The following is a 144,179-nucleotide window of genomic DNA, read 5'->3' on the forward strand; positions in this document are numbered from 1 at the left end:
TCATCAATCCTCGGCAACGGATATCTATTCTTTATCGTTGCCTTATTCAGCTCTCTGTAGTCAATGCACATTCTCATGCTTCCATCTTTCTTCTTCACGAATAACACCGGAGCTCCCCAGGGTGATGAACTAGGTCTAATGAAACCTTTGTCCAATAACTCCTGAAGTTGCATCATCAGCTCCTTCATCTCCGTCGGTGCTAATCGGTAAGGTGTCTTTGCTATTAGCGTCGTCCCTGGTAACAAGTCTATTCTAAACTCCACTTGTCTATCAGGCGGTAATCCGGGAAGATCTTCGGGAAATACTTCCGGATAATCACACACGACAGGAATGATCCGTATCTCCTTTTTCTCCTTCTTAGCATCGATCACGAATGCTAGATACGATGTACATCCTTTGGCCAAACACTTTCTGGCTTTCATCAATGAAATGATTCCAGAATTTACTCTGCGTTTATCTCCATACACCATAAACGACTCTTTCCCAGGCGGGTTTACTTTGACTATCTTCTTCTTGCACAATATCTCGGCATCATTGGCGCTAAGCCAATCCATTCCAAGCACGATGTCGAAACCGTTAAGTCTGATAGGCAATAATTCCTCGTGAAACTTATTCTCATTCAAGTCAATTAAGATTTTTTTCATACGATGGCTAACAGGTACAAACTTGCCACTAGCAACTTCGACTAATAAAGCATTATCTAGTCTATCGACAGGCAAAGCTAGTTTTCTACCAAATTGATGCGAAATAAAGGAGTAGTTGGCTCCAGAATCAAATAAAATTTGGGCAGGCATTTTGTTTACGAGAAAGGTACCTGAAGTGACATTGGCTTCTTCTTTAGCAGCTTCCAGTGTCATCTGAAAGGCTCTCGCTTTTGGCTTTGGGGGAATGTTGGGTTTTGCTGCCTCCTTCTTTTTCGGACAATTCCTTGAGATGTGCCCCTCCTCACCACAACCACAACAAACTTTCTTGGTGAGAGTGCATTCATTGGCATAGTGCCCTGGCTTTCCACATTTAAAACATGTGGCCACTACTTCACATTTTCCATGATGCTTCTTCTTACATTTGTCGCACCATTTGGCTTCACTTCCTCCTCCTCCTCCTCTCGAACTAGACTTCGAGAACTTGTTTTTCTTGTTGGACCCTGAAGGTCCATCGAACTTCCTCTTTTCACCAACCTCTATCCTTTCCAGACCCTTTTCCTTCTGCTAGGCCTCCACATTCTTAGCTGCTTGAACAACTGTTTTCAGAGTAGTTGCCATCTTGACTGTCAGGCCAAAGTCGGCAGGCAGTCCATTAGCGAACCTCTCGATCTTCGAGAGTTCTGTTGGCACTAGGTACGGAAATAACTTCATTTTCTCAGTAAATGCAGTAGCATAGTCATCTATGCTCATTCTCCCCTTCTTCAAGTTTTGGAACTCATTGTTCAGATCAATCAGATCTATCTCTGAATAGTATTGCGCCTTTAGTTGTTCCAAGAACTCCTCCCATGACATTTTCAGGGCTTCTCCTCGTGGCATAGTATCTGCCAACAACTTCCACCAGCTCAAGACTCCAGTCTTCGGTTGTCTAACTGCAAAGACAGTCTTCTGTTTGTTGCTACAGTCGCAACTTTCAAATACCATCTCCATTTCGAAGATCCAATCCATAATCTCAACAGGTTTTGGGCTTCTAGAAAGACTTGGCGGCTTGGCGCCCAAGAAATTCTTATACATTCGCCCATCCTTGTTGTTTCCCCTTTCCGGTTCGTTCCTTCGTTCTCCTTGAGTCCCAACTTGACTCACAACGCGACTATTGTTTCCTTCCTCTGATTGTTCGGGAATCACTTCGGGTTCCTCAATGGGTGTGATTGGTTCGTCCCTATTTTCATGTAACATCTGTCGCATTTCTTCCCTTTGTTCGGCTAACCTAGCTCGAATCATGGCTTGCACTCCAGCCATGGTGATCTGTTCTGGTGCAGCAGCTTCAACAGCTACTTGTTCAATCACAGGCGGTCGATTCCTGTTTTCATCCGCGTTTCCAACGCCACTCCTGGTTCTTACCATTTTGATCTATACACCGAATAAGGTGAAATTAGATCCTCGTCCATGATAGATAATTAAATCATCCTTATCACTCTGAAACGTTTACATGCTAGTTCTAATATCGTCGTTATACGCTTAGAATCCTAAACACATAATGTTTTTCAGATCCGGTTGGCAACAAACCATAGATCCGAACAAATAATATAATATATGGCAATATATAACATTTAGCACATAAAAGCATTTTAGGCAACTTTCCTAAAATAAACTAGTGCTCGTGTCTAAAATACAACAGACACACACCCCATAACCCTCACTTAGCATTCCAAGTTTAAGTCTAGAAATCCTACAAATTCCTAGTTCGCTTAAACTAATGCTCTGATACCAACTGTGACATCCCCAAAATCACGGCTATAAAAGACCGGTTTCATTTATGCTTTTAAAATAAATTCAGAATAAATCCTTTGATTTAAAAGAGATGTGGAATTTGTTCCCAAAACAAAATATGATAAAATAAAGTTTATCAAAGCATTTCATCAAGAGATACATTTTCATTATATAATCAAAACTCGGGATGTCATGTTCTGATATAGACACAAAAGCATAAACAACAAAAGATAGACCATACAACAGTTACATATAACAACTGGTCTAATAAAAAAATAACTTGATGATTCATCCATCTTATGCCCTCGCGCCACTACCTATAATACAAATAAACTGAGTGGGTCAGGCTTGGGAGCCTGGTGAGCATATAGGGTTTTCAACCCGCAATAAATAATTATATTTACTTTCACCAACCAACAATAACCCGATTACCCATTCCCGTTATCCTCACTTTACGTCCCTAAAACAACATCTATCTCAAGGGACCTAATCTAGGATTTTCATCGGGACGGACATTACTGCAAAGGGGTTTCCTCAACAGTAGATGTCCTAAAGGCAACCATGAGGGGGATAGAGTACACCGGTGAACACATCGTTCACAACACCTACAGGTTATGAGCCTGCTAGCGTTCCACAGGACTGTCTAGAAAGAGTCTGTGGTCGTTATCCATACTCCGCTGAATAACTAGATCAACAACAACAACATCGAGGCCTCTCATCTGTTTATCACACATCAACTATCTACCCATGTTCTACCCAACATATTAGTAGATAAAAATATATATTTTTATACATAGTTTAAAACCTGTATAGCATTCTCATTCAATACTTATTTCATAGAGAATAAATCATATCTATGAGATAGAAGAAAGTGAATATACATTCACACATATAACAACAAAATATACACATAACACGTATATCGTATAAAATACTTCATAATTATGCGTTAGAAGAAAGTAAGTACACACTCACTTGATCAGAAGATGATCGGACAGCACTACGACTTGTAGAAGTAGTATTCTTCGGTAGATCTGGAAGATCTTCACAAAAATTGGCTTCTCGTGGGCAGAGCTTCGGCTCGGGAATTGCACTTCTCGGGATCTTCGGGGCTTCGGGACTTGCTTCGGGGCTCGGGAATGATACCGGGGCTTCGGGATAGTTCTTGCACGAAAAACGATGCAAAACGGGAGAGAGAGAAGAGAAATTGAGCAAAAGGATCGGCTGCCCTCGCATGCCTTTTATAGAGGCTGAAGCCTCGCATTACGCTGGGCGTAATGCTCAGTACGCGGGGCGTACGCTTCGGATTCGTCACTGCATGCGTCATCGGAGCACTCGAGTGCGACGTGGGTCACGCTTCGGTGTATGCTGGGCGTACTCAACTACGTTGGGCGTAGTTCGGATCAGATCGGTGACTCCTTCGGATAACTATCCGATTTAAAGATTAAATAATAAATATTAATTATTTAAAAACTTCGGAAATTCATATCTTCTTCATACGAACTCCGTTTTTGACGTTCTTTATATCCACGCGTAGGTGAGACTATGCTCTACAACTTTCGTTTAGACTCCGTCGGCTAATTCTGACTTTATTTTTATTATATTATTTTAGTAGGCCGGGACAGGAAAACTCCGTTATAAATTCATAACTTCTTCATCTGACGTCCGTTTTCGTCTGTCTTTTCACCAATGCACTACTATCAATGAGATCTTCGATTCTCATTTAGATTGTTTCGACCAACAATCACTCGATCTCGAATTCGAGTTTCGGGCTGCATACTGCTAAGTTGAAACTTAGAAAAATCATAACTTCCTCATACGAAGTCAGATTTGGGCATTCATTTTATGCACGCACTCGGTTTAACGAACTCTACAACATTCGTTTAGATCACTATGGCTAAATATCGCTCTATCTTAATTTCGTATTTTACGTCCTTCAGCGTCGTGTCGGCTCTGTCACGAAACTTCGACAGGTCATAACTTCTTCGTTATAACTCGGATTTCAGCATTCTTTATATATTCGGAAACCTCGTCACGACTACTACAACATTATCCATAGATATCAGCTTTATCTAACATTTCAGTTTGACGATTATTTTTATTCTTAATGCAATTAAGACACACAATTAAGCACAAAACACATAATACTCAATTAATACACTTCTATTATTTCAAAATTAGTTACAAGGGTTAACCTAGACTTTTACAACAACATTAATGCCTAGCCCAGAAACACAGGCATTAGAGCTTGAGTGACCTTAAACTTGTGTGTTAGGGAGAATAACTGGAGGAGGTGGAGGAAGTGAAGTTCCAAGAGATTTGGGAAGATCATAGATGTCTGAACTAGACATCTGTTGGGAGATATTCAAGATAGTTGATTTAAAGTCGTTAATATAACACCCAATATGAAATATTAAGGCTAGGACCCAACACAATATTTTATAACTTGGAAGAGGGATGTCGTAATCCAGGCTATAGAATATTTGAAGGTCGGTGAATGACGATTCACCAATTTCCACCATGAAAAACGAAATAAATTATTAGGTTTTAATTGGATTTGTAACTCCTAGATCTTTTGAGATTCATTGAACTTTTCAACGGCATGTTTCAATCTCGAGTGTGCCCTTCAGGTTTTCTGACTGGGATGCCGAGGATCACAAAACAAGGTGTGAAGTAACCATGCAAATTACTTGGTACTCTTAAATGTTTATCACCCAACCGATGTGCCGGTAAACCACACATGCTCCACCGGCCTATGATAAACTTTAAGAAACCCTTTGCCTACCTTGTTAAATCAAGCTAGTGTGCCGGTAAACCACACGCACTCCACTAACCGACTTAAGCAAAGTGCAAAGTGTAATTTCATGGGTTAGCACCTTATTCACATTTTCCAAAGTAACTAAGATTGGGAATTTATAAAAGGTTTAGTTACTTAGAATTTGTCATTAATACTTTTAATGAAGGGAGAATTTATAGTCTTTGTCCTACCTATTCGGCTAACGACCCTCCACCAGTCAAGGAAGCGGTGGGTGAGAGTGGACACCCATTAAACTGCCATTTTATAGGCAGTAACCTTATACCCCCCTTATAGACTGACTTCGTGAATGAGGCCTACAAACGCTAAGACTGACTTGCTCTTATACATATATATATATATATATATATATATATATATATATATATATATATATATATATATATATATATATATATATAAGTTGAATTTTAACTTTTAAAATCCTAAGGGCTTAATTTGGAATTAAAGTATTCATGAAAGAAAACTTTTCAAATTCCAAAACTTGAGGGAAAGTTTTGAATTATTCAAAAACTTTTCAATTCCATAACTTATGTGTTTAAAGTAGTTTTAATTTAAAAAACTCTTCAAGTTCCATAACTTGAGGACAAGTTATGGAAGACTTTAAACCATTAAAAGAATGCGACTCTTCCTTATTCATAACTTATGGAAAACTTTATAAGTTTTATGAATCTTAAATGTGACTTTTCATCTAACTTGAGGACAACTTACAAAAACACATTTTAGAATCAATTCTTAGATTAATTTGGATTGAAAACAACAATTTCACATAACATTCCTATTAATCTAAGCAACTCATAAGAACAAGATAATTCAATCAAACCTTTTTCATGTAATTAGCCTAATCACTAAACTAATACAAAACATGAATCTATTAACAATTATCTTTGAAATTGGATTAGCATGAACATTACCACATCAAAAACAGGTTTATAAGTTCAAAAACAGCTTAGGGTAATGTTTCTAGTCCAATTTCAGCCAAAAAACTCGAAAATATGTTGTCTGGGGGTCCAACTCGTCGAGTGCATGAACCAACTCGGCGATTTGGATGCATTTAGCCTTGGACTCGTCGAGTCCCTTTATGGACTCGGCGAGTCTGCTGAGCAGACATCAACAAAATTCATTTTTTTCAGCCAATTTTGCAAGTATAACAAGAAAACAAGCTTAGGCTTTGATACCACTTTTGGGTTTTGAGCATTTTAACACTCCTAAGTGTACATGCAACCCTAAATACCTTGGATCTATGTTTTCTCTATTATAATGAAAATATGAATATCCAAGGTATTACCCTAACTAGCATACAAAACATTGATACTTGGGTAATAAACTAGATAGAAATACATACCTTGTTGATGTAGCTTGACTCTATGTAGCTCGAGAGCCTAGTTCCCCAAGTGTGACACCTCAAATGGTTTACACAACATCATATGCACTTGGAAAGACTTAGAGAGAAACGATACTTCATGAAATCGGCTTGCCCTTTCCTTCACACACTTGTGGCCAATTGTTTCCCCAAGAATATGATCTTTATATAGTGTCACAATTAGGGTAAACCCTAATTGTCATGGCTTTCCATTTCCTTGGATCCATGGGTTCAAATACACCATGGAGCATCCATGGAGCATCTTATGGGTTTTAGCCTAACTTGATAATCCATGGAGTCTTAGCCCACTATACAAGTATGGATGATTTACACAATCAACCCATATATTTAATTAGTCTTCTTTTGATCACTTAATTAATTCTAGATTAATTCTTGATCAATACTAATTAAATAATCTTAATAATATATTAGAACTTATAATATATTAATAAACCTTAAGTGTTATTTCTCTCATTTTAGTCTATCCAAATGCATGATGCCATGCAACCCAAATGGACCATGCCAAGTCGGGTCAAGTACATACCAATTATAGTTATGGGCTTAGACACTAATCCAACAGTTTATGTATGGATACATAAAGAGTTGGGCCACATGAACCATGTATCATAAAACCCATGGGTATGGATTTAAGTTATACCCATGACCCTTGGAATCCTACATATAAATATATGCTTCATACCCTAAAAAAACGTCTACACATGTTCTTGGAGCACATGGAGGTGTTTTTGGTGCATGGAGATTCTCTCTCAAGAGTCACCTTTGTCCATGGTGTGTTGTGAGTCATTTGAGGCATTTCATAATATTGGTTCTAAGCTCTTAAGGCCAAATACAACAAGGTTTCAAGCTACATAAAAGGTATGTCATCCTAACTAGTATTCCATATTGTTTATGTCAATTGCATGCTAGTTATAGGCTTAATGCTTTGGAAATACTATTACATGTATAATTAGAGAAAACATAGATCCAAGACATTTAGGGTTGTATGTGCACCATAGGATGTTGTAGTATACAAAACCCAACATAAACATCAAACAATCAACCCAATTACTCATCCCCATTATTTTATTCAGTCTTAAGGATCTACACTAAGAATCGGCTAATCCTCGTTCATTCATTCCTAAGGATTATCCAAAGGAATAGGCACGAAGTCCATCGTCGCCAGCGTTTATATAACAGGCACTAAGTCCATAGTCGCTAGGGTTTATAGGATAGACACTAAGTCCATAGTTGCCAGGGTTTAGGCACTAAGTCCATAGTCGCCAGGGTTTAGGCACTAAGCCCATAGTCGCCAGGGTTTAGGCATTAAGTCCATAGTCGCCAGGGTTTATCTCATTTATTGACAATATTATTTTTGAGAGTCCACTCGTAATACATGTTAATGGGTTTTAGAGTACACCGGGTGAACACATCGTTCATAACACCTACAGGTTGCGAGTCTGCTAGTGTTCCACTGGACTGTCTAGAATAGTCTGTGGTTGTCATCCATACTCTGCTAGATGACGGGGCCAACGCTAGGGTAAAAGGGTTCTCTCATTGTTCACCTCTCACCCTTATCCCATGGTCTATATTACCTTTCATCTCATCATCCAACTAATATTTCATCTACTCATCTTTACCCATTGTAATTTATAGGTGTAAAATACATATACAGTTTAAATCAATTAAAACATGTATAAAATCGTTCATCCAGCATAGATAGCAAGTATACAGATAAGATGAACACATAACATGTAATTCATATAAAACACTACATATCTATGTGTAAGATGAAAGTAACTATGCACTCACCTGATAAGGTGGTGATTCTGAACTCAGACAGCGCTTCGCTTCTTAAAAACAATTTCCTTTGACGAAACATAGTATTATTACCACTAGAGTTTAGTCTAATATTCACCGAGACTAATTAATAGTCTTTGTATTATTATTATTATTATTATATAAGCGTTAAACAATACTTCTCAACTACTATGTACAGACAGGGGTCACACATGAAACACCGGAGGGTAGGACCATTTTGGCATTAAAGCACTTCTGAAATCCAACAACCCAAGCGACCCTTCAAACCGGATTCCCCGTACCGTGAGTAGTTAAAAAGGCATTATAATGACATTTATATAATTCATAATAATAGCCCAAATATTTATTATAAGTTCCTAATAACCTTACTATATTTAAATAAAAGCTATATTTAAAATAGGGTAGGCGTATCTCACTTACAGCGGGTTTTATTAAAAACCGGGCTCTGCACGGGCAGAGTTTTCCGAGCTGAAAAGCTCTGTTTCTCGAAGCCTTCGGGTGCTCCGGGGCTTTCCTCTAGTGCCTTGAGGCTACTAGGGTTTTAGGAGGGGTTTTGGGGAGTTAGCGAGAGAATAGAGAGAGAAAGAGATAGTGAATTAGTGAAGAAAAGAGGCAACCCTCGCAGCCCTTTTATAGGACGGATGCTACTGAATATGCGGGGCATCCCTGCGAGGTACGTAGCGCGTTCCTCGGTATGCAGGGCGTACGCTCGTACGTAGGGCGTAGGTGCGAGGTTCGTACAACACGTGTCCGAAATCTGCTGGGTCTTCGTGGCTTCTTCTGGACCGGGCAAGACGAGAATGCGCAACGCTCATCCTTCATACGCAAGGCGTACTTCAGTACGCGAGGCGTATGCGAGGCCACCTGTCATCATCCTCCGAAGGTGAGGCCGTGGGGATCAAGCAAGGGCCGATATTTGGCCACGTCATCACTTCTTGCAACAGCCCACCTCCAACTTCTAAATTCCATAACTTTCACATACGAGCTCCGTTTTCGATGTTCTTTATATCCACACGTAGGCGGGACTGTACTCTACAACTTTAATTTAGACTCCCTCTGCTAATTTTGATTTAATTTTTAAATTTATATTTTTAACAGGCCAGGACAGGAAAAGTCCGTTAAAAATTCATAACTTCTTCGTCCGACATCCGTTTTCATTTGTCTTTTTACCGTTGAACTACTATTAACAATACCTTCGATTATCGTTTAGGTTGTGTCGGCCAAAAATGGGTCGGTCTACTATTCGAACTCCGGGTTGCTTACTGCTAAGCCGAAAGTTAGAAAAATCATAACTTTCTCATACGAAGCCAGATTTGGGCGTTCTTTTTATGTATACTCTCGGTTTAACGAACACTACGACTTTCGTTTAGACCGCTAAGGCTAAAAAGCACTCTATCGTAAATTCACTATTTACGTCTCACAATGTCGTGTCGGTTCTGTCGCGAAACTTCGACAGGCTATAGCTTCATCGTTATAACTCGGATTTCGCCGTTCTTTATATGTATGGAACCCTTGTGACATATGCTGCAACTTAGTTAAGATTATTCATTCTAAATAATCTTCTTTCAAAAAGTCATTTTTGACACTCATTGTCTCTAAATTAACTAGCCCGAATCTGCAGGTGTTACAGTTAAGTACATCTTAATGAAGCTAAAAATGATCATTCATTATGTTTTCGTTATTGTCATACCATAAAAACTACCATAAGAAAGGTACTACAAAGGATCATTCAATACTTGTAATTACTCACTTAAGGTCTACTTAATTATTAAAATACATAAAAGGGAATCAAGAAGGACCTTCAAGGTAACTGAATTACCTTTCTTCTCAAGGAGCATAAGTTTCTCTTAAATACTTCACAATGTCAACACTATCAAACATTTCACCATTGTGTTTGGATTTTCCAAATAAGGAGTTTGTCAATGAAAGCAAATCAATTCATCTTGTCAAGAAAACATATTCAGACCATTTTTCATTGACACTCTAATGCTTGACAAAATAAAAAAAAGTTCCCACCAAAGCTACCACCTCCAACGACCAGAAGCACCCACCCCCAACATCTCTTGGAGCCAACTTCCATATGTGAATTAATTTTCTTAAGGCTCATCTGTTTAAGCAAAATTAAGAAAAAATATGTCACATTTATAAGAAATATCTACTTTATGATTGATGTGATTATGAAAAATATTATATTACCTGATAAGTCATTAAAAGGATTTGAGCATTTCATATGCTTTATCAAGTAATGTTCGATGAAATAACAAACCTACTAAATCTACATTAACTATACACCCTCCATATACTTCCAACTATAGATCTTCGGAGTACATACTTTTTTTTTATCTGCTTTGACTTTCTCTTAGAATGATATAGTGTATCTTGGTCCAGATAGTCTCTGCAAATGCATTTAAAGTAATTATTCTAGAACAATTATAATTAGTCATTTTAAATAAAAAGTAAACCATATCAATATCAAATTGTATAGCTTACATTAATTTTTGTTGGATCAGGTCTTAACTTTTTCGAGCATTCTTACATATAACAGAAAAGGAAACAAAACTATCTTCAAATTGCCAATGTGGCCACTAAAGGAGCCATACAAAAACTTACCAATAAAATCCTTGCTCCATCCATGAATTGCAGTACAACACCTTTGTTAAAAATAGGCTCCACCTAAAAACATATTAGTGTTATAAACTTATAACTACTTTGATGTTAAGTTTCATAGGTTTGACCATAAGGTCAAAGGGGAGAAATATAACTTCTTAATTGCTTCCCATAATTGGTTCCATGTATCCTCTCCATGGCCTTGAGGCCATGGAATTCTTGAACTCTTCATTTTCTTCCTAATTTCAGTGCTCTTCAAAAAAATTTACAACATTACTTCATCAGAAAACTTTCATATTTTTGCAATTTATAATGATAGTAAACATACCACTCAAGAATTTATCATAACATATAAATTTAAATCAATAAACCAGATTATATTTGATATAAATCTGTAGAGTTATGCATACTTTTTATATTGATGACCAACTTGATCTCATTTGGTCTCTCTTTTATTTTTTTGAGAATTCCAAGTCTTTAAACTAACACATGACTTGTTAAAAATGGATATAAGTACCCCTTTATATTTTGGTTTCACTGGTCAAGTTTCAGTATACCGGAGTAAAAAGGTTCATCTAAAATCCACCTAAATATTAATTATTTTTTCAAAATGGAAAAAAATAATAATTGCACTAACCTTATATATTCACTTTCACAATTCATGCCTCCTCTTCTTAATCAATGGAATCTTCATCCTCTTCCTCATGCCTCTGCTCCCTATTTACCGAGTCCTCATTTGCTTTGGTTCTCATCGATTCCGCATAGCGAGCGGTGTGCATGTAATGATGGTGTGGTATAGTACTCAATTGATTGTGGTAGGGGTTGTCACCATCATTGGGTTTCGATTTTAAATACATATGTCCCGATCTACACGACCTAGGTTTTGATTTTTGGGCGTATATGATTTTTTGTTGGTTCTTTTATCTAGTCCCCGTTTGCTTCGGTGCTTATTGAGTCAATTCACAGTTTTTTTTTTTTACTACTAGTATGATTTGGGATGTATATGATTTTTTTGTTTGATTCTTTTTAGTTTTTTTTTACTACTAGTATGATTTGGGATCTATATGATTTTTTTGTTTGATTCTTTTTAGTTTTTGGATTCGGTCCGATTTTTGGATGGATATGATTTTTTGCTAGATTACTAAAGAACGTGTTGATTTTTTCGTTTCTTGGTTTGATTTTTTTGTTTTTCTTTTTTTGGCTTTTGATTTGGTTGGGAGATGGATGTTGGTGGTGGTTGATGGTGGTATGATTTCAATATTATAAGAATAAACGATTTTACACGAGATTGTGCAGATGATTGATTAAATTAAATAATCAAATAGAAACGATAACCTTATTCAATAAAAAAAAAATTAAAATTTTTAACATAAAAACTATGTGGATGCCAAGTCAGCACAACATGGACTATTTATGTTGACCAAAGCACCATGCCACATAGGCATGTCAACCAGTTTACAGTATTTATCCATCACACAATTCTCTCCTCTCATTCTTGGCCACCACGTTTAGATGCTTCCTCCATGCCAAGCTGTTCAAATCAGACTGTCCACTAGATTCGGACCAAGCTGTCTAGTCATACACAAACAAATAAAAACCTTAAAGTTATTCAAGTAGCGAAAAATTCACTTTTTAATATAGTCTTTAAATTAGAACATAACCTAACCTCGATTTCATTGGTGCATCAGCCTTTATACGTGATGGCCTAACAATTTGGTAAGCAAAGTTAGGGCAAAAAATTTAAGTAATGGAATCGTGTTTTTGATGTTTATCAATAACATTTTTTTAGGGTGTGCGACAAAACCAATTAATAAAAACAAATTAAGGCTTAATAGGAAGTTTTAACTTTATTAAGAACTAATATAACAAATTCCGGATTTTTCTTATTCAGACTAATATACCGGTAAAAAAAATAAGATTTTATGTTAGAAAGTAGTTTGTCTAATCAAATGAGATGTAAATCAAACATTTTAATTCAAAGTCCAGTTTAGTAAGTGGTGAGAAAGTAGGCTGCTAAAAGAAACAACCTAAGCAATGAAAGTATTTTGCTATAAAAGAGGCATTTCTGTCAAAAACGAAAACAAAAAAATCAAAGTGAACAGTGAATAGTGACATTAACTATACCTATAATAGAAATCAAATTACATTTCCTACTTTTCTTCCCCATGTAAATACCTGGCCACGAAGCTTCTTTGAGATGACATTATATATTTGTAGATATAACCGAAATTATATACCGGAACACAACTGCAAAGAAAAGGGACTTAAGATACTATAAGTGTTCTTCATCAAATATTAAAATAATCAGACTTTAACATTAAAAAAGATTAAAGAAACCTGTAAGCGAGGAGTATTGTCACACCCCGCTAAAGCGGAAACACGAGGCGTGACAGTATATAGGGTTTCATTGCAAAAGTTAAACGACAACACCAACCATAGTATTAAAAAGCATTTTAAATTTACAATGAGTTTGAACAAATTTTTAAAAGAAATTACAATGTAAACTGAAATACAACACATGCGAATGCTCCTAAAAGTGAAGTGTCCCTAAGTGACAATTACTCGATGATTCCTGAAAAAGCATGTAAAACGAGCGTCAACTATAAAAATAGTTGGTGAGTACTCACAGATAAAAAAATAATATTGGTTTCATGAATCGAAATCAAAGTTTTAATAAAAGTTTCCATAAATAAAAGTATATTGTTAAAATGAGTAAATTAAGTTTGTATTAACAAAGTCCGTTGTCATCATGAGAGATAAAGTATGTTGCCCAAATGAGATGCAACGTTCATATTCTCATGGGAAATAAAGTTTCCATAAATAGAAATATATTGCAAATGAGTAAATAAGTTTGCATAAACAAAGTTCGTTGTTGTAATGAGAAACAAAGTTCATTGCTATAATGAGAAACAAAGTTCATTGCTATAATTAATAAACAAGTTTATTGCCATAATAAATAACAAGTTTGTATGTATATGAGCAAACAATGAGTTCACAACCAAGCCTATGACCGATGCCCTATCAAGATCTATGCTTATCGTTCCATAGATTAATATGGTATCATGCACTCAAGCAATCGGGCGAGTGAGGAGTTGTCAATTCCTAATAACGCTATCCATAATGACTATTTCCTCAAAGAGTTAATAGTTGGATTAAATTATAAGGGAAGGGACTTAAGACGATAAGTGTCACACCCCCGAACCGTCAGCACGGACGGCGGAAACGTCCGGGGGCAGGTGACGTCATGCGTAATATCACAACAATCGTATCATAGCAATCAAAGTAAACACAACCATTACATTACAATATGAAAATTTACATTTGTTTGAACACATAGTTTGTATATATATATATATATATATATATATATATATATATATATATATATATATATATATATATATATATATATATATATCAAAAGTAGCAACAGATAAAGACAAGACTCCAAGGTGTTCCGTCTTCTCCAAAAGCTGGCGAAGGTACCTGTCTATCGTTGTCCTGAGAGTACAAGCGATTTTGAAAACATATCAGCATAAAGCTGGTGAGTTCATAAGCATGTTTTTGTATTGAAAACTAGTCACTGAATTTGTGCAAATGATTTCTTTTCATTATAAGTAAAATATCGTTTGTATCGAAATCCTGGTCAATCACCAGTAAGTAAAGTATGTTCCGTTAGAAAACCCTGGCTATCACCAGTAGGTAACACATGTTCAATTCGAAAACCCTGGCTACCGCCAGTATGTGAGGTACGTTTCGTTTGAAAACCCTGGCTACTACCAATAAGTAAGGTAGTTTTATTACTTAAAATAAAACTAAAGGTTGTGTCCCTGGAATACCCTCCAGTAAGTAGTAAGTATATAGGTAGTTTCATTAATTAAAATAAAACTATTGAAGAAAGAAATCACGTAACAAAGGTTAGTTTATACTTATTGTGAGTCGTATAGCCATGCTAATATGACCGGTGACCTCCTTGACGTTTCTTCAGGCGTTGTATGAATACAAAATTTGTCACCCCAGGCGTGCCCGCCTAACTGTAGCTAACAGTTCAGGTGTGGGATTGTCGGTCCCGAATAGATCTATTCACAAATTTCACGCTCTCCCTCCAGGAGACTCTGGTTATACTAACGGTGAGGATTTATTGGTACCCCGAAGGGCATAACGAAGATAGGTCTCACAATCCTGTATTAACTAGTTTACGTGTAGTTCGGTTGTTCTCGAGTTCAAAATCGTTGGTAAACAGTGTAGAATATAAATAATTATACACAAAATAATTATTTAGTAAGATACACTTGTTATCTGTATGGATAAACTAAATTTGTCATAGTTTATGTGTTTGACTTGGTACGTAGTTATAGTTTGACTAGTAAGTTGTGTTCACGTACTGTTCTGAAAACTATGCAATTATGTTTAGAAATCGTCCCTTATGCTCTGCATATTACAAAAGGGATAAAGAATCTAAATGTTTGATGTAAAACTTGTTGTAATTGCATCAGTTTTTAAGTTGTGAAAACCTTTATGTTTAGCTTGTATTCCCCCCCCCCCTGAAATCGTTTTAAAAACTATAAAAGCGTAGGGGTATGAACTCACAGTTGGTTGGATGCAAAGGATTGAACTGGACGATCCTTGAATTGGTGTACGTTGCACTTAACGGAATCCTAATATCAAATAAATACATATATGTATCTAAATTAGCGATTTCGTTAGATAAAGTGTTAGATAAACACTTGTTTTTGGTTAAGGAATGTTACCGGGACTTGGTTGAATTGAGAAAACAGGCTTTTCCCCACGAAAGAGTTGTTTACGGTCGGGAATGGAGTTTACGATCGACAGACCGTGAACAGGGTTTACGGTCTATGAAGATCTGGTGTGTTTACAGTCGCACAGGTTTACAGTCTATGAAGATTGGTGAGTTTACGGTCGCAACGGGTTTACGGTCTATAAAGATTGACCGTAAACTCAAGAACAAGTGTAACGCCCGCGTTTCCAGGCTAGGCATTATTGTTGATGTAATAGTCTAGGTTAACCCTTGTAACTCTTTTTGAAGTATTAATGATGAACTATTTGAGTATTATGTGAATTATGTGAATTATGTGTTTATTTTCTTAATTATTATAATTTAATGAATTAAGAATAAAATGAGCGTCAAAATTAAAGTGTGATATAAGCCCGATATCTTTGCATAAAGATGTAGTGGTTGAAACAAGGATTCTGGAGATATAAAGAATGCCGAAATCCGAGTTATAACGAAGAAGTTATGACCTGTCGAAGTTTCGCGACAGAACAGGCAATGCTGAATGACGTAAAAGTGAAATTTACGTTAGAGCGATATTTAGCCTTAGTGATCTAAACGAAAGTCGTAGAGTTCGTTAAACTGAGAGCGTGCATAAAAAGAACGCCCAAATCTAACTTCGTATGAGGAAGTTATGATTTTCCGAAGTTTCGACTTAGCGGTATGCAGCCCGAATACTCAATTTGAGATCGAGCGGTTTATAGCCGAAACAATCTAAACGAGAATTGAATATCTCGTCGATAGTAGTCCAACGGTAAAAAGACAAATGAAAACGGACGTCAGATGAAGAAGTTATGAATTTATAACGGAGTTTTCCTATCCCGACCTACTAAAAATAAATAATAAAAATAAATTCAAAATTAGCCGACGGAGTCTAAACAAAAGTTGTAGAGCGTAGTCTCACCTACGCGTGTATATAAAGAACGTCAAAAACGGAGTTCGTGTGAGGAAGATATGAATTTTTGTAATTTATTAAATAATTAAAATATATATTTAATCTATAATTCGGATGTATATCCGAAGGAGTCATTGATCTTATCCGAAGTACGCCCAGCGTACTGGCGTACGCCCAGCGTACCCCGGTGCATGAACCCCTCGGACTCGAGTGCCTCGCATACGTAAGCGATGACGTTTTTTGGCACTACGCCCCGCGTAGCTAAGCATTACGCCCAGCGTAATGCGAGGGTTCAGCCCTATAAATACCTTGCGAGGGCAGCCGGCCTTTTTGCTCCTTTTCTCTTCTCTCTCTCCCGTTTTACCTCGTTTTTCATGCAAGAATTATCCCGAAGCCCCGGTATTATTCCCGAGACCCGAAGCAAGTCCCGAAGCCCCGAAGATCCCGAGAAGTAAAATTTCCGAGCCGAAGCTCTGCCCGCGAGGAGCCCGGTTTTTGTGAAGATCTTCCAGATCTACCGAAGAATACTACTTCTACAAGCCGTAGTGCTGTCCGATCATCTTCTGATCAAGTGAGTGTGTAGTCACTTTCTTCTAACGCATAATTATGAAGTATTTTATACGAAATACGTGTTATGTGTATATTTTGTTGTTATATGTGTGAATGTATATTCACTTTCTTCTATCTCATAGATATGATTTATTCTCTATGAAATACGTGTTATGTGTGTGTGTCTCATCTGTTGTTTGGAATATGTATTGAATGAGAATGCTATACAGGTTTTAAACTATGTATAAAAATATATATTTTTATCTACTAATATGTTGGGTAGAACATGGGTAGATAGTTGATGTGTGATAAATAGATGAGAGGCCTCGATGTTGTTTTTGATTCGGTCATCTAGCGGAGTTTAGATGACGACCACGGACTTTTCTAGACAGTCATGTGGAACGCTAGCAGGCTCGCCACCTGTAGGTGCTAATGAACTTGGGTGTTCATTCGATGTACTCCATCCCCCTCATGGTTGCCTTATTTGACATATATTGCTGGGAAACCCCCGAATGCATGTGTTGTCGCCCCGATGAAATATTCTAAGACTAGGTCCCTTGTGTTAGTTGTTTTAGGGACGTAAAGTGAGAATAACGTGAATGGGTAATTGGGTTATTGTTGGTTAATGAAAATAAATTTAATTACTTATTGTGGGTTGAAAACCCTATATGCTCACCAGGCTCCCAAGCCTTACCCACTCAGTTTCTTTGTATTACAGGTAGTGGCGCCAGAGCATAAGTTGGATGACTTGTCAACTTATTTTTTTTGGATTATCGACCTGTTGTTGTAAATAACTGTTGTAAGGTCTGTATTGAAATGTTTATGCTTTTGGTCTGTTTATCGGAACATGACATCCCGAGTATTGTAATATAATGAAAAATACATTTCTTTAAGAAATGCTTTGGTAAATCTTATTTTTATCATATTTTTTTTTTGGGAACAAATTCCGCAACTCTTTTAAATCAAAAGGATTTACTCTGAAATTATTTTAAAAAGCATAAATGAAACCGGTCTTTTCTGGCCGTGATTTTGGGGATGTCACAGTTGGTATCAGAGCATTAGTTTAAGCGTACTAGGAATTTGTAGGATTTCTAGACTTAAACTTAGAATGCTAAGTGAGATTGTGAGATGTGTGTCTGTTATATTTTAGACACGAGCACTAGTTTATTTTAGAAAAATTGCCTAAAATGCTTTTATGTGCTAAATGTTATATGTTTGCCATATATGATATTATTTGTTCGGATCTATGGTCTGTTGCCGACCGGATGTGGAAACCTTATGTGTGTAGGATTCTAAGCGTACGTCTACGATATTAGAACTAGCATGTAAACGTTTCGGAGTGATATGGAGGATTGTAATATCTATCGTGTATGAGGATCTAATTTCACCTTATTTGGTGTATAGATCAAAAATGGTGAGAACGAGGAGTGGAGCTGGAAATGCTGATGAAAACAGAAATCAAATACCAATGATTGAGCAAATACCTGTTGTAGCAGCAGCACCTGAGCCAATGACAATGGCTGGTGTACAAATGATGATTCAAACAATGTTGGATCGTCAAATGGAGGAGACTAGGCAGTTGCTTCAACAGAATCGTGAAGAACTGTCAATTCAAGTAGAAGAGCCCGAATTAAATGAAGGGCACTCGGAAGGAGGAAACTTCAGTGGATCTGTTGGTCAAGCCAACCCCCCGATAGTTAGGCAAAACAACCAGGATGGAAGGAATGATGGAATGGGGTGAAAGTACAAGGACTTTTTAACTTGCAAACCATCGACCTTCACTGGAAAGGAGGACCCGATCGGAGTCATGGATTGGATATCGGAAATCGAGCTAGCCTTCATGACGTGTGGCTGCAGAGGCAAGTTGCAGACCACTTTCGCAGTACGCCAGTTCAGGGGTGGAGCTGTTCATTGGTGGAACACTTTAGGGAAGACCCTAAGCCCTAATGAGCCACTGCAACTGACATGGGCAGAGTTCTTGGTGCAGTTCAAGCGCAAGTTCTGTTCGGCCCAAAATCTGTTGGAGTTGGAAAACAAGTTTCTGACATTGACGAAAGGCAGCATGTCAGTTGATGAATATACTAATAACTTCACAGACAAGATGAAGTTTGCTTTGCGCATCGTCCCAGACTAGCTGACTAAAGTTGACCGGTACGCAAAGGGACTCCCATGGGAGTACGCGGTGCCAATACATCAGGCACCTACTCTAGAGGCAGCTATTTGGGCTGCCAAGTCTGTTGAGGACATGATCAAGGGAAGAACCACCGACAAGGTTGAAGTTGGCGAAAAGAGAAAATTTGAAGGAACTTCAAGTTCCAATAAGAAAAGTAAATTTTCGAAGTCAAATTCAAAGAAGTTTGGAGGAAAGGCAGGCGAAGCGAAATGGTGTGATAAGTGCAAGAAAAAGCACTTTGGGAAATGTAGTGAGGATGTAACCTGCTACAAGTGTGGAAAAATTGGGCATTATGCCAACGAGTGTCCGTCCAACAAAAGGATGTGCTTTGGTTGTAACGAGGAGGGGCACATTTTGAAAGATTGTCCGAAAAAGAAAGAGGCAGCAAAACCCAACATTCCACCAAAGATGAAAGCAAGAGCCTTCCAGATGACACTTGAGGCTGCGAAAGATGAAGCTGATGTCGCTTCAGGTACCTTTCTCGTAAACGAATTACCTGCTCAAATTTTTTTGATTCTGGAGCCAACTACTCCTTTATTTCGCATGAGTTTGGTAGAAAACTAGCTTTGCCTGTTGATAGACTAGATAATGCTTTATTAGTCGAAGTTGCTAGTGGCAAGTTTGTACCTGTTAGCCATCGTATGAAAAACATCTTAATCGACCTTAATGGGAATAAATTTCACGAGGAATTATTGCCTATCGAACTAAATGGTTTTGACATTGTTCTGGGAATGGATTGGCTTAGCGCCAATGATGCCGAGATTTTATGCAAGAAGAAGATAGTAAAAGTAAACTCGCCAGGGAAAGAGTCATTTATGGTGTATGGGGATAAACGTAGAGTGAATTCTGGAATCATTTCCCTAATGAAAGCCGGAAAGTGTTTGACCAAGGGATGTACATCATATTTAGCATTCGTGATCGATGCTAAGAAGGAAAAGAAGGTGATGCAGAATATTCCAGTGGTGTGTGATTATCCGGAAGTATTTCCCAAAGATCTTCCTGGATTACCACCTGATAGACAAGTGGAGTTCAGAATAGACTTGTTACCAGGAACCACGCCAATAGCAAAGGCACCTTACCAACTAGCACCGACGGAGATGAAGGAGCTAATGATGCAACTTCAGGAGTTATTGGACAAAGGTTTCATTAGACCTAGTTCATCACCCTGGGGAGCTCCGGTGTTATTCGTGAAGAAGAAAGATGGAAGTATGAGAATGTGCATCGATTACAGAGAGCTGAACAAGGCAACAATAAAGAATAGATATTCGTTGCCGAGGATTGATGACCTGTTCGATCAACTATAAGGTTCAAGTTATTTTTCAAAGATCGACCTAAGTTCAGGATATCATCAGCTGAAAGTAAGACAGCGGGATATCGAGAAAACTGCATTCAGAACACGATATGGACACTACGAGTTTTTGGTTATGTCGTTTGGACTAACCAATGCTCCAGCAGCATTCATGGATTTGATGAATAGGGTTTGTAATCCGTTCCTCGATAAATCTGTGATAGTGTTCATAGATGACATTATGATTTACTCGAAAAGCCAAGAGGAGCATGGCAGACACTTGCGAGAAGTGTTGGAAGTCTTGAAGAAGGAGAAGTTGTATGCAAAGTTCTCCAAATGTGATTTTTGGATTCGAGAAGTCCAATTCTTGGGTCACGTGGTCAACCAAGAAGGGATAATGGTTGATCCAGCAAAGATTGAGGCTATAATGAAGTGGGAACAACCGAAAAGTCCCACGGAGATCCGAAGCTTTTTAGGATTAGTCGGATATTACCGAAGGTTTATCCAAGGCTTTTCTTCGATCGCTACTCCACTAAAAGCTTTGACCCACGAAGGAGCTACTTATGCTTGGAGCAAGAAGCATAAGGAAGCATTCGAGAAGCTAAAGAAGAAGCTATGTGAGGCACCGATTCTTTCTCTACCCGATGGAGTTGAAGACTTTGCTGTTTATAGCGATGCGTCTGGTGTTGGGTTGGGTTGTGTTTTGACCCAAAGAGAAAAGGTGATAGCATATGCGTCTCGACAACTGAAGGAGCATGAAAAGAACTACCCCATTCATGATTTGGAGTTGGCAGCGGTAGTTTTCGCTCTGAAAATATGGAGGCATTACCTCTATGGCACGAAGTGCAAACTTTTCACTGATCATAAGAGTCTCCAATATCTCTTTAATCAGAAGGAATTGAATATGAGGCAACGACGCTGGCTAGAATTACTCAAGGACTACGACTGTGAGATACTTTACCACCCCGGTAAAGCTAATGTTGTTGCTGATGCTCTCAGTCGGAAAGTCAATGTTGAGAGAAAAAGGCCAAGGTCGTTGAGAATAGAAGTTGTTTCGACAATTGTGGAGAGTATAAAGAAAGCTCAAGGGGAAGCTTCTGAAAAGAATGACCGAAAGGAAGAACGTTTGGGCAAAACGTTGGTGTTTGATACAAACGGTCATGGACTAAAGGTATTCCAATATCGAATTTGGGTGCCTAAGTCAGGAGGAATTAGAGATCTTCTGATGGAAGAAGCTCACAAAACCATGTACTCGATTCATCCTGGCAGCACTAAAATGTATAGGGACCTGAAACCCTACTACTGGTGGCCGACGATGAAGCTTGATGTTGCAAAGTATGTGGCCGAGTGTGTGACTTGTGTGAGGGTTAAAGCACAACATCAGAAACTATATGGGAGTTTAGAACCTTTACAAGTACCTATGAGTAAATGGGAAGACATTGCCATGGATTTTTTCACTAAACTTCCCAGAACAAAGAACGGTCACGACATGATTTGGGTGGTCGTTGATCGCTTCACTAAGAGTGCGCACTTCATAGCAGCCAATGAGAAATGGTCTATGGATAAGCTTGCGAATTCTTACGTGAAGGAAATTGTGAGGCTTCACGGTGTTCCGTTAACGATTGTATCGGATCGTGATAGCCGTTTCACCTCAAGGTTTTGGAAAAGTCTACAAGAGGAAATGGGTACCAAGTTGTGTTTAAGTACAGCTTACCATCCGCAGACTGATGGTCAGAGTGAAAGAACGATACAAACACTTGAAGATATGCTAAGAGCATGTACCCTAGAATTCCTAGGTAATTGGGATGAGCATTTACCTTTGGTAGAATTTTCCTACAATAATAGTTTCTACTCAAGCGTTAAGATGGCACCTTATCAAGCTTTGTACGGACAGAAGTGTCGTACGCCGTTTTGTTGGCTTGAGGCTGGGAAAAGCAGTTTATTGGGCCCGAGATGGTCCATCAAACCGCTGACCGTAAACGGGTTTACGGTCAAGAGAGTTAGAGAGAGAAAGTGGGTGTTTCCGGTCAAGAAGGTTCAAATGAGGGTGGGGGTCCGGTATTTATAGGCTGGGGGTTTGGTCGGTGGTGGGGTCCACCTGGCACCGACCGTAAACGGGTTTACGGTCTACACGAGTTTACGGTCGTAAACTCGTCCTGACCGTGAACTCAGTGATTTTCGAGGAAGTTTCAAGTTTTTCACGTGATTCTCGGTTTATTCTGAATCGTACAAAATACATATTATTTATTTAAAACGTAAAGTCCTTCCCAAACTAAGAAATTTGACGGAATTAAATAAAAATCCAAATTTTATTAACGGAAACTGGGTAAGGATAACGGAAAAAGTTTCGGGTTGTCACAGACATACATAGCAAAATATAGCAAATTATAGCAAAATATAGCAATCAAGTTTGATACAATTCAATTTAAATACAATGAATAATAAATACCTTTTCGGACATGCTTTTCCACCCCAAAAGATAAAAACTGAAAATAGGGGGAGTCGTGAATACTCACAATGCTTTGAGATGATGCATATGATGACTTGAACTACATTCCACTTGTACCACTATCGATTCCTACACGATGTTACACACTAATGAGTCTCTAATAGAAAGCCAATACTAGTATACTTGCTACTACAATAGAACTATCTCAATATTGTGTCAAAATTTAATATTGTTAAGTTACAAATATTTTCTGAAAATGGTGAAATTTTATAACTCATGTGATTAAGATAATTTTGGATATTATTTTCCAGATTTTTGTAATATTAATTTAGGGTATTTCAATACATTTAAAGGTGTTTTAAGCTCCTAAAAATCCAAAATATTATCAAACAGTTTTCAAAAATTCTCAAACTTTGTTTTTTCATTCTAAACACAGTAGAGGTCTTCCAGAAATTTTCCCTTGAATTTTTTATGTGATTAACTATATTTCCAAATTTTTATGCCTTCATAACAATCTAAATTTGTGAAAAATAGAATCCAGATGATAAAAATTCCCAAACTTTTTATAATACTGCCATTAAACATACTTAAGCTGGGAAAAATATAAAAATGGATTTCTAAACTATTTAACCCAATTTTATGATTTTTGTACATTTAAGTGTATTAAATCTTGGGAAAATAGAGGAAAAATAGCATACAAAAGATAAAAATCATCAAAATTTTTATGTATCATCCTAATATATTATAAGAGTTTCTGGTAAATTTTAATGAATTTTGGATGAGTAAAACTATTTTTCATGTGTTTAGTCCATTATAAACACAAAAATAATGGAAAAATAGATATACATTTTGAAAAATTCGAAAAATATTTTTCTGAGTCTTAAACATAAGGTAGAAGCTGCGAAAAATAAGATATGATATTTTCACATCCCCTAAAGTGGTTTTATGAAAAAGAAAAGTCAAAATCATACTAAACAGTAACAACAATCGATGCAAGTTCATCAGAGATGTTTATTATCTTAAAGGATCATCCACAAATGTTTCCAGAATTTATTTACTAGTTTAAGTATTTTATATGCTTTAACACTCTATTTTCTTATTATTTTCATGTAAAAATAAAAAATATATATATTGAGCTGAAAATTTCCAGAATGCATCTTCATACAATTTAATAACAATGAATGATCGTTTTCTTATTTTTGATGTCGAAAAACATGCCTAAAGGCTCAATAAATTATAGAGAAAACTTGGTTCTTGTGATTTCGGTAAAGATTATTGATGTTACTTTGAGAATTTTTGCAACATGTTACAAAGACTTTTGAATCAAGATCTTTCTGTTCCTCTTAATACACGATGTTAAGTGCTCAAATTAATTTTTCCTAGATTTTTAGTGATGAATAAGACCTTTCAACATGCAATACAAAACTAGTATTCACAAAAAGGTGTTGTTTGAGCAACAGTTTTGTAAAAATTGCTAAAAATTGAAATATTGGAATTTTCCAATGCGGTCAGATGGGTTTGAAAGCTAACTCAAAATATTATATTTCAGAAAAAGAATCTCGAATTTTGGTTAAGAAATGAGTGAGATATGGCAGTTTAAAGTCAGGTAAAAAAATCTGGCAGATTGCATGCATGATGATTGGTTAGAAAAGTGAGTTTTCATCATTTCTTTGAGTAAATCTTTTGAAATATTTTATGAATTCATGATAAACTCATATTCTAGTCATGTTTCCAGAGATCAAAAGATTAAAACTTATCAAAATGTATACATGCATTTATGAACAAAATTTTGTTTCTCAAAAACTCTTAACTTGAGTTTGATGTTTTAATCCTTAAAATCGATTTTTGCACTAAGATCATGAACATGCAACCTTGTTTATCATACATACATGGTGTTAAAACACATCCATGATGTTCTAAAAACCATTTTAACAAAAAGAAAACAAGTTTGAAGAAGATGAAGAAGTAGAAGAAGGAGAAAGTGTAAGAAAAACCTTTAAAACAAGAAAGAAAGTGAAGGAAGATGAAGGATTTTCGTGATTACCTTGATGAACAACCCTAGAAGATGAAGATTTGAAGGTTGAGGGATGTTCTTGGCTGGAGAATTTCGTGGGTTTTGAGAGAGAAAGAGAGAGTTTGAGAGAAAAACTTGTTCTTGAAGGATGTAAAAAGGTGGAGTGAAGAGTGAGTGAAAATGAGTAGTGTGTGCCTTTTGAGTGTGAGAGAGAGACATGGGGAGAGAGGGATCCGAATTTTTGAGGTATAATACCCTTTATTTCTCCATTCTCTTTATAATAATTAAATCTTTTATAAAAAAATATCAAAGTTTTATAAAATATACAACTTAACCTAGCTTTTATCCGTAAAACCTTGATTTTTGGCTTATAAATTAAGGGTAAATGTTAATGACTTAATTATTATTATCCTTGATGATATTTTCCTGAATTTAATTATTTTGAAGTGATATTATAAGGTTCATAACAAACTTTATGGAGTTTTAGGTGTGAAAGTTTATAAATTTGAGTTTACGGCTTTTAGGGTTTTGGAGTTTAATAAACTTTGAATATCAAAATGAATTGAATCTTTGAGACTTCAAATTATTTTTGTGTTTCCTAACTCTTATTCAAGTTAGAAATAATGCTTGTAATTTATTTTTACCGGTTTATTACCATTCTATGTAGTGATTCCGAGATTCAAGCGAAATTGAGGAATCGCGTATACTAGTCCTAGTTTTCAACTTTGACTTAAGTTTCTATGAGACTTTAACCTAGTTTCTACTTTTAAGTCAAGTGCATGATGTGTGTATATGATTCATGAAAAGGTGTTCGAGTCAAAGAGTGACCCGAATAAGGATAGTCTCTACAGTTAAGTAGTTGTAGAATTCACATACCAATGTGAAATCTAAGTACATTATCCTTCGATCCTACTTGTTTCCAAGTTTCTAGTAGGTTATAACTTAGCTTCTAGTTACTAAGTCTAGTATGTGTCATGCCTATATGTGCAACTAAGTTTAGTCAAATCTAGAACCGACTCGAATTTTGACGGTTGTCACAAGTATTAATATCTTATTATTTGTATCTTCAAGGGTTGCTTTGAACAATAGCTTCTCTGCTTCAATCAGATATGTAGGGAAACAAAGTCAGAAAAGAAAGATGAAACTCTTCTCCATAGTCACATGGTTCGCTAAACTGGACACGAACTGCGAACTGGATCGATTCGAACTGGATCACGGTACAAAAGTGTACCAATCGTCGGTGGCTCGCGATCTGGATCGTGATGGAAGGCATACCGATTTTGTACCAAGAGTCGGTGGGTCGATGTACCCGTTATTTCTTATTCGCTATTTAAATAGTCTGGGAACACGAACTCGCCATCACACCTTAGATTCCTAGCTCGATGTACCATTAATTAATGACTTCAATTCTCACCTTTCACATTATATTAATAGTTTGACTTCAATTTTCAATTTTCACATTAACATTAATAGTTCACTTCATACAAAAACTCATTAGAATTAATTTCTTATTTCATATTTTAGTTTTACACTTTTAGTCACCGTATATACCGACTTCATCATCCTCATCAAAACATCCTAATTCCATATTACTTTCTCAATATCGCAATGGGAAAACTTAGTTGAAGAGGTTGTTGATTATGGGAACCGAAAAAGATAGAGGAAAGACTAATTTTGAGTATCTTAATTATTTTGAATTTTTTGATGTTTTTTGTCTAATGGGTTATGTATTAAATAAGTTTTATTGAATATTTAATATTTGATTATTAATATCAATATATTTTTGTTAGAACTTGGAGTCTTGGACTTAATGACTTTTTTTATATGGTCCATCGTACCAATTTAATTGGTACATCATACCCAATCGAACCGAAATGAACCTACCCCCCTTCGTACCGGATTTTGGGGACCTAGCGAACAGCGAACCACGAACCCGTTCCCGTACCAGAGCGAACCCTGTTTCGTGTGACTATGCTCTTCTCTTGGGTCAGAAGTAAACCATCTCTGAAATTGTCTTCCTATCAAATTAAAACTACCAAATAAAGGCTAGAAGGATTTAATTAGTGTGTCAAGGTACAAACTGCATATAAAAAGTAATGGGGTAATCTAACTAAACACAAGAGGGAAGCTAAAAAGAAGATTCGTGTAGTGAATTAATGCTCAATAAAGGGTAATAAGATTTTTTTTGCATATAGGCATACCTTCCAAAACATAAGGTATGAACTTGTACTTGTCTTTAACGCCTAGTTTCCGAGTTTAACAAAAGAAAAGAAAAGAAAAGAAAGTCATGAGAGAAAAGAAGAGAAAGGAAAGGAAAACAAAATTTTCTTTTGTGTTCCCGAGTTTGAGAGAAGTGGAAGGAAAATTAATCATTTTGTTCTTTATTTCCAAATCCTCCCAAATCGAAAAGAATGTTAGGAGGGAAAGTGATCCTTCCATTTCCCTCTACTCCATCCTTTAATGAAACTCGGGAACACCAATTTCCTTTATTTTCTTCTCATTTCCACCCGTTTCCTTTCTTTTCTCTCGTTAAGTTGAACTTGGGAACGGGGTGTAAAAGTTGAACCATCGTTATCAAAATCAAGTTGAGATTATATATATATATATATATATATATATATATATATATATATATATATATATATATATATATATATATATATATATATATATATATATATATATATTATCAAACATACGGAGAGCTTTGTGTTGTAGCCTTGAACTTGCAATAAATTTCAACCGAATATATATATATATATATATATATATATATATATATATATATATATATATATATATTACAAAGCATATAAAGGTATTTAGTTGTTATCTAAGAAACCCTTTACAATAATAGTATATTTCATCAGTTTATCTACCAATTGAGGCTTCTATTTCTATTTTCTTGCTGCAAGTCTAAAATATTTTAAGTTTTATTTAGAATATACCAATCAACTGAAAAAATCATTGATTTTTTCCAGACAATGGAAAGATAGCTACCTGCATCTATTGAAGCTCACTTTCAAGGTCCATACCCAAAAGAATATCCCTTAGCAGAAATCAGCTCCAAAAAAAAAATATTAGTTCAACCTACAAAATAAGAATAGAGTTGAGAAGTTTAGTAAACTAAATTGCAATGTCATTTACTATAAAGTTGTTCAAACCAAATCACATGATTCTAAAAAAAATTAAAAATATTTGTCGTGCCTACTGAAAATTGAAGGAAAAGGGAGAATTATAATACCAAAAGGCGGATACATCAAAGTTGGGATGAAAGTGGTGCAACACTCTCCAAATGGAGGTTTATTTGCACAAAATTTTGTTCAAAAGCTTTGTAATCCTACCTTCAAGAAGTCAGTGCTCTAATTAACTTAACCAAGAGTAAATCGTCTATAAAAATGTACCAATAGACTGACCTTCATGTTTTTGGAAGCTTGCTTTATGATTGATATTATTATCCTTGTGTTTGAATCTATTAGTATTCTTTTACAAATCAAATAAAAGACCATATATGAGCAACAAAAGATTCCATGAAAGAAATATACAGGCTTAACCATAGATTTATATACCTCTTATATCTTCAAAACCATACACAATCAATTTCATGGCCGAGTGTTGTAGAGAACATGATTACTGTTGGAAAATTTAGTATAAATATTTATATTTTTACTAACTTTTGACATATATAAATATATACATATTTTGTATATATAACTAACTCTAAGTGGGTTTGTGTTCTCCTCCACGAGGACTTCGAAACGATATATTATATGTCCAAAATAGAGTATATGTGAATGAGATATCGATATTCAAAGATGGGTATTTGAGAATAAATTTAGCAAAAAGAGAGGAATGTGGGAATGATTCCCACATTAGTAGAAAGACCAAACCAAATAAGGTTTATAAGCTTGAATGCATGAAAGGCTTACAAGCTTGTGTCTATGGTTATGCTACAATTCCTACCCGCGCGCAGGGGGGGTGCAAATTTTGGATTTCGTAGACCAAAAACACCAAACTCGTGCATGGACACAAATGCAGCTCCGAAAACTTGACAGTTTTGGTCCCTAATTTTGTAACGGATGCATTAATTGCGTAATTAATGACATTTATTGGCATTAAACGCTCAATCAATTAGTGATTTTTTCCATTACACGATTCCAAGTTGCATCAATGGTTGAAAAGCTTTCTCCTGGTTGGATAGACTTCAAAAACTGCCTTAAGCATAAGCGAAAGGAGATGTCTGTGGAGGAACTGGTGGTGCGTCTTCGCATTGAAGAAGACAATCGAATGGCCTTAAAGAAAGGAAGTGAAGTTGAATCTTCCAAGGTTCATATGGTGGAAGTTGGTCAAACTTCCAAGAGCAAAAACAAGGGACCTCACAAAGGGAAAGCAAAGGGCTAAAACCTAGGCCCCAAGGCAGGAACTTTCAAGAAGAAGTTCAGGTGCTACAACTGTGGCCAACCGGGTCACAGGGCTTCGGAGTGCCCGCAACCTAAGAGGGAAAACCGTCAAGCAAACATGGTGAATGATAACATGAAGTTGGTGGCCATGATTATTGATCTCACGGCTATGGTTTCTGAAGTGAATCTCATGAATACAAATTCAAATGAGTGGTGGATTGTCACGGGGGCTACTCGTCATGTGTGTCATGACAAGAGTGTTTTCAACACCTACAAAGAAGTTGAAGATGGTGAAAAGCTCTACATGGGAAATGCAGCTACCACGGATATCAAAGGTGTTGGTGATGTCATTCTAAAAATGACTTCGGGGAAAGAAGTGAAGCTTAGGGATGTTTTGTATGTTCCTGAACTTCGTAAGAATCTAGTGTCGGGTGGTTTGTTGAACCAATTTGGTTTTAAGATAGTGTTTGAGTCGGACAAGTTTGTTTTGTCCAAAAATGGTATGTTTGTGGGAAAAGGATATGCCTTGAATGGCATGTTCAAATTGAATGTAATGGTGACAAACAAAATGAATAATACAAGTTCTAGTTTTGCTTATTTGCTTGAGTGTTCAAATGTTTGGCATGGTCGCTTAGGACATGTAAATTACAATTCTATTAAGCGATTAATTAAACTAGAATACATACCAAAACTTAATATTGACTCAAATCACAAATGCCCCACATGTGTTGAAGCCAACTAAACTAGATTATCTTTCCAAACAATCAAAAGAAACACCAAACCTCTTGATTTAATTCACACTGATGTGTGTGATTTAAAGTCAATTCCTACTCAAGGTGGGAACAAATACTTCATTACATTCATCGATAATAGCACGAAATATTGCTACATATATTTACTTAAGAGTAAAGATGAAGCAATAGACAAGTTTGTCTTATACAAAAATGAAGTTGAGAATCAACTCAACAAGAGAATTAAAGTGGTTAGAAGTGATAGGGGTGGAGAATATGTTTCTCTATATGCTGAATTTTGTGCGAAAAATGGAATTCGACATGAATTCACATCACCCTATTCACCTCAACCCAATGGAATTGCTGAAAGAAAGAACCGTACCTTGAGAGAAATGGTTAATGCCATGATAATTAGTTCGGGTGTAAACCAGTCAATGTGGGGGAAGCTATTTTGTCGGCTAACTATCTTTTAAATAAGATACCTCGCAAAGAAAAGAATGAAATACCGTATGAACTTTGGATGGGAAGAAAGCCATAATATAAGTACTTACAAGTGTGGGGGTGGCTAGCTAAAGTTGTAGTACCACCGCCTAAGGTACAAAAGTTAGGGCCTAAAACAGTGGATTGTGTATTCATTGGATATGCACAAAGTAGTAGTGCTTATCGGTTCCTTGTGCGTGATTCTAAGAATCCTGAAATACACAAGAATACCATAATGGAATCAAGGAATGCTTCATTCTTTGAAGATGTGTTTCCTTGTTTGAACAAGGAAGTTGAAAGCCCATCTTTACCAAATAACGAAGTTGTTCGAGAGGAAGAACAAGCTCAATCCGAGGAAGAAGAGATAGAACTCAAAAGAAGTAAGAGGGCTAGAGTTGAAAAATCATTTGGTGATGATTTTTACACCTATGTGGTGGAAAGTGAACCTAAAACCTACCCAGAGGCGGTTACTTCTTCTGAGGGGCCTCAATGGAAAGAAGCCATCAAAAATGAGGTACAATCTATCTTACAAAATCATATGTCGGAACTAGTGGATCTACCTCCAGGTAGCAAGCCATTGGGTTACCGTTGGATTTTTAAGAGAAAGATGAAACCTAATGGCAGTATTAATAAATACAAGACAAGACTAGTAATCAAAGGTTATAGACAAAAAGAAGTTCTAGATTACTTTGATACGTATTCGCCGGTAACGCGGATAACATCCATTAGATTAGTTCTTGCCATTGCAGCTATCAGAAACTTGCAAGTTCATCAAATGGATGTGAAAACGGCTTTCCTAAATGGGGAGTTGGAAGAAGAAATTTATATGGAGCAACATGAGGGCTTCATTGCCTCGGGACAAGAGAACAAGGTTTGTAAACTTGTTAAGTCTCTATATGGATTAAAACAAGCTCCTAAACAATGGCATCAAAAGTTTGATCAAGTCATGATGGAAAGTGGCTTTAGAATCAATGAGTGTGATAAGTGTATCTATGTTAAAAACACCACTCATGGTTATGTCATCTTGTGTTTGTATGTTGATGATATGCTTATCATTGGTAGTGATGACAAGATAATAAGATCCACGAAGGATATGTTGAAATCCAGGTTCGACATGAAAGATATGGGTTTAGCAGATGTGATTCTTGGAGTCAAGATCACAAGAACCCAAAGTGGTTTGGTTTTAAGTCAAACACACTATGTGGATAAGATTTTTGAAAAATTTGCTAAGGGAGACACTAGCATAGCTAGAATTCCAAATTGACACTAGTCAACATCTACGTAAAAATAGAGGTGATAGTGTGAATCAAGTGAAATATTCAAGAATTATTGGCAGTCTGATGTATCTAATGAGTTGTACCAGACCTGACTTAGCATATGTTGTGAGCAGACTAAGTAGATACACTAGTAAACCCAGTTCTGAACACTGGAAGAGTATTACTAGGTTGCTAAGGTATGTGAGATACACGCGAGAATATGGACTGCATTATGGGAGACATCCAGCAGTTATCGAAGGATACACAGATGCAAATTGGATATCTAACATAAAAGATTCGAGATCTACAAGTGGATATGTGTTTACACTTGGAGGTGCTGCTGTAGCATGGAAATCATCCAAGCAAACAGTTATATCTAGATCCACGATGGAATCTGAATTTATCGCCTTAGATATTTGTGCTGAAGAGGCGGAGTGGCTACGTCAATTTGTAGAGGACATTCCCGAATGGCCCAAGTCGTTAACGGCCATATGTATACATTGTGATAACCAATCGGCAATTGGTAGAGCTCAAAGTACAATGTATAATTGGAAATCTAGGCACATTAGACGTAGACATAAAACGATACGAAAACTAATCTCTACGGGGGTTATCACGGTTGACTGGATGAAGTCAAAGGATAACATTGCGGATCCGCTTACAAAAGGCTTGAGTAGAGATGTAGTTTATAAGTCGTCAAGAGGAATGGGACTAAAGCCCATGAATGAGGCATGTCAAGAAGACTGGAGATCCCAAGATCTAGGTTCAAAAGGATAACCTAACTGTATGAGTGAGGCATGTCACTGTGGGGGAGTTAACATTACTTCCTAGTCCATTCCTATATGTAGTGACAAAATTAGGCTAAACATATGGTTTTTAATGATTCTTGGAATCACCTATGTGAGAGAGAAGTGGGGTCGCTTCGAGGGGAATTATAGGGGCACAATTCCTAAAGCTCTTGCAAAACCAGGCTAGTGTTCATGACCAAAACGAACACGTCTATGAAGATATGACCTTGTCAGGGAGAATCATGTGAGATTTACATTGTCGTCTACATAAATGGCAGCTTAGTTCAAAGACATCGAGATCTACTAACTGCTAGGAGATTAAGTGTAACTTCTTAAGGGAGGGTTCAAAGGGTAATACCTACCTATCCTATGCAGGATTCAACTGTTGAAAATTTTGTTTGGAAATTGGATGTGCAGAGATCGATCTCCATTCATGTGGGGGATTGTTGGAAAATTTAGTATAAATATTTATATTTTTACTAACTTTGGACATATATAAATATATACATATGTTGTATATATAACTAACTCTAAGTAGGTTTGTGTTCTCCTCCACGAGGACTTCGAAACGATATATTATATGTCCAAAATAGAGTATATATGAATGAGATATCGATACTCAAAGATGGGTATTTGAGAATAAATTTAGCAAAAAGAGAGGAATGTGGGAATGATTCCCACAATGGTAGAAAGACCAAACCAAATAAGGTTTATAAGCTTTAATCCATGAAAGGCTTACAAGCTTGTGTCTATGGTTATGCTACAATTCCTACCCCCGCGCAGGAGGGGTGCAAATCTTGGATTTCGTAGACCAAAAACACCGAACTTGTGCATGGGCTCGACCTGCGGACACGAATACAGCTCCGAAAACTCGAGCGCCCGCTACCCTTGTTTTTGCTAAGCTTGACAGTTTTGGTCCCTATTTTTAAATTCTGTAACGGATGCATTAATTGCGTAATTAATGACATTTATTGGCATTAAACGCTCAATCAATTAGTGATTTGTTTCCATTACACGATTCAACTATAAAAGAAGACCTTGCCATCTCATTCAAACATACGAATGAAAATACTCTTCTTCTTCCTCCTTCTCTGTACTCCTGCTTCCGGCGATTCTTTCAGGCAAGTGGTAATATCCGGCAGTACACAATACTGCTAAGGTTGTTGTACCCTAGGAACAGACGGCGAATCTATTTAAGGGAATCGAGTCCAACTCGAGTCTCAGCCACATTGTTTGCTGCTAATCTTTTCTTTACAGGAACCTTTCAAAGAGGAAAACGAAGACATTACACTAACAATTACTTGTATCTATCTATCTAGTGTAATGAGATTTAGAGAGGCACCTGTGGTTTTAAGAAATTCATTAAAGCTTCAACTTCTTGGCAGGACTCCTAAAGAAGAAATGATGACCAATAATTGTTTCAATGGATAATGTCATGAATTCTTCCATATATTTCTTAGTTGTTTGCTTACATCTTTAGGCCTTCTTTTGCTCATTTGACCATATTATGGTTACTATTTGTCCAGAAGCTGTTTCACACTCTCCATTATTCTTTATATAATTTCGTTGGCATCCTTTTATCATGCATCTGCAACATAGTCACACGAAACGGAGTTCGCAGTTCGCTAGGTCCCCAAAATCCGGTACAAAGGGGGGTAGGTTCATTTCGGTTCGAATGGGTACGATGTACCAATTAAATTGGTACAATAGACCACATAAAAAAGTCATTAAGTCCAAGACTCCAAGTTCCAACAAAAATATATTGATATTAATAATCAAATATTAAATATTCAGTAAAAATTCTTTAAGACATAACCCATTAGACAAAAAACATTAAAAAATTCAAAATAATTAAGACGCATAACTACTCAAAATTAGTCTTTCCCCTATATTTTTTTGTTCCCATAATCAACAAACTCTTCAACTAAGCTTTCCCATTGCAATATTTGTAAGAAAAACGGGATAAAATAGCCTTGAAAATTCTGAGAATTGTGGTTTCACTTTCAGATTAAAGTATTTGGGTGGTACTCCCAATCTTTAATCGGATAAGACTCGGAATTGAGAGAAAGAACAGAAAATATGGTTGTTATGAATTTCGTGATTGTTGCTGTACCTAGAAAAAATGATGACCAAAAGATTAAGTAGTTCATTTGTCTGAAAAACTGTCAAGGCAGTTTTCTTTGTCCAAAAACTACTCCAACTTTCAAAACCAATAACAGTCACCAAAACGGATTTTTAATAAAGGTCAAAATGAATTCAAAAAATCGGGTTCATTTACAGAAAATTCAGATTTCTAAGGCATTTTTTATATAGCAATATAACTCATATAAAAAATTCCCGCGCTGACCCCAGCCAAGGGCTCTACCCCTTGGACCCCGCCAGGGGTTGCCGCCCCTTGGACCCCGCTCACAGGGGCGCTGCCCTCGGACCCCCGTTCGTTTAGGAGCTTCGCCCCTAAATGACAGTCTACTTTGAATCTTGAATAAATTTAAACAAGTGTGAACTCCGCACCTTCCTTACTTGTTTAATATTCATCAAGATTGACTTTTGGTCAACAAGTCAATCCATTACACTTAAATACACATTGATGATACAAAATCACCAACAATATTGAGAAAGTAATATGGAATTAGGATGTTCTGATGAGGATGATGAAGTCGGTATATACTGTGACTAAAAGTGTAAAACTAAAATATGAAATTAATTCTAATGACTTTTTGTATGATGTGAACTATTAATGTTAATGTGAAAATTGAAAATTGAAAATTGAAGTCAAACTATTAATATAATGTGAAAGGTGAGAATTGAAGTCATTAATTAATGGTACATCGAGCCACGAATCTAAGGTGGGATGGCGAGTTCGTGTTCCCAGACTATTTAAATTGCGAACAAGAAATAACGGGTACATCGACCCACCGACTCTTAGTACAAAATCGGGTACGCCTTCCATCACGATCCAGATCGCGAACCACCAGCGATTGGTACACTTTTGTACCGTGATCCAGTTTGAATCGATCCAGTTCGCAGTTCGTGTCCAGTTTAACGAACCATGTGACTATGATCTGCAAAGCAACTCCTTTTAATTTATATATTAGCCAAAAAAGATGCTAACTACATCAATGGCTCATGTTGTAAGATTATAAAAAGTGGCAGATTATAAAGACATAGAGACATCCTTAACAAAAACTAATCATATTAATGAATTGTTGACTAATAATACATGGATTATCATGCTATTTTCCAACTTCAAAATTCAGATGGATACAAAAGCAATAATTCATTTCAATATTAAAATTAAAGAGAAATACTTGTTCCAAAAAAATGTTAAAGAGAAATAAATGAATATATAGTGTAATCAATTAAACTATTACCATAACACTAAATGACCGATCCCCAAAGGTTCCAAGACTCCCTTAACAGTTTGTTACCTTGGCTTCAGTGCCCGTTGTAGAAGAAAATATAGAAGAAGAAAAAAAATCACAACTGTTTACATATGGAAACAGTGAAATCGTTGTCTAATGTTATAGAAACTTACCATATGTCATGGTACTTCCATTTCTGAGTATTCCTTGGAAGCCAGAAGAAGATGAAGATGTTGATAAAGAAACCTATTGGTTATTCACATCCGTAGTCATTCTGGAAGCAGCCATGGTAACAGCCATCTTTGGTGAGGAATCTTCCATTAAAGATATTCTTTAAGAAAAGACTGTATGTATCATCTCTATTTTAACCCTAGCTTACCCGCACAAATTATGCATCTTCAAATAATTAATCGTATGAACATGAATTATAAGATGAGATGTTAGCATTCAATTCATTTGCAGTTTGTTTGTTTTTGAACTAAATGCACGTGGCTCAAATTTTAATTAAAATAATTACAGCAGTGAATGAAAGTCAAAACTGAATAGTATAGAAAATTCAAATTCGTGAAGCTAACCATAATCATTGTCTCTGCACAGGTCCTCTTGCCCTCAGCATCATAACTAACATCATAACTGCACATTAAAAGCACAAACAATTTCAGAACAATGGAATAGATCATTTCCTTTGCAATTCATAAGATAGCCATCCTAGTTCTTCCCCTACTTTGAAACTGAAAATAATGTACTTTAGTAATTACAAAAATTCCACCAAAAGATAAGGATTTAAGCAGAAAATTTCAATGTAGAGCTAGTTGGTTATGAGTCAATCTAAAGCTTCTTCTATACAAACAAAAAAAATCTCAGAAATTTCTCAAAACCAAGGAAGGAAAGTGTGAAAATAAAGAACATAATAAGATTCCAAAGTACGCATTGTTACATAAACTATCATAAATCACCTTCTATAAAATAAAAGGCCTATTGATTCTTAATAGGTCAAAGTTATTTGTAATTTGTTGATTCTTATGAAATGGAAAAACGAAACTCACCTGCTTCCTCTCGTAGCTTTGCGTCGATCTCCTTGATGAATGGTGATGGAAGAACTTTGCGTCGATTCTCCTGACTTTTCCACTCCGACTGAAGGTCACCGGCGTAGAGTGCAAACTGGTGTTCAATGATCGGTCGTCCCAATGCAGTCGGTGCTGAAGGGGAAGGAAAATGCAGACTTTTAGGTTGAAGAAGATGAGGCGGAGCTGCGGAATCGCTCATGAAGGAGATGAAAGAGAATAGAGGAGTAACTATAGTAAACCCTAATTACTAAATCAAAAATAATTTTGAGAGGAAGTGAGAGCATACCTGGAATCGAACCGGAGCGAAAATGTCTGTTCCATCTCAGGATAGATGCTCCATTTATATACATGGGATAGACAGTTGTGGGAGGAGTTACAGAGAAGCGGACGAACGTGGGAGGTGGGGGAAGGACGAAGAACCGACAGGAAAACTGTAAATAGCGAGTTTATGGATTTTTGCTTTTCAAAAAAGTCAAAAAAAGTATTAAGAAGTTGTTTGGTAATTTGATACGATCTTTTAAATTGTCTTTTAAGAAATCATAAATTTGTGACTTTTAGCAACTTTTGCCTTTTTTTCTCTTTGCCCCCTCAAAAGTTTAAACAAATACATTTTAAAACTATCTTTTAGAAAAAGACATGAATCAAAAAATTCTTTTCTAAAAATGACTTTTTAGTTTAAAAAGCTATCCCAAACACCCCCTATGTGGTGAGGATGGCATCACGGCTGATGTTGGGGAGGCGGTTATCCACTCCCAGCATTAGTAATATTAGTAATTTGCATCAATACACTGTAAAATGATGAGATAATGATGATAAAAATCAAGAACTACATATTAATTCCCTTTAATATCGTATATCTAATCGAAGAGTTGCATCACAATATATACAAAAAAAAAGTAAGAAAGGCAGATTATAAATATTAAAATCTATTAAAAAAGAGTAATATGATATTTAAAAATTAGATTGGGAAAATATGATATTTTGATATTTAAGAAGGTATATATAATTTTTTTTTAAAGTTAATAAGTCATAAAGAATGTTTGGTAAATTCGAAAGCACTTTTCAAAATAGTTTTTTCATTAGCTTAAAAAAAATTAAAAACATGTAAAACTTGGTCTTTTGAAACTCCTTTTAACTTTTAACCACAATAGCTTCAAAAAGAAGATTTTAAGCCAAAAACTTTTTACCTTATTCACTTATTGACTTTTTCCACCATAAAATTTATTTCAAATACTTTTTTAAAAATTAATTTTGCCACCACCATAAGTCAATAACACTTTTGTCCAAAAGTACTTATTGGAGTTCAAAAAGTAATCCCAAACACCCCATTTGTAACACCTAGTTTCCATGATGTTTCTAATTTCAGGATAGTGGGCCATAATTTGACCGATTAAAGGTCGTGGACTTCAAAGGAATAGAGTTTAGACCATATCATACATTGATAATGTTGGCTAAGTGATTAAAGCCCTTGAATTGTGGTTTGAAGCAAAGGGTAAAATCAGAAAGGTGATATTTCGGGCTTCTTGCATAAATTAATGATTTTAGTTCTGTATGTTTTTAGTCAAAAGTAATTAGATAGAATTATGGGTCTCGTCAATAGCTTCGCGTGCATATAAAGATCGCCGGAAACAGAGTTGAAACGAAAAAGTTATGATTGTTTGAAGATCGAATGGATTTGGGTGAAAACTCGTCTCCACGAGGTGGAGAGCAGGCGGCATGGAAAACACCAAGGAGCGGAGAACTGTTTTCCATGGAGTGGAATCTGGGCAGGCCCAAGCCCATGATTTTTAGGTTTTTCAATATATTTAAAGGTAATTATACATGTTTTAGGGCATTTTCTCATCCTCCATCACGTCTAGAACTCCTTGAGAGCAACCCTAACCCCCCTCTTCATGATTTGAGCTCCTTCTCTAACCTCTCCTTGAACCTCTTTTGGGTGTTTTTGGTGGTGATTTGATGAAGCTTGAAGATCAAGATAGTTCTTTTGGTTGCAAGGAAAGTTGTTTTAACTTTGTGTTGGATTAGATGTCTAAGCTCATAACTATATTTGGTATATGCTTGAATTGATAATAGCATAGTGTAACGCCTGCAGATTCGGGCTAGTCAATTTAGAGACAATAAGCGTCAAAAAAATGACTTTTTAATGAAAGATTATTTAGAATGAATAATGTTAACCATGTTATAGTATATGTCACAAGGGTTCTGTACATATAAAGAACGCCGAAATCCAAGTTATAACGAAGAAGTTATGACCTGTCGAAGTTTTACGACTAAACTGGCACGACACCGCAGTAACATAAAAAGTGAATTTTTGATAAAAAAAAAATACTTTTTAGCCTTAGTGATCTAAACAAAAGTCGTAGTATACGTTAAACCGAGAGCGTGCATAAAAAGAACTTCCAAATCTGACTTCGTATGAGGAAGTTACGATTTTTATAAGATTTAGCATAGCAGTGCACAGCCCGAAATTCGCATTTTACATCGGTCGACTTTTAGCCAAAATAATTTAAACAAGAAATGATGATATCGTGAATAGGAGTTCAACGATAAAAAAACAGTCGAAAACGGAGCTCGTATGTGAAAAATATGGACGAAACTTAGTCCCTACTCTTCGAACGCAATAAAATTCGATACAGTTTTGTAAATTGGAGATAGAATGAGAAATAACCGACGGCGTCTAAATGAAAGTTGTATTACTCGTAAATATCAACGCGTAGATATAAAAAACGTCAAAAATAGAGTTCGTATGAACGAGTTATAATTTTTAATAATATATTTACGTATTAAAATAAAGTATAAATCATATATACATAGTTACATACACACACACACACACACACACATATATATATATATATATATATATATATATATATATATATATCATTAGAAAGGTATCGACAATGCGGTCATTATAAGACTAGTGTTGAGTATTTTCGACATTAGTTTAGTACAAATATCATTAAATCTATTTAAAATAGTATTAAATGGGTGTTTAGTTGTTTATATAACTATAAGGTCATTAAGTAACTGATAGTTTTTGAAAATTCAATTACTATAAATAAGAGCCTTAGGCTCTCATATTTCTTGCACCATTGTCTTGATTCAAGAGTCTTTCTCTTCTTATCCCCCGAGCATTTCGGTCCCTCGTGATTCGACTTCTCTTTCTGTAGTTTTAGTATATTAAGGTGAGCGTTGAAGCGCTGCAAGAATATTTCTTAGAAAGATTCGGCGACAAAGTTCTACCCCTGCAGAGCCCGGCTCCCAGCTAAAACCCCCTTGTAAGTAAGTTATGATTACCCTACTTTAAGTATAACTTATATTTAAAATTAGTATTGTTATTATGAACTTATAATAAATATTTGGGCTATTATTATGACTTATATAAGTGTCGTTATAATATCTTTTTAACCACTCACGGTACGAGGAATCTAGTTTAAAGGGCCGCTTGAGTTGTTGGATTTTAGAAGTACTATATGCCAAAATGGTCCTACCCTCCGGTATTTCATGTCTGGCCCTATCTGTACATAGTGGGTGAAAAGTATTGCTTAAACGCTTATATAATAATAATAATAATAATAATAATAATAAGACTAATAATTAGTCACGGTAAATATTAGACTAAAATATAGTGGTAATAATACTAGGTTTCATTGAAGGAAATTATTTTTAAGAAGCGAAGCGCTGTCTGAGTTCGGAATCACCACTGTAACAGGTAAGTGCGTACTCTCTTTCATGAACATGATTTTAATACAAGTATTAATTAATGTATTATCTGTTAAGGAGTTTATATGTGAGTGCATAGTCCCTTTCATGAACATGATTTTAATACAAGTATTGATTGAAGAATTAAATATATGTTTATGTGCGAATTATTTGATGTTGCCTGAAATACGTGTTAAAGAACATACCTGATAATATATGATGATTTAGGATAAAGAGTAAACCTAAATTAATTATGAGGAATATTGGGTAGCATCTTCATACGAGTACGAGTGAGTTATACTCAGAGAATAGAACTTTAATATATGTCATTGATCCGGGAGCATGGATTAGACAGTCATTGTCCCTAGTCCGAGAGTATGGATTGGACATACTCAAATGTCATTAATCCGGGAGTATGGATTAAGACATAGTCAGTTATCCTTAGTCCGGGAGTATGGATAGGACATAGTTATTCGTCATTAATCCGGGAGTATGGATTTAGACATAGACATTTGTCCCTAATCCGACAGTATGGAATAGGCACAATTATTGATCCAAGAGCATGGATTAGATCTAGGAGTAAGAGGTAAAATGTAAGGTCCGAGAGTATGGATAGTCTCGTGAGGATTGGCGGGGTGGGGTAAGAGTTGATTATATATGTGGGCAAATTGTATATTTTGTGAGATCTAAATTATATATATGATATAACATTGTGGGATTGAAATCCCTATGTACTCACCAGGTTTCCCAACCTAACCCACTCAAGCTTATTTGTATCACAGGTGTCGATATGAAGCTACTTTACACTGAGAGATTTAAAAGAGATGTAGATCACTAGTGTAAATGAATTAAGTTCTGTTTATGCTTATGTTTCTGTATTGACAATGACATCCCAATGTTGTAAAATGAATAAATACATTTCTTCGGAAAAGATTTGATAACGTATTTATCATGTTTTTTTGGGAACAAATTCCGTAACACATTTCTTTAAAAGATACTCTGATTTTCAAAATAAAACATAAACAAATCGGTCTTTTCTAGCCGTGAAAATGGGGATGCCACAGTTGGTATCAGAGCATTAGTTTAAGCGAACTAGGAATAAGGATTTATTTCTAGACTTAAACTTAGAATGCTAAGCGATGATCGTGAGGAGCGTGTCTAATAAATTTAGGTAATACACCTGGATAGACACAAGCACTAACTTATTTAGGGAAAATGTCTAAAATGATTTTATGTGCTAAATGATTTATGATATGCATTATATGATCGAATCTATGGTTTGTTGTCGACCGGATCTGGAAACCTTATGTCTTCAGATTTCTAAACGTTTAATTACGGTATTAGAACTAGTATGTAACTTTCAGAGTGATATGGAGATTTACACGTCGATCATAAATAAAATCTTTCCTATCTTAATTCTCGTTATTACACACCGAACGTATGATTTGGTGTATAGATCGAAATGGAAAGAACCCGAAGCGGAGTCGGAAATTCAAACGGAAATAGGAATCAACAGCCTCAACCTCAAGTGATTGAGCAAGTACCTATTATAGCAGCTACACCTGAGCCAATCACAATGGTCGGGGTACAAGCGATGATCCAGATGACGTTGGATCGTCAAATGGAGGAGACAAGGTAATTACTGCTACAAGATAGGGATGAAGCTACAATGCTTGTTTGTAACATTCTGATTTCGAGGAATGATATATGTATATGTTTTGGCTGGGTGACTTGACGAGTTGGTGCCTCAACTCGTCGAGTAGAGTTGAGTTGGCTACGTAGGTTAATGAACTGACTCGACGAGTCAGTGTGCCGACTCGCCGAGTTGGCGCTGTGAGATGAAACCATAAATCCCTGGGTTTGTGGCCTATTTAAGGGGCCTTAAGCCCTCATTTCCGCCTCACCAGATACCTAACTTCACTGAGAGAAACCCTAATCGCCTTTGAGCTAATAGAGAGAGTGTTGAGCTAATATTGAGAATTTCGGTGCATCTTTGGAAGAGAAGAGAAGGATTTCAAACAAGGAACGAGAATGAGGCTATTAGATCAGTTGTTATTCATCCAAGAGCTTCTGTGAAAGGTATAAAGTTCATATCGTTCTCATTTTGTTGTGTAGATCTCATATTATTGGAGTTTAGGGCTTTTTCTATCTAATATTGGGGCTTTAAGTGTATTGAGTACATATAGAGATTTGGACATCAGATCTGGACCTTATGAGGCTCCTAGAGTCCAAAGGTCCCTGCTTTATTCAGCCCTAATAGAGCCTTTGAGTGAAAAACCCTTATTAGAGCATGTTATTGGCATTTCAAGCCCTAAGTGTCATGCATGGACGTAAAACTCATGGCTTTATGTGATAATCGAGCCCTGGAAGTGCAGATCTAGAGTGTGGAAGGGTTTTCTGCCTTGAAATCGTCTGAATATGTGATGAGTCTGGATAGACTCGCCGAGTCGATGAGCTAACTCGACGAGTCGGTTAGGGTTTGTCCCGATGAGCTGGACCGTACGATAGCTCGGCGAGTTGGGAGTTAACTCGATGAGCTAGACCTTCATGAGACTTTGAGGAACGAGTGGACTCGACGAGTCGCATGAGTGCACTCGGCGAGTCAGGTCAAACTTGGACTGTTGACTCGAGTTGACTTTTGTTGATTTTAGGGTCTGGTCAACATGAGTAATGGAGACCATGGAGGGGTAAAATGGTCTTTTACCCATTTCAAGAGTTAGAGAGAGAAAGAATAACCTTTGGTTATTTAGAGATGTGAATAGAGTATTAATTAGAGATATTCATCCTATGTGATAGGCGGAGGCTATTTCGAGATTCGTGTACGAGGTTACTCATTTGCGTGCTTACAAGGTGAGTCTTCTCACTATACTTACCTGAGTGGTAATAGTTGTGAGACCAGAGGGTCTTATTACCTTATTGACCGGAGGGTCCTATTTGTGTATACTATGATATGTGTCATTAGTGATATGTGTCATCATGCATACTGTCTTTGTGACTTATGCTACTATATTGTCCTGTGTATGTGTATTACTATGAGATTATACTGAGATATGTGCTATTATGCATCCTGTCTTTATGACTTATGCTATCGTCTTATTTTGTGTATATACTGGGTTATGACCAGAGGGTCATATGTGCTTATACTGAGTTATGTGATATTGTGCATGTTGTCTTGTGATTAAATTATATGTTATCCTGCGCATTATTGAGATAGGACCAGAGGATCTAATCAGAGTTGTGAGACTGGAGGGTCTTCACTGAGATACATGACCGGAGGGTCCATGCCGAGTTATAGCCATGAGAGGCTTATTATTTGTGTATGTGGTATTTTAGGGAACTCACCAAGCTTCGTGCTTACCGTGTTATGTGATATGTGTTTCAGGTTTTCTCAGGATCGCGGGAAGGCACCGGCTTGATTGTACACAATAGAGAAAGAGTTATGTTTTGAGGATCCTGGAGTATTAACCAAACAATTATAGAGTTGTGTTTTGTAAATTAAATTAATGAGAGTTTTGTGAAGTGTGTTATGAGAATTATATGATTTTAAAATGAAAACTTTGTTTGAAAATTTACGGTGTTACACTGTTGAACAGCCCGAGTTAAATGATGGGCAGTCAAAGGAGGGGAACTACAGCAGGACCGTTGGTCAAGCTGATCTGCCAGTGATTAGGAGGAACAACCAAGACGACGGGGTCGAAAGAAATGGATGCAAGTACAAATATTTTCTAACTTGCAAGCCATCGACCTTCACTAGGAAGGAAGATCTGATCGGAGTTATGGATTGGATCTCGGAGATGGAATTAGCCTTCATGACATGTGGTTGCAAAGGCAAGCTACAAACCACATTTTCAGTGCGTCAGTTTAGAGGAGTCACTGTTCGCTGGTGGAACACCCCGGGGAAGACTCTAAGCCCCAATGAGCCCCTGCAACTGACTTGGGCAGAGTTTTTGGTGCATTTCAAGCGCAAGTACTGCTCAGCCCAAAATCTGCTCGAGCTAGAAAACTAATACCTGACTTTGAAGAAAGGAAGCATGTCCATCGATGAATACACCAACTACTTCACGGACAAAATGGAGTTTGCTTTGCGCCTTGTCCCAGACGAGTTGACAAAAATTGATAAGTACGCAAAGGTACTTCCTTGGGAATATGCAGTGCCAGTACGTCAGGCACCTACTCTAGAGGCAGCTATCTGGGCCGCCAAGTCTGTTGAAGATATACTCAAGGGAAGAGCCACCAGCAAGGTTGAAGAGCCGAAATTTTGAGCAACTCCCTCCTCTCTTCTCTCTCTCATAATCATCCTCTTGATTTGGTATGTTTGTGAGCCATTAGAGGTGCTACATTTGTGGTACTTGTTCTCAAAGTTAAGATCTTCAAAGGAATCCATTGTTATCACTATATAACAATAAAGGTATGTCTTTTAATCCCTGTTATCTTGATTTAAAAAATAATAGGAGCATACTAGGGTTTCTAGTTTTTGTTTAATGCTTGTATATCTAATAGTGAAAGCATAGATCCAACAATTAGGGTTGCATGCACACATAGGATTGTTTGCTATGTATAAAACCAACAGTTTGGATCTATCAAAGTCACCCCATTTCTAGACTATTGTCAATATAAAGTTCATATCTTGCTCTAAAGTCAGGTATGGGTGATTTTGGAGTTAAGTGGATGCCAACATCTTTTAATCAGTTTGGAATGCTTCTTGGATCTCATGGACTATAAAAATTATGATCTTTTGCCTCCCCTTTAAGCCACACAAGTTATCTTGGTCCTTTAGGTCATTTTAGCATATTAAAGTTTAGATATCGAAAGTTTGTGGCATCATTATGGATATAGTTGGAAACTTTATCCATCTAAACATCATGTTGATTTTTGGCGGATGGAGACTTGGACTTAATGGATTAAGTGAGAAAGATGCATTATTGGTCCCTTTGAGACTTAAAGTTTAGATTCTTGGTTGATTGGACCATCCTAATGGATAAAGTTGGAAACTTCATCCATTATGAAGTTATTAGGTGTCAGGTCTGAAAAGTTGGAAGATTAGGTTTAAGTGCTTAACCCATTAAGCTGTTGGGACCAGTTCCCACAGCGTGGCATGTTGCTCGCCACAAAATGGAAGTTGGTGTCACCGCGACTAGTTGTCGTGTAGCTGCCATGATGTGGCCTATGGGTGTCCACGATATGGATATTAGTTGAGGATGACTTTGACCAGTCTGGCTTTTGGTTAAACTTGGAGAGGTGTTGAGCTATAATTTGAGATTTAGCTTGTGATTGGTTTAGGAGGTTCGTGTAGCTAATTATGTGGGACTTTGAGTAGAGGATTTCAACTCTTCGTTCATTTGAGTTTTCTTACTGTATTTCCTATATCATAGCGTGTGCATGTCAGACCAGTTGGGTCATATTTGCTGATTGTTGTTATATGTGTATCTGAGTTGCTGATAACTACACGATTGCTGATAGTTCGTACGGTTACTGATAACCCATAGGGTTGCTGATACCCCATAGGCTGTTGTGCAGCCCAAAGGACTGTTATAATCCCAGGATTGCTGATAAATCATAACTATTTATATTGTTGTGTTGTATGTGATATTTAGGAAGGCTGATAGTCTTGCGGTTGCTGATAATCCATAATTGATTATTATGATGTGTTGTATGTGATATTTTGGAAACTCACTAAGTTTTGTGCTTACAGTTGTGGATTAATTGTTTTTCAGGTATTTATCGGATTGTGAAGGCGGGACTCTACACACACATCAACAATTTTATGATTCAAGATTCAGCATTGTCTTCCTTATAACTCTGATTTTTGAATGATGGTTTATGAACAATTTGTTTGACTTGAATTTAACTTTATAAAACATGTGTTTGTTCTATTTTAAAAATAAAAAATATATATTCTGGGATTTGGGACGTTACACTATTATTTTATATTTTGTATCATTTTTACACTAGAAATAATATTCTGAAATATAATTTTAAAATATATCATAATAGTCATGTTTTTTAGTTTTAACCATAAAATAGCCTAAAAATGACAAAAATAGCGATAAATTTCCAAAGCCACCAATTGCGAAAATGTGGTTCACCTGCAAAAAAAATGAAAAATGAAAATGACATCATTTTGGACGTTGTTGACTGCAAAAAGTGAAATCATTTGTGATTTTTTTTAAACATGTATTATCTTGTCATGTGGACTGTGGAAATCAAAGACCATACTATGAAAATCAGAACCCTTAGTATGAAAATTTGTACATTGTAGAGGATGTTATCTCATAAGAGATTGCTTTGTAAAAAAGAGTTATCATAATCAATTGTCTGCTTTTTTTAGCACAATTTTCACTATGTTTTTCTTCTGATTTACTTATCATTTTTTTCCACCTTACCATTTTTTCTCTTGTTGAGATAACATGAGTTCAAACATTCCACATGACTAATTGTTGTTTTTGTTGGTGGTTGATGGCGGTTAGAAACAACATGTTCGATAAAATGCAGCAAATCGATGTCGTTGGTGCGAACCGATCTAGCGGCAAAAGAGCGTCTGGTAGTAAAAGATGGAAAAAGCTTTGCTAAGAATAAATCCAGTAGAAGGGGTAGCAACAATCAAACAGGTATGCGTATCTCTCTAAATGATTCTGATCACAATGTTGGTGGATATGTTGCCTATGGAACATCGGTCCAATAACAACTCAATTCACAAGTAGTTTATGAAAACTAATATACGTATCGAGAATTCAATATGTCGATCCCAGATATTATGTACCATATCAAACACCTGTAGCACCATATCAAACATTGGTACCACCATATCAAACATCGATAACACCATTTCAAACGTTGGTTGTATAATATCAAATGCCAATTATACAATACAACCTATTTTTCCAGTCTAAAAAGTGGGCCGAAAGGAGAAGAAAGTGGTATTGAAGATGCATATGTGTAACTAACATTGGAAGAACAATAGGAAACACACTCAACTACTAGAAAAATGGACCATGGTATGTAACTCAAATGAGTTCATGAACCGCAATTAATTATTTTTGTTGATGATCAAGACCAGCTAAGAGTATACGTTTTTTTTGTTGAAAGAGAGCTAAGAGTATACGTAAATAAGAACAAAAGGCAAATACAAGTAGAAAGAAGTATATTGAATCAAATTGTATCTGAATTGAAAGCAACAAAAAGGAATATCAAGATGTTAAACCCATTGAGAATCTTGCAGTATGACAATGCTCAAAGACACATCAAGGACTTACACACTCAAGAAAAAAGGTAATAAAACATAAAACCTTTTGCTTTTGTGTATGCTCGACGGCTTTGAGTTATCTTCTTATTTATTCCATATCTTGATGTGTCTGAGCATGTTGATGTTGTAATTTGATAATTTTGCATCAGCTCTGTACTCTTCTCTTTGCGTAACCATTCTATTTTAGCTTCCCTTTGGATTTCAATTCTATGTACCTGCTAAGCTGATTTAAGTCCCACCTTCAAATATTCTTCAAAGGTTACCTCTTGCTAAACCCCTCATAAGAAATGTTCATGCACAAACTCCCACATATTCCATAAATCATGCTAAATCCCTGAATCAAATCACAGAAACCAATAAAAGATGAATGTGTAAGAAACTAAACACCACCAAAAACCACAACAACCATGCATGTACGGTGTTGTTTATCATTCATAATAACATAACCAAGACCAAAACTTTCACCCTTTGCATGAAAAAAGAAAAAGAAAATTTACAAATAGAAAAAAAGATAATAAGTGGATACCTGATTCTTACTTAACTATTTGAAAAATAGACCAAGATATGCAACTTAAATGAGTCCTTGATTTTACAATTAACTATTGTTGTTAATGATCAAGACGAACCAAGAGAAAGTAATAATTTGAAAAAGCAAAATACAAAAAGAAAGAAGTATAGGCAATAAACTCGTATTTAATTTGAAAGCAACAAAAAGGAAAATCAAGATGTTGACCACAGGAATTGTCAAACCCATGGAAATTCTTGCAGCATGACAATGCTCAAAGACACATCTAGGGCATAAACACTCAAGAAAAAAGTAATTACACAGCCTTGATTGCTTTTATGTTTTTTCTTTATTAATTGATTCCAATAATGATGTGTCTGACCATTTACATGTTGTAACTCGATAACTTCTTGCATCATATATGTCTTCTCTTTGCATAACCATTTCTATCTCAGCTTCCATTTTAATTGTTGTTCACTTGTATGTTACCCGCTGAGGCTAATTAGATTGCCACCTTGGAATGTTCTTCAAATGCAATCTCTTGCTAAACCCTTCAACATCGTTCACTTGCAAACACCCCTCTGTCCCAATAAATCTTGAGAAATCCCTGAATCGAACTACAGAAACCAGTAAAAGATAATGCACAAGAAATTGAACACCACCAAAAAACCAGAGAAACCATGTGTGTTGTTATTTTTTGTTCACAAGAGTAAGGCCAAAACATCAACCAAGGCCTAACCTTTCAGCTTTCACCCTTCACCCAATCATCTTCTTCCTCAACATGAAAAACAAGAACATCAAGAAAAAAATGGATAATGAGTCGATCGATTACCTGATTCTTAGTTGGAGCCATGGAGATGAAAAGTGGTGGATGCTACAACAAGTCAGCGCGAGAGAAGTAGCAGGTCAAGAGCACAATAGCTTATTACAAATGTCATACAAAATAGTCTACTATAAAAAATTGATATTATATAAATACCAAATATAACAAACATTTCAAAACTGATCCAATAAACATCCACATTACAAACATAGATCCAAATATTCATTGATAAACATCTATTCGCGAACTACTTGCATTCCATCGGATCTATGAGATAGATGTAATTCTTTTAAAAATCTTAATCTTCCTAGAGATTCGGGGATTGGACCTGTCACATTGCTCATTGATAGATCTAAGTGCCTTAAATTGGTTAGTCTTCCAAGTGCTTCTGGAATCGTACCATTCAAAGACTGACTTAAATCCAACCTCTCCAAAGCATATTGAGAGCATTCTGATACATTTTGCGGTGAGTCAATCACTTCTATTTCAAAAGGATTCCTAGTTGCAAACAACCCTTTCAGGTGACAGTGTCTCCAGATTCCAACATCCTCAATATTCTTAAACTGGTCAGAAGAAAGATCAAGCTCTAGAAGGTTAGGAATAATAAGAACCCAAGAATTCAGCATGTTTCCTGAGAGATCAAGGACTCTTAAGGAACTCATGTTACTGAAAACAGATGGAAATATGTCTTCAATTGAATTTTGGCTAAGACCCAAACGTTGGATGTTAGAAAGCGTACTGATATTAAAATTATGACACTTAGGTACACATAATTTGAGAAATGTAAAATGTTCATGTGTAACACCCCTAATCCAGCAGCACCAAGAAAGGAAAGGAAAGCCCTAAGTCAAAGGGTCAACTCGTCGAGTCCAAGGAGGAACTCGACGAGTCGAAGCGGGCTCTGTGTCGTAATTTAAGTGGCCGACTCGGCGAGTCAGGGGACTGACTCGGCGAGTCAGGTCTGGGTTGAGAAAACCCTAATTTCCGAACTTAGCACCCTATTTAAAGGACCTTAAGTCCTCACCCCAACCTCTTTGTTACCCCTTGAGAGTCAGGAAACCCTAATCTCGTGTGTGAGCCATTGGTGAGAGTTTTTGAGCTTTGGAAGGTGATTCTAGTGAAGGAGGCTTGTAGATCAAGAGGCTAGCATCAAGGAATTCGTGTAGATCCAGAGTCTACTTCAACTTGGGCACATTTTAGAGGTAACAAGTTGTTACCTTGATCTCTTCCCTTCTAGATCTATTCATGGATGATGATTTGGGGCTATTTAGCATGTTAGGATTCATTTTGGGTTTTGGGTCTAGATCTGAGGTTGCAACTTCAGATCTAGACTTATCTTGGTCCATGAAATTATAAAGTATCAGCCCTTTAGCTTGTTTGTGAGCATTCTTGTCTTGAACTAGGGATGAGAGTGGGTCCAAACCCGGACCAGTAGACCCGGACCCGGAAAACCCGGGAACCGGTTAACGAGATTTTTTAGGACCGGAAACCGGACCGGTATATAGGAACCGGTTCCGGTTCGGTTCCGGGTAAGGTACCGGGTAAAGTGGGTCTAGAACCGGAAAACCGGAAATATCAAAGTGGGTCGAATGGAACCGGTTAAAGTGGGTCTAAAACCGAAAAACCCGAAGAACCAGGTAAAGTGGGTCGAATGCATGTTTTAAAATTTCACAAAATACAAAAATAAAGCTGAGAAAAAAAAATTCACAGCTTTGATATCCCAACTTTGGGAGACTATAAATCAATGAATATTAAACCAAAAATGAAAACATTATAGTCTAAAATCATGTACAAACTCTATACTACACTTTGGAAAAAACCGCATGCTATTCCGACTTCAAACGAATTAAATATGCATGTTTTAAATCTATCACGAAATACAAAGAAAGCTGAAAAACATAAAATTTTCAGCTTTGATATCCCGACTTTGAGAAACTATAAGTCAATGAATAAACACCCAAAAATAACAAAATTATAGTCTAAAATCATGTACAAACTATAAACTACACTCTGGAAAAAACCTCATGCAAATCCGACTTCAAACGAATGAGATATGCATGTTTTAAAACTATCACAGAATATAAAAAAAGCTGAAAAACATAAAATTTCCAGCTTTGATATCCCAACTTTGAGAGACTATAAGCCAATGAATATAAACCCAAAAATGACAAAATTATATTCTAATATCATGTACAAACTATAAACTATACTATGGAAAAAACCTCATGCCAATCCGACTTTAAACGAATGAGATATGCATGTTTTAAAACTATCACAGAATACAAAAAAAAGCTGAAAAACATAAAATTTCCAGCTTTGATATCCCGACTTTGAGAGACTATAAGTCAATGAATATAAACCCAAAAATGACAAAATTATAGTCTAAAATCTTGTAAAAACTATAAACTATACTATGGAAAAAATCTCATGCCAATCCGACTTTAAACGAATGATATATGCATGTTTTAAACTTTCCATAGAAACCGGTTCCGGCCCCTAAAACCGGTTTCGGTTCTTAAACCTGGTTTACCCGGACCCAAAGGACCCGAAACCCGGATTACCCGGAACCCGGATAGAGCCGTTCTTTAAACCCGGGACCCGGACCGGTTTTACATATTCCGGTTCTAACGGTTCCGGCTCCGGTCCGATTCCGGTTCTGGTCCGGTTTTCCGGTTCTAAATCTCATCCCTATCTTGAACCTTCTCTCTAGCTTGTATTGAGCCAAAATCACCTTGCATGCACGTAAAGTTGGAAACTTTACGTGTAATGCTAGCCCTAGGAGTCCATATCTACTATTGGGAAGCAATGGAATGGGCTGCAATCGACAGAATAGGGATGACACGAGTGGACTCGGCGAGTCTGTTTATGGACTCGGCGAGTCGGGTCGCAAAACCCTAATCCTCTCTGGTTATGAGTCAGATCAGTGAGTTGAGTGGTAACTCAGTGAGTTGGACATGACTAGGACTCGGAGATTGAAGGACTCAATGAGTCATGGGGTGACTCGGCGAGTCGAGTCGCGAATGGAAGTGTTTCTGAGTTTATGAACTCGGCGAGTCAGTAGGCTGACTCGGCGAGTAAGGTCAACTTGGAAGGTTGACTTTGACCAGCATTGACTTAGTTTGACTTCTGGAGGACAATTTAGGACTAAGTGTTATATTGATATTGGTAGCTCGGGGAGCTAGAGGAGCAGCAGTTTATTCAGCCTGGGATGTTACACTCTGATAATAATGTTTTGGAACAATGAGATTTATGTTTTGACAGAATGATTTGATGACTTGTGGTTTTATTGTTAAATTAAAACGAAAATTTTAGACTGTATTTTTGGGATGTTTCAAGTTGGTATCAGAGCCTTGGTTTGAGGGATTCGAATACACTCTTGGGTGTGTCTGAACTCAAACTGAGGAATTGATATGAAATGTTTTCAAAAGAAAATCATATTTACAAAAGAATTTTGAGAAAAGGAAAAGAATTTGAAAAGACAAAAGAATTCGAAAATGAGAAAAGGGTGTGGTGCATGCAATCAGCCGAGCTCAAGTAAGTACCCCAAATTACCCATACAAGTTTATGTTATGTTATGATATGAGTATGAGAACTGCATGCTAGATTAGGACTAAGGATCTAGGAAGGATGCCTTATGTTCCTGTTATATGTGTATGAGCTTTATGAATTGCATGCTAGTACAACTTCCTGTATAGGAAATGGAACAGTTGATTGGATTATGTGATTAGTTTTTCCATTGTCTGAATGTTGCTTGCTTTGTGCTTTATGGGACTCTTGGTAATGTGAGCTAGCTGTTAAGTGAATATGCTAAGTCACATGTGGCATGGGCTGGATAATATCAGAGTGATAGATTTGACCCTATTGTGCAGCTCTTGTCTGAGTCTAACCATTCTAGGGATGAGTCTTTTACTCGAAGGATTATCTGATCTCTGGTACATGTGGTGTATTCATGAGGTAGCTAGTTGACATTATTGGGAGGTCCTTCAGCGGCTGAGGGAGGAGTGAGTTGGAGGATACCCTAGGGCAAGCCTAGGATGAGATTAGTGCTAAGAGCAGTGTTAGTAGAAGGGACTTGGTGGAATTGAGGCAATTCTTGAGGAAAGTACGGATAGATGTGGAAGGTAGTATGGGCCCGTACTACTGAAAGCAGAGGATCCGTACTCGATTCAAGAAGGGCCGAGATGAGATCAGGAAACTTGTAGTGTGTGTGCGAGCCCTCATCAGTGAGGAATATTCAGATGGTTGCTATGATATGTTTTCAACATGGTGACATTACGTGATAGACCAGTGAGCGGATCAGGCGCCAGAGAGGGATCAGGCTCGGGTTCAGGAGCCGAGCAGCTCGAGGAGCAGATGAGGGAGCTGATATCAGCTGAGGTTACGCGCATCATTCTAGATCAGACTCCTGTAATCTTTGGGTCGGTCAAGGAGGGTATACTAGAGATTTTGGATGAGAGGCTGGGAGCCTTCCGTACTGAGATGATGGCTTTGGTAGGGGCGCGTACCCTGGCATTTTGAGAGTTCGGAGCTTGTGGAGCACCAGATTATCATGGGGCTAGGGACCCTATTGCTAGCAGCAGGTGGTTGGCTAATGTTGCCAACGTTTTCCGTACGAGCTGGTGTCCCGAGGGGGACAAGGTCAGACTCGCCTCCTGTCTTCTGAAGGACAGAGCGCGGGATTGGTGGGAGGAGGTTGGTCATGCCATTGGGGATAATGTCGCGTTGGACGCGATGACATGGAGTGATTTCTCGGCTAGGTTCAGGGCTGAGTTTGCACCAGTGATTGAGGTACAACAGTTAGCATGGGAGTTCCAGGGCCTTCAGCAGACTACTGAGACTGTGGAGGAAATCACCGCCAAGTTAAGAGAGAGGGCTCTTCTTGTTCCACAGTATGTGGCAGACGAGGAGATGAAGAAAGCCCGATATCACGAGATGCTGAGGAGTGACATCAGGCAGTTTGTGAGCAGGTCCAGCTGCAAGATGCTGGAGGATATGATTAACCGTACCAGAGAGAGGGAGATTGATTTGGAGACAGAGAGGAAAAGGAAGTCGGATGAGATTCAGACAGCTACAGGTTCGGGCAAAAGGCTCAAGGGGCCAGATGCGAGATCAAGGTATTTTCGGGGCCGCAGTCGTTGTGGTAAGTGTGGCAGGACGCACGAGGGAGCGTGTAGGAGTGGCAGTGGTGGGGATTCTGGTTGCTTCAGGTGCGGCCGGACTGGTCACTTTAGCAGGGATTGTACTGCTACCACCACCCAGGGATCAGATCTGATGTGTTTCCATTGCAGTCAACGGGGCCACAGGAAGGCCCAGTGTCCTAGTTTGCTTTTAGCAGGACCGGTGATAGCACCTGCCTCTACGACTTTGAGGATTACCGATGGCCGTCAGGGCCGAGCAGAGGCGCCTACAGCGAGGAGCAGGGCTTTTCAGTTGGCTATAGTGAAGCCGCGAGCAGCACCGGATGTTGGAGGTGCGTATCTTTTACTTTCTTGTCAACTTTGATTCATGATTTTATTGTTATGGTACTGCATCAATGTTAGTAAGTATATATTTTGGAGTATTATATTGCTTGCCTATGAATGAGTTATATGCCATCTGCATGCCATGGATGATAGAGTAGCAGTCCGAAGATGTTTCCCTTTAGGGCTGGTTCTCAGGATGCAGTCACTGTATCAAGTGTAATTGGGACTTGGAAGGTGCTCTGTTAGTTGGCAAGATTGGTTTGGATCTGGTAAAGGGTTAGATGGAGCGCCAGCAGAAGTAAGCGTGGTTGACAGCAGATCGACACTTCAGATGATTGGAAAGATTTGGAATCCGTTTCAAACAGGGAGCGGTAAGGGATTAGCCGGATCAAAGTGGGGGAGAACCCTCCGAGTATTCAGAGACAGTAGCATGCTAAACTTGGAAGAGTTAGTGATCTTCGAGAAGGGGAGGAAAGCGGTCCGAGGGGCTGCGTGGATAGAGGGGTGCAGGAGTTGGGAGTTTGGGAAACTTCCTAACATTGAGTTCATGTAATTATGATTAGTAGATGATTGGTTTGGGAAACCAAGCCGGAGATTTTCTCGGCAGGACGCGAGTATAGCAAGGATATAAGACTACGGGATAGCCGTAGCATTCACCAGTAGATAGACAGTGCAGGAAGTATGGTAAGGCTGCGAGAGGGCCATAGCATTTGTAGTTGAGGGTTGGTTGGAAAAATCAGGTCAGAGGATCGCCAGCAGGACCCGAGTGAGTCGGGATGAAGATTATGTAAACGTCTGGCACGGGATGCCTTCGGATTAGTAGTCAGTGGCAGAGGCAGTATGGAGAGTGTGGTAGAACTGTGTGATAGCCACAACATTCAGTAGAGGCCAGTTAGAAGAGTGTAGGCGGGGGCCCGTATCTCCTAAGACAGAGGAGTGTGGGCGAGGGCCCGTATCTCCTAGTTAGTGGAGCTTGGGCGAGGCCCGTGTCTCCTAGTAGCATGATAGGAATCAGGAAAGGATAGTTCATTGAGATTAGTAGGGAGTTGACATGCTTAGCCCTAAAGAGGTGAGACCTTGGGAGGGGCCGCTCCAAGATATAGTTGGGTGAGACCCGTGGGCGAGGCCCGTATGTGAGTAGCAGTACAGGTGGGACCTGGTAGAGACATTGCGGTCAAGATAAGGGATCGAGGATCCCAGGACTTGTAGAGTCAGAGTGGCAGTGTAGATAGAGCAGTTTTAGATAGCCGAAGTTTCTTCGGAAGTCGCTGGGAGTGACTGATGTGTTTGAGCTAGGGTTTAGTAACCGGTGGGAGTCCGGTGACCCAGTAATAGCAGATTAGTTGGGACCAGGGTGGTCTCGATTCATCCGGAAGTTGGATAAGAGACGACAGAACCTCCAGTCAGGGGCAGTAATGAGAAGAGAAGTTGTTGTGGGACAGCCAGTGACCGGGAAGTGTTACGCTCCTTGCAGCAGGGTTAGATAATCTCAGAGGGAAAGGTTTGATCATGTTGCGCAGCTCTCGTCTGAGTCTAACCGTTGCAGGGATGAATCTTTTACTCGAAGGATTATCTGGTCCATTCGCTGGGAAGGGTGCAACACTGAGATATAGTAGAAGGAAGCAGTTGGCAACTAGCAGCGAAGCGGCCAGCACTGGGAGTGGCTGGGAATGTAGACAGCGGAAGGTATATCCTTCACAGAGGAAGGAAAGGTTTTAGTGGTGTGGGAAGATGCCTTGGGAAGGCCAGTGAACGTGCAAGGAAAGAGGGGATGAAATCCCTAGGATGTTCAGCATGAGTACTCGGGGAGTACCAAGGGGGTTGTCGGTTGGATTAGAGCAGCGTTTTCAGGGTTGTTGGTGAGTAGAGTGCTCTTGAGGTTCTTATTGCAAGGGCTAGTTGTAGCTGAATGACCGAACGGAAAGCTGATGGAAGCGATTCCGCGAGAATCGGACCCAGTGAGAAACGTATCCACAGAGTAGGGACGTGGTGAGCAGATTGCAGGATAGTTGGCAGTAGCAGACTTCGAGGACGAAGTCTTGGATAAGTGGGGGAGAATTGTAACACCCCTAATCCAGCAGCACCAAGAAAGGAAAGGAAAGCCCTAAGTCAAAGGGTCAAGTTGTCGAGTCCAAGGAGGAACTCGACGAGTCGAAGCGGGCTCCGTGTCGCGATTTAAGTGGCCGACTTGGCGAGTCGGGGGACTGACTCGGCGAGTCAGGTCTGGGTTGAGAAAACCCTAATTTCCGGACTTAGCACCCTGTTTAAAGGACCTTAAGTCCTCACCCCAGCCTCTTTGTTACCCCTTGAGAGTCAGGAAACCCTAATCTCGTGTATGAGCCATTGGTGAGAGTTTTTGAGCTTTGGAAGGTGATTCTAGTGAAGGAGGCTTGTAGATCAAGAGGTTAGCATCAAGGAATTCGTGTAGATCCAGAGTCTACTTCATCTTGGGCACATTTTAGAGGTAACAAGTTGTTACCTTGATCTCTTCCCTTCTAGATCTATTCATGGATGATGATTTGGGGCTATTTAGCATGTTAGGATTCATTTTGGGTTTTGGGTCTAGATCTAAGGTTGCAACTTCAGATCTAGACTTGTCTTGGTCCATGAAATCATAAAGTATCAGCCCTTTAGCTTGTTTGTGATGGGTTTTGAGCATTCTAACACTTCCTAAGTGTACATGCAACCCTAATAACCTTGAATCTATGTTTTCTCTATATACATGCAAATTTCCTTTTCAAGGTTATTTCCTAACTAGCATGGCATGGGGATTACATAAAACATAAACCTAGTAGAAATACATACCTTGTTGTTGCTTGGATTCCTTCAAGACTTTGTGAGCCTAGCACCCCAAATGTTGTGCCTCAAATGCTTCACACAACACCACAAAACTTGGAATAACTTGGGAGAATACTTCTAGCACTCAAAATCGGTTATGCCCTCTCTAGTAACACTAGGTCACGATTTTGCTAGCCATAGGGTTCCTTTTATAGTGTTGTCACAATTAGGGTTTACACATGAATGCCCTTAATTGTCATGACTCTTGATTTCTCATGACCCATGGGTTTGTAACTCCCATGGACTATCCATGGAGCTCCATATGGTTATAACCAAACCCATAAACCATGGATCATTAATCCACCATAAAAGAATTGATGATTGTCATAATCAACCCTATATATTTAATTAGTCTCACTTTGATCACTAGATTAATACTAAATTAATACTTGATCAATACTAATTAAATAATACTATTATTAATATATTAGAACTTATAATATATTAATAATCATAAGTGCCTTATTCTCTCATTTAGTCTATCCAAGTATTGCAATGCCATGCAACCCAAATGGACCATGCCGGGTCGGGTCAAGTACATACCAAATAAAGTTATGGACTTAGACACTATATCCAACAGTCTCCCACTTGGATAAGTCTAATAACTATATTTGCAAATATGACTTCAAAATCCGACTAGCAATCGTAGCTCTTTCAAAGTCTCTCGGAACTGAGATGATGATGATACGCCATTTAAGATAAGTGATCATACAATCCTCTGTTCTCATGATATCAGCCGGACAAACACATGGAACATGGTCTTACTTATTGTCCAGCATTTGTTTCTCGATCTCTGATTTGTTTCGACATAGAACTAAATTGAACACATCAATTAGGTTCTGACCGGGCCCGGTACATAAGTCAAAACCAAATCATCGAGGGGCCCAGATATCGCTTTTATTTCTAGAAGGAACATATAAACTTCGACTGATATGCTTGTACTAACTACTTGTTGAATTATTCACAAAGGCACGTTTTATAACATCGAGTTACCAATGCGTTTTCGTACAATCAATGAATAACCAACTCATAGTCAACAACTCATATCTCTAGGTTTGAAGATTTATATGATATTACCGTCTCACGATCACTCGAGATAAATTCCATGAAGTGATGCAAGTGAGCGTGGGTTGAATCCAATACTCAGCCCTTATGAGTACTCATGAATGTTGTAGCAACCATTGCATTGTCTAAAGCACTTTAGACAAATCATACAAGCCAAATTCATGACAGTCTTGATTCATATTTACTTCCAACATATGACTGACTGTGGATGGTTTGAATAATATGATATATACCATAACATAATTATTCTGGAAGTCAAAACATGCAAAGTGAAACATAAGAATAATACTAATCTTATATGGCCCCAACACTTTGAGTGTAAATAAAAACACCTTTTATTTAAGCACCATATTGATTACTCATTATTTATGTTTCGATTAATCAACTTTATGCTTGAATTAAAACATTAGTTGTCCCATGCTCAAAGCATGTACACTATGTTTTTCCAAACAACAATTATGCCATACTCCAAGTATGCATACTATGTTTACATATGGTCCTCTCTTTGTGAAATAGATCAATTGACAATATTCCAATGATGCTAATTTCATAATTCCAATCCTCGTTGTAAATGAAAGAATACCAAACACTTGCCATCTACTGTAATCTGTTAGATTCTAAACTTATATGCAATGATCCCCTTGTAATGACTATGCACAGAAGTCACAAAGACTTGGCAACAGAAATTACAAAGTATTCCAATGGAAAACAATTCCATGGAAATGAAGTTTCAAATTCAAAGTACATTCCTTTGAACATCCTTCTTAGCATTAAGTTCTTTAATCTTACACAGATTCAAAGAATAACTTCCACCTATGGAGACAATTCCATATTACCATTTTGACCATCACTTCTGAACAAGAGTTGCCTCTTTTCAAAATATGTCAATATGGTCCTTACTCTATACTTCTAATTGTCCATGAGCAACCAATCTTTGGTAAACCTCAGATTGTCCTCGACAACTTTGCTTAATCATTTTAGTCATTTCCAGTTCTATTCCTTTTTCCATCTTAATGCCCTAGGCATTTGGAAAATTTAGAATGGATGAATATTATAACACATGTAATCAAACCTATACCCAAAGCATATGGGACATGATTTATGCTATAAAATTTTTTATTTGCCATGTTTTCATAATTCGAACTATGAAGAGGGATGCCGTAATCATAATCGAATTTTGAGAACGCAACATATATAGAATTCCCTTATGTTAAACCATTCCAACATAACATTCATATATATTCTTGACTAAAGTAGATTAAATTCTCAATCTAAGCTTGTAGAATTGGAGTGAAGTATAAAATCCTCTCCCTTAATTATAGCAAAACAACTTTTTCAAGGCGAATTGAAACTTTTGTTTTCTATAATTAACATTGCTAACCTGCAATATTTAACATAATCGTCATGCTCCCACTAGCATAATGATTACCAACATAACACTTTATGCTCCCACTAGCTTTGACATGTACTCAGAAATCTACTGGACTTCTAGAAATCAATACTTTATTGACTTTCTTACCAAAGTTCATATTTCTGATACTAGATTGCTTTGATAAGACTTTATCAAAAACATACACCTTTCCTTAGATAGCTCACATGTTTGTCTAGACCTTTTGCAATTCTCACTAGTTAGTGTGCCGGTTAACCACACACGCTCCACTAACTATATGAGAATGCAAATATCACAACCGCTATCTACTTAAAATCTTCTTAGTGGAAGCGTTTCCTCACCATCATTTTCATGAATCGAAGAGAAACCTTATGACACTTAGATTTTGTGGTGTATGTGTTCCTATCCATGTGAATTTGTCATAACCATAATCACAGGACTAGGTTAGTGACACTTCCAAATTCATAGGGACTGAACTTGTGCAATCTTAATTTCTTGCCACCTGGTAGCACAATGCCCACCATTGCTTCCGGGTTGTTATGCAAACAATTGAGAACTCATAGAACTCACAAGCATAATCAACTTTCAACTGGAACAGACACAGAAACAAGAATATGTCAACACGATAGGTTACAAACCTCAAGTCGTGGGCTAGTGATTAACAAAACTCTTGATTTAGTTCTTGAAACTATTTCAGAATCATTTAGACTCCCACTATCCTCTTGACATATAAGACTTCTCTTTGTCAAGAACCATTCCTTGACAAAACAAATATTCAAGATCTAGTGCGGATTCTTATCAAGTTAAACACTTCTCACTATTGGTCTTAGCTGGTCTTTGTTTTATCCAAAACATCACAACTTACCAATCTCAAATGTACAAGAATAGGAAACATCTTACTCTACATTTGACAAGTGTTGTGAACTTTCTAAAGACTATGTCACTCAAGTTACAATCTTGGAGTATAACTCCAGGATTTGTTTTTGGCACGAAGTATGAATTATCTTTTGATTTAACCATTTCAACAATTCACGATTCCTCTCCTCAGGCAACAAACACACTAAGGTGTCCTTAGAGGATCAATTGTGATATGGTTCCATAATCACTAAGATAATCATAAAACAAAATACACAAGTACTCTCCCATCTCTTCAGATTGGAGAAACTTTTATCTTTCTGCCTTATTTGATTCTTCTTATTCATTCTGCCATACATTGAAACTTTTCCAATGTTTCAGAATTACACTTAAACTCGTAAGCATAACCATATTTACTAAACTTTAGTAAATCATAACGAATAATCTTATCTATCTTTGTGGTGGACCTGACCAGCACACAACCAAGTGTACCCAATCTTTTAGTCCTTCACTTGACTCACATGTACATGTGAACAAGGAATTAGTCTTAATTTCCCAAAGACGAAAACTTCTCATTCATCATACAATACAAGTTGCATGATTCCAAGTTTCTATCTAACTGAAACTTGGGCGATGATAATCTTTCCTTATTTGGTAAATTATGATACTACCACAAATGAAAGAATCAAATCCACTTTCAAATATTGCTATTAATGGAAACATATAATCAACAATTTTTCACAAATGCCATTGTAAGGATACTTAAAATAAATAAAATCAAAACTTTTCTTTATTTTAAAACTTTGCGGAAAACTTATCCTTACAACCCATATGAAAACCTTGTTGTTATCTATTCCTAAGCAATATGTCTCAACTCTTAAGTAATAGCTCAAAATTCTGATCACCGAACCATGCGATCAAAATCCCTCTTCGCGATCAGAATCAGCATATACTTCCTTTAAGTTTCTTCACTTTTCTTTGATTCTTAAAACATCAACATGTGACCCAGTCACATCATGCAATAAGAATCTCAGAATAGAAACTTAATAGAGTTAGACAATGGACTTTACCTGAAGTAGAGTCAAACATTTGACTTTACTATCCTTATGGACTTTTAGGTAAATTTGGCAGCTTCGCAACCAATGCCCTTCCTTTGGCAACAGAAACATATGGACTCTTTGGAAACGGTACATGGGACTATCACAGACTTAGCCTTTCTCTTTACCATTTGGTCAACCGAGTTGACTATGGCCAATCCCTTTCAATTGGGAAGAGAAAGTTTTTCTGGACTTCCAATGTTACCATTGTCAATGTCCATGGAGGTTTGGGAAGTTGATCTTCCAATCAAATTTTGCTTTACCAATGCTCCAAATCATTGCTGATTCAGCATCATCAAGCAAATAGGTAAGATCATTAAGGGTCATGTCGTGATCTGTTATCAGGGAGTGACCAAGTCAACAGCCAGCTACCTTGAGACTTCGACACCCTACTCTCCCGGCTTGTCAATATGTGACTTAATCTCCAAGACCTAAGCACATATAGACTTTGTTTGCCAATAGGGATTGAGTGACTTAGAACTTATCATGTCTTGAAACTTGTGGGATAAGGAGATTTATTGGAGGAGGTGGAGGAAGTGAAGTATGATTTCCAGTCCCACTAATGCATAACAAAGGGATTGATCTTTCATCTTGATTGCCATTCGGGATATCATCTTCATTAGAAAGCTTCTTCCTAAAGATTTGGGAAGACCATAGCTGTCTAAACTAGACATCTATAATGGGAGAAATTCAAGTTAGTTGATTTAAAGTCCTTAATATAACACCCAATATGAAATATTAAGGCTAGGACCCAATAACCTATTTATAACTGGAAGAGGGATGCCGTAATCCAAATTATAAAATAGTTAAAGGTAGGTAAATGACGATTTACCAATTTCCACAATGAAAAACGAAATATAATTAAGTTTTAATTGGATTTGAAACTCCTACATCTTTTGAGATACATTGAACTTTCAATGGCATGTTTGAATCTCGATTGTGCCCTCTCAAGTTTGTGACTGGGATGCCGAGGATCACAAACAAGGTGTGAATAACCATACAAATTGACTTGGCACCCTCAACAATATTACCTAATCGATGTGCCGGTTAACCACACACGCTCCACCGATCTATAATAAAGTCAAGTTACCCTTTGCCACTCTTACTAGTCCATGTTAGTGTGCCGGTTAACCACACACGCTCCACTAACGACTTGGTAAGGTACAAAGTGTAATTTTATGGGCTAGCACCAATTTCACATTTTCCTAAAGTAACTAAGATTGGGAATTTATAATGTATAGTTACTTTATAATTCATTATACTTTTAACGAGTATTTAAAGTCGTATCCTACCCGTTCGGCTAACGACCCTCCACCGATCAAGGAAGCGGTGGGTGAGAGTGGACACCCATTAAGTCACCATTTTATAGGCAACAACCTTATACCCCCCTTATAGACCGGCTTCGTGAATGAGGCCCACTAACGGTAATAATGACATATTCTTATACATATCTATATAATTAAAATTATAATAATAGTATAAGGGTGTATTTTAAACATTTAAAATACTTGGTGGTTTAATCTATTAATTAAACTATACTTAATTTAATTAAACTTAAACCATGTCTTTATGGAATTATTAACTCTTTTAATTAAACACTTTAATTAATTTAATGAAGTCCATAAAGCTTGAATTTTACCTTTAAAAAATTCTAAGAGTTCAATTTGGAATTAAAGTGTAAGGCTTTTCAAATTCCAAAACTTGAGGGCAAGAATTGAAACTATTCCAAGTCTCTTCAATTTGTAACTTATGAGTTTTAATGGTTCATAAAATGAAGACTCTTCATTTTATGAAACCTCTTTAGTTCTTTAATCATAATTAAAAGAAGTGACTTTTGGTTATCCATAACTTGAGGACAAGTTATGGACACCATCATTAGCATTAAGATCATGAATTAAACAAGCATGTAAGTTACACAAAATTCCTATGATCTTCTAAAAAACTCATAAGAACAAATATTCATATCAAACAATTTCAAGAAAATCATATAAACATATACAATACTTGAAAATTGATAAAAGTCATGTAAAATGGGTTAACATAATCATTATCATTTTGAAAAACAAATTTTACAAGTCCAAAACAGATTGGGATAATGATCTTAATCCATTTCCAGCAACAAAACTCGAAAAAACTGCCCAGCACGCTCCTACTCGCCGAGTGCATTATTCTACTCGTCGAGTAGGATGAATTTGTTCATGGACTCGGCGAGTCCTCCCCATGGACTCGGCGAGTCCAGTCGTCAGAGTGCAGAATTTTTGATTTTTAAGCAGTTTTGCATCAAGTATACAGAAAACAATCCTAGGCTCTGATACCACTGATGGGTTTTGAGCATTCTAACACTTCCTAAGTGTACATGCAACCCTAATAACCTTGAATCTATGTTTTCTCTATATACATGCAAATGTCCTTTTCAAGGTTATTTCCTAACTAGCATGGCATGGGGATTACATAAAACATAAAACTAGTAGAAATACATACCTTGTTGTTGCTTGGATTCCTTCAAGACTTTGTGAGCCTAGCACCCCAAATGTTGTGCCTCAAATGCTTCACACAACACCACAAAACTTGGAATAACTTGGGAGAATACTTCTAGCACTCAAAATCGGTTATGCCCTCTCTAGTAACACTAGGTCACGATTTTGCTAGCCATAGGGTTCCTTTTATAGTGTTGTCACAATTAGGGTTTACACATGAATGCCCTTAATTGTCATGACTCTTGATTTCTCATGACCCATGGGTTTGTAACTCCCATGGACTATCCATGGAGCTCCATATGGTTATAACCAAACCCATAAACCATGGATCATTAATCCACCATAAAAGAATTGATGATTGTCATAATCAACCCTATATATTTAATTAGTCTCACTTTGATCACTAGATTAATACTAGATTAATACTTGATCAATACTAATTAAATAATACTATTATTAATATATTAGAACTTATAATATATTAATAATCATAAGTGCCTTATTCTCTCATTTAGTCTATCCAAGTATTGCAATGCCATGCAACCCAAATGGACCATGCCGGGTCGGGTCAAGTACATACCAAATAAAGTTATGGACTTAGACACTATATCCAACAGTTTGTGAGCATTCTTGTCTTGAACCTTCTCTCTAGCTTGTATTGAGCCAAAATCACCTTGCATGCACGTAAAGTTGGAAACTTTACATGTAATGCTAGCCCTAGGAGTCCAGATCTACTATTGGGAAACAATGGAATGGGCTGCAATCGACAGAATAGGGATGGCATGAGTGGACTCGGCGAGTCTGTTTATGGACTCGGCGAGTCGGGTCGCAAAACCCTAATCCCTTCTGGTTATGAGTCAGATCAGTGAGTTGAGTGGTAACTCGGTGAGTTGGACATGACTAGGACTCGGAGATTAAAGGACTCAACGAGTCATGGGGTGACTCGGCGAGTCGAGTCGCGAATGGAAGGGTTTCTGAGTTTATGAACTCGGCGAGTCAGTAGGCTGACTCGGCGAGTAAGGTCAACTTGGAAGGTTGACTTTCACCAGGACTTTGACTTTGACCAGAATTGACTTAGTTTGACTTCTGGATGATAGTTTGGGACTACGTGTTATATTCATTCATGATTTTATTGTTATGGTACTGCATCGATGTTAGTAAGTATATATTTTGGAGTATTATATTGCTTGCCTATGAATGAGTTATATGCCATCTGCATGTCATGGATGATAGAGTAGCAATCAGGAGGGTATCAGCCAGAGCTTCAGCTGTGCAAGGTGAGTCTCCTCACTGTGTGAATAGGTCTAAGGCCACAATGTCGGCCTATGTAGTTTATGAGTAGGAAGACCCGAGGGTTAGCCCTATGCACTGTATGCTAGTATTATGTTCCGGACCAAGGTCCGATGTCGGGCGGGTGCCCGAGACTGGTTTATATGTATGATATTCCAAACCGAGGTCTGATGTCGGGGTAAGCCCGATGTATGTTGCATGTTAGATAATACTTGTTGTCTGTGTGATAATTGTATGTGCATGGTAGGGAGGTGAGTGTGGGCGAGCTCCCGTATCTCATCACTAGCAGAGTATGGACGGGGTTCCGTATCTCATTAGTAGTAGAGTAGGGGCGAGGTCCGAGATAGGAGAGGAGTGAGTGTGGGCGGGGGCCCGTATCTCACCAACAGCAGGAGCATGGATGGGGTTTCATGACTCATCAGTAGCAGGACAGGGGCAGGGCCCAAGATAGGCGAGGCCTCAGTACAGGACTATTGTAGAGTATGTTAGCTTATTTGTTATGTGCTGTTTATATGCTTGTATATGCTTAGTGGGCGATGTCCGGAGACAGGCGGGGCCTAAGAGAGACAGATTTGTATACCGAGCGGGGGCTCGATGCCATGCGGGGCCTGATGCCGGGCGGGGCCCAATGCCGGAGCGAGTCCGATGCCGGGCAAGTCCCGATGCAACAGGCGGGGGCCCAGTACGTGGATATGTGTATGGTATGTGGTAGGTTGGGGAACTCACTAAGCTTCGTGCTTATGGTTTATAGTTTTGGTTTCAGGTAATTCCGGTAGCGGAGGGAAGAGCTCGGGGTGATCGAATGACACACACCAATGTTTATTAAGGCTGAGATGTTACACTCTGATAATAATGTTTTGGAACAATGAGATTTATGTTTTGACAGAATGATTTGATGACTTGTGGTTTTATTATTAAATTATAACGAAATTTTTAAACTGTATTTTTGGGATGTTTCATCATGCCTTGATGGTTAATCCATTTATGGAGCTATTGGTTTGGGTTAAGTTGAATCCTAATAGATTTAACATTGTCGTTGGCATTGGTAGATGTGGTTCTTTCAGAGAAACATTGTGTGTGTTTTCATTGTCTTTATCCATCTTCTTAATCATAAAATTGCTTAGTTTGAACTTAGACATAGTTTTAGGTTTATGTTTAAAACTTATACTTTAGTTGTAGAATTAGTATATAAATTAACTGTTAAATAACTTATGTGCTTTTGCATTTTATAGTAATCCTACAAGATATTATAATACAATTTTCTATAGTGGCACCGGAGGCGAATGCATAATTATTTTACTCCTTTTACCAATACATGCAATGTATTTTATTTTTTCATCCATAATAACAGTATACTTACATTCTTTGTCTATAATAGCAACACCCTTACATATCTTCTATCAACTATCTAATTTGATATTTACAAAAAAAAAAAAATAATAAATAAAAAATACTAACAATAACGTACTTGCATTTATTTATACATAATAGCAATGGACCTACAAGTCCTTGACCAAAATAGCAATGTACTTACATTTGTGTAACGATAACAACAATATGTAAGAAATAAAGTACAATATTGCCCAATAGTAAAATGAAATGTAAGTAAGTTATTATGGGTATAAATAAAACACATTGCCTTTATCGATAAAGAAATGTAATTACGTGGCTACTATAGGTAAACCATATATTAGCATGGTGCTATTAAGGGTAAACACTAAAGCACATTGTCCGTATTGGTAGTGAGAGTAGCATAGGTTGTTTTCCCCAACAATTTCTACTTTTAAGACATGATCTTAAGAGGTTTTGAAAATGTTCAAATGTTACTTTTAGTGTTAAATCATTCTTGGTTTATGCTGTTAGGATTTAAATTTGATCTCCCAAAAGAAATCGAAATGAAAATGACGATATAACATGATTGATAACTTGTAGCTTTAAACTCATCAAGCTTGTTTAATCATCAGAAGCAATAAGCAAACCTATGATGAGGCGATGGAAGTGACACTTGATATGATGAGCCGATGGAAGTGACACTTGATGTAACCAACAAGGGATTCTATACCAAGGTAACTAAATTTATGTTAAAAGAAAACAAAAAGTTTCTACCATCCAGTGATTCTTAAATCCACTCTTGTAGCACAGGATCTTCAGTTTTCACCGTATGGTCGTTAGAAATCATTATCTTTTTTTTTTAAATGAAATTGCTGTCTCACAATAAACTTTGCAACAATTCCACTTTATGGTGTTTCATATTAACATAATTTATATTTCAAGCTAATGTTGACATAAAATGTAATTTCTCAAATGAATTTGGAATATGAATTTAACTTGTTCTGATACATTCCACCCATTTGCAAAATCTGTCAAGAAACAATAAGAGATAACAGTTCTATCTCAAAATCAAGGTTTGAGTATTTTTTTTTCTTTCCTGACACGATCTACAGGTACCTATCAAATCAAGTCTGGGGAGGATGTTTAATGAACTTTCAAGTGGCTATTGGCGAAGCAAATGTTGTATCCACTGCTGCTTTTGAATTTTTTCGTTTACAAATTTTGTATACTGATTCGTGTTAGGAATCGGGATTTTGTGTTGTAACTCTGATAACTTCTTGCATCATTTCCAATTCCATCTTCTCTTTGCATAGCCTTCTATCTCAGCTTCCATTGACATGTGCACTTCTGCATAGCCTGAGGAGCTCCTCTTCCCTCGTAAGGATCGTTCATGCCAAAACTCCCACCTCGAAATCAGTACAATGATGTAAAAAATCAAGAATTACAGACAAATCCCCTTTCACATCTATATCTAATCGAAGAACTACATTGAATTAAAATATATACAAAACAAATATAATGAAGATGGATGGATTGTTTATTGAAAATTCGAAAGGGAAACAAAGAAATAGAAATATATAAAGAAACAAAAGATGAGATTAACGCATTAATGCCATGATTAGGGGATCAAGTGTTTGAAGCAGAACCAAATAAATGAAAAGATATAGAGTCACTTGGTTACCTGATTGATTTTTATTAGGAGCAATGTAGATAAAAGGTGACAGAGTCAGCAGCAGGTTGGTGGAAGAGCAGTAGATGCATGAAGGAGGTCGAGAGTGGGAGCGAGAGGTAGAGATGCACAAAGACCCGATCCGATGGGCCAAACCGGTTTTCTTGTGCATCTCTAGCGAGAGGAGGAGGGTATTCCAATTTAAGTCCTACGACTCTTAGATTTTATGAATTCCAAACAAATTCAGTTTGATCATAGTAATCTAATCTAACAACTTCATCTTATTATACGTAAACCAAATCCATGAAAAGTTGCAAAACTCACACAATCAAACAGCACCCATATTACAAATGACATACATATATAAAATCCTAATAGCAGCATTAATAAACCACAATAACACAAGTAAATCAAAATAACATCATATATCCCAAAAGTTACTTGCATTCCAGAGGATCTATTTTGCTTCTCTTCCTCTCTTTATCTTGGCAACAACTGTTACCATGACTGCCACGTATATCTTGTCCATGATTTCCTCAGCAAACATGAAAAGCTTCCGACTCCAGTTTTTCTTGAACAACAGAACTCCAATTACACCCCAAAACCCTGTTGCAAATCCACTCATGATGTCCAGGTAAAAGCACCATACCTTGGTCGACTCCTCAGCTGCTTTATGTTTCTTCTTGAGAGCTGATGTTGTTGGGTCTTGATGATCTGAGCAATTGTTTGGCAATGGAGGTCCACAAAGATCTCTGTTACCAGCATATATTGATGGATCATCAATAAGGGTCTGCAACTGATGGCCTGTTGGAATTCGTCCCGACAATTTGTTGTGTGACAGATTCAAATGGCTCAAAAAAGTCAAAGCTGCCATGCTTGGAGGGATCATCCCGGTCAACTCGTTTCCAGATAAATCAAGAGATTCTAACCTCGTCATGTTCCCAATGCTGTCTGGAATATTCCCACTGAGATGATTATTAGACAAATTGAGGCCCAATAACAGAGAAAGTGCAGTTAGCTCCACAGGTATTTCTCGTACAAGTTTATTGCTCGAAAGGTCCATGTTAATAACTATATCCCAATTTCTTGTATATTCAAGATCAACACCTTTAATGACCTGAATCACATTCTCATTAGAATCAGAAGTGCCCTCATACCACTTTTCTGCACCCTTAACCATTGCTTTCAACTCTCTTAGGCAATGAGGGATGATACCCGTTAAGCTGTTGTACCCAACATCCAAAATCTGAAGTTTCGACATTTTGCACAAAGACTCAGGAATTTCTCCAGTGAAGTTATTCCCGTGTAATCTTAAAACCATCAAATTTGTCAGTTTCTCTCCAATCCAGTGGGGAATGTTTCCGAACAATTGATTATCACCCACATCTAAGACTCTTAAATGTCGTAAATTCCCCAAACCTTGAGGAAGTTCCCCAGTAAAGTTATTGCCATTCAGTTTTAACCAATGCAAAGATGAATGATTATGTGCTATATAACTTGGAATGATGCCTGAAAGTAAATTTGAACTAAATATCATGGTACCCAATCCTTTCAGATTCTCAAGACACTTGGGGATTTTCCCTGATAACCTATTCCTGGAAAGATCAAGTAATTCCAAATATGTACATCTGCACAAGGACCTTGGAAGCGACTCATTGAAAATGTTATTTACAAGTATTAATGCCGATCCTATTTCTGGAAGGTTTGTCAATGGTCCGCTAAGTTTGTTGTGAGAGAGATCTAAGAAACCAATGACAGGCATCTTCCCCAACCATGCAGGCAGAGGTCCCGAAAGTGAAGCATTCGACAACACTAACCACCCAAATTTCCTTTGATTTTGAAGCCACAGCGGAAATCCATTTGCGAGATTGCAAGAACTGAGATCAAGACGTGCCAATTGGAATGGAGGTATCCACTCACGTGAGACATTGAATGTTAACTTGGTGTTAGAAGAAGCATTCAAGTAGCTCAACATTGAAAGGTTAGCAAAATGGGCTTCGGAAACTACTCCTTCTAAGGAATTGTCTGAGATATCTAGATATTTGAGTTTGGCAAGTTGCCCAATTGAGTCCGGAATAGTCCCATTTAACAAATTTGAAGACATCGAGATTCCTTGTAATGAAACAAGTCTTCCTAGAGATGCTGGGATGGGGCCCGTTAACCGATTGTTGTTTAAAAGCAAATGTCTTAAAGCTGCTAGATTTCCAAAGGATTCTGGAATTGAACCATTCAATTGGTTGGAAGAAAGGTAAAGTCTGGAAAGATTCCCAAAGAATGTAGGAATGGGACCGATCAACTGGTTATTAGATAGATGTAACCTTTCTAAATATCTTAGTCTTCCTAGAGATTCGGGGATTGGACCTGTCAAACTGCTCATTGATAGATCTAAGTGCCTTAAATTGGTTAGTCTTCCAAGTGCTTCTGGAATCGGAACATTCAAAGACTGACTTAAATCCAACCTCTCCAAAGCATATTGAGAGCATTCCGATACATTTTGCGGTGAGTCAATCACTTCTATTTCAAAAGGATTATCCCCTGCAGACAACCGTTTCAGGTGACAGTGTCTCCAGATTCCAACATCCTCAATATTCTTAAACTGGTTAGAAGAAAGATCAAGCTGTAGAAGGTTAGGCATAATAGGAACCGAAGAATTCAGCATGTTTCCTGAGAGACCAAGGACTCTTAAGGAGCTCATGTTAGTGAAAACAGATGGAAATATGCCTATAATTGAATTCCAGCTAAGATCCAGGCGTTGGATGTTAGAAAGTGTACTGAAATTAAAATGAGAGGAAGATAGATGTGTGTTATGGAGGCCACAATGTGACAAGTGCAGCTCTGATAAAGAAGGGATCATGTTTAGCAAGTTTGCAAAGTTCCATGCCAAACTAAGATTAAATTTAGAAAGATCCAGAAATTCAAGGGATGTCATGTTTCGGAAAAATCCAGGGAGTGGAGTTTTGAAAGAATTGGAGCCAAGATCAAGGTGTTTGATGTTGGCAAGTATTCTACTCGAATTAAGAGAAGAACCAAGATGGACATTGGAAAGTCCACAGTCATACAAACATAACTCTTTTAACGAAGGAAGACTGTAAAGCACCATGTCCATGTTCTTTGCTCCGCCAAGATCCACCCAACTCAAGTCGAGATGCTCAAGTGATGAAAGGCCAAAAGTCCATGACATATCATCTGACATCAGCTCATAATTCCAACTGAGATCCAAAACCTTTAAATTAGAAAGATTTCCAATGTGAGGAGGAATAATACCTTGAAAACCAGCATAAGAGAGATTGAGATATCTCAGCTGTTTGAAGGATCCAATGAACTCAGGGATCCGGCTTCCACGTAAATCATTCCAACTCAAGTCCAGGTACTTGAGATGCCTCAACTCAGCCAAAGAAGAGTTCACCTCATTACCAACTAAGTATTTGTCTCCTTCGCCACCAAAATAATAATCTCCTCTGAGATTGAGGCTGTCAACGGTTCCAGTGAGACTGTCACAGTGGATTCTTTCCCACAGGCAACAATCCTTCCCCACCCATGACGATAACATTCCTTTAGAGTCATCTGTGATGCTCTGTTTAAACTTGAGAAGAGCAATTCGCTCTTTCTGGGAGCAAACAACAGTGACATTTCCAACACCCAAACAGGTATATTTGGTTGCAACTAAAAAAACAAACAAGAAAATGAGATGGATCCCTAAAGCCCTCAGAGTCCCCATTATCAACCCTCCCTAACCCAGTTTAATTTAGAAGAAAGCTGAAGTGGAAAGGTACTGTGTTATGATGAAGTGATAGATTATTATGATGAAGAAACCAGTTGATTTATAATGTCACAAATGAAGAACACCTTATTGCCATGGAAGACTTGAAGTCAATGGACATCTGTCTCCACAAGTTGTATTTTTGTGGTCCAAGGCTATCTTTATTTCTGTCTTCATCAAATTAAAGTGGCATATGGCCAAGTCTGTTCTCAATGTCAGATGCAATTGCATATGGAAACAATTCTTTAAAAATTTATAAATAAAATGAGGCACAATAATTGGCAAACAAGCATTTAGATTTTTAAGAAATCCAAGATAATTTATAACATTTTGTTAATAGTAGGTGTAAATTATACTAAACTTGATTTTGATGTTCAATCATTTTACAAAACTAACTACAAGAAAATAAGTTTTTTGTTATTATTTGACTTGACAAGGTTGGTGTGACAAGCCTAGCTAATTAAAAAATACTTTCTTCTGCAACTCTAAATTAAAGATATTATATTATCTTTTATATATATATATATATATATATATATATATATATATATATATATATATATATATATATATATATATATATAATAAGGGATTAGTGCAAAAACTAACGCACTTTTATTTATTTATATATTAAAGCATCATAACCCTTGAGATAATGAATATAGAAGAGCTTTTTATTTTATTTTTCGTTTTCTGAGGATCAAAATAAGTGGTTTTTGGCCAAGTATATTCCCCATGGCAGAAGCAAGTGTATTTGACAACAAATCTATAAAAAAAAATGAATTGAATATTTGGTAAGATTACTATTCAGTTAGAAGTCACTACACAAGACTTGGAAGTCTATGGACAGTTTGTTTGTAGCCACAAACTGGTATGCTTTGGATCTGGACTGTGTTTCTTTTTCTATGCCCCAAGGAACACACAAATGTATTTGGCCACAATTTTTCACAAAAGAAATTTGAGTCAACAAAGTAAACCCCCAAATAAATAACATGGACACACTAAAATAGTGCCATGATTGATGCACCAAAAATCTTTTCTTACAGAATTTTCCATGCAACTTCTCCCTAAAAAATATATCCCTCTTTTATTATTATTCCATGGAAAACAAAACTAGTATCAGGAATTCAGGAATGAATAATCGGTCTAACTAACAGTGGCGTGAAGTAACTATATTCAGCTTAACTTAATTTAATATTATCAATTCTTATGATAAGTTCAAATGTTAATGAACATATTCCATAACTGATATTTTGTAATTTTTACATATGTACTATCATAAAAACGTCACAGATTTAATCTAATGAAAGAGAAAAAGTGTAAAACAAAAACCGTGTCTTTATCAATGCCATAAATCATGAAGATTTTCATGATGGGTACTTTCATTTCCTAAAATATCTCTTCTCAAAGAGCTTCCACTTAACCCTCAACTTTCATTTTATCCTCAGTTGGTCCTCTAAGTTGCACTTCTTCATGAAATTAAATACAGTATGATTTCGAGGAACAATTTCAACCCATTTATAGGTAAATGGACTGATCTGGGTCATTAAATGTTTTATTAAAATTTAAAAGATTAATATTTTACTTTTTTAAATAAATTTATCACAACTTTCCTGAAATTTTTACTTTTACCAACTGAAATAGGATATCCATCTATATCCGTATAAAGATTTTATAAATCCCATTATTCAACCAACGAAAAAAAAACAAAATACAAACATTGATTTTTCATTTTATTAAGTCGATGAAATAACCATTCGATGGAAAAAAACGATAACACAAATATGCTTTAAGATAAATTTTCATGATTATCAATATTATCAATTTAAAAGAAGCTTTGAGATAAATTTTCATGATTATCAATAATATCAATTTAAAAGAAGCTTTGAAATGGTGAATCAATACTTTTCAACTACTTGTTAGATACGTAAAAAAAACAAAAAATCTGACATAAAAAATTGAAGTTTGCATATAACCTTTACACATTATTTGGTGCTCTCTCTTTATTAGAACTACTGTTGATTTTTATTAAATCACAATGTTGTTATTTACCAAATTTCATTTCATTTAAACGTCTATAAATACAAACTAAACAATGGGCTGGAATAATTCATTTTGATCCTATAGACCAAAGAAACATGATAGTGAAATGATAATTATCTATCTATTGCTATGCTCTTTAGATTTATTTGTTCATTCAATTATTTGTGATTCCACCCAAGCCTAATGCCCCATAGATTGTTCAAATTGTATATGAACAACAATCAAGTTTAGCTCAAATGCACCTACCTGAGTTCTCTTTGTTGAAAAATAGGAGATAAAAATTACCAACGAAAAACTACAAGTTTTAACTCAATGACTTTAAAGTCAACAAAAAACTATAAACTTGATTTTGACATATAAAAGTTTTACAAAACTAACTTGAAGTTTTTGATTATTCAACTTTAATAGATTATGAGGAGACATACTCTCATGTGGTAGAAGCAACTATTTTTTAATACATTATCAGTCTCACAATGTAAGAAAGATTGACTTGCATATGATGGATCTTGCTACTGCCTATTTGTACTCCTCCCATGATACCAATCTTTTATATAAACCTCCCCAAAAGATTTAAAACACCATAAACATGTAGGATGGGATCTCAAGAACACTATTTGATCAAATTAAACAAGTCATTACATATTTTGTTGCTAATCATACAAGACTTGATATATCATTCTCTGTAGATTTAGGTTGTTGGTCTGGAAGTACTACATCAATGTACATGTATATGTATTTTAGTGTATCTAATGTATGGGACATGACAATTGACAAACACACATTTCATAAAGGAACAACATAACATGTCAAGTGTACTAACCTTTAGAAGATGTTGCAATCAGCATAAATGCTTGATACTTGATATAACCACTGAGACATCCAATATGATCAACAAGTCACCTGAAACACCACAAAAGCAATCAACAAAAATGCTTAATACCACCAAACTCAACAACAAAAATTACCAGCAACCACATATATGATATCATTGCACTCGTTGGACCCTTCGGTCCGGTCTAAATCATTGGACCCTCCGGTCCGGTCTAATCGAGGACCCTCTGGCCTCGTAAGTCATTGGACCCTCCGGTCCGGTCTATATAACACATAGCATACACATAACACAATGCACATGATCTCAATCATACACATAACACATAAGACCCTTCGGTATGCACATAAATACCACTCTAGGTAATGTATAGTGAGAAGACTCACCTCGTGTGATGCCTAGTAAACTCTCGTGCTCGATATCCTCGATCTAGCCTCCGCCTATCAAAATGATAATATCTCTAATCAATACTCTCTTATTTCCATCTCTAAGGAATGGGTAGAAGACCATTCTACCCCTCCATGGCCTCTCTTGAATCAGCTTGACCAAACCCTGAGGTCAACTGAAGTCAACTCCAGTCAACGGTCCAACCTTGACCAGACTCGCCGAGTGCACTAAGGTGACTCAGCGAGTCCATGTGTGTCCTCTAAATCCTCCTAAGGCCTTACTCGACTCGTCGAGTTAACCTTGCACTCAACGAATTACCACTGATCACGAATCGCGGGGCAACCCGATCCGACTCGTCGAGTCCTCTTATGGACTCGGCGAGTCTCCTCCATGGCAACACTCATTTGACCTTCTGAGGTCAGATCTGCTTCTCTAACTTATAGATCTGGCCTTCTAACACCCAAAAATCACGTAAAGGTCTGAACTTGAGGCTCATGCATGGTGTATTTTGCTCCATACACCATTATGACTCCATTGAAGCTTCATAGCTTCAAGGTTCCAAAGTTACTCACTCAAAGCTACCTACTTTCTGGTTATCTGGACCTCACAAGGTCCAGATCTACAAAATAGCCCGAAAAAGGGTTTGGATGCACCCAAAACCCCATCAAATGGTGATACAAGCCCTAACTCATCAACCAAAGGAAATTTATTCAAACACTAGGGAGACAAGAACTTGTACCAGATCTGAAGCTTGAATGGAGATGAAGCAGATCCACTAACTCTCCTCTGAGATCCTTGCAACACTCTTGCCCTTCTTCTTCAAGGAAATGGCCTCCAATTAGCCTCTTACCCTCTCTATCTCACAATAACTCTAGGGTTTCTCTCAAGGGACGAAGACACTGGTGGGAAGGGCCAAGGAGGCTATAAGTACCTTTAAATAGGCCCAAGCCCGAAAGAATTAGGGTTTCTGCCAACAGCGCTGACTCGGCGAGTCAGCTTGTCGACTCGTCGAGTCCATTCATTTTCCACGTCACCAAGTCGCGATCCTACTCGACGAGTTAAGGCGCCAACTCGTCGAGTCACTCCTCATAACTTAGAAAATAATGCTCATTTTATAATACCTGGAAATCCAGATGTTACACATTTAGCATCATAAATCATTTAGCACATAAAAGCATGTTAGGCATTTTCCCTAAATTAGCTGGTGCTTGTGTCTATTCAGGTGTATTACCTAAATTTTATTAGACACACTCCTCACAATCATTGCTTAGCATTCTAAGTTTAAGTCTAGAAATAAATCCATATTCCTAGTTCGCTTAAACTAATGCTATGATACCAACTGTGACATCCCCATTTTCACGGCCAGAAAAGACCGATTTTGTTTATGCTTTATAAAAATCAGAGTAACTCTTTTAATAAAAATGTTGCGGAATTTGTTCCCAGTGAAACATGATAAATATGTTATCAAGGCATTTCCGAAGAAAAGTATTTTTATTCATTTTAAAACATTTGGGATGTCATCGTTAATACATAAACATAAGCATAAACAGAACTTACATTCATTATCACTAGTGATTTATATCTCCTTAATCTCTCAGTGTAATGTGACTTCATATCAACACCCGTGATATAAATAAACTGAGCGGGTCAGGTTGGGAAACCTGGTGAGTACATAGGGTTTTCAACCCACAATAATATAATTATTATGTTTAATCATCAAACAATTAACCCAATTACCCATCCCCATTATCTTCTTTACTCTTAAGGATTTACCCTAATAATTAGCTATTCATCGTTCATTCTTTCCTAAGGATTATCCTAAGGAATAGGCACGAAATCCATCGTTGCCAGGGTTTGCTCAACAGAAACTAAATCCATAGTTTCCAGGGTTTGTATGCAATATATGTCAATGGGTTTTTATCTCGTTTATCGACAGTATCGTTTCCGATAATCCACTCGCAATACATGTCAATGGGTTTTTAGAGTACAGCTGGTGAATACACAGTTCAAATAACACCTACAGGTTGCGAGCCTGCTAGTGTTCCACTGGACTGTCTAGAATAGTCCGTGGTTGTCATTCATACTCTGCTAGATGACGGGGCCAACACTTGGGTAAAAGGCTTCTCTCATGGTTCACCTCTCACCCTTATTTCATGGTCTATATCACCTCTCATCGTTTTATTTTTTTGTCACACAACAACTGTTTCATCTACCCATGTTTTACCCAACACATTTTGTAGATATAAAATACATATATAGTTTAAATCATTTAAAACATGTATAAAAATCTTTCACCCAGCATAGACGGCAAGTATACAGACAATATGCACACATAGCATGTAATTTATATTAAATACTTCATATCTATGTGTAAGATGAAAGTAACTATGCACTCACTTGAAAAGGTGGTGACTCAACACTCGGACAACACTTCGTTACTCTTAACACAATTTTCCTTTGACAAAACCTAGTATCATTACCACTAGAGTTTAGTCTAATATTTACCGAGACTAATTAATAGTCTTGCTATTATTACTATTATATAAGCATGAAACAATATTTCTTAACCACTATATACGGACAGGGGCCAGACATAAAACACCGGAGGGCAGGACCATTTTGGCATATAGCACTTCTGAAATCCAACAACGTTATGCGACCCTTTAAACCAGATTCCCCGTACCACGAGTGGTTAAAAAGATATTATAACGACACTTATATAACTCACAATAATAGCCCAAATACTCATTATAAGTTCCTAATAACATTACTATATTGAAACATAAGCTATACTAAAGATAGGTTAGGCGTAGCTCACTTACAGCGGGTTTTCTCGAAAACCGGGCTTCGCTGGAGCAGCGTTCCCGAGCCGAAATGCTCTTTTCTCGGGGCTTCGGGAGCCTCGGGGCTTCCTTCGGGTGCTAGGGGGTTTACCTAGGCTTAGGGGGGTTTTGGGGGCTTAGAGAGAGAAAGTGAAGTTGGGAAGGTGTGAAGAATGAGGGAACCCGACACCTCTATTTATAGGCTGGAATCTTGCTTTACTCGTCGAGTAGGAGGTCCTACTCGTCGAGTCCATGGCCAGGTGTCACCATCTAGTGGCTTGCCTTGGGGAGAAAGCCTTGGCCCATATTCAGCCACGTCACCCGATTTCGCACAGCACCCTGCCGACTTCTAAACCCCGTAACTTTTGCATACGAGCTCCGTTTTCGATGTTCTTTATATCCACGCGTAGGTAAAAACAAGATCTACAACTTTCGTTTAGATCCCGTCGGCTATCTCTCGACCGATTCTTAAATTTAACAGTAGGAGGAGATTAGACTGTTAAATGACCGCGAAGAATTCGTAACTCCTTCATACGGACTCCGTTTTCGTCTGTCTTTTTATCGTTGAGTTCCTATTAATGAGATATTCAACTCTCATTTAGTTCATGTAGGCCAAAAACCACTCGAACTAAAATTCGAGTTTCGGGCTGTGCACTGCTATGCCAAATCTTAGAAAATTCATAACTTCCTCATACGAAGTTAGATTTGGGCGTTCTTTTTATGGACGCTCTCGGTTTAACGTATACTCCAACTTTTGTTTAGATCACTAAGGCTAAAAAGTCTTTTATCAAAAATTCACTATTTACGTCTCCCGGTGTCGTGCCGGTTTTGCCGTAAAACTTCGACGGACCATAACTTATTCGTTATAACTCAGATTACGACGTTCTTTATATGTACGGAACCCTTGAGACATATTCTACAACTTGATTAAGATTATTTATTCTAAATAATCTTTTGTCGAAAAGTCGTTTCCGACCCCTATTATCTCTAAATTGATTAGCCCGGATCCACGGGCGTTACAATTTGGCCAAAAGTCTTCCACACAAATACTTTTAAAGTCAACAAAGTAAACCCCTCTAATAACACTAGCGCACAAAAAAGGGGGCATGATTGATGCACGAAGCATATTTCTTGTGGAATTTTCCATGCAACTTCTCCTTATCAAATATATTCTTCTTTGCTATTATTCCTTGAAAAACAAAACTACTATCATTGTTGTGAAACAAATATATTTAGCTTAACTTTATTTAATATTATTAATTTTATTATAAGTTACAATGTTATGTCTTGTCATATTTAAATATATACTAACACAAAAATGTCATAGATTATGATTAATGAAAGATAAAAAAAATGAAACCAAATTTTATGTCCTTAATCAATGTCATAAATTGTGAATATTGTCATGATATATACTTTCATCTCATAGAATACCACCTCTCAAAGAATTTCCACATCAACCATCAGCTTTCAGTTTATCATGGTTTCATCCATTAGTTTATCATGGTTTCATCCATTAAGTTACTTTTTCATGAAAGTAAATATGATATGATGTAGATGTGGCAATTCCAACACAAAAAAATAGGTTGATTTGGGCCATTCTTTATTTCTAATCGGTCAAATAGGTCAATCGGGTTCCAAAACTCATTTAAATATGTTAAAGCTTGTGGGTTGTTTTAATAACCAAATACTATTTTACTTCTTAAAATATAGTTGTAATATCTTTACTTAAATTGTTTAATAACTACAATAAAATATCCATCTATATATGTGTATAAAGATTTTATAAAACCCATTATGATTGATTTGACTAGACATGAGTGATTGATATAATGTCCGAAATGTCAGTCTGAAATGGAATTCCGGAATGACACGCAATTCGGAATGCAACACTATAAATAAGAGAATGTAATTGATGAACCTTTAGACCTCCAGAATGGCAGATAATCAACCCTGAAAACCCCAACCGTGGACTAGAGAAGAAGAGATCACGCTCGTTGAGGCTTGGATAACCATTGAGGATGATATGGTTGTCATCAGGTATATTTAATGTACGGATCACGTTGGGTTCGATTGAAAAATATGTTTCACTATGAGTTATATGTTGCAGAGTATCGAACTAAAGAAGAGGTGAAGATTAAGTTTCTAAACATACGATCAAAGGTGAAGACGTTTATAAAAATTTATAACAAGATCGACAACGAATTATCGGATGAAGATGAACAAGTAATTTTCCAGTTGGCAAGGGTGGAATACAGACAGTAAAATAACGGGGTTGATTTTCCATATGAACATGGTTGAGATATTTTAATAGATATCCCGTATTTTTAAATTGTTTATTTGTTATTTTTAGGTTTAATAAGTTATGTTATTTGTAAATTATGTTTTTCTATCTTTGTAATATGTAATAAATATTAGGGAAATAATAATTTTCATCAGTCACTCTAAATCAATTACAAACATAATTAATTGCAATTACATAGGCATTAAAACGACCATCAATGCGTCTGGTATTGCTCATTCAGATGAAGGGGGAAGAGGGTGCACATTTTGCGTCGTAGTTCGAAACACATCAGCCTGGTAATATATATGAACCATATCGACTAATTATGTGATGTTTGAATAACATGATGCCACAATAGCATGACCGCACGCTATACCCATACTGCACCATTTGCCACATGAACATGTATGGTGGTTTAGATCTACAACACAAGTTGTTTTAAAATCAAAAACTCAAAAAGTGTCGGACGGGAATGGAGAGGGGATCTTTGTTGCTTGTCACCAAAGACTTTTGCATCCTCCTCTGAAGCACCATCATGCATATGGGGTGAGTACATTAGTCATCCTCCATTAAAAAGTAAATATTATCATTTACGGTTATTGTATAAGTAAAAAATAATTCAATATTTTATGGTATTTTACCTCTTATGAAACTGCGTCCAACAAAAATCCATTAATTGTACAAATGAATAAATAAATGGCTAGCCATTTACCTGATTCTTGTTGGAGATAACCATGAAGAAACGACAGAATGGAGGGATAATTCTATGTTGAAAGCGTGAAATTCTTTATTAATCACATCAACAACATTTACATTTGATAGACAAACATTTATACCTGTGAAACCATCACAACGGTTCAACATAGCCATCACAACGGTTCACATGACAGTTATATCCTATATTAACCAACATAACAGTTAAATAACTAACATATAACTAATTAACTGTCACTTATATACTAGTCTAGCTTATAATTTTAACAATTTTTACTTGGTGTGATATAGATGAAAAGGGACCAATTAAGCTGTGGCAGCAAGAGATCCAGAAAGAGAGAGCAGGACATTTCCAGTTGAATTCCTATCGCTCATGGATTTTGCTAATTCAAAACATATGCAATTTCCCAATCTAACAACTTCATCTTACACAAACACCGAATCCAAAAAATTTAAAATTCTCATTTAAACAACACTTATATTACAAATGTCATACAAATATAAAATCCATGTAGTATTAAGCATAAGTACAATATCAGTACTAAAAAGCAAAATATCATTGATGATATACATTCAAGAATTATTTGCATTCTAGAGGATCTATGTGGTTTCTCTTCCTCTCTTCAGGTTGGTAAATCTTACCACAACTGCAACATATATTTTGTCCACAGTTTCATCAGCAAACATGAAAAGCTTGTGTCTCCAGTGCTTCTTGAACAACAAAACTCCAATAACACCCCAAAACCCTGTTGCAAAACCACTCATTATGTCCACATAAAACCATATCTTCATCGGCTCACCAGCTGCTTCATATTTCTTCTTGCTTCTTGTTGATGCTGGGTCTTTGTGATTTGAGCAATTCTTCAGCAATGGAGCTCCACAAAGATCTTTGTTCCCATTGTATATTGATGGATCAATAAGAGTTTGCAATTGACTTCCTGTTGGAATTCGTCCTGACAAGTTGTTGTGAGACAAATTCAAATGGTTTAAAAAAGTCAAAGCTGCCATGCTTGGAGGGATCATCCCGGTCAACTCATTTTTTGAGAAATCGAGAGATTCTAACTTCCTCATGTGTCCAATGCTGTTTGGAATACCCCCACTAAGATGATTATTAGACAAATTGAGACCAATGAGCATAGAAAGTGTTGTGAGCTTGATCGGAATTTCTCCTACAAGTTTATTGCTCGAAAGGTCCATGTTGAAAACTATATCCCAAGTTTTTGTATATTCAAGATCAACACCTTTCATCACCTGAATCACATTCTTATCGGAACTGAGGGTGGCATTACCCAAATTAACTGGGCTGCTCTCAACCATTGCATTCAACTCCCCTAGACAATGAGGTATGCTTCCCGTTAGAAAGTTGTATGCAACATCTAAAATTTGAAGAGATGAAATTTTGCACAAGGATTGAGGGATTCTTCCGGTGAAGTTATTCTTGTGTAACCTAAAAACTACCAAAGATCCAAGTTTTTCTCCAATCGATGCAGGTATATTTCCAGACAATTCGTTATCACCCACATCTAAAACTCTTAAAGCTCCTAAATTCCCCAATTCGTGAGGAAGTTCACCAATAAGGTTATTATCATTCAGTTGTAACCAAACTAATGAAGAATTAAGAGCTATAGAGTTTGGGATGATGCCGGACAACAGATTTGAGCTAAATATCATGGTAAGCAACCCATGTAGATTCTCCAGACACTTGGGGATTTTCCCAGTTATCCTATTTCTGGAAATATCAAGATATCTCAAATCTGTTCTTCTGCACAATGATCTTGGAATCGACTCATTAAATAGGTTGTTTTCCAGAAATAATGCATTGTTAAGTCCATAATCAAACACATCAACAATTCCCCCGTTGGGAAGGTTTGCCAAAGGTCCAGTGAGTTTGTTGTGAGAGAGATCTAAGAAAGGAATGATGGGCATCTTCCGCAACCATGTCGGCAGAGGTCCCGAAATTGAAGTATTAGACAACACTAACTCCTCAAGTTTCCTTTGATTATGAAGCCATTGTGGAAATTCATTTCCGATATTGCAAGAATTGAGTCGAAGAGTTACCAATTGGAATGGAGGTATCCACTCATATGAAATATTAAAGGTCAACTTCGTATTAGAAGAAGTATCCAAGTGCTTCAACATCGAAAGGTTAGCAAAATAGGCTTCAAAAATTACTCCTTCCAAGGAATTGTTTGAGATATCTAGATACTGGAGTTTGTCAAGTTGCCTAAAGGAAACTGGAATAGTCCCATTTAGCAAGTTTGAATGCACCGAAATTGCTTGTAATGAAACAAGTTTTCCTATAGTTGTTGGTATGTGACCCGTTAACGAATTGGATTCTAGATGAAGTTCTGTCAAAGCTGCTAATTTTCCAAAGGATTCAGGAATAGAACCACTCAATTGATTAAAAGAAAGGTCAAGCTTGGTAAGATTCCCAAAGAATGTCGGAATGGGACCCGTTAACTGATTATGAGATAGATCTAATACTTCTAAAGTTCTTAATCTTGTTAGAGATTTGGGGATTGGACCTTTGAGAGAATTGAAGCCAAGATCCAGGTGTTTGATGTTGGAAACTATTCTACTCGAATTAAGAAAAGAACCAAAAAGTCCACAATTCGACAAACTTAACTCTTTTAACGAAGGAATCATGTAAAGCACCATGTCCCAGTTATGTGCTCCACTAAGATTTAATGAATTCAAATCAAGAAGCTCGAGGGACGAAAGGCCAAAAGTCCATGCCATATCACCTGCCATCAACTCTTCGTTTGAACTGAGATCAAGAATCTTTAAATTAGAAAGGTTTCCAATGTGATGAGGAACAATACCTTGAATAAATGCATTAGAGATATTAAGGTAAGTTAGTTGTTTTAAAGATCCAATGAATTCGGGAATCCGGCTTCCAATAAAATTATTCCCATCAAGTCCAGGTATCTTAGATGCCTTAATTCTACAAGAGAAGAATTTACCTCATATCCAGCCAAGTAGTTGCCATTGGAATCAAAGGAGTAGGATGAACCGGAGTCATATTTCTCAAAAGATACAATTGCAATATCTCCTCTGAGATGCAGCCTTTCAACATGTCCAGTGACACCATTACAATGAATTCTTTCCCACAAGCAACAGTCATTGCCAACCCATGATGACAACATTTTAGACTCATCTCCAACGCTCTCTTTGAACTTGAGAAGAGCAAGTCGCTCTTGCTCAAAGCAAACGACACTGATGTTTCCAACACCTAAACAGGTATATGCATTTGCAACCAAAAAAATAGTTACAAAAATGAGAGAAAGCCCCAAACATCTCCAATTCCCCATTGTCAACCCAAACTCGGTTTGCTTTAGAGAAAGAATTTGAAGTGGAAAGATGGGTGCTAGCTGGTTTATAAAGCAGAAATGAAGAGCAAATTAATTATTGTCATTAATGATTTACTGGACAATTCGTATCTACAACTACAAAGTCAAACTTGCTCTTTTGTCTAGAGCTAAGTTTCTTTTTCTCATGATCAAAATAAGTGGTTTACAAATTACAATAGATACGACTTGGAATGGAGGACTTGTAAATCAATGGACAAGTTGAGTCCACAAGGTCAAACGTGTTCTTTTGTCCATGTTAAATTAAATCCATTAAAGGTTGTGGTTGACCGTTACTTTTTTGAAATTAAATGAAAGATGGATGACAGGTGTTAAAGTTGTAAACAACAAAAATACAAAATCGTCATTATCATCCATACACATGTATGTATACAAATGTTTAATCTGATATCTCTTTAATCTAATTAACTATATAATTTTAGTAAAGCATATTTAAATCTGATATATCTTTAATCTAATTAACTATATAATTTTAGTAAAGCATATTTAAATTTGAACATTTTTTATATTAATCATATTATTACCCAAACCCAACCCTAAAGTTAATACATTGGGACCAATGCTCATTATTAAAACTAGGGGTGTGCGCGGTGCGGTTTGGTGCGGTTTCGAGTCAAAACCGCAAACCGCACCGCATATGCGGTTTGAATATTTTAGAAACCGCAAACCGCACCACAGATGTTCAAAACCGCGTGATGCGGTGCGGTTTGATGCGGGCTGTTTATGCGGTTTACTTGCGGTTTGTGCGGTTTGATGAGTTGTTCAACATTAAATCTATCAAAAAAACCAAAAACCTGACTGGGTTAAAAAAATTGATTGCTTTCATTTTATAAAAACATATACAATTTTTTAGTTAAATCGTTTTTAATAAATTGTGATTCATGCTACTATAGTTTTATAAGTATCATTTCTGTTGCTTTATATTTTGCCATTATAGTTGCTATATTCTTGTAAACCATGGGATCTTGATCTAATAGTGATTCAATATTACATTATAGATATTTGGTTATTGTAAGAAATATATTTATATACATCGTTTCTAAATCGTGATTTGAAGTTATAACAAAGTAAAGAAAAAAAAAGTATATATAACATGCGGTGCGGTGCGGTTTGAACCGCTGTTTTATAAATACAAACCGCAAACCACACCGCATAGTGCGGTTTGATAAAATGATGAACCGCAAACCGCACCACGAAATTCTAAACCGCATTATGCGGTGTGGTTTGGTGCGATGCGGGCGGTTTGTGCGGTTTTTTGCACAACCCTAATTAAAACATACATTCACACTTGTATTTTCTGTTAGAGATACTTTAGTCTATCCCTTTGTTTCTAGAGTAAATTACACGAATGGTCCCTATGGTTTAAGGTAATTTTTGCGTTTGGTCCTTAACTTATTTTTTTAACTCGAAAGATCCCTATTGTTTGTTTTTATTACGCGCTTGATCGCTGTCTTACATAAAAAGATAATTTTTCCCTTGATTTTTTAATTTATTTAAATAAGCACACCCCAAATCCCACTCACCTTACCTACCTCACCATTTTTCCCTATTTAAATAATAGTCTTTTTAGGTAAGACAGGGACCAAGCACATAACAAAAACAAAGAGTAAGGACCAAGCACATAACAAAAACAAAGAGTAAGGACCAAGCTTGTAACAAAAACAAACAGTAAAGATTTTCCGAGTTAAAAAAATAAATTAGGGACCAAACACGCAAATTACTCCAAACCATAGAGACCATTCGTGTAATTTACTCTTGTTTCTAATATTAAACTTAAGGTAGTGTGTGATTAAGAGTTAAGAAGAGAAAGGTGATTAAAGGTGCATATCTACACTAATAAACTAATTCATATGTCACAACAACATAACAATCAAGTTTACATTCGTGCAAAGATCCTATTCAACCCAAACAATCTGCCCTTATTCCAAATGATAGCATTAGATTTTTCATGCTTCCTGTGTCCTCCTCCTTTGATTGTAGCTTGAGAAGAGAGATAAGATAAAGACTGCACCCAAGAAACAAGTGTTGGTTTCCGTGTCACATCATCTGAATCAGCAACTTGAGCAAATAAGTCATTCAGCACCATGTTTTGTCCATCTTCAGGAAGCTCCACAACCAGTTGTGCTAAAAGCTTCATCAAACTTGGCAACACCTGAACAACATAACAATAACAGATGCCATTAAACCCTTAAATTTTATTAACTTCCGGTTAAAAAGATAAGGGTTAATCTCATAAAAAGACCTTATATTTTGTGTTTTTTTTTGGATTAAACCTCAACTTTATTTTTTTCCTTAAAAAGACCTTACATTTTTTCAATCTGGCCCTTTTAGTCATTTTTTCCCGGGTTAATCTCATAAAGACATTATATTTATGTTTTTTCGAGACTAAACCTCAACTTTATTTTTTTCGTGAAAGAAACCTTGTATTTTTTTTCATTTTTTCCGAAAAAACCCTCAACTTTGCTTTTTTTTTTTCCGGAAAAAAAACCCTCAACTTTCAAATTGTCTCAGAAAAAACCCTCAGCTTTTTTGGTTTCTACCGTAAAAACCCTCACATTTTACAAGATTTATCGGAAAAAAATGACTAAAATAGATCGAAAAAAATGTAAGTTCTTTTTCACGAAAAAAATAAAGTTGAGGTTTAATTCAGAAAAAAGACAAAATATAAGGTCTTTTATGAGATTAACCCTTTTTTCCGAAAAAAAAAACTTGTAAAATGTGAGGGTTTTTTTTTGAAAAAACTAAAAAAAATTGAGGGTTTTTCATAAACAGTTATGAAGTTGAGGGTTTTTTTTGGAAATAAAGGATAAGTTGAGGGTTTTTTAGGAAAAAATGACAAAATACAACCTTTTTTCAGGAAAAAAAAGGTTGAGGTTTAATTCATAAAAAACACAAAAATATAAGGTCTTTTATGAGATACCCAAAAGATAAACCAAAATGATACCTGTATATCAACCAGTGAGAGAAGTCTGAGTAGTAAATCTAGAAGCTTCTTACATGGCTCTAATTCATCGTGTAAATCATTCAATGAATTGGGCTCTTTTGGGAATTCACTACAAAGGCTACTTGCTTTTTCCACTAGACAATGAACACAGTAAAATATACAAGGACTTCCAGCAGGAAGATACCTAACCAATGCTGCAACTCCAGATGCCATTCCTTCAAATGGTGTTACACCAGGATACCCCTACAAGTTCAAAAATTAATCAAATTAAATAAATAATCAAGAATCAGTGAGTTTAGAACATTAGATAGTTGGATTTGGATTTGGATTTGGATTTGAATACCTCTAAAGATCTTTGCATGTAATAGTAAACAAGCTGCTCCTTTAATGAAACTCGTTCATCATCATAATCTTTCCCAGAAGAAATGAAAGCTACAAATGTTGAATGTGAGGCTCGAGTCACTTTCCCATTTGGATGTCCCATGTATCTTTTTTTTTTTTTTTAAGTTAAGTAAATCGTATCTAAAAGTATCACTATATTCTTCACAGGGGATGTAATCTGTAAATTTTCTATTAGTCAGGGAGTATTTTTTAAAACAAATGGACCGTTTGCTGTTAAATAAACTCGACACAGGGACCTTTTCTGTAAATTACAGGGACAGTTTTGTAATTTATTTTCTATAAAAGGACCAAACCTGCCAACATAAAAAAATATTATGGCAAAAATGTCAAACCCAAAGCGTATACTATTTATACAGATCGACCATTTGTGTAAAAATTACTGCACAGGGACCTTTTATGTAAAATTACAGGGACATCTTTTGTAATTTATTTTCTACGCAAGGACCAAACCTGCCAACATATGAAATTCAAATTTCAGTGAGTGAAACTTGAACTTGAAAGTGACACTTTACAAAGCAGAGGAGTGGAAACTGGGAAGTGCAATTCTACAAAGTAAGGGCGAAAAATGCCAAGATATGAAAGTCCAGGGACCAAATCTACCCACATAAGAAAGTTTTATGGCCAAAGTCTAAAACCTAAAACTATACTAATCCTACCCAAGTTTTCTTTTTATTATATATAATAATAATAATAATTTAAATATCCAGGATACAAAAATAGAATGGGAGCCACGGTTTTTCTGAAAACTGAAGATGGAATGTATTCAGCACAAGTCGGAATCACACGCAAATAGAATAAGATTCTAGAAGTTTGCATTTCATCTTTACACCAAGTAAACTCCATTTTGTTGGAAGAAACTGCAACCCAAAATAAGTATAAAATAAGGGGAAAAAATGTAAAGATGTTATTATGGGTAAAGAAATGTAAATATAAAGTTACAAACTACCATGAACTTTTGTCAAGTCGCCATATGAAGGAATGGACTCAACAAATGAAACACAAGCAGCTTCATTTTCTTGAACACTTCCAGCAACACCTCTAATTGTATCCATGTATTCAGACAAACGCATTCTCCGAAAATACTCCAAACAAGAAAATGAAATTAATATTTTCACTGATATATCAAGTTGAATTTCTTTAGGAATATTCGGGACTAATTTCTGTTTAGTAACAGCTAAAGAGAAAAACACCACCATAAGAAAAGCTGACTCGGTTATCTTCTCCAAATCTTGGAGTAACTCTTCATCTTTTCCCTTGAGAAATAACGCCACCTGGCGATGTGACATGTAAACATCTTGACAAAAGTCCCATATAAGATTCTCCACTTTATTCTTACTACCTTCATTAGCTTGAGCATATTGTTTGCAAAAAACACCAGTTATCACTCCTGCCTCTTTGAAAATGACACTATGTAGGTGTTCTTTAACTTCATGATTTCCTTTGTTACTAGAATTCATGTAAATGTTTGTGTAAAAACGTTTTAGAGGAAGGATTTCAGTTAATATTGCTGAAGTGAGACATAAAAGAAGAGAATGTTTCTCTCTAGAGAAAACATCACCACTTCTAGCTAAAGCTAATGATATGCATTGTAGCAAAACACTATCGTTTCCATTTGTGGAAACGTATTCATTTGCAATGATTTCAAGTCGTTTTTCAGCAGAGCTTCTTAATTCCATGAGTCCAGAAGATATTGACCTGTTGGAAGCTCTTAATGCTCCTGCTGCACCCATGACAATAGAAAATGAAGCATATTGTGATTTGTGGGATTCTAGAATCTCTCTTGAATAGATGATGATTTTCTCATGTGATTGGATACAATTGTAGAGAACCCATTCAACAAGATGTAAGATCATTAGACCATGCTGTACACTACTTGAAGGGCCTCCTTCTTTATTCCAAATTCCAAATAAGGTATCAAGAATTCGAATAAAGTGAATACTCCCTGAAGAAGATAGAGCATACCCTATTCCAGAAAGTACACTTGGAACAAGATCATCAAATAAAGAAACCAACTTGTATTCTTCCTCCATGATTTTACAGAAGAAATCAAGACACTGTGTTCTTGTGGTTTCGGGTATTGAGGGGATGAAAGAAAAAGCACCAAGGAGAAGAAGGAATTCAGTGAAGAATAAAGAGCTTTTATTTGTGACAGATTGAGATGAAAATAGTTGAAAGAGGACATTGATGGAAGAATTAATAAACACAGGAGAGGGTTTAGACGATTTTCTAACCCATATGTATAAAAGCCTGAGAAAGAGAGGGTATGATTCAGAAGGTAGAGATAGGTCTGGTGCTGATAGAATAGCGAGTATAAGCTTAACTTGTGGATCTGCAACATAAAGGGCAATTCCGGAATTTAAGAGAGTCTGTAACGATTGGTAGTGTTGCTGAGTGAATGATTTTTGTTGGAGGGATTCCCTAAGATCAGCCCATGCTTGGATGATGGCTCGAGCTGATTGGGGTGTAGAATTTGTAGAGTTGGTATTGCTGATAGCGCCACTGTTGGCTTTAAGCCATTCTTCAAGAAAGAATGTTTGAGTTTGTTTCGCCATTGTAGAAACTTCACCTACACTTCGGAATTTATAAGTTTGTTAACTCAATTCAGTGAGGGGTTTCTTGCCATCCCTAGAACAGATTCATATTGCGTCTGTGTTGATTCAACATGGATAAACGTCACAGTAATAGTCCAACAGAATCTTACATGGAACATATAAACCCTAGAACCATGAAATTAAGCAGTTTAGAGTATGGAGAAGGGGCCAGAAACAGGTTAATTGTTGAATTAATCAAAAAATAAGATTACCATGTTGAGTAACAATTGGGTCGTCAGCAGCAGAGAGATTAATAAACCAATCCCATTCAGCGCAAAGCTTCAAAAGTGTAGCAGCACCATTTAAAGTGGAAGAAATAGAAGAATATCTTTTAGGAGAAAAGACACTGAATTGACTAACGGATAGGGCTAAAAAGTCACGTTTTTAAGGCGCAGAACAGTCGAGATGAAGAAAATATGGGCTTCTTGGATGGTAGATAGACAACAGTAGTCGGATGAACCGAGCCGAATAGTTGAAGGATCCGGATATGAACTAGACGATGGTGGATGAGTCGGGGGAGATTGGTGGTGGCTTGTTGAGGAAGACGAATTCGTGGTTATTGTATTGGGCGGTGTAGGGATGGTGGTTGGACAGGGGAAGATTGAATCTTTAATTTCTTGAAAAGTTGAACTGGTGGTTATGGAGGTCGGAGGAACGGCTGTTGCGAAGGAATATACTGATAAGTGAGAACTTTTAAGAGAGTGTTTAGAGTTGCTTTTTTAAATTTATTTAGGAAATGGCGAAATAACGATCCTGTTATTGCCTATTGCGTGTTTGGCTTATTTCAAATGATAATTTTTTTCTAAAAAACTTGTTAGCCGATAAATATGTGGTATTCAAATTTTTTTTTTATAATATCTAAAAAGTTTTCAATTTGTCTTATCGAAAAGTTTTCAATTTGTATGGAAAGTCTAAAATCAAAACATTTTGGTAATTTTGGTCTTTACAAACTTGAAAAGACGATTATGTTATTTTATTTTTTTGTATTTTTTTATAATTATTCTAATACTATTTTAATTAAAAAATAAAGAAAAAAGAAAAAAATTATCCCCACCCCACCCACCTCTCTCTCTCTCACACACACACACACACACATATATATATATATATATATATATATATATATATATATATATATATACACACACACAACCTTTTCTATTCAGATCTTCTCCCCCACCCTTCATCTTCAACCCATCTAGTTGTATCCAAGGTTATAGATGTAACACCCATAATCAGAAAGACCAAGAAAGGAAAGAAAAACTCTAAGTCAAAGGGTCAACTCGTCGAGTCGGAGCGGGATCCGGGGGATCGATTAAGTAGCCGACTCGGTGAGTCGGCAAAGAGGACTCGGTGAGTCCGGTCTGAAGAGGGAAACCCTAAGTTCGGGACTTGGTGCCCTATTTAAACGTCTCATTCTCTTCCCTATGGTTCCTTTACAGTCTCTCTCACCCAGAATACCGAACCCTAGCCACCATATCCATTTTTGAGCAAGATCTAGCCTTGGTGAAGTGATTGGGAACTTGGAAGAGAAGAAGGTTCATAGTGGTGCAAGAGGAAGCCTTGGATACACAGTTGGTGTGGCTTTTCAGATCCTTTGAGGTAATAAGCTGACCCTATTGCTTTTAGATCTATCTTATGGTTGAGATTTGGGCATTTTGAGTATGGAGGAGATCTATTTCGAGTGTGGAGTAGATCTGAGGTTGCTACCTCAGATCTAGGCTATTAAGGATCCAGAAAGCCATAAAGTTTATGTCAATAAGTTGTTGGTGAAGCCCCATGGTCTCAAGCCCTAGCCCTAGAGTGTTTTAAGCTCATATCTCTTTGGGTTCACGTAAAGTTTGCAACTTTACGTGAGGAATAGACTTGGGAAGAGTGGATCTACAGTTTGGAGCCTCAACATGGCTCGAAAAGCCACTGTATGGATTAAGAACTGAAGCGACTCGGCGAGTCACATGGGTGGACTCGGCGAGTTGGATGAAGATAGGCAGGAACTCGATGAGTTGGAAGAACAACTCGGCAAGTCGGTTGAAGTTTGCCTTGGACTCGGTGAGTCTGTTCTTGGACTCGGCGAGTCAAGTCGCGAAACCCCAAACCCTTCGAGTTAAGACTCGAATCAGTGAGTCGAGTGGAGACTCAGTGAGTTGGTCAGGACAGGACACGGAAATCGGTGGACTCGGCGAGTCATGGGCTGACTCGGCGAGTCGAGTCGCGAATAGAAGGACTCTGAGCGTATGAACTCGGCGAGTCAGTAGATAGACTCGGCGAGTAGGGTTGACCAGGAAGGTTGACTTTGACCAGGACTTTGACTTTGACCAGAGTTGACTTAGTTGACTTTCGGAGGGCAGTTAGCTAAGTGTTATATGTTTTGATATTGGTAGCTTGGGGAGCTAGTGGAGCAGCGGTTCAGGGAATTGTCGGTCAGCATCCAGAGGGGTTGCCAGCAAGTTCAGCAGTACCAGGTGAGTTTCCCTTTGTGTGAATGGGTCTACGGCCACAATTCCGGCCCATATAGTTATGAGTAGGAAGACCCGGGGGTTAGCCCTAGGCGCAGTATGCTAGAATATTATTCAGGACCAAGGTCCCATGATAGCGGGCGGGTGCCCAAGGAATGGTTTATATGATAGTTTATACTTGTTGTCTATGTGATACATGCATATGCCTGGTAGGGAGGTGAGTGTGGGCGAGGTCCCGTATCTCACCAATAGCAGAGTGTGGACGGTGTTCCACATCTCATTAGCAGTAGAAGAGGGGGGAGGCCCAAGTTAGGGAAGGAGTGAGTGTGGGCTGGGCCCGTATCTCACTATCAGTAGGAGCGTGGACGGGGTTCCATGACTCATCAGTAGCAGGACGAGGGCGAGGCCCAAGATAGGCGAGGCCTTAGGATAGGGTCCATTAGTATGTGTTTAGCTTATGTGTTGTGATATGCTTATATGTTGTGATATGCTTATGTGTTAGTATATGTTAGCGGGCGAGGCCCAGTGATAGGCGAGGCCTATGTGAAACAGATCTGTATCCGAGCGGGGCTCGAAGCCAGGCGGGGCCTGGAGCGGCGGGGCCGTTGTAGTGGGCGAGGCCCGAGGTAGCGGGCGAGGCCCGGAATAGCGGGCGTGGCCCATTATGTGCAATACGTGTTTTATGCAGGGTATGTGGTAGGTTGGGGGAAACTCACTAAGCTTCGTGCTTACGGTTTTCAGTTTCGGTTTCAGGTACTTCCGGTAGCGGAGGAAAGAGCTCGGGGTGATGGCATGGCACACACCATTGATTAGTCAGCCTGGGATGTTTTACTCTGATAATGTAAATATGTTTTGGAAATGATACTCTGAATTCATGTTATGACTTACGATATGTTTTATGAATATGGTTTTGGTAATGATTTAAAGAAAATTTTTGGTACGAATTTTGGGATGTTACAAGTTGGTATCAGAGCCTTGGTTTGAGGGATTCGGACATACTCTCGGGTGTGTCTGAACTCAAACTAAGGGATTGGTATAAAAGTTTTCAAAATACATTTTTGTAAAAAGAGTTTTGAGAAAGGAAACAGTTTTAGAAAAGCAAAAAGAATTCAGACAGAAAAGAATTTCGATAAGAGAAAAAGGTGTGGTGCATGCAATCAGCCGAGCTCAAGTAAGTACCCCAAAATACCCATACAAGTTTATGTTATGATTATCAATTAGTAGAACTGCATGCTAGATTAGGACTAAGGATCTAGGGAGGATGCCTTATGTGCCTGTTATATGTGCTTTTGAGCTGTATGGTAGTACTGGTTAGACAATAGTAGGGTAGCCTGTTTAGGTTATGCCTGAGTATTTGAGATTATGTTGCATGCTAGTACAGATTCTTGGTATGAGATAGTGCTGGGAGCAGTAGTAATAGAAAAGGGACCTGGTGGAGTCGAAGCAGTTCTTGAGGAAAGTACGGATAGATGTGGAAGGTAGTATGGGCCCGTACTACTGAAAGCAGAGGATCCGTACTCGATTTGAGAAAGGCCGAGATAAGACCGGGAAACTTGTAGTGTGTGTGTATGATCCCTCAGCAGTGATGGGTATTCGGATAGTTATCGTGATATGTTTTCAGCATGGTGACATTGCAAGAGAGGCCAGTGGGCGGATCAGGCGACGGAGAGGGATCAGGCTCGGGTTCAGGGACCGAGCAGCTCGAGGAGCGGATGAGGGAGTTGATATCAGCTGAGGTTACGCGCAGTATCTTAGATCAGACTCCTGTGATCTTTGGCACGGTCAAGGAGGGTATACTGGAGATCTTGGATGAGAGGCTGGGAGCCTTTCGTACCGAGATAATGGCTTTGATGGGAGCGCGTACTATGACATTCCGAGAGTTAGAGCTTGCGGAGCGCCAGATTATCATGGGGCCAGGGACCCCATCGCTAGTAGGAGGTGGTTGGCCGATGTTGCCAATGCATTCCGTACGAGCCGATGTCCCGAGGGGGACAAGGTCAGACTCGCCTCCTGTCTTCTGAAGGACAGAGCGAGGGATTGGTGGGAGGAGGTTGGACATGCCATTGGTGATGATGACGCGTTGGACGCGATGACCTGGAGTGATTTCTCGGCCAGGTTCAGGGCTGAGTTTTCGCCGATTATTGAGGTGCAGCAGTTGGCACGGGAGTTTCAGGATTTGACGCAGACTACTGAGACTGTGGCGGAGATCACCGCCAAGTTCAGGGAGAGGGCCCTTCTTGTTCCGCAGTATGTCGCGGACGAGGAGATGAAGAAGGCCCGGTATCACGAGATGTTGAGGGCCGACATCAGGGAGTTCGTGAGCAGGTCCGGCTGTAAGACGCTGGAAGATATGATTTCTCGGGCTAGAGAAAGGGAGATTGATTTGGAGCAGATCCGGAAGAGGAAGCCGGATGAGGTTCAGGTAGCCACAGGTTCGGGCAAAAGGCCCAAGGGGTCAGAATCGAGATCGAGGGATTACCAGAGCCGCGACCGATGCGGGAGGTGCGGCAGGATGCACGAGGGTGCGTGTAGGAGTGGTAGTGGTGGAGATTCCGGCTGCTTCAAGTGCGGCCGGACTGGTCATCTTAGCAGGGATTGTACTGCTACCACCACACAGGGATCAGACTTGATATGTTTCCACTGCAGTCAGCGGGGCCACAAGAAGGCCCAGTACCCCAGTTTGTTTTCGGCAGGATGGGTGATAGCACCTGCCCCTGCAACTCTGAGGATCACTGACGGCCTTCAGGGCCGAGCAGAGGCGCCTGCGGTTGGAGGCAGGGCTTTTCAGATGACTACCATGGAGACGCGGGCAGTGTCGGACGTTGCAGGTGTGCGACTTCCGTTTCTGTTTTCTTTATGCATGGTTATATTGTTATGGTTCTGCATCATTATTGGTATGAGTATTTTTATTTTGTGCAGCTTGCTTGTGATTTAGTTATATGCCATCTGCATACCTTGGATATTTAAATGGTAGTTAGGGAATGTGCCCTATCGGAGAAGGTCACTTGGGATGCAGTAACTGTAGCATGCCTGTGTGGGACTTGGAATGTCTCGCTAGTTCAGAAATGTATCGTTTAGAGATGGACTGGTTAGATCTCTAGCTATGGTAAGCTTGGGTTCCTCAGCAGATTGATTATGGGATGGTAGCAAGGATCGAGAATTCTTTTCAAGCATTGAGCAGTGAGGTAGAAGCAGGATCGAAGTGGGGGAGAACCCTCCGAGCGTACAAGGGTAAGAGCACGCAGATCCAGAATGAGTACACGGCCTCTAAAAAGGAAAGAAGGTAGCATAGTGATTGATGGATTGAGGAGTTCGGCGTTGGGAGTTTGAGAAACTTCCCAACAGTTAGTTCATGTAACCGAGATGGTTAGTAGCTGGTTGGGAATTCGGGTTGGAGGGTCGCTTGTAGGATTCGAGAAAGTCGGAAGGAGGATTTTGACAACGGTTAGCATGGGATGCTTTTGTGTTAGCAGTCAGTGGCAGAGACAGCAGGTAGAGCATGGTAGAGCGGCGGGAGAGCCGCAACATTTTTTCGTCAGCGGCTAGTGAGTATGGAAAGTGTTGTAAGACTACGGGTAAACGGTAGCATTCCCTAGTAGCTTCGTTAGTGGAGTTGGGGCGAGGCCCTTATCTCCTAGTGATCAAGGTAGGGATCAAGAATGGGTAGTAGTTGAGGATAGTAGGGAGCTTGCCTGTGCAGCCCTAGAGAGGTGAGACCTTGGGAGAGGCTGCTCCAGGATGTAGTTGGGTGAGACCCGTGGGCGAGGCCCATATGAGTAGCAGTATAGGTGAGACCTGAGAGCAGGGTAGCTCAGTAGTGTGGTTGGGTGAGACCCGTGGGCGAGGCCCGTGCGAGAGTGGCTAGACAAGTGAGACTAGAAGGATAGATCGCTTGAGGTTATAGGCGGGTGAGACCCGTGGGCGAGGCCCGTGAGTTTATAGCAGAGCAGGTGGGACCTGGTAGGGACCGTAGTGTCAAGATAGGGGATCGAGGATCCCAGGATTGTAGTGCCAGAATGGCAGAATAGATTGAGCAGTTATAGGTAGTCGAAGTTTCTTCGAAAGTCGCTGGGAGCGACTAGGAGTTGTGTTGGGGCTAGCGACCGGTGGGAGCCGGTAATCCAGATATTGATAGATTGGTAGGGACCAAGGTGGTCTCGGTTCATCTGGAAGGCAGATAAGGGACAGCAGAAATTTTCAGTCAGTAGCAGTGATGGTAAGCAGTCTATGGTGGAATTCAGTTAGTTGATCGAGGGGTGCTCAGCACCAAGTTATAGTAGTGTGAAGTGTCCAGTGGGTACTGGCGGTAATGACCCGTACTGGAAGTAGCGGGGGTAATGGAGTTGGTGAAGGATAGGACCTTCACAGTGGCAGAGGAAGTAGTTAGTTATGGAACGTTGCCTTGGGGAGGCCAGAAAACGCGCAAGGAAAGAAGGAAAGAGGGGGTGAACCCCTATGGGTTCAGTTTCAGTACTCAGGGAGTACCAGAAGGATTGTCAGTCGAGTAAGTTGTGTTCCCAGAATGTTCAGGGTCAGGGTTGACCCGAGATTATTATCTGCAAGGATTAACGTTAGTCAGAATGACCGGGCAGAAAGCCAGCAGAGGTAGTCAGCGGGTGTTAGGTCTTCCCAAGCAGAGTGTTGAAGGCAGTTTGCTGGAGGGTTGGCCGTAGAGAAACTTCGAGGACGAAGTTTAGTTTAAGTGGGGGAGAGTTGTAACACCCATAATCAGAAAGACCAAGAAAGGAAAGGAAAACCCTAAGTCAAAGGGTCAACTCGTCGAGTCCAGGGAGGAACTCGCCGAGTCGGAGCGGGATCCGGGGGATCGATTAAGTAGCCGACTTGCCGAGTCGGCAAAGAGGACTCGGCGAGTCCGGTCTGAAGAGGGAAACCCTAAGTCCGGGACTTGGTGCCCTATTTAAACGTCGCATTCTCTTCCCTAGGGTTCCTTTACAGTCTCTCTCACCCAGAATACCGAACCCTAGCCACCATATCCATTTTTGAGCAAGATCTAGCCTTAGTGAAGTGATTGGGAACTTGGAAGAGAAGGAGGTTCATAATGGTGCAAGAGGAAGCCTTGGATACACAGTTGGTGTGGCTTTTCAGATCCTTTGAGGTAATAAGCTGACCCTATTGCTTTTAGATCTATCTTATGGTTGAGATTTGGGCATTTTGAGTATGGAGGAGATCTATTTCGAGTGTGGAGTAGATCTAAGGTTGCTACCTCAGATCTAGGCTATTAAGGATCCAGAAAGCCATAAAGTTTATGTCAATAAGTTGTTGGTGAAGCCCCATGGTCTCAAGCCCTAGCCCTAGAGTGTTTTAAGCTCAAATCTCTTTGGGTTCACGTAAAGTTTGCAACTTTACGTGAGGAATAGACTTGGGAAGAGTGGATCTACAGTTTGGAGCCTCAGCATGGCTCGAAAAGCCACTGTATGGATTAAGAACTGAAGCGACTCGGCGAGTCACATGGGTGGACTCGGCGAGTTGGATGAAGATAGGCAGGAACTCGATGAGTTGGAAGAACAACTCGGCGAGTCGGTTGAAGTTTGCCTTGGACTCGGTGAGTCTGTTCTTGGACTCGGCGAGTCAAGTCGCGAAACCCCAAACCCTTCGAGTTAAGACTCGAATCAGTGAGTCGAGTGGAGACTCAGTGAGTTGGTCAGGACAGGACACGGAAATCGGTGGACTCGGCGAGTCATGGGCTGACTCGGCGAGTCGAGTCGCGAATGGAAGGACTCTGAGCGTATGAACTCGGCGAGTCAGTAGATAGACTCGGCGAGTAGGGTTGACCAGGAAGGTTGACTTTGACCAGGACTTTGACTTTGACCAGAGTTGACTTAGTTGACTTACGGAGGGCAGTTAGCTAAGTGTTATATGTTTTGATATTGGTAGCTCGGGGAGCTAGTGGAGCAGCGGTTTAGGGAATTGTCGGTCAGCATCCAGAGGGGTTGCCAGCAAGTTCAGCAGTACCAGGTGAGTTTCCCTTTGTGTGAATGGGTCTACGGCCACAATGTCGGCCCATATAGTTATGAGTAGAAAGACCCAGGGGTTAGCCCTAGGCGCAGTATGCTAGAATATTATTTAGGACCAAGGTCCCATGATAGCGGGCGGGTGCCCAAGGAATGGTTTATATGATAGTTTATACTTGTTGTCTGTGTGATACATGTATGTACCTGGTAGGGAGGTGAGTGTGGGCGAGGTCCCGTATCTCACCAATAGCAGAGTGTGGACGGTGTTCCACATCTCATTAGCAGTAGAAGAGGGGGGAGGCCCAAGTTAGGGAAGGAGTGAGTGTGGGCTGGGCCCGTATCTCACTATCAGTAGGAGCGTGGACGGGGTTCCATGACTCATCAGTAGCAGGACGAGGGCGAGGCCCAAGATAGGCGAGGCCTTAGGACAGGGTCCATTAGTATGTGTTTAGCTTATGTGTTGTGATATGCTTATATGTTGTGATATGCTTATATGTTAGTATATGTTAGTGGGCGAGGCCTAGTGATAGGCGAGGCCTATGTGAAACAGATCTGTATCCGAGCGGGGCTCGAAGCCAGGCGGGGCCTGGAGCGGCGGGGCCGTTGTAGTGGGCGAGGCCCGAGGTAGCGGGCGAGGCCCGGAATAGCGGGCGTGGCCCATTATGTGCAATATGTGTTTTATGCAGGGTATGTGGTAGGTTGGGGGAAACTCACTAAGCTTCGTGCTTACGGTTTTCAGTTTCGTTTCAGGTACTTCCGGTAGCGGAGGAAAGAGCTCGGGGTGATCGCATGGCACACACCATTGATTAGTCAGCCTGGGATGTTTTACTCTGATAATGTAAATATGTTTTGGAAATGATACTCTGAATTCATGTTATGACTTACGATATGTTTTATGAATATGGTTTTGGTAATGATTTAAAGAAAATTTTTGGTACGAATTTTGGGATGTTACAATAGAATTCGTTACTCGGTATCTGTTCGGCCGACTGCCGAGTAGCGAGTACTCGTGGAGTACTCAGATTTGGTAATTCATGTAGAAATATTTTTAGGGAAATTATATATGTAAAAATCATAAGTTGATTGAAATATATAACAAAATTAGATACGTGTGAATACATAAAATCTAAAAAGCACACAATGATCTCACTTCGTGAATAATTGATGAATATTTAAGATATATATGTAGTAATAATCACATGTGTGTGTGTTAAATAATAAATCATTAAGTATATTATACATATTAATCATCGAGTAGAGAGTACTCAGCCGAGTAATCAGCCAACTCGGTAAGTTTTACAACACTGGTTGTATCTTCCACAAATCAGAGACACAACATCGCAAATACTTCACTTCGCGAATAATTTTCAATCTGTTCACCTCACGCTTCTTTCCCTCGTGTTTCTTCACCTCGAGTTTCTTCTCTAAGATCGACTAAGATCAAATTGGTGATTCCAGCTCCGATTTAGAGCCCAAGTCGTAGCCCTAGCCCTTGCCCAAGTCCGATAGGGTCAACGAAGAAGAAATCGACTGTTAATAGATGGTTGCCGATGTCTAAAGCATCATCCGATCGTAGGGTATCAGGGTCATCTAGGATGGGTCCTGGTTCTCGTAAAAGGTTAGTGTTAAAACTATAAAATTGTAAAGTTTTTTGAGAGAGTCGTGTTCTTATTACCACCGACCCTGGCATTTCGAGCACCCCCAATCATATCGTCACCACCACCACGTCTCGCCGTGTAACATTCCAAAAATTTCAACCAATTTAAACTTTTTAAAACAACCCATCATCCCTAATAAATAAAGAACTTTTTTCCACATGACATACTCTCTTTCAATTTGACAAATGTCAATTTGCGGTAATTTTGAATTAATTTTTTCCACATTTCATTTTATGGGTTTTCCTATTTTATTAAATTTCATATAATATTTTAATGTAATAATTGCAATAAATATAGTAATAAATGGATATCAGTTTCATTAATGAGTTTACCTTATAATTTTAAAAATTTTAAATTAAAGTTTATTGGTTTCTTTTGTTTATTTATTTAAATTATTTGTTTAAATTTAAAAGATAAAAAAACATTTCAATTTTAATAATTCATTATTTTTTTTAATTTCTTATAAATTCAAAGTTCTCAATTATTTAGACCTTCATATTTAACTTTTTTTTAATTAACTCATGTAATACATGAGTCTCACAACTAGTTTACTAATAAAAGTGTATACAAAAACATTGTTTCCAAAAGGCTATTTAAAAATCAGTGTCTCCCAAGATCAATGACATAAAATTAGGATATATACGGTCACGCCTTCGCCTTGTCACGATTCTCTGAAGTACCTGAAACCATAAACCAAAACTGTAAGCACAAAGCTTAGTGGGTTCCCCCAAAGTACCAACACACAAACATATAACATATCCAACATAACATCATGCAATGAGTCTACAACTAAAAGACTGGATTACCCCTGAGCCCACAGTATGAGTTTGTCTTGCCTATCAGGCCCACAGCTCATATCTGGCTTGCTCTCGAGCCCACTTCATAAATATTGCTTGCCCTCGGGGCCCAAGCTTATGTATGGCTTACTCCCTCAGTCATCGGACTAGAATACAAATGTTTAGCCCTCAGTATGAGTCTAGCATACCACCCGGTCCTCAGCTCGTATCTGGAATGCCACTGAGCCTTCAATATGAGTCTGACTTGCCCTACCCGGCCCTCAGCTCACATTTGGAATGCTACTGAGCCCTCGGTATGAGTATGGCTTGCCCTACCCGACCCTCAGCACATATCTAGAATGCTCTAGGGTTTGTTGGCTACAACACAAAGCAGTACAACCTCAACCCAACACAATACCCAAACATATACCGATAATCATACATACAAAATCACAGGTAGTCCTACAGATCTACAAGACCAGCATATCGACAACTAGCATAATCATGTATATCATATCTAATCCATAATCAGCATATCAGAGGATAACAGGAAATCAAACCGATGGGTCGGCCTTGGTGCCTTCGACCCGCAAATACAGTAAGGAAAACTCACCTCAACATGCTAATACTCAAATGACTGCTCGCATGTAACATCCCGACTCCCAGGTATAAATTTAAATTGTTTTATATTCATGTTGATAGGGCAACTCGACGAGTTGGAGGCCCCAACTCGTCGAGTAGGGACTGAGATGACTGTGTGAACTTTAGAACTAACTCGGCGAGTTGGAGGACTCAACTCGACGAGTTGGAGCTGAGTGTGAAAACCCTAATTTTTAGGGTTTGCCCCTATTTAAAGGACCTTAATTCCTCTACCTAGCCTCCCTCATCACCTAACCACCCAGAGACAACCCTAATCGAGCTACCTTCCATTTTGAGAGTGGGTAAGGCTAAGAGTGTGTGTTTTGGTGCATTCCTTGGAGAAACTCGAAGATTCAAGAGCTTGAAACAAGAAGGAGTCCATAGATCCGGCATCCATTCAGTTGTGGCAACCTTTTGAAGGTAAAAAGTCATTAACTTGATCACTTGTTTGTTAGATCTCTCCATTAGAGAATTTATGGTCATTTTTAGCCTCTTCTTGAGTCATTCTTGGTTTTGAGCATGCTTTGAAGCTGAGACTTCGGATCTGGACACTACTAGGCCCCTTAGGCCTAAAGACTCAAACTTTATCAAGCTTTGGCCAACTTCCATGTATTAAACCCCTTGGTGAGCCTTGTTTTGGCAAGATTAGCCCTATATGCCATGCATGGACGTAAAGCTTGCAGCTTTACATGGTATCTCAGCCCTAAAAGACTAGATCTATAGTTTGGAGCCTTGGGTTCGCTTAAAAGCGTCTGAATGAGAAAAAAGGATGAAGGAACTCGATGAGTTGGTTAGCCAACTCGACGAGTTAGCTAGGGTTTTACCCGATATTCTGGACACTGTGCAAGCTCGACGAGTTGGCGAGACAACTCGGCGAGTTGACTCGAACTTTCTCGGTTTTCGGAGAAACAGAAGGAACTCGACGAGTTACATAAATGCACTTGACGAGTTGAGTCAACTTGGACTGTTGAATTGAGTGTTGACTTTCGTTTACTTTTAGGGTTTGGTCAAATTATGGACTTTGAGACTATGAAGGGGTAAATTGGCCTTTTACCCTTCTGAGATCTAGAAGAGGAAATAACCTAACATCTTTGGGGGTTGTTAATATCAATTATTAATTAGAGATGATTGCAATATATGATAGGCGAAGTCTAGACCGGTAGTCCGAGTGCAAGACATACTTTGCTTTACTTACGAGGTGAGTCTTCTCACTATACTTACCTGAGTGGTAATTACTGTGCGACCGGAGGGTCTTATTTGTGTTACTGACCGGTGGGTCTTATATGCTTATACTGAGATATTTGATATTATGCATTCCGTCCTTGTGATTTATGTTGTATATTATTCTGTGAATTTATTGAGATAGGACCAGAGGGTCCAAATCGGGTCGACAGATCGGAGGGTCTTCACTAAGATACAAGACTAGAGAGTCCAACCCAAGCCGTGAGACCGGAGGGTCTTCACTGAGGCACATGACCGGAGGGTCCTTATTGTGATATAGCCATGAGAGGCTAATTATTTGTGTGTGGTATTTTGGGGAACTCACTAAGCTTCGTGCTTACAGTGTTGTGTGATATGTGTTTCAGGTACATCTCAAGATCACGGGAAGGCGCCGACATGATTGTACACACAAGCTGTTTGATTTGTGTTTGAGGATTCTAGGATATTTTACAAATGATTTTCATGTCTTGTGTTTGAAACATTTATAAATTAAGTATGAGAATTGTTAAACTGTGTTTTTGAGTGGAATTAAAAATGAAAATTTTATTAGAAAATTTAGAGTGTTACAAGTTGGTATCAGAGCCTTGGTTTGAGGGATTCGGATGTACCCTCGGGTATGTCTGGACTCAAACTGAGGATTTGAGGAATTTTTCTGAAAGAAATGATTTAAAAAATAACGAGCAAAAGATTTTAAGAGGAAACGAGACGAAGCAGTGTGTACAATCAGCCAGAGCCCGAACGGTGAATTCCCAAAATAACCTTGTTTATATTATGATATGAGATGCTTTTGAGATATTAGAGCTGCATGTTAGATGGTAGGCTAGGTATTTCAAGAATTTAGAGCTAGAGTTACCTAATTCTTGATGCCTTAGCCTAGGAGGATGTTATTGATTGTCATTATCTGCTGTTTGCTATGTGTGTATGCTGAGTAGGGGTACATGGCAGGAAATCTTTAAGAGATAAATTTGAGTTGACGAGTAATCTAGGAGGGATACCTAGATGTTCATTTTGAGAAGTCTGCTGAGAGAGTAGTTAGATATCCGTGAGGGATAAAGTACTTGTGAATTAGGATCCTGGGAGTAGGACTTGGGACAACTACGGATTGGTGTGGAAGGTAGTATTAGGCCTATACTACTGAAAGCACCGGATCTGTACGCGACCCAAGTAAGAACCTTAGGATACTAAAGAGCATGTAGGGATGGGAAATTGCATGTGTGCACTTAGCCAGTCCCTGATGATTTATGTGTTGTGTTTCAGAGAGACTATGGTGATTACCCGCAATAATCCCGGGGAGGGGAGTAGCAGTGACGAGGAGATCCGCAGGATCATTGCTGAGGAGGTGGTCGCAGCTATCAGGGAGGCCATTCCAAAGATTTTTGGTTCTATTAAGACCACGTTGATTGAGACTTTTGACGAGCGTTATGCTACTGTCACAGAGGCTGCGGCTGCGAGGCCACAAGGGGGTGATTCGTTGTTGTTCCGAGAGTTCAGCAACACGAAGCCACTGGAGTTCGACGGGACCCAGGACCCGATTTCTTCTATGAGATGGATTTCTGATATCGAGGGATGTTTCTATACTTGTTCATGCCCTGAGAACCTGAAGGTTCGATTTGTGCTGAACCAGCTTCGCTTGGGAGCGAAGGACTGATGGAACTTTGTGACGACTGATTACTCTCCTGCAGACCATGATGCAGTAACTTGGGAGAGATTTACCCAACTATTTTGAGATGAGTTCGTTCCCCAGGTGGAGAGGGAACGATTGGCCCAGAAGTTTCTATCTCTCAAGAAGAAGACAGAAACAGTGACAGAGATTACGAGGATGTTTCATGAGAGGGCGTTGTTCTGCCCTGAGCACATGTCTACGGAGTAGGCACGTGTGAGCCGGTACTTGAGCATTTTGAGGCGAGATATTCGGGAGTTCGTGTTGAACTCATCATATCGGACATTGGCTGAGCTACAAACCAATGCCAGGAGAAGAGAGATTGAGCTGGAGATTCAGAATAGAGAGGAGGGAGAGTCTCAGGGGAGAGACAAGAAACTAGTGCAGTCGTAGCCAGCGACCAAGCGGGCTAAGCCCGCTGATGCGAGAGCAGGAGGCCAGAGGGGCCACACTTGTGGCAAGTGTGACAAGAGTCATGAGGGATCTTGCCGATTAGGGATTTACTTCAAATGCGGCAAGGAGGGGCATATGGCGAAGGATTGCCCCAAGGGATTTTTGGTTTGCTTTCATTGCAACCAGACTGGCCACTGAAAGGCCGATTGTCCTCAGCTCACTCAGGGACCAGCCCAGGCTTCTGCTCCTGCTGCTTTGCGCGTTACTGAAGGCCGACCGGGGAAGGCCGAGGCTCCGAGAGTTCATGGGAGAGCCTTCCAGCTGACTGTGGAGGAGGTCCGCACAACACCTGACATTGTTGCTGGTATGTACCTCCTTATTCATGATATTATTATTATCTGTTTATGCTTATATTGTGTTTTATATAGGTACTTTTCTTGTGAATTCTATGCCTGCCTTGGTGTTATTTGACTCGAGTGTGAGTCGATCCTTCGTGTCTTTATCCTTTAGTCATCGCATTAGTGTTAGACACGAGGCTTTGAGTCAACCGTTGAGGGTTTCTATAGGTGACGAGCATGCGGTTTTTGCCACTGATGTATTCCGGGAATGCGTTTTGGAGATTTTCGGTGTTGAGTTTTCGATAGATCTGGTGTCGATAGCTATGGGAGATGTCTGTGTCATAGTGAGCATGTATTGGTTGAGCCGGTCTGGAGCTGTGATTGACTGCGAGCGTCAGATTGTGACGATACGAGACCCTAGTGGGGGAGTACTCACTGTCTATGGTGAGGGAACTAGATCGGGATCAGCTTTCTGCTCTGCCACCAGGGCAAGGCAGAGTCTACAGCAAGGGTGCACAGGTTTTTTAGCGTATGTAGTGGATACGCGGGTTGACGCTAAGATGCCAATTTTTGTTTCCGATGTTCTAGTAGTATGTGATTTCCCAGATGTTTTTCCCCTAGGAATTGACGGGTGTGCCTCCTGAGAGGCAGGTGGAGTTCCGGATCAATCTGATCCCAGGGGTGGCGCTTATTGCCAAGGCACCGTATCGCCTTGCGTCGCCCGAGATGCAGGAGTTATCCTCGCAGCTCCAGAAGCTGTTGGGGAAGGGTTTCATTAGACCGATTAGTTCGCCGTGGGGAGCGTCGATCATTTTGGTCAAGAAAAAGGATGGTTCACACCGGATGTGCATCGACTACCAGGAGTTGAACAAGTTGACAATCAAGAACCGTTACCCACTACCGAGGATCGACGCTTTGTTCGATCAGTTATAGGGAGCATCTTGGTTTTCCAAGATTGATTTGGGATCCGGGTATCATCAGATGAGGGTTTGCGAGGAGGATATCCAGAAGACGACCTTTCGGACTCGTTATGGGCATTATGAGTTTGTGGTGATGCCTTTCGGGCTCAGCAATGCACCGGTAGTGTTCATGGACCTCATGAACCAGGTGTGTAGGCCCATGTTGGATCGGTCGGTGATCATGTTCATCGACGATATCTTGGTGTATTCGAGGTCTAGGGAACAACACAAGGAGCATCTTCGAGAGATTCTTGGGGTGTTGAGGATGGAGAGGCTTTATGCCAAATTCTCCAAGTGTGATTTCTGGTTACGAGAGGTCCAGTTTTTGGGACACCTCGTTAACCAGAATGAGATTTTGGTCGACCCGGCCAAAATTGAGGCAATTATGCAGTGGGAGGTGTCGAGGTCCCCATCCGAGATATGGTGTTTTTCTGGGCCATGCAGGCTATTATCGGAGGTTTATCAGAGATTTTTCCAAGATTGTTGTTCCTCTCACCAAATTGACCAGGAAGGGTGTTAATTTTGCTTGGGGCCTGAGCAGTAGGCATGATTCGAGACTCTTCGCCAGAGATTGTGCGAAGCTCCAGTGTTTGCCCTTCCGGAGGGAGTAAAGGACTTCGTAGTCTATTGTGATGCATCCATATCAGGACTGGGTGCCATGTTGATGCAGAGAGGTCACGTGATAGCATATGCATCGAGGCAGCTGAAGCCTCACGACACGAGATATCCCACCCACGATTTGGAACTGGGGGTGGTGGTATTTGCCCTCAAGATTTGGCGTCACTATCTCTATGGTGTCCGATATACCATATACACGGACCATAAGAGCCTGAAGTACCTTATGGATCAGCCTAACCTGAATATGAGACAGAGGAGGTGGTTGGATGTGGTAAAGGACTACAACTGTGAGATTTTGTATCATCCTGGCAAGGCTAATGTGGTAGCCGATGCCCTGAGTCGTAGAGCAGCGAGTGCTCTGATCCGAGACGTGTGTATGAGGATGACGGTGATGACTCCAGTCTTAGATACCATCCGAGAGGCTCAAGCGGTGGCCATGAGACCAGAAAACTGCAAGAGGGAGTGGGTGATCGGGCAAATTTCTGAGTTTAAGACGAATAGTCGGGGGCTTACGACTTTTCATGGGCGAGTATGGGTGCCATATACGGGGGGAGCCTGATGGATTTTGATGGAGGAGGCCCCCATAGGTCGAGATTCTCGATCCATCCTGGGGCCACTAAGATGTATTTGGACTTGAAAAAGGATTATTGGTGGCCCTGCATGAAGAGAGATGTGGCATGGGTAGTCGAGAGATGTTTGACCTGTCGTCTGGTCAAGGCAGAGCACCAGCGCCCCATGGCCAATTGCAGCCTTTGGAGACCCCCCTATGGAAGTGGGAGCAGATTTCTATGGATTTTATCACCAAATTATCGAGGACTGCGAGGGGTGTCGATGCGATTTGGGTGATTGCAGATCGGTTGACGAAGAGTGCTCACTTCCTGGCTATAAGTGAGAGCTCTTCTGTGGAGAAATTAGCCGAGGTCTACGTTCGAGAGGTGGTGGCACGACATGGGGTGCCAACATCGATAATGTCAGATCGTGATGTGCGTTTTACTTCCAGGTTCTAGAAGAAATTTCATGAGGATTTGGGTACCCAGCTACATTTCAGCACCGTATACCACTCGCAGACAAACGGACAGAGTGAGCGGACGATTCAGACGCTTGAGGACATGCTACGCGCATGTGTTATGGACTTCGGTGGGAGTTGGGATTCCTAGCTGCCCCTGGCTGAGTTTTCATACAACAACAGCCATCACTCCAGTATTGGGATGTCTCCCTTTGAGCTTTTATACGGGAGGTGGTGCCGGACTCCCATCTGTTGGGGGGAGGTCGGGTAAAGAGTGATGGGGGAGCACTGAGATAGTTCTCAAGACGATAGAGCAAATTCAGCAGGTTAGACAGAGGTTGCTGACGACCCAGAGTCTTCAGAGGAGTTACGCAGATCGGAGATGTTCCGAGCTAGAGTTTCAGGTCGGCGATTTTGTCCTCCTGAAGGTACCCCTATGGAAAGGGGTGATCTGATTCAGGAAGCGGGACAAGTTGGGCCCTAGATACATTGGTCCTTTCAGAGTGATTGCTTGAATAGGTAAGGTAGCTTATCGATTAGAGCTGCCTGAGGAGTTGAGCCAAATTCATGACACCTTCCATGTATCCCAACTGAGGAAGTGTGTAGCTGACGAGAGGGAAGTGGTTCTTTTAGAGGATATTCAGGTCGATGATTGCTTGAACTACATTGAGATGCCGGTAGCGATATTGGACAAGAAGGTGAAGATCTTGAGAAATAAGGAGGTGCCCTTGGTTAAAGTTCAGTGGTAGCAACGGAGGGGATCTAAGTGGACTTGGGAGCCGGAATCGGACATGCGCGAGCAGTACCCAGAGCTGTTTCCAAAAAATGAATTCGAGGGAGAAGTCTGATTCTAGTGGGGGAGAATTGTAACATTCCGACTCCCATGTATAAATTTAAATTATTTTATATTCAGTTTGATAGGGCAACTCGACGAGTTGGAGGCCCCAACTCGTCGAGTAGGGACTGAGATGGTCGCGTGAACTTTAGAACCAGCTCGACGAGTTGGAGGACTCAACTCGACGAGTTGGAGCTGAGTGTGAAAACCTTAATTTTTAGGGTTTGCCCCCTATTTAAAGGACCTTACGTCCTCTACCCAGCCTCCCTCATCACCTAACCACCCAGAGACAAACCCTAATCGAGCTACCTTCCATTTTGAGAGTGGGTAAGGCTAATAGTGTGTGTTTTGGTGCATTCTTTGGAGAAACTCGAAGATTCAAGAGCTTGAAATGAGAAGGAGTTCATAGATCCGACATCCATTCAGTTGTAGCAACCTTTTGAAGGTAAAATGTCACTACCTTGATCACATGTTTGTTAGATCTCTCCATTAGAGAATTTATGGCCATTTCTAGCCTCTTCTTGAGTCATTCTTGGTTTTGAGCATGCTTTGAAGCCGAGACTTCAGATCTGGACACTACTAGGCCCCTTAGGCCTAAAGACTCAAGCTTTATCAAGCTTTGGCCAACTTCCATGTCTTAAACCTCTTTTCGAGCCTTGTTTTGGCAAGATTAGCCTTAGATGCCATGCATGGACGTAAAGCTTGCAGCTTTACGTGGTATCTCAGCCCTAAAAGACTAGATCTATAGTTTGGAGCCTTGGGTTCGCTTAAAAGCGTCTGAATGAGAAAAAGGGATGAAGGAACTCGACGAGTTGGTTAGCGAACTCGACGAGTTGGCTACGGTTTTACCTGATATTCTGGACACTATGCAAGCTCAACGAGTTGGCGAGACAACTCGGCGAGTTGACTCGAACTTTCCCGGTTTTCGGAGAAACGGAAGGAATTCGACGAGTCGAGTCAACATGGACTGTTAACTTGAGTGTTGACTTCCGTTGACTTTTAGGGTTTGATCAAATTGTGGACTTGGAGACTATGAAGGGGTAAAATGGTATTTTACCCTTCTGAGATCTAGAAGAGGAAATAGCCTAACATCTTTGGGGGTTGTTAATATCAATTATTAATTAGAGATGATTACAATATATGATAGGCGGAGTCTAGACCGATAGTCCGAGTGCGAGACATACTTTGCTTTACTTACGAGGTGAGTCTTCTCAGTATACTTACCTGAGTGGTAATTACTATGCGACCGGAGGGTCTTATTTGTGTTACTGACCGGAGGGTCTTATGTGGTTATACTGAGAAATGTGATATTATGTATTATGTCCTTGTGATTTATGTTGTATATTATTCAGTGCATTTATTGAGATAGGACTAGAGGATCCAAACCGGGTCGTGAGACCGAAGGGTCTTCACTGAGATACAGGACTAGAGAGTCCAACCCGAGCCGTGAGACCAAAGGGTCTTCACTGAGACACATGACCGGAGGGTCCTTATCGTGATATAGCCATGAGAGGCTAACTATTTGTGTGTGGTATTTTGGGGAACCCACTAAGCTTACAGTGTTGTGTGATATGTGTTTCAGGTACATCTCAGGATCACGGGAAGGCGCTGACATGATTGTACACACTAGCTGTTTGATTTGTGTTTGAGGATTCTGGGATATTTTACAAACGATTTTCATGTATTGTATTTGAAACATTTATAAATTGAGTATGAGAATTGTTAAACTGTGTTTTTGAGTGAAATTAAAAATGAAAATTTTATTTGAAAATTTAGAGTGTTACATCGCACCGCCGAACCAGATAATCTCGAGTCAACTAACAATAAATACAATTTTAATTAATAATCGACCTGATAACCCAAAATCCGAAAGCCTAAAATCTCATTAATTACCCAAAGCCCAAGTATGGCCCAATTATCCAAATTGGGCCCAAACCCAACATGGACCTAGACTGAGAAGGCCCAATATCCTAAAATGCCCAAAATATCTAAAAGTCAACCCTGGTCAAACTTCTGGTCAAAGGTCTATAGCCAACAAGTCAACAAAACAAGAAAAGTCAAACAGGCCGAGTACACCCCTAGTACTCAGCTGGTACGCCCAACGTACACCCTTTGGGGCCAGTACGCGCATCGTACCAGATGGGTACGCCCAGTGTACTCCCCTGAACCCCATTCTTCTCCATTAAGCACTTAACCACTTAAGTCCTTGCCCCAAACTCTCAAATCTGATTCCTATGGATGACTTATCATGTAAAGTTGGCAACTTTACTTGCATGCATGGCTTAATAGGGCTCTAGAGCTCAAAAGAGCTTAATGAAGGGTCTTAGCATATGCATGAGTCCAAATAAACCATAAAGATCACATTTTTATGCCTTTGGGACACCTAAAACGTCCAGATCTATAAGATTAAGCCTCTGAAACAACCTTAGCTCACGAGGACCAACCAAAAGAGGCTAAAGTGACCATAAACAAACCCCAAAATAAGTTCTATAAAATGAGTAGACAAGATAGGGACTTTATACCTCCAAAGTCATGAAATGAAGATGCTAACATTGGATCTCTAAGCTACTCTCCAAGAAATGAGTCTTCAACCTTCTTCTTCTCTTACACAAACCACCATAAACACTCTTCCAAGCTCCACAACTCACTCAAGGCATTCTAGGGTTTCAATATATGCTAAAGGGGATGGAGGCTGACCTAGAATGTCAAGATGATGGATAAAATGTTGCTTATACAGGGGTAAAACCCCAAAATTTGGGTTTGATGCTAGTACGCCCCCATACCCCTTCGTACGCTCGGCGTACTCAAAGATCAGCCGCGACCAACTCGAAGAGATGAAAAGTATACAATAATAATAATATATGTGTAAATTATGTGTTTATATTATGGTAATGGAATGTATGCGTTAGATGTTGACGAGTTATCATAAAGACAACATAAAAGTTTTAGTTGACTGAATATGTTAACCACACAATATGAAAGGACTAATTATGTAAATTTGACTTTTTGAGATACAAAATTAAAACTCTAATTAAGGATATTTGCTATGTAGATGATATGGTCTAACTATGGTGGACTTAATAAAACATACGATATTAGGGGTTGTGTCAGTCACGTGGTGTCATGCATGTTTTATTGATGTAGCCGTCGCTTCACGCCTGAACACCGCCCCTATCTAAGGAGCAGTGGAGAGAAGAAGAAATTTGGTGCTGATGTGATTTGGTGAGTTGTTAGGTGTATATCGAACAACCTTGTGTTTTCTCTAACAAAGTAGATTTTCATCATCATGTTTACACAAATAAAGTATAATTATGGAGAAGAATAATAATCCCAATTACTCTCTAAGTTGCAACGAAATTATGTAGGTTTTGTATTTTTTTATTCTTTCAAGCAATTTTCCAAATAAATAATATATTCCTATTTTGGTTTCGTAAAATTAATTATATTTTTAATATACTACTATTATGATAATAATCGAATTTTTTAATAAGATGATCCAGTACATCATATAAACTTTAAATGACGTCCCACCAACTTTTACCCCTTTCATTTTAGCTAATTTGTTTCAATTCACCCGCTGGAAATAAAACTTATCCTAATTGTAAGTCAAATTTTACACATGAAAATATCCATATCACGGATGGCATACAAATATACCTATGCATATTCATATACATATACATGTATAAAAATCATAAAAAGGTGTACGTACATAAATGTCTATGAAAAAAAATTCATAAAAATTCCCGAAAATCACAAAGTGTCCAGAGCAAGGAAGGTGATGATCAGGCTTGAAACTAAGACATCTCTTATTGATTATCACATCCTTACCACCAGGCCACTTATGAGGGGACAACAAGACCCATTAACAGGTTTGTGCTTCACGCATATGCCAATATCTACTAAAGAGAAAATGGTCGGTTAAACCTTTGAATGCTCTTTAAATACAACAAACATATGCAAACAGTAATTGCTATGAAATGCTTTACCTTTTTCTTTTATTAATTTAAGATATGTCTCATAAGGTACTGACACCACAAAATTAAAACCGATGGATCAACTTCAGTTTCAGTTTGTCTCCTTCACTTTGCGTTTAATCTCTTGCCCAAGGGCCTAAATCCCTTCACAATTGTTATGCTTCAGTATAATGATGCTAGAACTCTAGAATTACGGATGAATTCCTTTCTATATCTATATCTAACCAAAGAACAATACCAAATGATATTCAGATTGCAAGTAACAAAGGTGGATTACAAAGAAGAAAGAATATGAAAATTGAAAGTCTGGAAGAGAAACAACAAACACAGAAACATATAAAGATGTAAAAGATGAAAATTTTCATAGAAACTAGGATGGCAATTAGGGGGCAAGTGTTTGAGGTGGAACAAAACATCAACAGAAAATAAGATAAATGAAAAGTGGCGGATGCAGTGCAGGGTACTTCAAGTTAAAATACCACCACCTGTGGATTTTGTGAATTCCCACGAAATTCAATTTCATTATAATCTAATCTGACAACTTCATTTTGTATAAATACAGAATCCAACAAAATTTCAAAAAGGAGACGTTTAAACAACACCTATATTACAAATGTCATACATATATAAAATCCAAATAGTAGCATAAATAAGCACAATAGGTGTATTAAGAAGTAAAACAATCATAACTAATATACACTTAAGAAATATTGTCAATGGTTTCCTCCACAAACGTGAAAAGCTTCTGTCTCCACTGCTTCATGAACAACAAAAGTCCAATAACACCCCAAAACCCTGTTGCAAAACCACAGGTTACGTCTACATAATACCATGTCTTCAACCATGCTTTGGTAGGCACATCAGTTTGTTTGTATTTCTTCTTGGGCATTGTTGTTGTTGTTGGGTTTTCATGATCTGAGCAATTGTTTGGCAATGGAGGTCCACAGAGATCTTTGTTCCCAGCATATATTGATGGATCATCAATAAGGGTCTGCAACTGATGGCCTGTTGGAATTGGTCCTGACAAGTTGTTGTGTGACAAATTCAAATGGCTCAAAAAAGTCAAAGCTGCCATGCTTGGAGGGATCATCCCTGTCAACTTGTTTCCAGATAAATCAAGAGATTCTAACCTCATCATGTTTCCAATGTTTTCTGGAATTCTCCCACTGAGATGATTATTTGACAAATTGAGACCCAACAACATAGAAAGTGCAGTTAGCTCCACAGGTATTTCTCCAACTAGTTTATTGCTTGAAAGGTCCATGTTATAGACTATATCCCAAGTTGTTGTATATTCAAGATCAACACCTTTCATTACTTGCGTCACCTTTTCATAAACATGCGTACTCTCAGATAATTTGCTTCTAACCATGGCATCCAAGTCTCCTAGACAAGCAGGGATGGTTCCAGTTAAGTTATTGTATGCAACATCCAAAATATGAAGCTTTGAACTTCTACATAATGATAGAGGAATTTTTCCGGTGAAGTGATTTTTGTGTAACCTTAAGACTATCAAAGATAGAAGGTTTTCGCCAATCCAATCTGGTATATTTCCAGAAAAATTATTATCACCCAAATCTAAAACACTTAAATTGCGTAACTTCCCTAATTCTCGAGGGACTTCACCAACAAAGTTATTGTCATTCAATTGTAACCAAACTAACGATGAAGAATTAAACGCTATAAAACTTGGAATGAAACCTGAGAGCTGATTTGAGCTAAATATCATCGCAAACAACTGTTGCAGATTCTGAAGACACTTGGGAATTTTCCCTGTTAACCTATTTCTTGAAAGATCAAGTATTTCCAAGTCTGTCCTTCTACACAATGACCTTGGTATCAACTCATTGAAAAGGTTATTTTCTAGAGATAATACCCGGTCAACTCGATATCCGGACACATAAAAGTTTCCACCATTAGGAAGGTTTGTTAAAGATCCGCTGAGTTTGTTGTGAGAGAGATCTAAGAAAGGAATGATAGGCATCTCACGCAACCATGTGGGCAAAGGTCCTGAAATTGTAGCATTCGACAACACTAATGTCTCAAGTCTCCTTTGATTTTGAAGCCATTGAGGGAATTCACTTCCGATATTGCAAGAAATGATTTTAAAAGACACCAATTGGAATGGAGGTATCCACTCACGTGAAACTTTGAATGTCAGTTTAGTGTTAGAAGATAAATCCAAATGCTTCAACATCGAAAGATTAGCAAAATGGGCTTCAGAAACTACTCCTTCCAAAGAATTGTAAGAGATATCTAGAGAATGGAGTTTGGAAAGTTGCCCAACTGAAACCGGAATGGCTCCCCTTAACTGATTGGATCCTAGATTCAGATCAGTTAAATCTGTTAATTTTCCAAAGAAGTCTGGAATTGAACCATTCAACTGATTGAATGTAAGGTCAAGTTTGGAGAGTTTCCCAAGGAATGTTGGAATAGGACCTGTGAATTCGTTATAAGATAGATCTAATATCTCTAAGAATCTTAATCTTCTTAGAGATTCGGGAATTGGACCTGTCAATCTGTTGTCCGAGAGATCAAGCTCTAAAAGGTTAGGCATAGTAGAAACTGATGAACTCAACATGTTTCCCGAAAGATAAAGGAATCTTAGTGAAGTCATGTTTGTTAAAACGGATGGAAATATGCCTCCAATTGAATTATCGCTAAGATCCAGGTGTTGGATGATAGAAATAGTACTGAGATTGAAATGAGGGGAAGACAGAAATGTCTTATTCAGCTCACAATGTGACATGTACAGCTCTGATAAAGAAGGGATCACTTTTAGAAAGTCTGCAAAGTTCCATGACATATCATCTGCCATGAGTTCTGTATTTGAACTGAGATCAAGAACCTTTAAATTAGAAAGATTTCCAATGTGAGGAGGAATAATACCTCGAAACCCAGCATTAGAGAGATTGAGGTATGTCATTTGTTTGAAGGATCCAATAAACTCAGGGATGCGGCTTCCTCTAAAATCATTCTCACTCAAGTCCAAGTGATTTAGATGCCTCAATTCTACCAAAGAAGAGTTCACCTCATTACCAACTAAGAAATGGAGATTCAGGCTTTCAACGGTTCCAGTGAGACTGTCACACTGGATTCCTTCCCACAGGCAACAGTCATTGCCAACCCATGATGACAACATTCCAGAAGGATCTTTGATGCTCCCTTTGAACTTGAGAAGAGCAAGTCGCTCTTGCTCAAAGCAAACGATGCTAGTATTTTCAACACCCAAACAAGTATATGTGGTTGCAAGCAAGAAAAAACTTGTGAAAATGAGATGGAGCCCCAAACCACTCCGAGTCCCCATTATCAGCCCTACTTAGGTTTAATTTGCAAGAAAGTTGATGTGGAAAGATGGTTTGTTATGATGAAGAAACCAATTTAATTAATATAAAGCCGTACATCAAGAACTTATTGACAGGAAAGACTTGGAAGTCAATGCCCAAGACTTGGAAGTTAATGGACAATTTACATCCACACATTCGTATCCTTTTGTTTTAGATCTATTTTCTTTTTCAAAATCAAACTTAAAGTGGTTTATGAAACGTTGGTTGTGGGCATGGAACTTTTAATACAATATAGTATAACATGTGTGTGAATCAATCAAAGGCTGTGACTGGCTATGTCATTTTTTAGATTAACTGAAAGATGGATGGCAGACTTCAAAGCTGAAATGAAGAAAAATAATATTTTCTTTAATACGTATGATACACCAATATTGTTATAATTTCTTTTTATTTTAGCAAATTTATATGGTTAAATTGGAATGCTTTTGGTATAGTCTATGCCCCATGGCACATGTGAATCTGTTTTTTCCAAAAGTCTTCACCCCCTAATAACACTACATATAGAAATAGTGCCATGAATGATTATTTGAGCAAGCATCTTTTTGTGGAATTTTCCGTGCAACTTCTCCCTAAGACCCAAAGGTGTATCCATCTTTCACCTTTCACTTTTCCTGTGTCATGTCAGCGCCACCTCATTTTCCTCTCACTCTCATTTCACTCTTCAAAACCCAAGAAATTGTCATCTTTCACTTCACCTCACTTGTTTTTAAATTATATTTAGTATAAATATTATACTCTTTTTGTAGGGAATTAAAAACCATAAATTTTAATATATTTTTTATAATTTTTTAGTATATAAAAAATAAAAAAAAAATACTATTGACCAATCAGAGGAGAGAGTGTGAGGGAAGACTACCCCATGCGGGGAAACATTTCACCTAAACTGCACCCAGGGTGTGGTGTTCCTGTGTGCGGTTTCTGTCCTAGTCAGCAAATTGCATAGTGAAAGGTAAGTATACCGTGTAGCCTAACAAATATATTCCTCTTTCTTAATATTGAACGAGTTAATTTCATAGCGTTTTATGGACATTATTTATTAACTATGGATGACATAATAACTGAATTTCACTGTGAAGAGGAGCGACTTAAAATCTAGAATCAGAATTCATTGATAAGTGAATTAGAGCTAATTGTAGTTATACAAAAGCAAAATGTAGTTATATAAATTTACATTTGTATCATATACCAACTCTTCATATGCTCTTAAAAATCTCATTAATTAATTTGACTTTACATAGTAATGAAATTGATACGTCTACGGGTTTTGAACTGAATTAGTATTTTAATTTGAGCTAATATTTTAATAAAAATCGAGTCTTTGATTCTTGGAGATCTTCCCTCCTTGTTTCATCAATCTTAGTTTACCAAGTACCAATGGCAAACAAAAAATCGAGAATCTGGAAGCCGAGCTTGTGAGGTTCAAGGAAGATGCTGAAGAAAAACACAAGAACTCTGAGACAGTTTGGTGATATCCTGAAGGCCATCAGCAAATTGTCATATAATAATGGGAGGAAATAGTAATTACATAGATACATATATAACAATTTTAGCAGCATTACAAGAAATGTTGTTTTTTTTTTCAATTTTCTATCACAGTAAATGAAGAGGCATTTTATCAACACTTATCCTTTTAAAAATAGGAGATTAGTTGATACAATACAATATAATAAATGAAGAGGCATTACAAATGTCATGCAAATACAACATCCAAATAGTAGTATAAATAAGCACAATAGCAGTACTAAAAAATCAAAAAAATCATTGCTACATATATTTAATAAATCTCATCCAGAGTTTCCTCAACAAATGTGAAAAACGTCTGTTTCCACTGCTAAATCTAAGGCCTCGTTTGTTTTTCTACAAAAGTACTTTTTGAGCACTTTTCCCTTCTGGTGGGTAGACGTTTCGCAAGTGCACGTCTTTTTCCGCAAACATGGAAAAAGACAAAAGACATTTAACCACTTCCAAAACAAACAACACCTAAGACTATTATGAAATCTTGTAAACTCCCCAATTCTCGAGGAACTTCACCAATTAAGTTATTGTCATTCAATTTTAACCACTCTAATGATGAAGAATTATGAAATATGGAACTTGGAATCACACCACACAGCCGATTTGAGCTAAATATCATGACAAACAGCTTTTGCAGATTCTCAAGACACTTTGGAATTTTTCCAGTTAACCTTATTTGGAAGCATAAGATCCAGCTGTTGGATGTTTAGGGAACTCATGTTTGTTAAAATAGATGGAAATATGCCTTCAATTGAATTCACACTAAGATCCAGGTGTTGGATGTTTGAAAATTGAAAGTGTATTGAAATTGAGAAAAGAGGAAGAGAGAAACGTCTTATCGAGCCCAAAACGTGACAAATGCAGCTCAAATAAAGAAGAAAGAAACGTCTTATCAAGATGGAGCCCCAAATCCCTGTGATTCCCCATTATCAACCCCAACTCAGTTTAATTTTGAAAGAAAATGAAGTGGAAATATAGGTTGTTATGATGAACTGATGGGTTGTTATGATCAAGAATAGTTCATTCATAAATCCATATAATGAAGAGCATCATATTGTCATGGAAGACTTTGAAGTCATGTGAACAAGAATTGGAAGTCAATGGACAACCTAATTTGTATCCACAAACAAGTACACATGGAACTTCTAACACACGCACACGCATATACATACATCACACATCATACATCATACAATACATACATACATATAAATATAATTTCTTTTAACCTAGAACAAATTACCAACATTTTTTAATCTGCAATATTTTAATAATTAAACCAGTTATATCAGAATTTCAATAATTTTTCTCTTTAATTTGATAGCAATGTTGTTATAAATTTTTTTGGATTATAGCGAATTAGACAATTAGTATTATTGAATTTGGAGTTTTGGGTACAAACTATGCCCCATGGAAAACGTAAATGTACTTGGTCACAAATCTTCTTCACACAAAGACTTTGAAGTCAACAAAGTAAACCCCCTAATTACAAGTTGGGACAACAATAGTGACATGTTTGATGCACAAATTTATGGAAATTTCCATGTAACTTCTCCCTAACAAATATATCCCTCTTTGTTATTATTCTGATACAAATCTTGATATAGTAATTCAAAATTGCAAATGAACCAAAACTGCTACAGCTCTATTCTAGAAGGAGAAAAAGGGTAAATCAGGAAAATAGCTAAAATCTCCCCTCCCCCTCCCCCTATCGACAATGCATCCAGCACATGAAGTCATAAACACATACAAAGATTGAACTAGAAAGCATAGAGACATGAACAGATGGTGCATTTCGTGTTGTAGTACAGGAAGTTTCTGCAACATTAGCATGTACTTCAGAAGGGCTCTGAGGGAATGAAACAAAAGTTCCAAGATTATTAGGAAAACCACATTTAGAGAAAATAATGGAAAGCATTTAATGCTTAAAAGAATTGCAACTTCACTAGGGAAGGACAAAAAAGAGCAAAAATGGTTGACATTATATCTACCATTAGGAAAGCAAGTATGCAGCAGAACAGGGGCCTAAAAAGATGCCTATGTCATTCTCAAAAACGCTGAATTTCTATCTTCTTCGAATACAGGTTCCAATTTGTGTGTTTTGTAGCATATTCAGAATTTTGTAAAACACAAATAGACAAAAGTTAGTGAAATCAATTAGAATTAGGTCAAATAGAAAAAAGAATGAGAAATCTTACCGAGTGAACCGAGAAATTAAGGAGAGAGATGAGTGGCAATGGAGGCTTAGCCTTTTCGCTGTCCTCCAGTGACTCTTGAAGACGGTAGAGTTTGGGAAAGCTATTAGCCCGTCGTCAACCCAACCCGGTCTAACAATCTACTCTAATCGAACCGAATTTTTAGTTAATAAAAGAGTAAATTACACGAATGGTCCTTATGGTTTAGGGTAATTTGCGTGTTTGATTTTTAATGTATTTTTTTAACTTGGAAGGTCTCTACTGTTTGTTTTTATTGCGCGCTTGGTCACTATCTTACCTAAAAAAACTATATCGTCATTGATTTTTTAATTTATTTAAATAAACACATCCCAACCCTAACCCCACCCCACCTCACCTTACCTACCCCACCATTTTTTCTCATTCTCATTTCATGTTTGTAACTACCCCTCCTCCCTAAAAAGCTATCTACAATATTCTTCACCACCACCATCCACCCTATCATCAGATTTAAAACCATTGCATGTTTGCATCTAAAATCAAATTTATCAATAAGCCTTGACATAATATATAATATTTATCATTAAGAATTGGACTGAGATATCTGATTCAAATATTGAAGCATAAATCAGTTATGAAATCTGAGATCAAAGTTGAAATATAAATTGAAAAACAAATCATACATGAAGCACGAATTGAAACTTGAAATTCAATTTATGTAGATACACTTGACATCAGACTCAAAAACTTGAAATTAAACACTCATGGACACATATTAATGCAACAATACTTGGAATCAGACAAAGAAATTTATATAAAGCAACTGAACTTAGCTGAGACCACAGGCGGTCAGATTGACAATGGAGGTCGGCGACGGTCACTTGGCGATGGAGGCAGGTGGCGATTGCTTGTGATGGAGACCAACGACGATATACAACATTGATGACATGTGAGACGGTTAGATAAGACATGGAAACGAAGGTGTGTCATGTGTCATGTCTGTCCAATAGAGAGAGACATCGAAGACGATGAGGCAAGTGGCGATCGGATGGTTGGCGTCATGAGTAATAGTGTTGTAGTGATATCTAGGTCACAAAAGGGTAATTTTGAAGTCGGGTTCTATCAATGATGAAGAGGTGGGTGGTGAGGAATGGATGAAGGGGATACTCGACGTTGAAGATATATGAGGGAGCCGTTTCAAGTCTATAGAGAAGAGGGCGGAGGGTTGAGGACGGGGGAGGTCGGTGATGATGATGAAGAAGGATCAATCGACCAAGGGTATTGAGAAAGGCAGTAAAGGAGTGGGACCCACATGCCTTTTTTTCTTATTTACAATAATAAATTAAAATAATATAATTAATAAAATTAATTAAAAAGGAAATTAATAAGGGCATAATAGTCCTTTTAGGTAAGACAATGACTAAACGCGTAACAAAAACAAATAGTAAAACCTTCCGAATTAAAAAAGAAATAAGTTAGGACCACACGCACAAATTACCCCAAACCATAGGGACCATTCATGTAATTTACTCTTAATAAAACGTACATTAGTCGAATTTTAAACAAATTTGCAAAAATGGTCATGTATTGTCAAAATTATATTGTTTTATCCGGAAAAAAAAAGTTTTGTGATCAATTTTAGATTTTTTTTTTGTTGATTTAGGTCCCATATGTTTAAAATTGTTTTTATGTCCTTATAATTTATTGGAAAAACTGCAAAATATTCCATGTGGTTTGAATTTTTTAAAAAAACGCATCCAAACAATAAAAAAATGATTCATAGTCTTTTTTAGCAAATTTGCTTGCGGTTTTGGTCTCTTTCCAAATTAACTCGACCCAACCTATAACCGACATTGACCCAACCCGAAAATAGACGGGTTTGAGTTGAGATTTTTGACCCGCCAACCCGCCAACCCACCAACCCGTATATATATATATATATATATATATATATATATATATATATATATATATATATATATTACATCTAAAAAAATGATATATTTAATTATTAATGAAATTTGATTTACATCCGTATTCATAATATTCCATATCATTATATTCCTTTCGTATTCGTATGTGACTAATCTGCATTTGAGGTTCATTAATCAAAAAAAGAAAAATTACATATCGTTATTTTCATGAGTCACGAACGAAGAACACATCCACTTTCTCTTAATGTTTTCATTTTTCATTGTTATTTGGATGTTATTGACTTTATGAATTTATGTTGAAAACCTTTTTTTTATGTTATTACTTTAATCATTTTATGAATTTATGTTGAAAAAACCTCATTTTTTAAAATGTGTTGCTTATTTATTAAACGAATTATATGGGTTGCGTTTGACTCATTAACTTGTGAACTCGCGAACCCATATACTTAAACGAGTTATATGGGTTGGGGTTGGGTTGATGTTTCTAACCCACCAACCCGTGACCCGCCAACCCATCAACCCATATATTATATAGGTTGTGTTGAGTTTATGTTTCCTCACCCACCAACTCGACAACTCGAACTCAACCTAATTGTCAGGTCTAACTATTATACTATTAATATTTTTATTTTCCATATTTATTTCACTTTTTAAAATTATTAATGTTATTAAATATAAAAATCAGGCTACACCTCTCTCTCTCTCTCTTTATCTCTCTCTATCTATCTATCAAGGTTGTAAAAAATGTTCGACATTAGTTAGTCAGTGGACTAGGCTTAAGAGATTAATCGGCTAGGTGGATATTAATCGGGGACTATGAGTTGTTAATTTTTTGAATTTTAAAAATTTAAATATGACTAATATCATCTATAACATCCATAAAATTCATGAAAAATTAAAACTTTTTCAACATCTAAAAACATCATTTAATTACAAATTGTTTTCAAAATAGTATCATATCAGAGTATCCCAGAAATCAAAATCATAAAATGCAAGGAGGTGCACGATCAAGCCTTCGCCTTCCCGCAATCATTCGAAGTACCTGAAACAAAATCCAAAATTGTAAGCTTGAAGCTTAGTTAGTTCCTCCAAAATACTAACGTCATACAAACCATAACTATATCATAACAAACAACATGCATATAGAGTCTACAGTATGACTGGACCGCCCTCACCAGGCCTTCAGTCTATCTGGCCCACTCTCAGAACTTTCAACATGTCTGGTCCGCCCTCCCGGGCCTTCAGCCTGTCTGGACCGTTCTCCGGGCCTTCGGCCTGACTGATACGCCCTAATGGGTCTGCAGTCTATCCGGACCGCCCTGGGTCTGTTGGCCTTCAACACAAAGCAGGACCGCCTCAACCCAACCACACATATACAATAAACATATAAATATCATACGCTAGCTAGCATGAACAAACAATCAAACCGATCTAACAGATCTGTCACAACCGTCAATTCCGGTCAAGTCAAAGTCAAATAAAGTCAACAAGTCAAACCGGTCAACTCAACTAACCCTTGTATATTAGGGATTACATTATGTTACTATTGTACAACTCGCTATTTTTTTAATAAAAAGTTATCACTGGGAAAGCTCGTATGTTTAGAAATTGCAAACCCTAATCGGAGTAAGTGATGAAACTACTTGGTAAAACATTATTCCGTATTCCTCGGGGGCGTATAACATTCATAACGAGGCTTAACGGGGTTTACAAACCTTGCGTGGGGAAGTTAAACATCCAAAAAGGTCACAAACAAAGTCTCTCTCAATCTCTCTTTATCAATCTCTCTCTCCTAAATCTCTCTCAAAACTTTTTATAATCATTTGGGGCATCCCGACCCTTAACTTAGCCAAAAACCACTCAAAACGGGAAGTTTATGCGAAAAATAGCCTTATAGGACCGAAACCCTAATGGAACCGAGCCTCTTGGAAGCGAAACTCTAAGAGGCGAAGCCCTAAGAACCGAAGCTAGATATAATCACCAAACCACTAGGACCGAAACTCCAGAAGACCGAAACTGCCATGAACCGAACCCGAACCTCGGAGGACCGAAGGTCCCTTCAGACCGAACCTCCTCTTTCGCCCCATTTCGCTTTCGGGTCCTTACTCGACCAGCTTCGCCTTCGGTTCTCACCAAGCACCTTCGGTTCTGGCTGTTGGGACCGAACTTCGGTCCAATCCGAGCAACTTCGCAGCTTCACTCTTTTCACCCGGTTTTCGACCCCGACTTCGTTTTAAGCTCGTTTTTTGTGATTTTAACGCGGGATTTTCACCCAAACTCGTATTTTGGCATATGAGACCCTATATATTCATATTTTAATCGCTTTTGGGGGGAAATCTTGTCTAAGAATAATATCTATTGGGTAAGATATGGAGGTGGAGTGTTGACTTTGCCATAAAGTTGTGACACAAGCAACCTCCCATACCCACTCCATGACATTTTTATGTCACTATTCACATCTGAAAAGTCAATCCCTTGTACTCTCACCCTTCCCCCACAAGTTTCCCTAAAACCCATACACACAAAGAAACTTTACTACTCATTCTCCCTAGATCACCAACACTTCACCAAAAGCAAATACACTTTTTCTCTCTCACTTCCTCTCCAAGATTTCGAGATTCTCCAGGGATTTGGAGCTTCTCATCCATTTTTGGTAAGTAAACTTCATCCTTCACTTGATTATCTTACACCCTTTCACTCAAATCATGGATTCCTTACACAAATATCATCATATTTGTTCATAGAATCTTCAAATCTTCAAGCATCTCCCAAGTGTTATTGACTTGGAAACTCCTTTTTCTTCATCATCCATCTACTGAAATCAGTCAAGGTGAGTTCATACCCCCACATTTTCATGTTTTCTTCAAGTTTTAGAGGGGGGGGGGAATACAAGTTAAAATACCAAAAACTTAACTAAACTCAAACATCAGCTTTCAACATGAAATTTTAGTTCCATTCACGGACTGTTTTGACCATCTTAAACTTAATATCTTTCAAAACTGTTTAATATACAAATAGTTCAGGTTCATACCTTTAAAATGACTACTTGCACATCTCCATACGATTTGTCTACAATTTATGGTGATTTTTACAAAACTGCCTATCATTTCAGAAACGAATTCGGACCAGTCTGTGAATACGAACATTTTCACAAAAGTTAGAGACTTCTAAAAATCATAATAAAAATTATGAATAAACTAGACACATTTTCTAAACTCTTAGAGTTTACGGATTCAGTTTTCGACTTCGTATGATTTTTTTATGATGTTTTTAAAACAGTGCAGAAAGGTTAAAAACTAGTTACATAGCTTACAATATTAACAACACTTTGTAGTATGTTGAGCAAAGTGCATAACAATAAGTTTTCTAAATGTTGGATGCATTTCTTGTTAGTTTATCATCATAAACAGAAATTAGTCATTCATGATAAGGATTTTCATTCATTTCGAACACATACAATAAACTACAATAAGCATACTTTATAGATTTTACAATACAAGCACACTACATGAAAAAGGTTTTACTCTCAATACAAACGGGTCTTTCATATACTACATGATAAACTATAATAGTAATAGTTTATGGATTTCACATCACAAATTTATTACATAAAGAGTGATTTCACTTCCACCGCGGAAAAGGTTCTATATTCAAACTATATGTAAACTAGTTAACGTAAGTTGTGAGACCACTCTTTAATTGTACTCTTAGAGTACGGGTTAAAATTCCTGTAAGTTATAACCAGAGTCTCTTGTAGGGAGAGCGTGATAATTATGTATAGATCTATATTGGGATTGACACCCCACACCTTGCTGCTAGCTACAGTGGGACCTGCAGGTCTACGGGTGACAAAAGTCATAGGATCTTGACGTCTGAAAAACGTTGTTGCAGGTTAATTCTAGTTATAGTATGGTTATAACGACTCACATAGGGAGTTAACAATCTTTCAAGTTTACGGGAAAATTCTACTTTAAAAAGGGGTTTTATCTATCTAAAACTGCATACTCTCAGTCTTGGGATTTAAGACTACACAACTTTGTATAAGGAAAATATTGGATTTTCTTTGGAAACACATTACTATTATAAACAAAATATAAGTATAAATACGCACATACTCTCGGCCTTGGGATTTATGGCTACATAACTTTTTATAAGGAAAATAAGGGATTTTTCTTGAAGTATACATTACAAAGTACCAGGTTTACACAAAATGGCTTTTATGATATTAAAACTACGTTTCATCTAGAATTGTTAGACTTCAGCTATAATTGCTAAGTATACATGTTAGATTTATATATGAATTTAGTCGCAATCGACTTAGAATTGGTGGGCCCGCCTTACTTCCTGTTCCTTGTTTGGTTGTGGACCTAGGGCAGACCCATTATATTCGACGGTTTATTTAACTTAAATTTTATATAACTTATATACACTGGGTGATTATAGAAGGAATCTACGGGTATTTCTAGGGTACATTATTGGATAACATACGAGCTTTCATTTCACACTTAATAAAGAAAATATTGAATTTTCTGGAATCATACTCTATCGCTTTTACAAGGAAAACGACTTCTTTCTCAAATAAAACTCTTATGAACTCACCAACTTAATTGTTGACACTTTTTCGAAATTACTTGTATTCTCAGGAAATCAGTGAAACAGGAAATCAACAGCTTTTGAGGATGGGACGTTAAATCGTCAAACAGTTCATTTTGTCATCATAGTGTAATTGATTTTGAAACATGTAAACTCATACGATGGTGTAACTTTTTCAATTATATTTATGATGGTTGTATTTACTTTGAGCACTATTATACTCGTTGTTGTGATACTATACATGAAGTCCTCCACCCCCGGACGTTTCCGCCATCCTTGGTTTGGGGGTGTGACAAGATCACTAATCATAGAATCATCCTATATACCAGGATACCGACCTAACAGGTCACTAACATAGCATCATCCTATATACCAGGATACCGAACTGACAGGTCACTAACATAGCATCATCCTATATACCAGGATACTGACCTAACAGGTCACTAACATAGCATATCATCATGCGATAACCAGGATAACAATCCAAAAAGGGTCGACATTGGTGCCTTCGACCCTGTTAGTATAGTGAGGACAACTCACCTCACAAGTAGTGCTGAACAGATAAGATCGATTCCCAATACACAGCTCCAAGCTCAACTGCCAGTAACCACCATATAATTGATTCCATTAAAATCCCAAATTACCAAAATACCCCCAGAAGTCAAAGTCGGTCAAAGTCAAAGTCAACGGTCAAGGTCAACAGTCCATGTTGACCCAACTCGTCGAGTTCATCTACTGACTCGTCGAGTTCCTTCCGAACTCAGAAACCGAAAACTCGAGTCAACTCGTCGAGTTACCTGAGTAACTCCTCGAGTTCTTCAGTGTCCAAAATACCAAGAAAACCCTAATCAACTCGTCGAGTCATCTCACTCACTCGCCGAGTTCACTCATAATCGAGAAGGCGGGTAAACCCCATATATCTCATCGAGTTGGCTATGCAACTCGTCGAGTTCCTTCATCCCTTTTCTCATTCAGACACTTTTAAGCGAAACCAAGGCTCCAAATTGTAGATCTATCTTCCTAGGGTGAAGTTACCACATAAAGTTGCCAACTTTACGTGCATACAAGGCCTCAAAGGGATTAAAACACTATAACCAAGCTTAATAAGAGGTTTAGGGCATGGAGAAGGGCCAAGCTTGCTAAAGTCAAGAACTTTATGTCCATAAGGGACTAGAGGAGTCCAGATCTGAACTCATCACTTCAAAATGTGCTCAATACCAGAAATGCCTCAAGAATAAGCTAGAAATGACCCTAAACTCTTGAGTGGAGAGATCTAACAAGAAAATGATCAAGGTAATGACTTTTTACCTTCAAATAAATGCCAAATGAAGTAGATGCTGGATCTACAAGCTCCTTCTCATTCCAAGCTTCTAAATCTTCAAGTCTCTTCAAGATATGCACCAAACACAGACTCTTTAGCCTCACACACACTCAAAATAGGAGGTTAGCTCGATTAGGGTTTGTTTCTGGATGTGAAGGTGGTAAGGGAGGCTAGAGAGAGGACTTAAGGTCCTTTAAATATGGTGCAAACCTAAAAATTAGGGTTTTCATGTAAAGCCTCAACTCGTCGAGTTGGGGTCCTTCAACTCGTCGAGTAGGTTCCATAAACCATGCGGCCTGATCAGTTTCTACACGACGAGTTGGGGCCTCCAACTCGTCGAGTGGGTCTTAAATTGTAACATTTCGTTTAAAGATAAAATAGAATAAAATAAATAAATAAATAAGGATAATAATAATAATAATAATAAGTGAATAAAAATAAAGGAATAAATAATAAGCCCTAAAATCCCGAGATGTATTTTATACATTATTTTATCGAAGCCCTGAATCCATAATAATTAAATTAGTGTTAGTCTTGGGAGCTAAATGCTATAAGTTCGAGAATTTACAGTCTAAACTATATCAATTGGACTTGTATTGAATAGATTATTGGGATCAGGGGGCTAAAGGGGTAACATCTGGAGTTGGATTGTAAATATTTCAGATACAGGGGCTGTTTGGTAAGTTTGAGGGTTGAGATGAAAAAGATTTTGCAGGGAGGGACCAGAATTGGAAAAAAAAGGAGTTAAGTTTTAATGAGGATACGAGAGCTGAACCCGCTACCCTCCCTTTCCTTTTAGTGAAGTAGCAAACCCTAACCCTAAGTTATTGCAGCCGACATCACCTTTGAAACCTCAGTGTTGGGTCTAGTGGTGTTGCGTCCTTGGGCTCGGTCCTTAGCCCATTTTTGCTATCCGGTTTGGGCCTGTCCAACCGTGTTTATTTTATTAGGGTTTAGTATTTAAGGTGCATGCATGCATCCTTTGTTAGTAGCGCTTTAATTATTATTCTTATCATTGTACTACAAACCCTAGCTCGCCTTTACAGTGGAAGTTCTTAATCGAGCTCTGCTGAGGCGTGACTACATTTGAATCATTAAGCATTACTTGATTCTATATCGTATTTACTGTGTTTGTTTGCTTTTATTGTTTAGCCTGTTGAAGATTTAATCGATCTAAGATTTTTTCAACACATCAATTGGTATCAGAGTAGGAGACTGTGTAATTCATACACATCTCTTCTGTTGAAGAAGATCTTAGGGTTTTCCGCTTTGATTGATATTGTTAAGCCCATCATTTGCTATTGACGTAGTTATTTAAATATTCGATCTTACCCTAACGTTATTTACAAGTCTGATCTTAAGCAGGTTTTTGAACAAACATCGTCATGTCCATGGATGATTCTCAGTCAAACCCGATCAATATCTCCAACAGCATAGGATCGACGACAAGGATCCCTATATTGTACACTCAGGATTATGAGGTCTGGATGCATCACTTTGAAGACTATGTGATTGGCTCAGAAGACAATGGATACTTGATCTGGGAGGCGATTACTATAGGTCCATTCGCTCACTCAAGCACTTCAAGAATTGTTAAAATTCAAAAGGAGTACAATTAGTTCGTTAATGATGTGAAAGACATTCCCCAAGATGAGAAGGAAAAGTTTCAGTGCAACATCAAAGCTTTAAGAATGATTAGGTTTGCTTTACAATCGGACATGTTTCGGTTAGTAAGCTCATGCACAACGACAAAAGAAATATGGGACAGATTGAAGGAATTGTATTCTACGGATGAAGATCTTGAGCATTCAATCCAAACATTGTTGCTCTCAGAATTTGGTGACTTCAAGCAGAAGCCTGAAGAGAAGCTTATTCAAGCCTTCGATCGCTTCAATCATCTCCTTAGTAAGATGATAAAGCATGGAATTGAAAGGAAAGTCATTGAACAGAAGGTGACATTCATGAATGGCCTTAGACCCGAATGGATGGCTGTGGTGTCTACTGTGAAGGCACATGAACAATTCAAGACTTATTCTCTAGCAAAACTGGTAGGAATATTAAAGTCACATGAGAGTGTCGTTACTAAAGAAACGAATGTGGTTTCTAGCATGGGTTCCTTGGCCCTAATCTCCAAAGGAAAGAATGCTGCTGAAGAAGAAGAAGATTTGGATCTTTCTGAATATGATCTAACAAGTGAAGAGTATGCTTTGATGGTATCAAATCCCAAGAAGTTCATCAAAAGAAGGTTCCCAACAAATAAGAACCGAAACTGGAAAGGTAGCTACAGTACCGAGAAAGCAAAGGAGGAACCGAAGAGTGTTTCTCAGACCGAAGAACCAAAGAAGGAAGTAAAACTTGGAGGTGACTCAGGCATTAATTGTCACTACTGTGGAGGCAAAAATCACTTTGCCAAAGATTGTATGCTGAGAAAGATGTCAGAAAAGAATGAAGATGAGGACGAGGAAGCGAACCTCACACGACGATTGGAAGAAATCAAGAAGAAGAAAGCTGGATCTAATAACACTATGAATGATCTTATTGTACAGGGAAATATTATTGACGATGAGTTCGGAGATGTTGAAGTTTGGTCCACTGATTCAGAAGATGAAGAAGTGAGGAAGCCTACTCAATTGCATATGAGAGGCTAATGGTGACTTCTGGGGTGTCACATATGAGAGGCTATACCACTGATGGGGGACTGGATGAAGCGAAGGAGCGAGAAGACATGTGTTTTGCAGCGAAACCTGTCAATGAGCAGATCAACGAATGCGATGAGTTGATCAAGAAGGTACAATCTATTCTTGTTTCCTTAAAAATTCCCATCACAAACTATGAAAAAGAACTAAATGGATTAAAATCTAAATTTTATAGTATAAGTGGTAGTTTAACTCAAACTCGCGTCACAAACTCTAACCTAACTGATCAAATCAGCAGGGTATCATCGAAGAGTGAGGAGAGGCGTATGTGGATTGAGCAGAAGGAGAAGGAGTTGATTAGGTCTAGGGATGAAACAATTTATTTGCAAAGAGATAATTTAAAGCTTTTAAAACAACGAAATGTTTTTTGTTTAATTGCTAAACGATTATATTCCAACATTACTCAATTGCATCTTGATTGTGAAATAGGGAAGAAGATACATCGTATGATTTTACCCTTCCTTGAGTTAAAGGAGGATGAAATCGATGCCGATGCATATAACTGTGAAAACGTTGTTTCTTCTGATGATATTTCCCCCGCTTACAGAATTGGTCTTGACAAAATAGAGTCCTTCATAAAGTCAAAAGACCATAAGGACATGCTCAAAAATTTGTTGGATGAAAATGACAAATTAAAAATCAAAACCGAAATTGTACAGAAATTTGACTCTTTGAATGCCAAGTTGAGTTCAGAAAATAAAATTGATATTGAAAACACTTCTGAATTTAATGAGGATGATGATATGAGTGTAATATCTGTGGACGATGAGGTTGACTGTTCCGAATTTGTCAAGAGCGAACCCGAAACCAACAAAAATCTTATTTCTAAAAATTCCATTGAGTTCGCTCGTTTATCCAAAGAAAAGACCAAAGTCCTCAAGGAAAAGGCTGTTGTATATCAAAAGGTCCAAACGACTCCAAATCAAGTTTATAAAGTTCATGGAGTTACTCAGCAACAGACAGCCAAACTGACAGCATTAGTAGCAGAAGATAATGCTGATGGCTGTGATGAGTTTTTCTGGTCAGCACCGATTGATAACGCTGATGAAACAGAAGGTCTGTCTAAGAAAACATCATGGAGAGTAAAAGGAAGGTATGTGGCAGAACCACTTAATGATCCTACACGCTTTGATGTGCCCAACACAAGTGGTACCAAAATTCCTTCAGGTGAACCGGTCGTGGTGTCTAGCGAAGCCTCTTCGCTAAAGAGTGAGCCTCATGCTCAAAGACCAATGAAAAAGGCCAACGTCCACAAAAATCCAAAACAGGTGTTAGATCAAAAACATCAACGAAATTTGAGGTACAAGAAGAATCTCACTGAAAGGAAACAGTTTTGGCGATCTCAAAACCCTAATTACGTTCGCTATGAAAAGCCTTCTACGTCAAAGGAGGAAGGAAAAGCAAACTCCACGTCTCGTGCTCAACATGATGAAAACAACCGAAAGAAGAGTTTCAGTCCTCAGAATCAAAACAACCGAAAACAGAGTTTCGGTCCACAAAGGCACAACAACCAAACAAGAAGTTTCGGTCCTCAAGATGAGAAAAGCCAAAAGGGTAGTTTCGGTTCTAGACCAACCAGTGAGAGGAACCGAAGGGAAAGTAGTTTCGGCTCTCAACCATGTAAGAGCAATGACCGAAAGTTTAACTCTGATCCCAAATCTCATCTCTCTCGTTCTCACTGTCATTCACAGAATGATCGAAAGGGAAAAGGAAAGCTCTCTCCAGAAAACGCAAAGAAGACGTCGTATAAACCTGATTTTGAGACCCGAAAGTCTGCCAACGTCAAATTCTCAAATTCAAAAACTCCACCGAAAGTACTCAACTCAAATAACATCAAAGTTTTCACCATAAAAAGAAAAGATGAAACAACCTTAATAAAAAGAACCTTTTTAGTTGATGTTTCTCTTACAATTCCCTGTTCTGTAAAAGGCTCACAAGGACCCAAGAAACTTTGGGTTCCTAAATCTGCTTAATTTTTGAAGGTTATACGTGACGAGCAGTTTGACGATGAATGGTACATAGACAGTGGATGCTCGCGTCACATGACAGGAAGAAGGGAAGAGCTGAGGGAGTTTCGGTCCCTTACAAATGGTGGAAGTGTCAAGTATGGTAATAATTATTTTGGCACGATTAAAGGTTATGGTATGATCACCAATGGCGATTTCTCGATACGAAAAGTGGCGTATGTTGAAGGTTTACAACACAACCTTATCAGTGTTTCTCAGCTGGTGGTTGGTACCGGGTTAAAAGTTTCATTCGATGACGATGGCTCATAGATTATTGAAAAGAAGACGAACAATATTCTGCTGAAATCGAAGCGAAAAGGAGAGATGTACCCTTTGAATCTCAATCCCATACGAGGGGAACCATCAATCTGCTTACTAACGATGGCTCATTCAAACGAAAGCTGGCTTTGGCACCGAAGACTCTCCCATCTCAATTTTAAAGACATCAACAAACTGGTGCTTGGGGATCATGTTCGAGGTCTTCTTGTTCTGAAGTTCGATAAAGAACACTTGTGTGCTGCATGTGAAATGGGAAAGCAAAGTCGACAGAGTCATCCTTCTCAAGTAAACACAAAAGTTATTAAACCACTTGAATTACCTCACATTGATTTATGTGGTCCATCTTCAATCGAAAGCATTGGCAGTAACAAGTATATACTTGTCATTGTGGATGACTTCTCTCGCTTTACTTGGGTGTTCTTTTTGAAGCAGAAATCAGAGGTAACTCCCAAACTTAAACTCTTTATCAAGCAGATAGAAGTTCAACTGCGAAAGGTAGTTCGCAACATAAGAAGCGACAACGGGTTGGAGTTCATGAACAAAGACTTTGAAGATTTTCTTGGAGAGAAGGGAACAACTCACAACTTCTCGGCTTCGTATACTCCACAACAGAATGGAATTGTCGAAAGGCGAAACCGATCTTTATGTGAAGCTGCCCGAACCATGCTGAGCTTCGCTTCTATACCTCTGTATTTCTGGGCTGATGTCATTGTTGCTGCGTGTTTTACACAGAACAGATCTTATCTTAACAAACGTTTCTCCATCACTCCCTATGAGATCTTGAACAACCGAAAGCCTAATGTAAAGTTTTTCCACGTGTTCGGTTCAAGATGCTTCATCTTTAATTCAAAGGAGCACCGAAACAAGTTTGATGTCAAAGCTGACGAAGGAATCTTTCTGGGATATTCCTTAACCTCCAAAGCATATAGGGTTCTCAACAAGCGTTCAAAGAAAATAGAGGAGACCTATTATGTTACCTTCGATGATAAATACGTCAAGAAACTGAAGACAACCGAAGGCTCTGTGGAGGAAATATTTCGAATCTCTGGTTAAGTTACGGTACCCATTTCTAACCTCTTTGAGCAATACATGCTGCTGTTTGATGAACCAGAAAAGGCTATTCACTCTGATTCTGAAGCTGCAGACAACAAGGTAGATAACTTGAAGAAGATAATCGATGATGTTGCGAAGAAAATGGCAGAAGAACAACCGGTAACAACCGAACAGCCAGACTCAGGCGAACTTCTAAAAGATAGTTCTCATATTCAGGGGGAGGGTTCGTCCTTTCCACATAACCAAGATTCAACATTCCAGGGGGAGAGCTCATCATCATTCATTCCAACCGAAAGTCAAGTCCAGGGGGAGATTCTGAGCCTGAAGCTGAGGAAGTATCATCATTCGAGGGGGAGAATGCAAACGATGATGATATTCAGTCAGAATTTGAAGAAGAAGTGAATGCTGAACTGGAATCCCTCATATGATCCTAATTACCCTCCTCTCACCAAATAGACCAAAGATCATCCACAAACACAAATTATTGGTGATTCGACAGAAAAGGTTCTCACACGATCACAACTGAAAGCGAAACAAACTACACTTTTCTCTAAAGTGGAATTCTGCATGTTTAATTCGTTCGTCTCCAAAGTCGAACCAAAGACGATCAAGACTGCACTCGATCATTCTGATTGGGTACAGGCGATGCAGGACGAACTCAATGAGTTCGAGCGAAATAAAGTGTGGAGACTGATTCCAACACCAAAGGATGCTTCCGTGGTTGAATTAAAGTGGGTTTTCAGGAACAAGATGGATAAGGAAGGAAGTGTGATACGCAACAAGGCAAGATTAGTTGTGAAAGGTTACTGTCAAGAAGAAGGCATAGATTACGAAGAGACCTTCGCTCCAGTAGCAAGGCTAGAATTGGTTCGTATTTTTCTCGCCTATGCTGCACACAAGAACTTTGAAGTATTCCAAATGGATGTGAAGTGTGCCTTCCTAAATGGACAACTGGAAGAGACGGTGTATGTAGAGCAACCACCGGGTTTCGTGAACGAGAAGTATCCAGATCACTGCTACATTCTGGACAAGGCAGTCTATGGTCTCAAGCAAGCACCAAGGGCATGGTATGAAACTCTAACTAGATTTCTCAAAATGTCTAAGTTTAAACAAGGTTCGGTTGACCCAACCTTCTTTCGTAAGAAAGAGGGTGACCACCTTATGATCGTTCAGATTTACGTTGATGATATCATCTTCGGTTCCACAAATCCTAACTTAACAGCTGAATTTAGGAAGTTGATGGAGACTAAATTTGAAATGAGCTCAATGGGTCCTATTAACTTTTTCCTTGGCTTGAATATAAGACAGGGACCCGAAGGCATTTTCATTAATCAAGAGACTTACACGAAGACCTTACTTGCCAAGTTTGGAATGATGGGAGATTCGAAAGTAAAGGTTCCTATGGCGTTTGGCACAAAGCTAACACCTTCTCTAGACAAACCGGTTGCTGACATGACCCTTTATCGTCAGATGATAGGGTCTCTAATGTATCTAACAGCAAGTCGACCATACATAATGTTCTCTGTTTGTTATTGTGCCATGTTTCAAGCTAATCCACGTGAACCTCACCTGCTAGCTGTGAAGAACATCTTTCGATATCTGAAGCGAACCTCTTCTCTCGGTCTGTGGTACCCAGCCAAATCAGGATTCTTTGTCCAAGCATTCTCAGATGCTGATCTTGGGGGATGTGGACTGGACCGAAAGAGTACCACTGGAGGATGCCAATTTCTGGACGGTAAACTTGTTTGCTGGCAATCCAAGAAACAAACTTGTGTGTCTCTCTCCACTGCCGAAGCAGAATATATAGCCGCAACATCATGCACATCTCAGGTCATTTGGATACAAAGTCAACTTCGAGACTACGCCCTGAACATGAAGAAAATCCCACTATATTGTGACTCAGAGAGTGCAATTAGGATTTGTCATAACCCAGTGCAACACTCAAAGACGAAACACATAGCATTGAGGTATCACTTTATCAAAGATCATGTGGAAGATGGTAACGTTGAAATTCATTTCGTAAGAACCACTGATCAATTGGCTGACATCTTCACTAAGGCCTTGCCTGAAGCAAGTTTTAATAAAATCCTATAAGGCTTAGGAATGATGGAAGCTGAATCTGTACCGAAATCTCTTTTGTCTCAATAAAAGTTGGAAGCGAAATAGAGCGAACGCTCGGTCCATTTCGGGTTCGGTTCCTCCGGGAACCGAAATGAACCGAACGCTCGGCCTATTTCGGGTTCGGTCTCACCGGGCTCGGTTCGCCTCTCATCTCTAAATGATGATTTCGGTTGTATAGTATGTATACTCTTTTCTTGCAATTTATTTTATGTTTTTCCTTTTATTTTTATAAAATCCAAAAATATTTTTCTTTCTGTTTTATTTCTTTTTCAGAAAATCTTATAAAATCCAAAAACATTTTTCTTTTCTGTTTTATTTCTTTTTCAGAAAATCTTATAAAATCCAAAAACATTTTTCTTTTCTGTTTTATTTCTTTTCAGAAACTTCATAACTCAAAAATATTTTCTTTCATTTTATTGCAATTTGCTTCATTCTTAATATAATTTTTGTATAAGAACTATTCTCAATGATGGAGCTGGGACATGTATAATTCGTTATCTATGTACTAGCTAAGTGTCCCTAGAAGCATGCTGCTGCATGTTGACCCAAGCCTCAAAAGATTTTGAGTGAAGCCTTAATGACTTGATATATACAAATCATGTCTTCCCAATCAGGCTGTCAAATTCACTCTAATCATGAGCTACCTTACTCTTCTCAAATTAAGTTAAGAGTTTTTCTGCTTAGTCTATCTTTTATAGCAGAGGTACATTCGGTTCTTTAACCTCCTCCTATTTATTCTCCATCATACTTCATCTCATAAATGTAACCCTTGAGACTCTCAGCATTACCACTGAGGTTTACGGTTACACAACTTCTGTGTTGATGATCTTAGTTTCGTGCCACTACGTGCTAAGTGAAACCCAAAATTCAAAACCTCTAAAGCATTGACGGTGAACAATTAAATGTTCTAGATTTCACCCTTTGAATTAACGAAACCACTTTTATGAAAGTACCCTGAAATCTCCTTTTATTTTTGAGAGATCCTTATGAAAATGTCTTTCACCAAGACTTTTCTTCCCAAAGGATCCATGTTTATTTTTTTCTTTGAGATTTCTAATTAATAAATATCAACAAGTCACTGAATATGTTCCAAACCTACTTGTTTAACAGGCCACATCGGTCTCACAAGTACTTCGTTCTATTTCGGTCTTATGTCACGTATTGAAATCTAGAATTGAAGCGAAAGCCACCCTTAATAGCCTTATATATAAAAGATGCATTTCATTGCTTCTCAACAAGTAAATGATCGTACTTCAACGGGAATCCAAACAAGCACTTTGAAGTCTCTCTTGACTTTAAAGGAAGAGATTCGTGCCCAGGATCCACTGCTTTATGTCTTAAATGACATCACAAATTCCCACAAATAGTTTGATTTATTTCTTTATCTTTGACACTATCATGCACAAAAATCTTGAATTTTCCAAAAGTCTTGTATGGTTATTTATAAGCTATTCATAAATATATAGCTTCGGTTCCTAACGATGTAATGCAGTTATTTCCAAACGAAGGGATGAGTCGGTATAAAGGCATTGGTACTTATGGTAATAAAGATTCTATTGACAGTTTAAGCGGTGACTCAGCAGGAAGTCTAATCGATTGGTAATTTGAAAAGAGGATAAGTATGGAAAGGCGCGTGAATTTGAATCGTTACCTAATCATGCGTTATCAGCTGTTATATCGGAGTTGCTTGTTGTCAAATCACGCCTTTTTAGGCGTCGTTTCCCAAATTAATGGAATCATTGCTCCCAATTTTTCTCTCTCTCCAAAATCGTATATAAGGAATTGATTTCTGTGGGATTCTTCTCTACCACATTTCAACTCTCTCAAGCAAAAGAAGGCGATTTTGTTTTCACTGTTCATCTTCTTTCTCTTCAAGCTTCAACAATGGCAGAATCTTCCTCTGTTCAAGAAACCACTGCACGCTCCACTCTTCTTGCAATCAAGCCCAACCAGAACTTGTTGATCGATCTTACACCGTTCCTCTACGATACTTACATGTATCAAGTGGTGGAATGTCTAATGTATTCCCCACTCCTCAAAGCTCTGTCAACGGTGGAAGTCGTTCCAATGTCATGCCTCTCACAAATCTATTCCACTGCTACGTACGACAAAGGTGCAGAGAAGATTTACTTCGACATTCTCAAACAGAAGGCTTCAATTTCCAAGAGCCGATTTTGCTCGTTGCTAGGGCTCACTTATGACGACTCCATGGTGAATCCTGATTCCATCTCCACAGGTAAGCTTTTCTCGATGTTCTACAACATGGGTTACCTTGAAACCCTAACTACTGTGACCAAGTTCAAGAAATCATGCCTTCCTCCTCAATGAAATGGCCTCTTCACCCTTCTTTTCAAAGGACTTTCTGAACGAAGTGCAGGATCTGATGGTGCTAGCAAGTCTTTCATGACTCTGCTTTATGGGTTGTACCATGGTGTCAACCTTGATTATGGTTTGGTTTTGTGGCTTCAACTTGTCCAAAGTTTTCATCAACTTCTCGCCACACATAAATTTCATGTGCCCGGTTTTGGACCATTGTCACTCAATCGATTATGGAGCGTTATCATATTCCTATCATGGCAGACTCACTGCTCTCCTCCATTGCTACATTTCATACCACAAACATCATTGTCACTCATCCATCAAAGTTTCTCTTCATTGGCTCAATTCCTGAGTCAATGTATGCTTGTGTGTCCCCTGCGAGCAAGCTTATTCAGGAGTACAAAAAGCTCCCCTCTTCTGGTCCAAGGGAACTTACTACTGAAATGATAAAATCTATTGAGGAAGCAGACAAAACTGCTAAGCGGGGCAAGAAGCAAGAAGCGAAAAAGGGGGATAAAGGAGGTCGAGTGTCAAAGGATCAGACTCCAAAGAAGCGAAAGTCTGAGAAGGCTGCACCTTCCCAGCCCAGGCAGAAGAAGGTCAAGAAACCTGCTCGGAAGCTTATTCTTCAATCATCAAGCGACTCCGACTCCGAGTATGTGCCTACTGGTCATCAATCCACCATTCCTAGCGAATCTGAGAGCGAAAGCTCAGATGATGAAGGTTCGGTTCGTGGTGGTACACCACCTCGTTCGCCTACACCAGAGGTACATGTTCGCTCCCAAGAACCTTCTCCTCCACATGTTTCCATTCCTATTTCCTTACCTCACACTTTCCCATTAATCACATCTCAACCTTCCTCTACCATTCCCATTCCTACACCTATTTTCTCTGAAGCTACAACAACAACCACCACTGGAGTATAGACCAATGTATCTGATACGGGGGTTCGTACCTCAGCACCCGAAACCCCTGTTACTACCAAACCTCCATCACCTACCCAATCGACAGAGACCAATACCGTTCTTGGTGGTGAAAATGTTGAATATGACACCTTCTACTACAGTCCCTACAGGGTGCAAAGCGACGATGATGATGATGCCCATGTCACCAAACGCCATCTCAAGGAGCTGAATGAGAAGCTAGATAAGCTGATGGCCTCCTCCTCTACTCAGGATTCCTCCTCTGAGTCTTCTATAAAAGGCTTGATGGCCACCTGGGTCAAGGAACACGAAGCTTCCATCACCAAAGCCACTTCTGCTATTGATGCTTCAACAAAAGTTTGCACGGAGGCGACCGAAAAAGTCGATAAACTAATTTCTAACGCAAACACTTTCCAAGAATCGTTACAGGGCATTGCAGAGCAGAATGCTAACAAGGTCAATGCCTCGGTTGAGTCCCTCACTCAATCTCTTCAACCAGAGAAAGCGCTTTTTGAGGTGCTTCGCAAGAACCTCACCTCTGATCACATCAAATATCAAGCTTCTGTCTCGGAACGTTTGGATAAACTTCAGGCAGATCTTGCCTTGGAAAACAAAGTGATTGATGCACTTGCTCTGAGGACCACTCAACTCAAAACCCAGACTCTCAAGCTCAATCAAGCGAACAAGGATCTTGAAGCACTGCGTTCGGAGCGGTCTGTGGTTAAAAGCTCTGTTGGTAATGTTCACTCTATTCTCCTTCATCTTCTTGAAGCCTACGATTCCGTTCTCACCATCACGGTTCGATGTCATTTGGCTGAGAAGTTACGGCCTGCTCTGGATATTCTAAGCCGGATAGAGGGTGTTCCGGAGTCTGTTGTCTCTCCGCAACAAGAGGGAGAAGAGCCAAACTCTTCATCTCAACCACCGAAACCACATCAACCGAACCCTCAACAACCGAAACCGAAGGTGGTTACTGAACCAAAGGGGAAAGAAGCTTCTGGTTCGGGCATGCAGGATAGGGGAATAGGAGATGCTGATGATACTGATGATGAGGATGATGTTGTTATTGAAAAAATAGTTCCTAAACCAAGTCCTCTCAAAGTCAAGCCCAGTGCACATTAGATTAAGGAAAAAGTCACAGATGCTATTAATAAGGAGAATGAGAAGAGAAATCTGCTTAATCAGAGAAAATCGATGTTTCCTCTGTGGACGTTGGAAAGGCTACGAAAGGAGGTTATTGAAACTCCAAGTTCACATTGGCTGGAGCCCGTTCTTTCATTTGATATCGAGAATTCTAAAGATTCTCAATTTGACATGCCAATCACTCGTAGAGCCTTCATTTTTCACTGCTTCGAGTCTACAGTGGCGGTTCCTTCTCCTGACCCGAAGGTTGATCAAGACTTACTTGAATATTATCATGAATTCTCTCAACCTCAGTACCTTACCTGGAGTAACAAGAAGATCACAACAATTAAGATGCTGAAACCTACTGCAGCAGGGAAGTTCATTAACGTCAAGTTCAATGTGACCCGAGGATCAGATGGTTCGGTCCATATGATTTCCCTTGCTGATCTGCCAAATCTGAATCCACACGATTTGATTCTTCTAAACAAAATCCTACTCTCCAATCAGAAAGAATATGAGCCCATCATTGATCACATAAAGCGTATGCTAGTGTGTTACATTCATGAAGTGGCGAAGATGGATCAGGAGATTGCCACTGCTATACGCAAGAGACCCATAATCAAGCCTGTTGGGAAGGCTGGTGACACTAAGCTGATGGTGAAGGGAAAAATTGATCCACAGTCTCACACCGTCATGTTTCTTAGAGGGGAAGGTCAAAGATGCTTATTTGCTCTGGCTGACAAACATCTATTCTCCAATCCTTTTTTGGAGCACATTCTTGAGCTTATCCATGGGTGTGATCAAAATAGTGAAGCAGACAAGAAGCTGTTCTCAGATATGCTTCGGTGGTATATGGCTTTCAGACAAACTCTTCTTGCCATCATTCCAAAATTGTTCAAGGTTGTGAAGCGAACTACTCAACCTCCACCGAAGTGAAGTCTCGCCCCATTTGACGCAAAGGGGGAGATTGTTGGGTCTAGTGGTGTTGCGTCCTTGGGCTCGGTCCTTAGCCCAGTTTTGCTATCCGGTTTGGGCCTGTCCAACCATGTTTATTTTATTAGGGTTTAGTATTTAAGGTGCATGCATGCATCCTTTGTTAGTAGCGCTTTAATTATTATTCTTATCATTGTACTACAAACCCTAGCTCGCCTCTACAGTGGAAGTTCTTAATCGAGCTCTGCTGAGGCGTGACTACATTTGAATCATTAAGCATTACTTGATTCTATATCGTGTTTACTGTGTTTGTTTGCTTTTATTGTTTATCCTGTTGAAGATCTAATCGATCTAAGAGTTTTTCAACTTATCACTCAGCCGTCACCTTATTCCTTGCCTTCAACCGTCACCGTCGCACCCTCATTGTCATCGCAAACCATCAAGAGAACCGAGAACCATCCCTGTTGTTATCGGCAATAGCGACAATCACCGAAGCGTCGCCACTGTGGCCTTTTCCTCTCCTGTAATGGCGCCATCCTTTCCTATTTCCTTCGTTTTTTATGCTTCTTCATTCCGTCATCGCCACCGTTATTCCAGCGACTGTCCTGTCGCTAAATCCTTCCGTCAGATGTACACCACCTTGAGTGGGTGGCTTTGTGGTGTTCACGTTAGCGTGTGTGTGTTGCTGCTGTAAAACCCTATTCTCTCCTTCGGTTTTTCCCTAATGCAACTATTCGTCTGATTGTCGCCATAGCGACCTCCGACCACCGCCTGCCACCATGAGGGTGGCGGTGTTGTGTGTGTTTTCTGTGTGTATGGTGATGTGGTGTTTGTGTGCGTGTATTGTAATGGTATGGGGTTGTAGGAGAATTTCTTGGCCGGGGAAAAGGAGAAAAACCTACCACCACCACCACCGTGAGGTGGTGGCTGCCATCGCACACTGCCATTTTACCGCCACCAGCAGCCACTTTGGGTGGTTGTGTGCATTTGTGTGTGACTTATTTGGAATGCTTGGACATCTTTAGTCTAAAATCTTAATCACCACCACGAGGCGATGGGCGCCGCCGTGAGCCGCCGTTGACCACCACTAGCCGAGGTGGTAATGGGTGGTGCCAGACTTATTTAACCCTAATTGACCTAATGAAGCCCTAATTGACCTAAAAACCTAACCATTTGATTAATTGGCGCGCGATTGGGTTGGAAACCCTAATTAGGGTTTAGAAAACCCTAATTTTGGATTTGTTGGTTTGGACTTATCGGGACCCGCATTTTGGGCCATTGGAATTGAATTATGAATTGCACCCGAACACGTATGATTTATCTAGTAAAGTGATGAACTTAATGGATTAAGTCCTTAATGGGTTAAGTAAGAAAGACTTAACCCTAATCGTCATTTTATGTGAAAACCCTAACTTTGCTTGGGCCTTGAGTTGGGCCTTTCTATTGGGCTTTGGTGATTTGGCTAATGATGGGCCATCCAAGAACAAGCATATGGACTGGAATATTTGGATGGGCTTTAAGGTAAGGCCCATGTAAGGGGTTTGGGCCTAATTTGGAAATTTTGGCCATAGATGGGCCATAATTAGGCCTTGATGATTATGAGATCTTGGACCATTGGAATGCCAAATGTTTGGACTAGAATAAATGGTTGGGCCTTAGGGTAAGACCATGTAGAGGTTTGGGCCCAATTTGGAAAATTGGGCCATATATTGGGCCTTGATTTATTATTTGGCTTTTGGGCCTCCAGAGTTTGAGTTGGGCCTTGATTATGGTCCAAGCTAGATTAGGGGTAAAATAGTCTCTTTACTCCAAGTGTGTATTTATGGTTATGCATTGAAACCCAAATGGTTAATTGGGTGTTGTTTTGATGTTGACAGTTTGGGGATCTGTCAGCCAGCAGCCACAGATTTATTCGTGGGACTTCAGCAGTGCGAGGTGAGTCTCCTCATTGTTTGTATGGGTCGAAGGCACCAATGCCGGCCCATTTGGTTTATGTATTGTAGGAAGACCCGGGGGTTGGCCCTAGGCATTATGTATGAAAGACTAGGAGGCGGCTCCTGACACACTGTATGCTAATCGGCTAAGTAGAGTAATATGTATGCTAGTTATCTTTGTGATGCTTGCATGGAACACCTGAGGTGGCTCTTGGCACTTGTCTGTAAGACCGAGGGGGTGGCCC

General features: G+C 38.4%; 4 protein-coding genes, 1 long non-coding RNA gene and 2 pseudogenes across 12 annotated transcripts; 1 reads left to right on the forward strand and 6 right to left on the reverse strand.

Moving 5' to 3' along the window:
* The first annotated feature begins 32,134 nt into the window (after window positions 1–32,134).
* On the forward strand, window positions 32,135–32,818 carry LOC145131614 (secreted RxLR effector protein 161 pseudogene; annotated as a pseudogene).
* A 2,751-nt stretch (window positions 32,819–35,569) lies between these two features.
* On the reverse strand, window positions 35,570–37,734 carry LOC145129040 (uncharacterized). Of its 8 annotated transcripts, none has more exons than XM_079063792.1 (5): window positions 37,545–37,734; window positions 37,238–37,441; window positions 36,767–36,824; window positions 36,365–36,465; window positions 35,570–35,891 (listed from the first exon to the last, which is right to left on the reverse strand). In XM_079063792.1, exons 1-3 carry the CDS (start codon window positions 37,606–37,608, stop codon window positions 36,772–36,774), a joined length of 321 nt encoding a protein of 106 aa, XP_078919918.1. In that variant the 5' UTR covers window positions 37,609–37,734; the 3' UTR covers window positions 35,570–35,891; window positions 36,365–36,465; window positions 36,767–36,771. The 8 variants fall into 8 exon arrangements, with proteins under 8 accessions (XP_078919918.1, XP_078919920.1, XP_078919919.1 ...); XM_079063794.1 differs by having other exon boundaries at window positions 36,365–36,587; XM_079063793.1 differs by adding an exon at window positions 36,201–36,262 and having other exon boundaries at window positions 36,365–36,824.
* Window positions 37,735–68,304: 30,570 nt separating this feature from the next.
* LOC145129807 (uncharacterized) lies at window positions 68,305–72,843 on the reverse strand. Its single transcript, XM_079064624.1, has one exon. It carries the CDS (start codon window positions 72,725–72,727, stop codon window positions 69,467–69,469), a length of 3,261 nt encoding a protein of 1,086 aa, XP_078920750.1. The 5' UTR covers window positions 72,728–72,843; the 3' UTR covers window positions 68,305–69,466.
* A 9,500-nt stretch (window positions 72,844–82,343) lies between these two features.
* On the reverse strand, window positions 82,344–85,176 carry LOC145128617 (uncharacterized; annotated as a pseudogene).
* Window positions 85,177–87,027: 1,851 nt separating this feature from the next.
* Window positions 87,028–91,898, reverse strand: LOC145129669 (obscurin-like protein). The gene is made up of 6 exons (XM_079064435.1): window positions 91,366–91,898; window positions 89,509–91,279; window positions 89,275–89,419; window positions 88,504–88,648; window positions 88,161–88,403; window positions 87,028–87,368 (listed from the first exon to the last, which is right to left on the reverse strand). Exons 2-6 carry the CDS (start codon window positions 91,112–91,114, stop codon window positions 87,093–87,095), a joined length of 2,415 nt encoding a protein of 804 aa, XP_078920561.1. The 5' UTR covers window positions 91,115–91,279; window positions 91,366–91,898; the 3' UTR covers window positions 87,028–87,092.
* A 22,320-nt stretch (window positions 91,899–114,218) lies between these two features.
* On the reverse strand, window positions 114,219–117,012 carry LOC145128627 (uncharacterized). The gene has a single exon (XM_079063443.1). The coding sequence runs from the start codon at window positions 116,966–116,968 to the stop codon at window positions 114,362–114,364; it is 2,607 nt and encodes an 868-aa protein (XP_078919569.1). The 5' UTR covers window positions 116,969–117,012; the 3' UTR covers window positions 114,219–114,361.
* Window positions 117,013–119,882: 2,870 nt separating this feature from the next.
* Window positions 119,883–120,844, reverse strand: LOC145133243 (uncharacterized). The gene is made up of 3 exons (XR_013718498.1): window positions 120,722–120,844; window positions 120,515–120,595; window positions 119,883–120,372 (listed from the first exon to the last, which is right to left on the reverse strand). It is a non-coding gene; the product is annotated as an uncharacterized LOC145133243 (long non-coding RNA).
* Between the last annotated feature and the right edge of the window lie 23,335 nt (window positions 120,845–144,179).

This window comes from Lactuca virosa, chromosome 8 (assembly GCF_052849685.1).
Source record: "Lactuca virosa cultivar CGN04683 chromosome 8, Lactuca_virosa_CGN04683_v6, whole genome shotgun sequence".
Taxonomy (NCBI): Eukaryota; Viridiplantae; Streptophyta; class Magnoliopsida; order Asterales; family Asteraceae; genus Lactuca; species Lactuca virosa.

What these genes read in the sequence shown, in the direction of transcription:
- LOC145129040 (XM_079063792.1), bottom strand. Translation starts at nt 37,608, where the DNA reads ATGTATATAAATGGAGCATCTATCCTGAGATGGAACAGACATTTTCGC. An exon ending in TCGCTCCGGTTCGATTCCAG is followed by an intron (nt 37,442 to 37,544) that starts GTATGCTCTCAC and finishes GCGATTCCGCAG; the next exon opens with CTCCGCCTCATCTTCTTCAA. An exon ending in AAAGCTACGAGAGGAAGCAG is followed by an intron (nt 36,825 to 37,237) that starts GTGAGTTTCGTT and finishes TTTAATGTGCAG; the next exon opens with TTATGATGTTAGTTATGATG.
- LOC145129807 (XM_079064624.1), bottom strand. Translation starts at nt 72,727, where the DNA reads ATGGGGACTCTGAGGGCTTTAGGGATCCATCTCATTTTCTTGTTTGTT.
- LOC145129669 (XM_079064435.1), bottom strand. Translation starts at nt 91,114, where the DNA reads ATGGCGAAACAAACTCAAACATTCTTTCTTGAAGAATGGCTTAAAGCC. An exon ending in ACATGCAAAGATCTTTAGAG is followed by an intron (nt 88,404 to 88,503) that starts GTATTCAAATCC and finishes TTGAACTTGTAG; the next exon opens with GGGTATCCTGGTGTAACACC. An exon ending in TCTCACTGGTTGATATACAG is followed by an intron (nt 87,369 to 88,160) that starts GTATCATTTTGG and finishes TATGTTGTTCAG; the next exon opens with GTGTTGCCAAGTTTGATGAA.
- LOC145128627 (XM_079063443.1), bottom strand. Translation starts at nt 116,968, where the DNA reads ATGGGGACTCGGAGTGGTTTGGGGCTCCATCTCATTTTCACAAGTTTT.